The sequence below is a fragment of the Schistocerca americana genome, chromosome 3, assembly GCF_021461395.2.
Source record: "Schistocerca americana isolate TAMUIC-IGC-003095 chromosome 3, iqSchAmer2.1, whole genome shotgun sequence".
In the NCBI taxonomy this organism is placed as follows: domain Eukaryota; kingdom Metazoa; phylum Arthropoda; class Insecta; order Orthoptera; family Acrididae; genus Schistocerca; species Schistocerca americana.
In genome coordinates, this window is record NC_060121.1 from 957,973,418 (window position 1) to 958,117,596 (window position 144,179).

The following is a 144,179-nucleotide window of genomic DNA, read 5'->3' on the forward strand; positions in this document are numbered from 1 at the left end:
GCCAGAACCACAGAAGGGGGCAAAGGGTGGACGGAACATGAAATTAATTGCGCACTCCACGATGTTACAGAAAATGCAAAGCCACAGAGAGTAGCTCTAAGACTGTACGGAATACCTCTTTCTACTTTAAAAGATAGGCTAAAAACAGGAGATTGCTCTAAAGTAAATTTGGGAAGAAAATCTATATTTTCAAAAGAACAGGAAGATGACATAGCTAATCATGTTCTTTTGCTAGCAAAGACATTTTATGGAATATCGTCGGTGGAGTTGAGGAGATTAGTTTATGAATGTGCCGAGGAAAATAATATTCAGCATAATTTTAATAAAATATCAAAAAGAGCTGGACAGGATTGGCTCTCTGGGTTTCTTAGAAGAAATCCGTCAGTCAGCATTCGTAAACCTGAGGCTACCAGTCTCAACCGGATCTCAGCTTTTAATTCAAGTGAAGTTAAGCTTTTTTTCTCGAATCTCACCACTGTGATGGACATCCGTAAGTTCGATGCCTCCAGAATTTACAATTTTGATGAGACAGCAATATCTACGGTTCAGAAGCCAGGAAAAATTTTAGCACCCAAGGAGCCAAACAAGTTGGCTCAGCAACAAGCTGGGAGCGTGGGAAAAATATTACAGTGTGTTGTGCAATGAGTGCCAGTGGGGCATATGTGCCTCCAATGTTTATCTTTCCGAGCCTTAGGATGACGCCTGCCCTACAGAGAGGAGGACCACCAAATTCAATATACGAATGTAGCTAGCCATGTCTTTTTAGAAGCCTACAACTTTTGTAAAGACAATGGAATAGTGGTAGCACTGACGCCTCACTGCTCATACAGGCTACAACCTTTAGACGTGGCCTTTGTCAGTAGCCTGAAGGCTGCATTTAAGATTTAAATCATTATGATAACTGCCGCATTTGATAAAATATGGCAGTTATAAATCTAACGGGGAAATTTAGTTCGTATGTTACCAGTCTCTATCACGGAACTCTTTGAAGTTTTAAATCAAAGGGGGAAATTTAGCTCGTATGTTACCAGTATCTGTCATGGAACTCTTTGGCGCTCATTCACGGTGAAAGCCGGACATCATAACTTTAATTTATTTTTTAGACTAAGGTACAGAAGAAACAGGCAAACTGAAAGAGGGAAGGTAAGGTATTTTGATGTGCACAGATTCACACAATGAGGTGGAAACATCGAACAGGAGCGTATCAGACACGTTTCAAACACAGCAGAAACTACGATATATTGCAAATTCAATGTACGGGAAGAACCTATAGTGGAACAACAAATTGCGATATTATATATTGACAGTTAGAAAAACTGTGTTGAGGTATATATACGGGTGCTACAAAAATTGTGCACCGCTGACAATATACTGAATTGCCACACCAACTGCAACCACATGTTTGGCCCAGTTTCCGGCAACTGAAGGCCGGCGGCAGCGGCGGCAGTAATTGCTGGGCCGGAAGTGTTTACACGAACCGCTATTTTGTCACTAAATTGACGAACGAGAGCTACCGAGTGTGCATGCCGCGCTCCTGATTTTCCATTGCAATTTTTCAAACAAGTAAGCTAACTACATCGTGTAATTATTTCCATCAGAATGTTCAAACACGATTATTTTGATCAAAAGGTCTGTTTGCGTGCCCACTTTTCGCAGCGAGTACATAAATTTTTGTTTTTTACCTCTGAAACTCCTTTTCATAGTTGTAACATAAATATTCGTTCTTTACCTCAGCTGCAATATGTTTGCTTTCCAGAAGAACACCGCCTCTCATAATAAAGGCCTCTTCAGTGAATTTGCAACAGTTCCACCATAATTTTTCACTCAGAAAATGTGAAATCTGTGTTTCCTCTCATCTTCGTCATCGGTGACAGTTCGCACTTCCACCACGTAATGGCGTGAACTCTTCCGAACACATAATTATGCCAGAACCGTTTCTTCCAGAGAAAATCACTGAAGACTCTAAAAGAAATCACCGATGACGCCTTTAATATAAGAGACGAAATGCGTCTGGAAGAAATATTGTATTTCACAAAGGAAAAGGCGTTTCCAAAGCATACGAATGAATCTGAATCTGAAACTATAAGAAATAACTGCACAAAAGACCAATACTAGCATTTAACAATACAGGTGCTCACCCTAGGGTTTTTGGTACTGGTCATTCGTACAGCTCTTTCATGCAACTTTTTTAAGTAAACTTCTCATCGATATGTCCCTTAAGGAATTCCTTAAGACTGAAATAGCAAACGTTTCCATTAATAATTTCTTCTAATTCACCCGTACAACGAGTCAACCATGAATTCCTTAAATGCGATACAGAACGACCAGTGCTACGGCACATGAAAAGCAAAGTATGCAAAGACTATAATTACAAAAAGGACAGTTTATCGGCAAGTTACTTCCCACGAACACCTAAACAAGGGGTGAAGCTTAAAAAATTTAGAACTCTTGTGAAAGCTATGGTTCATTGCTGCAGGCCTCCTTCGACAACGGCAGCGAGAACGTCCTTTTTACATGTAGCAGCCAATCCATATTTTACTTTCTATTTTCCACAGTCCCCCCCCCCTCCCCCCATAGAGCTACGGGCGTTGCCGCTGGTGGGGAGGCTTGCGTGCCTCCGTGATACAGTTAGCCGCAACGTAGGTGCAACCACAACGGAGTGGTATCTGTTCAGGGGCCAGACAAACGTGTGATTCCTGAAGAGGGGCAGCAGCCTTTTCAGTAGTTGCAGGGGAAACATTCTGGATTACTGACTGGTCTGGCCTTGTAACATCAACCAAAACGGCCTTGCTGTGCTGGTACTGCAAATGGCTGGAAGCAAGGGGAAACTATAGCCATAATTTTTCCCAAGGGCATGCATTCCTTCTGTGCGGTTAAATGATGATTGGATCCGCTTGGGTAAAATATTCCGGAGGTAAAATAGTCCTCCTATTCGGGTCTCCGTGTGGTGACTACTCAGGAGGTTGTCGTCATCAGGAGAACCAAACTGGCGTACTGAGGATCGGGACGTGGTATGTGAGATCACTTAATTGGGGGAGGGGGGGGGGGTAGGTTAAAAATTTAAAAAGAGAAATGGATAAGTTAAAGCTAGATGTAGTGGGACTTAGTGAAGTTCGCTGGCAGGAGGAAAGGGACTCCTGGTCAGGTGAATACAGGGTTAGAAATACAAAATTAACTACGGATACGGTACGAGTAGCTTTAATAATGAATAAAATTAGGAACGCTTATGAGCTACTATGAACAGCATAGTGAACCCATTATTGTAGCCAAGATAGACACTACACCCACACCCACCACAGTTATACAAGTTTGTATGCCTGCTAGCGCCGCTAGAGGAAATGTATGATGAGATAAAAGAAATTATTCAGATAGTTGATGGGGGGACTGGAATTCGATAATAAGAAGAGAAGGAAAGGACTGGGGGAAAGGAATGAAAGAGGAAGCCGCCTGGTAGGATTTTGCACAGAGCATAATTTATCATAGCTAACGCTTGGTTTAAAAAATCATGAAAGAAGGCTGTATACGTGGAAGTAAACTGGAGACACCGGAAGGTTTCAGATTGAATACATAATGATAAGACAGAGATTCATGAAACAGGTTTTAAATTGTAAAACATTTCCAGGGGCAGATGTGGAGTCTGGTCACAATTTATTGCTTACGAACTGTAAATTAAAACAGAAGAAACCGCAAAAGGGCTGGAATTTATGGAGATGGGACCCGGATAACTTGAAAGAACCAGAGATTGTAGAGAGTGTTAGAGGGAGGATTAGGGAACGACTGACAAGAACAGGGGAAAGGAATAAAGTAGACAAAGAATGGGTAGCTTTGAGAGACGAAATGGTGAAGGCAGCAGATGAACAAGTAGGAAAAAAGACGAGGGCTAGTATAAATCCTTGGATAACGCAAGAGATACCGAAAAATGCAATAAAAGACGCAGGTGAAAGGAAATACAAACATCTAAAAAATGAGCTCGATAGGAAGTGCAAAACGGCTAAACAGGAATGGGTAGATAGAAAATGTGAGGATGTAGAGCATATATCACTGTTAAGAAAGATGCTGCATACAGGAAAATTAAAAAAACCTTTGTTGAAAAGAGAACCACATGTATGTATGTCAAGACCGCAGTTGTAAAACCAGTCATAAGCAAAGAAGGGAAAGTAGAAAGGTGGACATAGTATGTAAAGGTCTATGTAAGGGCGATGTTCTTGATAGCAATATTATTGAAAGGGAAGAGGACGTAGACAAAGATGAGAAGGGAGATACGATACTGCATGAAGAATCTGACGAAGCACTGAATGAATTAAATCGAAACAAGACCCCGAGAGCAATTCCGTTAGAACTACTGATAGCCTTGGCAGAGCCAGTCATTGCAAAACTCTTCTATCTGGTGACCAAGACCTATGAGACAGGTGAAATACTCACAGACTTCAAGATCAATATAATAATTATAATTCCAAAGAAAGCAGGTGCTGACAGGTGTGAAAATTACCGACCTATCACTTTAATAAATCACAGTTGCAAAATTCTAACAAGAATCCTTTACAGAAAAATGGAAAAACTTGAAACGTCCCCTTGGAAAAATTATGAATGACTGTGCTGGTAAACCTCTTACGTTACTTGATTTTCAAACAGTTGAGCAAAACTGAACGTACTCAGACATTTCTCTCTTTACTTATTCTGATCATCACTAAACTGACACACAATATTTTTAGCGCAACGCAATCTGACTTTCAATAATCCCTACAAAAGAATGGCCCTGAATAACAATAGCCTATACCTTTCATGAATCACTTGCCTCACAAAAATCTTCGTTACTCGAACTACTGCAATACAGCGAGCACCAGTACTGCCAGCTAAATAAAAGATTCTAACTACTGAAGGCAATAACTACTGATAGGCATAGTGGCATAGTTAGCAAAAGAAAGATTTTGATAGAGAATAAACAATGTACTTTTTCTTATGGCCGTTCACCTCCAACTGCTCAAGGGTACGCGCTGTTCACATCCACATGCTCAACACTACACAAGCGAATATTCCAACAATGAGTCCAACCAGCCACAGACTACACACAGCATAGTCAGTGATTTTCATACAGAGCGCTACAAGGCGTTACCAACATAAAAACCTAAACAGCCTACTTACAAACTGGTAGAAGCCGACCTCCAGGAAGTCAGTTTAGGTTCCGGATAACTCTAGGAACACGCGAGACAATACTGACCCTACGTCTCCTCATAGAAGAAAATCAAGAAAATCGTAGAAGACAGGTTAAGGAAAGATAAACCTACGTCTATAGCATCTGCTGACTTAGAAAAATCTTTTGACTGGAATACTCCCTTTCAAATTCGTAAGATGGCAGTGGTGAAACACCGAAAGGCTGTTTACGGCTTGTACAGAAACCGTATTGCAGTGATAGGGGTCGACGGGCACGAAAGGGAAGCAGTGGTTGAGGAGGGAGTGAGATGGGGTTGGCATAAGAAAAATTTGGGGTAGGAATTAAAGTACAGACAGAAGATATAAAAACTTTGAGGTTTGTCGATGACATTGTAAATCTGTCAGGACTTGAAAGAACAGTTGAACGGAATGGACTGTGTATTGAAAGGAGGATATAAAATGAACATCAATAAAAACAAAACGAGGATAATGGAATATAGTCGAATTAAATTAGGAGATGCTGAAGGACTTAGATCAGGAATTCAGGCACTTAAATTACAAAATTAGTTTTGCTATTTGGGAAGCAAAATAACTGGTGATAGTCGAAATAGGAAGGATAAATAAAGTGGACTGGCAAAGCCAAGAAAAGCGTATCTGAAGAAGAGAAATGTGTTAACATTGAGTGTAGATTTAAGTGTGAGGAAGTCATTTCTGAAAGTATTTGTACGAAGTTTAGTCATGTATGGAAGTCAAACATGGACGATCAACAGTTTATACAATAGAAGCTTTTGAGATATCGTGCTGCAGAACGATGCTGAAGATTAGGCCGATGGATCACGTAACTAATGAAGAGGTTCTGAATGGAATCGGGTAGAAGAGAAATTTGTGGTATAATCTGACTAGAAGAAGCGATCAGTTAGTGGAACACATTCTGAGGCATCAAGGGATCACCAATTTAGTACTGGAGGGAAGCGTGGGATGCAAAAATCGTAGAGAGAGACTAAGAAATGGATACAGTAAGCAGATTCAGAAGGATGTAAGTTCCAGTAAGTTACTTGGAGATGAAGAGGATTGCATAGAACAGAGTAGAATGGAGACCTGCACCAAACCAGTCTTTGGACTGAAGACTGCGACAACAACATGTTCAATAGCACTGGCGGCGGATGTACGTATCAGTTACGAAAGCCATTCCTATCTGTTTTGCTCACGTCCACATTACAGGCAACAAACAGATCGTGGGCCTCAACGTACTACGTAAACTACTGAAACGAAGAGAAATAATATTGCTTCATCACTCAGGTCACGTTATCTGGCACCACGGCACTATCGGTGTGAAATAGAGGAAGCAGGGCTAAGAATGAAAGGAAAAGCATTAGGCGCCGAGTACAGAGATAGACATGGTCCAGCCATTCGAAATATTCTCTTTCACTTGGTGGGCACCACTTATTGCAATAGCCTGTTCTATCAGCAATGTTGCCCAGCCATACCACAATATTGCCGTGTATTGCATCAAAACTGCAGCAATGTAGAAGGCGACACTGTTGCTGCCATATATTGCCATAAAATATGGCCCGTTTAAACGCTCGTGTACATGCTACAAACAATACTAATTTTCGCAAGAGAGCATGTTTCCGATTAAAGGTCGAGGATATAAAGATCCTGAAAGACATCTGGGGCATGAGAACACTGTCGTGGCTAGTGTACGGTAGCCGCCGTGTGTGTCCTAGGCGCCACTTCCGTGCTTGAGTAACAGCTAGAATGGGAGAAAAAATGAGACGACAAAAGGAAACCGGAAAAGTCAGAGCGAAGGGTGAGTAGGAGGAGCAAGATCGAGAAGAAAAAAAAATAAGGAAAGGAAAGGAAAGGGATGGCGAGTACTACAACGAGGGAAGAGGGTTGAGGAGCAACAGTGAATGATTCCTACTCAGTTTTCACCCAACACATCTTATTCAATGGGCACGATGAAAGCGAGCTTGGTGTTCGTTTACTCAAAGTCTCAATCAAGTAATTTAGAGGCTCATGAATAATTAAATTAAAATTGAAATCAGCTGCTTAAAAATTAGCATTTAATTAGAGAGATTCTTGTATTAATTACATTAAATAAAATATTGAAATCAAATAGTCATTATTAAGGGGCTAACAAGTGGATGACTTTGAAGAAGCACAGGCTGGAAAGTTGGAGGAATTGCATGAAATAACGTTAGGACAGCAATTAAGAAATAATTGAACATTAATTTCCTTGTTAAATTATTCACAACGCGAAAGACATCGAACGAAAATCACAATCGTAAGGGAATGCTGGTGCCTGATCCTCGTTACACAATACAGCACGCACATCATGAATTATACCTCATTACAAAGGAAGTACACGGAAGTAAAAGAAAGGATTTATCAAAGCATACGCACAAGTACGTTTACAGTAACGGTTCAAACAGGGGGAAGAATACAATCTGAGAGGGTATTTCCATAAACCAAATTTATACGCACTGGTCCAGGGAGTAATTATTTTTACCGGCCGGAAACTAACACAGAACCGCCCAACTTCGGAAATACGATAAACTGGAAGAAAATTAATTTGGCACATGATACAGACTTTAGACTGACTAAACAACGAACTTGAATGCATTAACAAGTTTACTATTCAGCAATGGGCAAATTCCTGGCTTCAGTAAACGCGCATAAAATCCACTGGTCTCTCGGTAAATGCTACCATTACGAAACACATATTCGTATTAAATGATCACACTCGCAGGAATAACTGCTACAAAGGCTACAACGAAGAAAGACGGATCACCAGAGTTGAAGCCTCAGTACACCACATGAGAAACACGTGGGTGCGATAACACAACCTTGCATGCTACAAGAATCGGGAGACTCTCGAAATGAAATGAAATCGAGCGAAATAAAAAGAATGCTAGTACGGTATACAAAAAGCACACGATGCAATCACACACTAACTGGATTTGGACACAGGTCGTTTAGAATACTTTTCCATCCCTAAATTACGGTAGGATTGAATGCTTCCTATCCGTTGTCAACTATACATTCTGCTCGATGATCAGACTGAAAGCGTGGTTAGTGCGTGTTTGTACAGAATAAGTCACAATCAGTTAAATTTGCGAGCTGTTGAGTAATTAAATCAATTAAGATTACACTGAATCACTGGAAATTTATCTCTTTATCTGATTAAGTTCAAATTAAAAACTTTCACATTAACATATGAAATATTGTAAGATCAAATCGTCATTGGCTTTCAGATGGCTTTCAGCAAGCACTAAATAACATTAGTGTCACAAATGAGAAACTACTGAACATTTATTCACAAATTTAAGTCACAAAAATAGCATCATAACAATCAAAAAGGCGTGCTTGATTATTATAGAACCTGTTTCATAAACGGTATCTCAACACGTGGGAACCCTATGGGATAAGTAAGAAGGGAAGGATTCTTCATACTACATGCACACGCATATTCGTTCCAATAATCCACACACACAGCAAGAAGAAACTGTAAGTACAATAGAGTACGCCAGACACATGCACGATGTGCCCGATTCCGCAGTACGTGGTCTAGTGGCATTCGTTGCAACCTCTGTATCACGGGGTCCCGGGTTCGATTCCCGGCCGGGTTGGGAAGTTTCGCCGCCAGGGATCTGGGTGTTTGTGTAATCCTCATCATTTCATCATCATCCTCATCATTCGTCACAGTGGCTAGATTGGACTGTGAAACGAAAACTTGGACTGTGAAAAAATTGGGACTTTGTACGGGCGCTGAATACCGCGCAGTTGAGCGCGCCACAAACCAAACATCATCATCATCAACAATGGGCCCGAGAGCAGTTACCTTTACGTCAACCACGTGATCAGTAAGTTGCATAGACATTCTTGTTTCAGACGTTCGAAAAATCAAAAACGTTTAGAAATAAAACAAATCGGCACACGACTTCAAATACGGGTTGAAAGACGAACCTGAACGAATAAAAAGGCTGAGCTGATGATTCATCACGTGGTGATAATGTACATGGTCTTATTCATATAACAAAACGCAATATAAAACACAGAATTTACGAAAAATATTCAGTTAAAATAAAATTACTCTCGCATGTAAATTAGTTAAACGAAGTTACAAAAACAGAAGAATGAATTACCAGAGCAGAACTCTCAGTAGAATGCATAAAAAGCACGTGGTTACAAACACCATTTCGCAGGCTACAAGGAACGCGAATCTCGCGAAATGATATGAAACTGAACACGAAGCTCACGAAATGAAATCAAACTCAGTTACAGAAAATGAATTCCAATACGATCTTACAGAGAATACGACTTATTCTCGCGCAAGAGATCCACAGTAAACGATATGAGATGCAAAGTAACCATGACGCTTTCCCATTGCAGTAGAACAACAAATCCAGTTAAAGAAATGAAATATTGCTAAACTTGATGGCACTCCCTAACTGAAAATGATTTTACGGTATGATTTACAGAGGCTAGACCAGAACGAAAGCACTATCTCAACTAAACCAAGATCTCACACATTCCAACTTCAGAACAGACGCCCACTGCCGTTTTATGCTAGCATGCTGAGGTTCACAGGTAGTAGCGGACATGGGCAAAGAAACTAAGTTCCAATTCCAGTACCAACCTATATAATAATCGCTGACCCGTCCCCTTAATGTCTAGCATCCCGCTTATATGGGAATCACAAAACCGGATTTCGTAAGCAGATTTCCCAATAAGATTCTGAGTGACCACGTAAACACTTCAGAATAGATTGTGTGTGGAAATCTACTTCTAGTTCCCGATTTTCCTATTCCACAATCGATTTTCACTTCCATGTTGAAGCAGTCGATTTTGATACGTGTTTGGGCTGTCGAATTTCCTCTTGTTTTTAAAAAATTTTAGTCAGTATTGACTGAGTGACTTTTTGTACAGTGAAGGTTAAGTATAACTATTAGACTGAAGCTGTTTACATCTCGCCTAACTGAAGAAACAGCGTTAGACAGTGAAAAATGGTGCAAGATGTTCGAAATTCTGAAAAAAAGTAGGGGTAAGCTATAGGGAGAGACGGGTCATATACAATATGTACTACAGCCAAGGGGGAGTAATAAGAGTGGACGACCAAGAACGAAGTGCTCGTATTAAAATGGGAGTAAGACAAGAATGTAGCCTTTTGCCCCAACTGTTCAATCTGTTCATCGAGGAAGCAACGATGGAAGTAAAAGAAAAGTTGAGGAGTGGAATTAAAATTCAAAGTGGAAGGATATCAATGATACGACTCCTGATGACATTGCTATCTTGAGTGAAAGTAATGAAGAATTACATGATCTGCTGAACGGAATGAACAGTCTAATGAGTACAGAGAATGGACTGAGAGTAAATCGAAGAAGGGCGAAGGTAATGAGAAGTAGTATATAACAACCCTACCACAACAAAGGTCAACATTTAATAATTATTGTGGTGTTGCTCACGCTGCTAAATACTGCATTTTCGGGCAACAACAAAGTTATTATGTGGCAGGTGTCATTAGAGCACAGTTAATAAAGTCATTTCATGTAATAATGAATAAACTAGGCACTCATCTTTTCGTATTTCCCACGCTGATCTCGTTGTAAAATCATGGCTCAATCGTCGAAAATCTAAGTGGTGATGATTCCAAGCTCGGATGCAAAGAGGCCTAGGTTTTATTCTGCTATATTCAAAAGTTTTATAGATGTGTTTCACAAACCATTCTTAAAGATTAAACCTTTAAAAGTTAGCAAAATGGTGATGTAAAAAAATAATCAGCACTCCGAATTTAAGTTACACTTCCTTTTTATTGCTTTTGTTGCAATATCACGTAACACACAAAACATCACTTCACAATACAAAACATACTTGAAAACATCTTCTTCTCTGTTAAAGTTCACATTTTATAAGCTGACTACAATATGCGTCTTTCCCACATGACGTCCAAGACTTGACTTTCTCAAGGTCCGACTCTCTAACTAACTAATAATCGCTTACGCGCCCAAAATTCAGAGTTACAAGTATGACAAAGATCATAGTGACAAAAGAAAGAATACACATAAGAATAATATCATTGCAACATAAACATATCAATGTATCAAAGTATCTCTACATTAATGAAATCAAATCTGAATGTTGTCTCAGAAACATGTTAACTACTTTACAGAAACACAGTAGAGTATTGCTGTTATCGAGAGGTTCAGGTGAGGTGCCGTAATGGTTACGTAATTCAAGTACCATTACAAGTAGAAATGAGAAAAGCGAGAAACTTAGCATCAGGATTGATGGTCACGAAGTAGATGAAGTTGAGGAATTCTTCTAACTAGGCGGTAAAACAACCAATGTCGGACGGAGCAAGGAGGACATCAAAAGCAGACTAGCTATGGCAAAAAAAGGCATTCCTGGCCGAGAGAAGTCTACTAATATCAAATATCGGCCTTAATTTGAGGAAGAAATTTCTGGCAATGTACGTCTAGAGTACAGCACTGAATGGTAGTGAAATATGGACTGTGGGAAAACCAGAGCAGAAGAGAATCGAAGCATTTGAGATGTGGTGCTACAGACGAATGTTAAAAATTAGGTGAACTGATAAGATAAGGAATGAGAATGTTCAACTCAAAATCGGAGAGGAAAGGAATATGTGGAAAACACTGAGAAGGAGAAGGGAATCCTGTGAAGACATGAAGGAATGACTTCCATGGTACTAGAGGGAGCTGCAGAGGGCAAAAACTGTATAGGAAGACAGAGATTGGGATAATTGAGGACGTAGGTTGTAAGAGCTACTCTAAGATGAAGAGATTAGCACAGGAGAGGAATTCAGGGCAGGCCGCATCAAACCAGTCAGAAGGTTGATGACCAAAAAATACTAAAGATAAATAGCGATTGTATTGACTAAATCGTAAATTGTGACAGCTGTTTTACAGCTGCCATATTTAACTGTGTTAGCAAATCCACTTCAGACCTTAACATGTAAATGCGACGGCGAAAAACTGTTTCCGAAATTCGGTTTTCATCTTTCGGAAGACGTGTCGCACGTTAACGTAGTGTGTTTGTCCCAGCAGAGTAATACTTAAATTCTACATGAAAGTTGGTTAAACTGCCGCTACAATTCAAAGAACCCGTGTCCGTCAACGAAAGAATATAAAGCACCAGACTCAGGCACTCACACACTCTCTCTAGCGGACGAGATAAGGAGTAGGAAAAGGAAGTAGAATTATAGCATAGGACACATAAATGTAGCATGGTTACATAATAAAGTTGGTTCTAGGAGTGTATCTACATTTAATATACCTACAGATGTGTTCAACGTGAAATATAAGTTGAGAACATTTCAGCTGAGAACACACAGTGTCTGAATGTTAAAGAGACACTATTGCTGTCTCCACAAACACTCTATTGTTCGTCCTTCTTGCCAGAATCAAAAGCATGGATGCACCGATAAATATGCTACGAAGTAAAGAAAGGCCGAAGTCAGCTCAATAGAGTCAATGCAACGGCTCACATAGAGAGGTTTCATTACAAAGGATCAAACTAACGGAACGGAATATTAATAAACATGATACCACTCCCCAACTGAAATTAATTATACAGCATGTTTTACAATGGTTACATATAAAACAAATGACTTAGACCCTCAAATTTCTTGCACGAAATGTATTCAGAGTTGCAAACACGGACAACCGTCAGCTGTATAATGGAATGACGACAGTGAAAATTTTTACCGGACCTGTATTCGAACCCGGGTTTTCCACGTATTGTGAGCGGTCACCATACCATTTCTCTTTTCTTTTTTTTTGGGATGATCACGTCATGGGCTGGCGAAGTCAGGGTGGGCACGGGCCGCAACCCAAGGCCTGGCCATAATGCTTCCACTCTCCCTTTTCTGGGAATGTGGTCCAAGGTTGTTTTATTTTTTTTATTTTTATTTTAGGTGTTTTTTGTGACTGATTTTTATTGCCTTTCATAGGTGCTAAACACAACATACGTAGACTAAAGGTGCCATTCAAAACATCCAAACCTAAAAAGGGCGCCTAACACTGTCTAGATTTAAAGAGTTCACAAGGAAAAGAAAGAAAAGAGCACAGGAACCTGCAAAGGCCCTGTTGGCGTGTATCCAAGTCATCTTCTTGCTAACTTAAAAACGATACATAGTCCACTGAGTACATCAGGCATGAATGTTAGTTCCTGAACGGTGAGGTACTCCTCATTTCACTTCTCATACCCGGAACACTGCAACTAGGTGGAGGGTCCGTAAATAACAAAGTAACAGGAAAAGCGTTTTCTCTATTACACTTGTCGTCGCAAGATATCATGTTGCTCTTACAGTATGTACCAGAAGTCTATGACGTTCTTGTTGTTGAAGCGATACAAATAATACGATGGCATCCCCTTGTAAGGTGGCATCATTTTGAGCGACATTACAACTACCACTCCGGAAAGAAGACCCTTTAATAGTTAGTATAAACATCGAGACAGGAAACCATTAACGATGCTGACATCGGCTAGGGATCTTAATTTGTAGCAGAATATCTGCACGTTAGGCGATAGTGAAGCGGATGGCGACGGGAGGCTGGCTGGGGAACGGGAAAGACACAAGCGAGGCAGGCAGGCCTGAGAGCTGAAGACAACAGCGCCCGTAAGCTACTGGAAACCCCAGGCGGGTGGACCGCGGCTTAGCGGGAGCCATGTGGCCGACGACAAGGAGAAGACACAGGCGCTCGCTCACAAAACGCGTGGCGGAGTGTAGGTGGTTTTCCCAACGGCCGGAGCGGAAGCTTCTGGAACAGTCTACAAGCGTCTAGAAGCTTCTGTCGGTTGCAAAACTGAGATTTGTCGGCGCTCCGAAACGAACGTCTTCCAGCAACATGATTGGCCACACACATTAAAGGGGGGAAGAAAAAAGAACAGGGGCTACGAAAAAGCGTAGCGACTGTGAAACACTTGTTCCTGGGGCGTCGAGGAGAGAGGTTGGTCCTGGCGAGGTGTGCGACCTCGTTACTGGGACAGAGTACTTGTAGCGAGAGCCTGAGGATCGTCTGATGTTCCACGGCAGCCGTGGTTGTGCCCACGGAAGCTTTTGGGGAGGTAGAATTTATGATATCTCGCTGAGGCGAGAACCTTCGCATCGATAAGCGTCATATCACTGTAGTGGTCGTACACTCTCAACGGCTGTTAGGGAAGTAAAGTAAATTGCTGTGCTGAGGCTTCACGTTGCTAGTCACGAGTGTAGTTCTAAATATAATTGCAATTGCCATAGCTGATGTCAGTATTCCGCGCTTGAATTAACGACCGCGAATATATCACAGGACAGTGCCAGACAGAGCGATCAACAAATGTGAATAGGCAGAACTAAAATGTTGCTCGTACTGTGTAATCTTGTATAGAGTAAATTGCAGAAGAGAAACAATTTAACACTACTGAGTGTATTATTTCATAGCTAGTACTTTCCTTTGTCATTTTGTTATCTACTTATTTGTGTATTTCATGTTTGCAACCACCTGGTGCAGGTAGTGTTTGTAGGTCAGCACATCTGAACATTCTAGCACATACTGCGGATATGGTTAGAAACCAACAAGATTTGCATACGACTAGTTAACGTCACATATAGAGCAAAGGATAAGCTTACCCTTCTGGAGAGAGCATAAGTGTCAGGGCGACAAATTGGCGTTATAAAATCCGTTGTGCAAAATTTTTCACTTACACGTTCGGCTCGCAGGCTTACCCATCAGCAGAAAAGAGCAAAACAGAAGCGGTAGCTTACACCCTTTATCCAGTTTATGGCATTTGTCCCGGCTGTGGGATAGTATACTTTGTCCGGGAACAACAGGTCGTCAGTTTTAATCGCCGAGTGCGCCATCACAGTAAAAGGGCCAGCATTTTCCTTGTAAGTCAACTGTTGATTGCCGTGCGACAAACCAAACGGTGCTCGTCCGAGTCGAGGAATGCGCGGTAGGGGCATATCGGCGTGTCGACCAGATGAATAGAGTGCAGTCGTTGACGGTTGGGGAATTTGCTCTTCACCACTACATACCACAACGCACGTACCTCTGTAGGGAGAGAGGGACGTTGGACCGCTCTCCATATTCTCTGTCACTGTATCGCCGGATACTTGTGTTCAGCCTCATTGCGAGATTGTTGCCGCAGGTAGCTTCGATATATGTCTTTCGTTGTGGGCAGCCTAATCTGTGGCAAACTGTCCTGAACGTAACTTTAATAGGCGAAGAAGTCCCGAAGGTGTGCGAGCAATGCCGTGATGTGGGCAACTTTGACTGGTTGACAGAGTGAATGGGGAGTCACTCTGTTGATCGCAGCGCCAATTAAGGTGACATGTTCGGTTCTCCAATAGTGGTGCATCGTACTAAGAAATAGCGCACGCTCCCTGTCTTCAAGTTTACGAGTCCGATGCCTCCTCCTCCTCCTGCTGGCCGGAGTGACCGTGCGGTTCTAGGCGCTACAGTCTGGAGCCGAGCGACCGCTACGGTCGCAGGTTCGAATCCAGCCTCGGGCATGGATGTGTGTGATGTCCTTAGGTTAGTTAGGTCTAATTAGTTATAAATTCTAGGCGACTGATGACCTCAGAAGTCAAGTCGCATAGTGCTCAGAGCCATTTGAACCTCCTCCTCCGGGTGGTAGCGTCAAGGTATCTTAGCGGATTTTGAGGAGGAGGTCAGCACTTACGAAATGTCCGAAGGCCGACTGTAGTCGACCGTGGTGGACAACGGCAGTATGTGTGCCAAGTAACTTATTTTCGGTGCCAAATAGACGTTGACATAATGTGCGCCCTGGCGCACAGTGCATGTTGTACTAATGCATGTATCTGTCGCAATAGCCGTCGATAATTCCGCCGCTGTAAGTCGTATGTTTCCCAGTCACTTAAGAGTGGGGAACTTGGTGATGGGCACTGCTGTCCCTGGTGGCAGCCCTCTGCCCATTTTCAAACATCGGCCACTGCTCCATACTGCTAAAGTCATTCCAGCGTCGCCTGGATTTCGTCTCCTAACTTGACCAGAAGAACGACGTCTTCGGCGTATGCGCAGCATTGGAAAGATGCGGTCAGTAGTTGGACGCCTTCAAGTCGTCGTCGGAGGCCAGGTAGTGCAGGTTCAAGAGCGACTGCAAATAAGATGGCCGAGAGGGGGCAACCTTGCCACACGAAGGTAACACTGTTCACGAAGACTCTCGAGCTCGCGCCATTAATCAACCTCAAGATCGTGTCCACAAACATCAGGGGGATTCCCATTGGTTCCATCACCTCTCGTAGGAACACTTGGTCCACTCGGTCCAAAGCGTGATCGAAATCCACTGCCACGAGAGCTCCTCGTAATCGACATGCCGACATCAATCCTGTGACATCCCTGTATGCGTCTAGTGCTGTGTGTATATTGCTCTTCCCACCTAGACACGTTTGATCTCAATATACTTTGTCCTTTATCGCTGCTTGAAGGCGAGCACGGAAGATACGTGTAAAGATTTTATAGTCTCCATTCAATAATGTAAAAGACCGGTAGTCTTGTGGTCTACAGGCACAACCTGGTTTTGAAATGGGTCCCATGGTACCATCTGTGAACTTGGTGGGGACACGTAAGGCAGGTGTCAAGAGTTCATTGTACATCAGTACTCACGTTGATCCCATCAGAGGATCATAGGTGCACTAAAACTCAAGAAGGAGCCCATCCGGTCCAGGGGATTTGTTTAATGCTGGCATTTCGCGAAGCACGTCTGTCAGTGCTGCTCTGTCCAGCTGGTCCTCCGCATAGATACTGCGACAGTGGTGAGCAAAAGCACGTGCAATATCCTTCTGTAACGTGGTCCGCGATCCATCGGCCATTTCGATATCCGGTATAAGTGTACGTAGCCACTGCCTTCTTTCTCTCAGTATATATGTAGTGTAATGATGGCCGTTCGTTGCATAATCCGTCGAGCATCCTCAAGCGTACTGTAACTCCTCCCATTTTCACTGCCATAAGACGCAGCAGTTGTGTTTTATACGTTGGGCAGCCTGCTGACGGTCGGGAGACGGTGGTTGTGTCGCTAACCCACGTAGGGCTGTGGAATAATATTCAGAAGTAGCCCGTTGCCAATGTCACGTATCTTGGCCATATAACGTGAACGTCCTGCGTGAAGCCGGTTTGACGCATCAGAGTCACCATTTAAGCGTTGAATAGTACGAATATTGACGCCGTTGACATCGCCACCAAGTGACTTCAACCCTCCCCCCCCCCCTTTCCCCCGTAAACAGTCCTCATCTCGCAGGTGGGTAACGTTGAGATACCCTGAGCCCCTATTGGGCCATGTCTTTTGCCGTGGCAGAGAGATGGTGCAGATGTAAGCCTGGTGGTCTGTAACGTTCGTAGGTTTACGTGACACGTACAACCTGTCTAGTCGACTAGCTGGGTGGCTTGTAAATTACGTATATCCGCGGCTGTCGCCGTGCGTCATTTCCCAGGTGTCATGCAGTGCAAGATCCCGGACCAGTGTCTGTAACGGCGGACAAGGAACGAAGTGTGGTCGTTGGTCCTCTGGCCGCAGAACGCAGTTGAAGTCGCCGCCGTCCGCGAAATAGAGGGGACTCTTCCTCTGTGTAAAAGGTTGTGCGTTCGCGTCTCTTGTTCGAGCCAGACGCTGCGTAAACATTCACCAAGCGGACATCTCCTACAGTCAGGGCAACACCACCGGTCGATGATAAGAATTTCACATCTTCCACCACTATTCCTTCTTGTAACAGTGTGACTGTGCGGCGGCTACCTTCGTAACCTGTTAAACGATAGACATCATAACCATAAAACTCAACTGGGGCGGCTGGCCACTGTGACAGAGCGGTTCTAGGCGCTTCAGTCAGAAACCGCGCTGCTGCTACGGTCGCAGGTTCTAATCCTGCCTCGGGCATGGATGTGTGTGATATCCTTAGGTTAGTTAGGTTTAAGTAGTTTTAGGTCTAGAGGACTGATGACCTCAGATGTTAAGTCCCATAGTTCTTAGAGCCATTTGAACCGTTTCAACTGGGGCATCGTTTCGTAACTCCTGCAGAAAAAACTATGTCAACGTTCGCTGCCGCAACATATCTTACAGCATCTGTATCTTTACTGAGGTGCGAATATCAAATAGGGTAGACGTGTGACTTCTTATTGGTTGTGCACTGCTGGGAAGTCACGCACCTAGGGATCGGCCGTCTACGGAGCGTTCTTCCTGGACCGGGACCACACGACAAGGTTCGTCCCCGACTCGTTGTCGGTAGGAGCCAATGATTGAACGTCGACCTCCTGTACCTCATCAGTTTGTCCTATTTCTTGTGCCCATGCTCCTATTGCATTGGCGAGGACTCTCGCTGTTGATAGGCGTTCATCTGCATGTGGGACGTCATCCTGTTGCGTAACTGTATCCACCGCGTCTCTTTGATGTGGCGGCTTCTCCAAGGTTGGTAACACTGACGTTGTGTGTGTGACGTCGTCCTGACCTGACAGTGGAAGCGAGTCGTGATCGTTCCCACTGCCTTGTTCGTCGCCTCGGTTACGGTGCTCGTCTTCTGTAGACAGACGCCTCTTCTTTCGCTTCTTCCATCGCCGTTTTCGTGGTGGAGCTTCCACGTCTGCTCAGAGATGCCGTTTAGTGCGATCCTCTTGCGGATCCGCTCCATATCTGAAGATAGTTTCGACTGGAACGTTCTAGGACCGTGGCTCCACAGCTGTTGTGAGCCGTCTGGCTGGTGGTGTGACATGGTTATTTGTATAGTCAGTGACATGGGGTCGGGGGCGATACTCGCCGACTCTACGGGCAACGGCCTGCCATGCGAGTCGCCTACGTCATTCCGTAGCGCTTCCACGTACGTAATAGGTAACGATGCCATCTGCTGTGCTCGGTGCTGGGTGCTGGATGTTCCGAAGTAGGAGTACTAGACGTCGCTGAAGACAGTCAGTTCGGACGTGGCCTTCCTGCCCGCAGCCAGAGCATGTTTTCGGTTGATCATCGGATATAACGATGGCTCAACAGCCACATATCGTCACATAAGATGGTATGTGCTTCTGGAGTTCCATTATAATTTGGAGCATTCCGTTGAGTACGGGATACATTTCAAAGCTGGTCCATTGCTCCGCAGCTTAATTAAGGACCGTGCCGTAGGGGCGAAGTGCCGCGATTACCACGTCCGCAGGAACTTCGAACAGCAATTCGAATAGGCGTACCGTTCTCGCTCCGAGAGCAGTACGATCAACAAAAACCACACCCACATTCCCGTCGGCGTGGAAAAAGCGGTAACCGTTGGTGGAATGACGAATTAGTCTGTCGCACACTGCCTCGTCTACGAGTTTTACATATACGACGCCGGCCACTATTGATAGATGACTTTTTGTCAGCTTTCGGGGATCGACACTACTGGCCATTAAAATTGCTGCACCACGATGTTGACGTCCTACAGACACGAAATTTAACCGACAGGAAGAAGATGCTGTGATATGCAAATCATTAGGTTTTCAGAGCATTCACACAAGGTTGGCACCGGGGGCGACACCTACGACGTGCTGACATGAGGAAAGCTTTCAACCAATTTCTCATACACAAACAGCAGTTGACCGGCGTTGCCTGGTGAAACGTTGTTGTGATGCTTCGTGTAAGGAGAAGAAATGCGTACCATCACGTTTCCGACTTTGATAAAGGTCGGATTGTAGCTTATCGCGATTGCGATTTATCGTATCGCGACATTGCTGTTCGCGTTGGTCGAGATCCAATGACTGTTAGCAGAACATGGAATCGGTGGGTTCAGGAGGGTAATACGGAACGCCGGGCTGGGACCCAACGGCCTTGTATCGCTAGCAGTCGAGATGACAGGCATCTTATCCGCATGGCTGTAACGAATCGTGCAGCCACATCTCGATCCCTGAGTCAACAGATGGGGCCGTTTGCAAGACAACAACCATCTGCACGAACGGTTCGACGACGCTTGCAGCAGCATGGACTATCAGCCCGGAGACCATGGCTGTGGTTACCCCTGACGCTGCGTCATAGACAGGAGCGCCTGCGACGGTGTACTCAACGACGAACCTGGATGCACGATTGGCAAAACGTCATTTTTTCGGATGAATCCAGGTTTTGTTTACAGCATCATCATGGTCGCATCCGTGTTTGGCGACATGGCGGTGAACGCACATTGGAAGCGTGTATTCGTCATCGCCATACTGGCGTATCACTCGGCGTGATGGTATCGGGTGCCATTTGTTACACGTCTCGGTCACCTCTTGTTCGCATTGACGGCACTTTGAACAGTGGACGTCACATTTCAGATGTGTTACGACCTTCATTCGATCCCTGAGAAACCCTACATTTCAGCAGGATAATGCACGACCGCATTTTGCAGGTCCTGTATGGGCCTTTCTGGATACAGAAAATGTTCGACTGCTGCCCTGGTCAGCACATTCTCCAGATCTCTCACCAACTGAAAGCTTCTGGTCAACGGTAGCCGAGCAACTGGCTCGTCACAATACGCCAGTCACTATTCTTGATGAACTGTGGTATCGTGTTGAAGTTACATGGGCAGCTGTACCTGTACACGCCATCCAAGCTATGTTTGACAGAATACCCAGGCGTATCAAGGCCGTTATTACGGCGAGAGGCTGTTGTTCTGGGTACTGATTTCTTCACATGTCACTTCTAGTATAATATGTTTGTGCAATGAATACCCATTTATCATCTGCATTTCTTCCTGGTGTAGCAATTTAAATGGCCAGTAGTGTAGTTTCACCACTTCGCGAATGGTACGTTCGATTTCCTGTGCTTTTAGTCTTGTGTATTGTGCGGCGAACGTGAAGTTGATAGTCGCGTTCCGGTAAGACAGGGCTATCGTGATCTGTGGTAATTAATTCACCGCTATGCGAAGCCTCACGGATGTAAACAAAGCTCGCGTTAAACGATGTGTGACCGGTGCGCTAGGCACGTCTGAGCCGCTACAACGCCGAAGGCGGAGTGCCATTAGACTAGCCTAGCATGCCCTCGTCTACACCCAAACTCCCATACGTCATCACCGTGTGTCTACAAGCTGCACTCGTACGTTCATTATGTGTATTCTCGTACAGGGGAGACGTTCTAATTGATTCTGACTTGTCCAGTATCGGTGAACAGAAAAGATAGTGTAGTGCCTGTGTTGTTCAGAAGTAGAATGCAATGCCCCTTCGGACATGCATGCACATTCGTACTTGCTGACACTAGACATGACCTGAAGAACATCCTCACTTATCGAAGTCATAAGAGTACCGTGAGCTTCCCACTATACCACACCAGGCTCCACAGATAGCAACGGAAACCGTCAGAGAAAGATACCCGTGCCAGCTGCCTTTACTAATGTACACAATAGATGCTGACTAGTGGCCACTAATGTCTCTTTCATCCAACAGAACTCTACTTACAGAAACTGTCTAAACTTCCAATACCATCCAAAGGACCCACGTCCATGAACCAAAGAATTTTGAAGCACTGTACACAGATACTTATCTTAGAAGCTAGATTAAGGAAAGGCAAACCTACGTTTCTGGCATTTGTAGACTTGGAGAAAGCTTTTGACAATGTTGACTGGAATACGTTCTTTCAAATTCTGAAGGTGGCAAGGGTAAAATACAGAGAGCGAAAGGCTATATACAATTTGTACAGAAACGAGATGGCAGTTATAAGAGTCGAGGGACATGAGAGGGAAGCAGTGGTTGGGGAGTGAGACAGGGTTGTAGCCTATCCCCGATGCTATTCAATCTGTACATTGAGCAAGCAGTGAAGCAAACAAAAGAAAAATTTGGAGTAGGTATTAAAATCCATGGAGAAGAAATAAAAACTTCGCCGATGACATCGTAATTCTGTGAGAGACACCAAAGGACTTGGAAGAGCAGTTGAATGGAATTGACAGTGTCTCGAAAGGAGGGTATAAGATGAACATCAACAAAAGCAAAACGAGGATAATGGAATGTAGTTGGATTAAGTCGGGTGATGCTGAGGGAATTAGATTAGGAAATGAGACACTTAAAGTAGTAAAGGAGTTTTGCTATTTGGGGAGCAAAATAACTGATGATGGTCGAAGTAGAGAGGATATAAAATGTAGACTGGCAATGGCAAGGAAAGCGTTTCTGAAGAAGAGAAATTTGTTAACATCGACTATAGATTGCAAGGTAAGCGTTTCTGAAGAAGAGAAATTTGTTAACATCGACTATAGATTTAAGTGTCAGGAAGTCATTTCTGAAAGTATTTGTATGGAATGCAACCATGTATGGAAGTGAAACATGGACTATAAATAGTTTGGACAGGAAGAGAATAGAAGCTTTTGAAATGTGGTGCTACAGAACAATGCTGAAAATTAGATGGGTAGAGCACATAACTAATGAGGAGGTATTGAATAGAATTGGAGAGAAGAGGAATTTGTGGCACAAATGGCTAGAAGAAGGGATCGGTTGGTAGGACATGTGTTGAGGCATCAAGGGGTCACCAGTTTAGTATTGGAGGGCAGCGTGGAGGGTAAAAATCGTAGAGGGAGACCAAGAGATGAATACACTAAGCAGATTCAGAAGGATGTAGGTTGCAGTAGGTACTGGGAGATGAAGAAGCTTGCACAGGATAGAGTAGCATGGAGAGCTGCATCAAACCAGTCTCAGGACTGAAGACCACAACATCAACAACACAGATACTAACGGCAGACAAGAAGTAGCAAATGAAACACAAAAATATGGCATGGATACATAATTAGTACAGCTATAGCAGAGCACAAACACCTAGTACACACATATCTACATGAAAAAGAAAATATAAATTGAATAATCGTAGGTTCTGAATACTGAAACGGCGCTGTGGCTCTCGAATGAAGCACCCTGCCGTTAATCTCTCTCTCCCCAGTTCAAAGCACAGATGCACCAACACTTAGAGGTGCCAAGATATGTCGGAAAACCTAAGCCAGTTCAACAGAACCAGTGGAATGGCATCACTCTACGCCTCCAGCAAACACAATGAGCAGGGAGAGTGACCGTGACATGCAAGGGCATTTCTAATCATTTCTAACCACACAAGAAAATATCAATGAAACAGAAAGATAAGAAAGACATGTAAACAGAAAGAAATCTACACCATGCACATCCACATCCAAATTTTAGCGTAAATTAACATCTTTCATCTATATTCTTTATCTAACTGTGGTCTCGAATGAAATAATGAACGTAAGCCAGAACAAGCAGTGATTACCTATGGCTCCTGTGTTATAAGTTTTAACACAATTTGATAGATGCTACCATGATGAGGTTCATCGTATGCAGATGCAAGACAGAGTTAGAGCAAAGCACAGACCAACAATTTTCATAAATTATTTTCCATAAGAAAATAGTGACTGAGCCGGTGGGTTTCTGGCGCCAGGCGATATGATTCTTACTTTCATCTTTAATCGTTGTCCCTGTGCCCTGTTCTCTTTGCGTCTTAGGCTATTTATGGTGCCGCGCGTGCGCAACTCGAGGAGAGTGGGTCCGTGTATGAGCCGAGTCAGTCTGTGACGTGATGTGCTTTCCAGGTTGTCGTTGTGGGGAGTTGGGGGCACCATGTCACGTGGCACGGCCGTATGTCGTGAGGACCAGTTGAGTTGGAGCAACGAAGAAGCATGGGCCGCTGCCGGAAAGTATTAAAGTTGTATTGACACGGCTGGCCAGTGGCGACCAGGATTTACTAATACCTCGAGAGCTCTGTGGATGGATAGCGTGTGAATTTCACATGAAGAAGAAAAAATTAATCGCCAAGCTTTCATGGTGTGTTCCTCCTTCTATATATAGCGAATATTATTGTGTACTTAAGGACTGTTGACTGTTGCAGTTGCTCGTGCTAATGGGCAACAAAACATTCACTGCAGTGGTCGCGAGGCGAGTTATGTTCTGGAACGGCCATGAAATTATGTTACTAAAGTAGCTAGAAATAGCGCCTCGTATTTGTAAGTTTGGATTTGGTGCTTAGTGGCACGCTGAAGAAACGTGTATAGTGGTCGACGCGAGCAAATCTCGCCCTGCGGGCTTGCAGTGTGACGGAAATCTCAGGGTTTGAACTCAGGGCCGTCCGGACCCCGTTAACGCGCGATTTCTCTATTCCATTCAACGAGAGGCTTTTTTTAGGTGAAAGATTTCCTACTGTCCAAAGTTGAGTATAAGTTCACCCTTTGGAATGTGTGTTTGTGAAATAGTAATAGATAAACGTTTGCTCGCGTCCATCACATGTTCATTAAATTGACACTTTGCCTTAAGCTTGCATAGGTGTAAAACTGAGTGTTAATAAAATATGTCAGTGAATTGATGAACATAAACACACACAAAGGGCAAATTTCATCCTGGTTGTGCCTATTTCTAAGTTGCTTGTTTAAAGTAATTTAAGATTTTGTCATATTGCAGTATGGCTGTGGCAAGACTGAAGTACCTCCTGTTTGCAAGTTAGGTTATTGCTTCCATTGCATCGAAAAGTTTCATTCCTATATAACATTTTAACTGACTATATATCTGAAGCTGTTTCTGTGCTCTACAATTCTTTATAGTCTTTTTTGTGCATTTTTAAATACTAATCGTGGATAGGGCCTTGATATGGAAATGTTGTTAATTGATTATTACTGCTGATGAATTCATGAGTATGTGTAATCAATAAAGAAGTGTTGCAACTAAAAACTGGTTGTGTTACTAGTATACAAGGTTAGAGTGTGCAATCGCCTCACCAGTGACTAGTAAAAATGCCACAGGATATACAATCAGTTTAGAATAAATCGATGCAAATAAGTCCACGATATCACAGATAGGACATCAATAAATAAAGTAAAACATAAACACTATCTAGAATACGGGTTCAACCAAAAGATAAGAGGAGGTTTCAATAAGTAATGCAACAATACAATGAAGATTTTTGAACTCCTCTCAGGTGCGCAGATTTGTATGAGGTCTTGTGCTGTCATAGAGAGGAAGAAGTTCATTTCCTTTTTTGTCACGACGATGAGGCTGAAGTCGTCTCTTCAATTTCCTGACGGTACCAGGAGTAACGTCTGTATGCGGCCGTGCGGCATATGGAAGGTCGAAGAGGTTTGGGTGACCTTGTTGCGATGATGACAGACGCCTCACCCAATGATTCACATTGCTTTTGTCTCCGTAGACATTCTGAAAGCGCCTAGGGATACTTGTGATGTGCTGATCTTCCGCCAAAAGAACTCAGTCGCGGTATTCTGCTTGAAACACACCTCCGTTAGAGACACCACTTTGAAGGCTACGTATAGCGTCACCACCCATAGAAACTTCATGAAACTATAGAGGCTGAAGCGGGAATATACCACGATGTTGCACAAGAAATTCCGCATATTTGGAAGAGAAAAAATGTGTTGCGTTACTTACAGAATGTCCCTCGTAGTTAATAAACCAAACATTGAAACGGCTAACCATATTGACCCAACTGTACAATCAAATTTGCAACACTAAACTCCATGGCATCAAATCATGTAGTAAAATTTATTTAATTAAGTCAGCGGTAACAAGGACTCAACAATGCTCTATACAATGTCACCAAACAGTTGAAAGTGAATGAAATAAAGCAACACACAGACGAAACATCAATTTCTGTTTGACTGCATTTCATCAGACATAGAGACAACAACTTCAAATGGTTCAAACGGCTCTGAGCACTATGGGGCCTAACATCTGAGGTCATCAGTCCTCTAGACTTAGAACTACTTAAACCTAACAAACCTAAGGACATCAAACACATCCATGCCCGAGGCAGGATTCGAACCTGCGACCGTAGCAGCAGCGCGGTTCCGGACCGAAGCGCATACAACCGCTCGGCCACAGTGGCCGACACAACATCAATAAAAATAGTTTTCCTTAATGTTCGTCGCATACTGAACTACACTTCTCACATGCTGAACACTGATGGCCTGGTGGACCTTTGTGGAGGATACTTGGTGGTTACTGGAATGGCTCGATATTGCAGTTGTCAGTGACCTGCTTTAAGAGAACGCACAATTGTCCTTAGTATTCGTCGTATTTTGAACTACACTTTCACACGAACGAATACTAATGGCACCAGCACATATTGATGAACCTTTGTAGAGGGTAATAGGAGGGTCCTGGGGAGGGTGTTCGATATTTCAGTTGTCAGTGACCAAAGATTGTGAGCCCAGTGACTTTCCTTTCTATGTGTCTCCGAGGAACCTCAATGGCTCGTGTTGACTCCATAATTTTCCATTCTCAGCTGCACCACGATACACGAAGACAAGCGCAGATAGAGAGGTTGGCAAGGGCCATTAGGTGCAGGATGCTCCCATCTCGGAACTAGCTTATGCGTAAGTGTGTCTCGCACTGACTCTGTACTGCACCCAACTGGAATGCAGCAGCTATCTTGATCACCTTTTGTGACAGAAAGTCAAGTCCCACATAGCAACAGACAGTTCGGTTCATGTGAGCACATTGTCTCACCTCCCTGACATCTTGTAGTGTGGTGTCATCAGTGAGTGGATCATTGGCAGGCACTGTGGATGACACACCCCCTGGGTGCACCAGCGTTCATCTTTTCCATCAACTTCATCCATAAACAGCATCGTGATGCTTGACTCATGGTAGAGAGCCATGCACACCTCTGATTGTGTTACGGTGGGAGGGTCATGCATACACAGCAAGCTGCTTTCACCACATTCAGTAGGTAAGTGGGCGTGGCACCATCTGGCCTTTCTGGACAATAAACGAAGTTCGTCTGTATCAAGGAATGTGCCAAGCTGCAGCAGGATCCAAACAGATCGGACCCATGTAACGTCAGAGGTGGACTGTGTATGGTACATGATAGTACCATTGATGTCTTTGCCTGTGCCATTACGCTCCCCCTGCAGCTCCATATGCTGGCTGCCAGCAGGACTCCAGGCTGCTTTGTGTGCCTGGGATAGCTCAGATTGCTCTGGACCTCGGCCTTGCCCATACTCCTTGTGTGAGCAGTGCTGAGTGGTACTTAAGATAGGTAAATAAATTAGTGAAATCAATGTGAAGTGAAGTAGAAATTAGAAAATAAATGAAAAACTTAGTTTAGTTTAGAAGAGTTAAACACTGGCAAACAGCAGGCAGAGCAGCAGTGGCAACGGCCGGCGCTTGCAAGTAAGCACGTTCAGGGGAAGCCATCGCCCTCCCCACATAACCAGAAGCTGTCGATTCAGCCGTCAGGGCATCGCCCGACCGGCTCACGTGTTTCTCAATTGTCACATGTGATCAAAGGCCTTCGCCTACATTCCAAGAGCCAACGACAGACGTTAAGAAGATTCTTCGAGAAGCTTTTCAATGTGACAGAAGAGGCAATGACCGTGAAGTCGTTCACCTCCAATGAACTGAAGTAAATAAATACGCGAGACACAGTGGGCCCGACAGTAGTAGTTTTCAGTTCAGTTTCGGTTCGAGTTAGCCCGCAGCTCGTGGTCGTGCGGTAGCGTTCTCGCTTCCCACGCCCGGGTTCCCGGGTTCGATTCCCGGCGGGGTCAGGGATTTTCTCTGCCTCGTGATGGCTGGGTGTTGTGTGATGTCCTTAGGTTAGTTAGGTTTAAGTAGTTCTAAGTTCTAGGGGACTGATGACCATAGATGTTAAGTCCCATAGTGCTCAGAGCCATTTGAACCATTCGGTTCGAGTTCAGTTCCAGTACAGATCAGTCGGTGGTGAATACCGTCATGCAGGAAGAGACTACATCATACACAGAAGATATAATGGAATAGCAAGTAGCAGCCTCGCCGCCAGAAGACAGAAGTTAGAAGGAATTTGAAGACTGATTTTTACGTACCCGGGTGACTCGTGAGGACAGGAGGGAGACGGCCTCGCATCAGCAGTCACCTGTGAGCTGGTGATGAAGATCTGACAGCCGAAGACTGGCAAGCTGGAGTCCGTTGTTTGAGTCCAGGACACTGGCCTTCCACTGCCGCGCTGCTCGGCGGGCCGACGCACAACACTGACACATGCAGCCGCTTAGAAAAAAGAAACACTGCGACGCCACATACAAGGTATCACCATCCGATTCACGACTTTGTTCTCCGTAACTAAACGGGCCACCTCACGATGCACGTCTCCAGTCAACTGGGCGAAACAGCGCCATGAGATATACACTGCCAGGCGTAATCAGACGCCGCCACGCACGCAGTGGAAGGCTTCGCAAACGACACAGCTGCCGCCCTCCCAGCCAGAACAATCCAGTAAGGAAACCATTGTACAAATCTTTCAATAAAGGTTATCTTATGTAAAAATGCTTTTTCATTCTACCTCATACCCAAGCCAAGGAAGAACCCACACTGCCCACATGTTGTTAAGAGAGAAAAACTAATTTATTTAGTGTTTTTCACCCTGACATAATGCTTTAGAATCAAATGCCCTTTGCAATAATACTCATCCTGACAATTGACTAACATCAAAAGAGGTTACCCAGTTACAGCAGTGCTGAATCATGGCAGTGTGCAGTTCTCACCACTGACTGGACTGGATTCACAGACAAATAGACAAGTAATATGACATTTAAGCAAGAAATTACAAAATCCATTATTTTTCACCAGCAATAGCTGTAAAGGTTGGGAGTGTCCGCCTTCTTAGCTGAGTGGTCAGCGCGTCTGACTGCCATGCACCAGGCCCATGTTCGAAACCCAGCCACGTCATTTCATCGACATTAGTACGTAGGTCGTCCAGTGTGGCGCCAACTGAAAAGACTTGCAACTGAGTGGCCGACCTTCCCCAGGTGGGCACCCCCAGGCCATCAAATCCATATTATCATTTCGTTTCCAGGGTGGAGTTTTTTACATAACCTCACATACATACTACTAATTCAAAGAATACAGAAATGCCTTGCCCCAGACATTCAACTTACAAAATGGATTTCATAATATGCTTAAAATTGCTCACTAGTAAGTCAAGAATACTGGAAATATACAAGTTCCATATGTGGTCTTACTTTCAATTACAAACACACTATCTATGGTTTTAATTACATCACAAATACCAATATCTCACTATTCTACACATCCGACTAGCTTCCTACTACTACACACTACATAAGCACACACCTCTACTCATGCCACAACACAAACAATTTTACTCCTACTGTCTGTACTTCACACACCTATGCATCGTTACTAAGTATGTGATAGAATGCTGATCGGTCGATCTGTGACGAGCGCCCTTCACCATCAGTGCTCTCTGGTCGCAATTTTCACAAAACTTCATTCCTTCCACGATCGAAGGAAGGCAAACTTATCGACTTACGTAATTTAGAAGCGCCTCCAGTTCCGATCACAATTCAGGTCGAGCAAGAAATCTAGGGCAAAGTCACTTCTTAGTCACCTCAGGAAACAAGCTTATCAAAAATTAATTTAATGGGGTTATCCTCGAAATTTAACGTCAAGACACTTCCACCTAAATCTATAATCGTGATGTGGATACTCATGAAGTCAGTGGCCAATATAGCTTCAACATTCATCAGCGATATAATTTAAAGGTGCTGCCTTTCACATTTCCGGTATGCATCTCAATAATGACAAAGAAATGACCACTGGTACTGAGAATGAGCGACAGTAATAGAAATCGTAACCACACGGAAAACGGTAAACTAAGCCTGCTTCGTGATCACTAGTTCTGATGTTAAGTTTCTCGCTATTCTCACTTCTGATACTTATCATTATCTTCATCTTTCTTCGATTTACTCTCAATCTATATTCTAAACTCAGTTGACGGTTCATTCCATTCAACAGATCCTGTAATTCTTCTCTACTTTCACTGAGTATTGCAATATTATCATATAGAATTTTAATTCAGCTCTTGAAACTTCCTTTTAAATCGTCGTTGCTTCTCGGATCTATAGGTCGAACAGGAGGGGCGAAAGACTACATCCCTTTTTACACGCTATTTAATCCGAGCGTTTCGTTCTCGGCCTTCCAGTCTTATTGTTCTCACTTGGTTATTATACATATCGTATATAACTCTTCTTTGCTTATTGGTTACCCCCGTTTATTTCAGAATTCCGAACATCTTGTCCCATTTTGCACTGTCGACCGCTTTTTCCAGGTTGACAAATCCCATGAACATGTCTGGGTTTTTCTTCGCTCTGGCTTCCATTATCAACCGCAACGTCAGAACTGCCTCTACGGCGACTTTACCTTTCCTAAAGCCAAACATGTCAAAGGTATGGAAAATAAACTGCAAGTTTTAAAAACACATTGTGAATTTATTTTGGCGTGAACCTCGTATATTTTGCATAAAATCTTTTTTGCGTTATGCTCAACAGTGTTTATAAATGACATTACTGTATGTAACCAACAAATCTGCTAAAATCTTAAATGTTTTTTCTGGTTTCGACATTATATCTTCATTTCGGAGACCAGAATTTTGAATTGGTGTGCACCATATTCCCATAGTTTTAAAATATGTTTTTTGTATTTGGCCCAGGAGTACGGCACGACATCATCCGACTCATAATGACTGAGAACTATGCATAACAGAGGCGCATTTTTTATGATACGCAATACAAACAAACAATTCCAGTGATGTTCGTTGTTCTGCTCCAAATCCTTCCGTGTGCCTTAGCTGTCACTATATTCGTGTGAAGTTATGGATCAGGGCTGCAGCAATTGGAGCTCATTAACTGTGTCATACAATGAGTCAATGGACTATGGAAGAGGTGTTCCTCATAAGTACTACTTTTCGTATCCTCATAGGACACACTGATAGAGAAGCCTCGAGAAACGTCGAGCTTATCGACGGAGAAAACTGCGGCGTGAGAAAAAAAATTTCATTTTGAGGATTCACTTTCAGAGAGGCTTAAATAAAAAAAAAATATGTCTAGAGTATAAAAGAAGTATCTACTGATGAAAAAACAAAGATGAATAGTAACAGAAAAAGCAAAGACCTAAAAATGATGACGCATTTGATTCTACATTTCATTTACGACGTAAATGTAAAACTTTGTGTTCTAACGACTGATATTTATCTATAAAATTTACTTTAGTATCGCAAAATTGGTTGTAGAGTATAATATGGTTAGTCATTTCAATGTGTGGCTGGAAACCACGTTTAGCGTGATCCAGAGTCAGCGACGTCAATGTAATAGCTTTCGGTTCCCATCGGGATGTTTGATTTCCATGAGTCCCCATGCCTCTCACCATTGCTGAGCTTTATTTCTGTGAGTCCTCTTGCCTCTAACGATTGGGGTGGTTGATTTCGATGGATATCTATGACAGGTGCACCTGTGACAGACACTTATTTTACCGTATTACATTGCTTGTGTTTTGCGTTCCGCTGGAAGCGGGTAAGCGGACAGCGCGAGAACTAGGCAGGAAAACACACACCAAAATCAGTCAACCTAATGGAAGCGTTCGAGGGCTGCCACCGAAATCAAGCACTCCAATGCTTTGGAGACTCAAGACAATCAATACTGCAGGGAACAGAAAACTAAGTTACCGTACAAGCAGCTTATTTGCCAGAAATGTCAATGTCTAGCCATATTTGTACTGTAATATTACACTTGCAACGCTCAAGTAACGCTTGAACATCAATATCAACTGTTATAAGAGAAAGGACTTTCTGCAGATGATTACATCTGCTGATACTAAAACTCAGAGTTGATCCATTGGTTTGGAGACAATATATACAGATGATAGTATGTAGTATTCATGCATGGATATTGTTATTTCATTAACTTCATCAAGGTTCAGTTTTGTACCCTACTTAAGGAAATTTATTTACCCCAAGACGCACCTATCGTGTTATTAGGGAATTTTACTATTTTTTAAAAAACTATTAATTTTTTGCAGCTATGTATATTTCAGAATATCAGCAGAATTACTAAGGTTAATAAGACAAGAGTTTTACTTGTCAGGTTCGTTCTGTAAGTAGTTGGACAACACCGATTCTAATCCAACATGTACGACATTAAGATTTTAATGCTCTGTATAGATAAAGGCTTCACAGCCATCAACTGCAGACATGTTGCTCCTTTGCCATTACTGCCTAACGAAGTTTAATTTAACATGGTAAATTCACAGTATTGTTTCCTATGACGAAGATTTTGCGTTTAGATGCTACTTATATATCAGGTTCTGATAACTAATAGCAGACTTATTCCATACTTCTTACATCTGGTAAGGCTGACAGTTTCATCAAAACTATTCATGAGAACTTCCTCTAATTTACTGTGGCTGTGGCTTGACTACTGTACTAAAGTCAACTAATTTTGAAAAAGTGTTCATTTATATCGTAAATTAAATGTAAAATCAAATGCATCGCTTCTTAATTACAAAAAGAGAGACACTCTCTTTCATTTTTGCTGATTAAAATGCCACATACCATAAATTGAAATAAAAGGTTTGACTTAGAATCTGGATGTGCAATAAAGATTGGGGGCTGTCATTTGAAAATATGAAGCTGACCCCCACCTACGCAGAAGGGGCGGTTAGGAGATGGCCAGCTGTAGCGCAGACAGATGTACGCTTTACTAATATTACCTTTTCACCTAAAACATTTTTTTCTACGGTATGTCCTTTTCGAGATATTTAGTTGTCTCAAGTTGAAACTAATACCCTGTGTATGACCTTTACCCATAAATTCGTTACATTGAGACACAAATAAATAATGTTAAATAAAACATCATTAGCATCTGATCGGTAACAGTCCTTAACACTGGCCTACAATCCTGTGATTTGTTCTGGAAAAATGACTCAGCAAAACTTCAAATGTCCCATTATTGTCTCAACTGAACGCTAAAACCACAGCATTTTTCCAACAAAAAAAGAAAAGACTGAAAACACTGCCACAAACAAAAAATGAGCCCATGGACAGCAAGCAACAGCTACCCATCCATCAATTGACAGAGATATTTGTATCTGTTTAATGATGTCAAATGTTGTCAATTTGGGAGAGAAATGCTAGATAAATTCGATGGTGCAGAACCATCCTAGTAGCCAACAGAGTGAATGTATAATATTTCGAGCAAATTTCGCACGCACGTAACATTGTGTATGACAGTCTGAGTCATTACTTTCGTATTATTCATTCATTAGAAAAACCTGTACTTCATTACATTTGTCATAAAGTTCCGGCATGGTGAACGATTCTTTGTTTTTTTTCCTGACATTTATAACATCAGTGTTCTGGAAACACGTGACTCAGGATGTTCCAACATGGGAAAACAAATAATAAGAAAAATCCATACAAGTCGTGAAACATTGGCCAGGGTTACTTGACTGGGAGTGTGACGAAATTAATAGTTCTTCATTCAGAATTAGAAACAAACAGATTCCGTAGCATGTGTCGAAACATACTCTCCTCACAAAAACACGAAGGACAAATCTCAACGAGGGACACACGACTCCAAACCACGAATGTTCAGTGATGTTCTCTACCTTCATTTTCGCGTTACGAACCAAGAACACAAATCTGCTCACACTGCGGGTCGTCAGAATACATCTTACCGCAGTGCAAATGTGCAAATGGCAAACCTTTCCATCAGACCACAAAACATGATCCTCTACTACGCAAAGTGCTTGCGTCAACCAGGCGGCCCGCTGTATCTTTGCAGGAGACCTGTCTTCACTAATACAGGAAATAGGTGAAGAGTTAAAGTTGCAACTAGGGCCGTTCAATATGAAATGCAACACATTATTTTTTTTAAAAGCAGACTGATTTTGTTCAGAAATTCAATATGCCATATTAATCCCCAGTCTTTTACCTACAAAACCCTATTTCACAACATAATCTCCGTTCAATGCCTTACGCCATTTCACTGGGAGGGCCTGTATGTCTGCATGGCACAACACTACTGTTCAAAATCGCAGCCAACGTCTTACTGCATCAGTAACGTCACCATCATCCATGTACTGCTTCTTGCGGAGTGTATCGTTCATTGAGCCATACGGATGGAAGTCGGGGCTGCAGGAGGGATGAGGAAGAACAGTCCATGAAGTTTTGTGAGCCCCTCTCGAGTGCACAGACTTGTGTGAGACCTGGCATTGTCATGGAGAAGGAGAAGTTCGTTTGCATTTTCCTGGCGATGAACCCGCTGAAGACGTTTCTTTAAATTCCTAAGGCTGCATGCGGCCGTACGGCAAGCCGGAGATCTGACTGGTTGGCGCGACCTTTTTGCGATGATGACAGACGCCTAGCCCAACGACTCACCGTGCTTTTGTTCACTGCCAGGTCTTCGTAGACATTCTGCAAGTACTTGTATTTTCGATGTTCTGGTTTTCCACCAAAAGAAACTCAATGACAGCTCCCTGCTTGGAACGCAATCTCTATTATAGACGCCATTTTGAAGGCTATGTGTAGTCGCAAAACCAATCGAAATTTATGAAACTATAGGAGCTGAAGTGGGAATATTCCACGATGTCGCACGAAATATTCTGCCTTTTTTCAACTGAAATTGGATGAAAAACTGTATTGCGTTACTTATTGAACGCTCCTCGTAGTTTCATCATTTATTGTACATTCCTTAAATAATTCATGACTTAATACAACGTAGTTCCCAAGTTAATTCTTCTGCAAGTCCACTGTCAGTCTACTGCTGTCATGAAATTTCCTCTGCCTACCTATACTCTTCTTTTGAGATACACTACTGGCCATTAAAATTGCTACACCACGAAGATGACATGCTGCAGACGCGAAATTTAACCCACAGGAAGAAGATTCTGTGATATGCAAATGATTAGCTTTTCAGAGCATTCACTCAAGGTTGGCGACACCTACAATGTGCTGACATGAGGAAAGCTTCCAAACGATTTCTCATACACAAACAGCAGTTGACCGGCGTTGCCTGGTGAAACGTTGTTGTGATGTCTCGTGTAAGGAGGAGAAATGCGTACCATCACGTTTCCGACTTTGATAAAGGTCGGATTGTAGCCCATCGCGATTGCGGTTTATCGTATCGCGACACTGCTGCCCGCGATGGTCGAGATCCAATGACTATTATCAGAATAAGGAATCGGTGGGTTCAGGAGGGTAACACGGAACGCTGTGCTGGATCCCAACGGCCTCGTATCACTAGCAGTCGAGATGACAGGCATCTTATCAGCATGGCTGTAACGGATCGTGCAGCCACGTCTCGATCGGTGAGTCAACAGATGGGGACGTTTACAAGACAACAACCATCTGCACGAACAGTTCGACGACGTTTGCAGTAGCATGGACTATCAGCTCGGAGACCGTGGCTGCGGTTACCCTTGACGCTATATCACATACATGAGCGCCTTCGATGGTGTACTCAACGACGAACCTGGGTGCACTTATGGCAAAACATTTTCTCGGATGAATCCAAGTTCTGTTTACAGCATCATGATGGTCGCACCCGTGTTTGGCGACATGGCTGTGAACGCACATTGGAAGCGTGTATTCTTCATCGCCATACTGGCGTATCGCCCAGCGTGATGTATGGGGTGCCATTGGTTACACGTCTCGGTCGTTCTTGTTCGCATTGACGGCACTTTGAACAGTGGACGTTACATTTCAGATTTGTTACGACCCGTGGCTCTACCCTTCATTCAATCCCTGCAAAATCCTACATTTCAGCAGGATAATGCACGACCGCATGTTGCAGGTCCTGTATGGGCTTTTCTGGATACAGAAAATGTTCGACTGCTGCCCTGGCCAGCACATTCTCCACATCTCTCACCAATTAAAAACGTCTGGTCAATAGTAGCCGAACAACTGGCTCGTCACAAAACGCCAGTCACTACTCTTAATGAACTGTGGTATGGTGTTGAAGCTGCATGGGCAGCTGTGCCTGTACACGCCATCCAAGCTCTGTTTGACTCAATGCCCAGGCGTATCAAGGCCGTTATTACGGCCAGAGGTGGTTGTTCTGGGTACTGATTTCTCAGAATCTATGCACCCAAATTGCGTGAAAATGTAATCACATGTGAGTTCTAGTATAATATATTTGTCCAATTAATACCCGTTTATCATCTGCATTTCTTCTTGGTGTAGCAGTTTTAGTGGCCAGTAGTGTAATTCTCAGACACATAAGTATATAGTAGCAATCCCTTCCACCTTGTAAACTACGTTGCTGTCAAATACCAATGATGTAAATTCTATGGTTATTTTTACTGCAAGCCGTCTTTGTAGTTCAATAAATGATGTGGCTGGAAGAGGACAAACTTCACCGACCGTTTCTCCTCACGAATAGGGGCGTAATTTATCGGCAGCGCGGTCTGCGGTGCCTCTTTGACTTCATGGGCTCTGTACGTGCCTCGTGGTGGAATGCAGCCGCTTTGCGATCCCCACCGCTATTCATTCCGTTTCAGTGCCCTAGCATTCCAGTTTTGTGGTGTGGAGTGGAGTGCAGGAGGGAGGGTACGGTGGACAGAATTCTCGATGTGGTGCCGTTCCCTGACAAAAGCATACACGGACCACAGAGACCTTACCATTGATATACACAACGTATTGTTTAGGATTGATTGCTTGCTTTGATATTGATTGCGTTACAATAAAGAGGTCAGATTGCATTTAGTTTCTACTGAGTACGCTTTTATAATGGTGAGATATGTTCTCTTTCATTCAGAAAATAGTTTGCAGCATGACTGCTCAACAACTTCTTCCATGGACTGAAGTTAGTCAGTCTATAAATACATAAATTTTAAGTCCACTACGAAATACTTTCTCACAGAAGATTCATTTTACTCTTTGGAGGAATACTTCAGCTCAGCGAATTATGACGTTACTGTAACTAACTAAAATTAACTGTATCTGAGAAGTAGTGTTTATGTAATTTAGACTGAGAATTGATAGATGTTGCAGATTCAGTGACTAAAGTTTCATTTGTTGTCTCAAGCAATTTCAGAACAATGCAGGAATGGTTTTTAAAGGTAGACCATAGACACAAGACTCCCTTTCCTCGTCCTTTACAAATAATTTTATATCAATTTGTTATTTGTGTACATTATTATTGTTGTTTCAGTTTTTGTATGGAGCCTCTAAAAGACCCAGAGAAATCACTGCTTCATTCTCTTGCACTATTCCTTCATATTCTCGCTGTATACCCTTTTTGCTTTCTCACATCACTTTATGTCATTTCTAATCCAGTACCCTTTCACCTTTAATACTCTCTGCTTAAACTTTTCTGTGTCTGCCATTTCGTGTCATCTAATGTTGTTTCTTCACAATCTGTCGTTACCTCTTGTTCCTTGCGGAAAATTTGTAGTGTCAAACTGGTAGCGTATCATTCATTATTCAAATACATTTAAAATAAACTGGAAATCGTATACAAAGCAAAAGAAAAGGTACCAACAGGTGTTTTAACTATACAATGATAAAATTAAGTACTGTTTTCGAAAACTTCAAATCTATAACCACAATGAACAAAACCACTCTATGCTTTATTATACCTCACAACATTAATTTCATTTCCTGATAGAACTGTGTAATAGCATGGAAACTAGTTATCATATCCTGAGTTACTATGAATACAAGGTTTACATAATTAAGTATGAACGTAGAAGGTATTGTATTTAAACTTTCAATGTCAATCCAACAACTCAGAAATCTACATTTATAGACTATCTTAACTGATGAAAGACATGCAATCAAACAGCATAAGCCTCAAGAAATTACAAATAAAACCACATATCTCATTTGAGCTGTTCAAAATAATGAAAAGTGTTCTTCTCCTTTCTGTGCCATTGGAGAATGTACGAAATACTTTTGATTGCGGTACATGTAATTTTGAAGTGAAAAGTGACTAAGGAAGACGGAGAAATCAAGCATTTTAGATCAGGATGAAGGTCCACTTCTTTGCCTGCAATTCGTTGTTAGAGTCGGTAGTAACAGGTAATACATTGTGGAGCATTAGTAAACCATCTCTGAGTATATTAATCCATTATTCATGTTAGGTATAGAGACGGATTGCAGCTGGTGGGAAGACTGTTGCCCCTCCAGTGATACAGCTGGCAACAAACGTGCGGACTGCCACCAACCGCCTGCTAGGGAGGCAACACGTGCAAACAATGATGGCTGATGACATCAGCGAGGCTGCAGAAAGCTGACGATATTATCACACACTACCAGCAATGTGTGACAGACGCAACAATCGAGACTGCGGAAAATGCGTGTTTAGACCACAGAATCCAGCAAGTCGAAAGTGTATGCCTACAATGGTTGGTGATCAGCACCAATGAGAGCCCATATGGGTCATTGAGCAGCAACAGTGTAGTTGGCCCGCCCCTAGCATGTACTCGAGCACACGACCGTGCCTCCCCCCCCCCCCCCCAAACGGGGAGTTGTTGTCAGCAGAAGAAGTCCCCTATCAGGCGACCCAGCAGCGCGAAGATTTGTCCGCATATGGACTCCAGCTCAGGTGAATGCTTGCAGTTACTGGAGTCAAAGTACGTCGAATGTGGATGGTTACTTAATTTGATATTGCGATGGACTTTGTCCAAAAGTTAGTAGCTAGCATAGACTGTGACGCTCAGCATCGTGTAAGTATTTAGATACTGTCAATTAAAAAGAATGTCGACGAACATCTGACAATACTGAGAACATCCAAGAGTGAATGTCTGATTTAGAAATTATATTTATGATCCGTTTAATTAGTGTTTCGCCAATAGCAGCACTCCCATCTTGTCCGCAGCTTGTGGTCGGGCGGTAGCTTTCTCGCTTCCCGCGCCCGGGTTTCCGGGTTCGATTCCCGGTGGAGTCAGGGACTTTCTCTGCCTCGTGATGACTGGGTGTTGTGTGATGTCCTTAGGTTAGTTAGGTTTAAATAGTTCTAAGTTCTGGGGGACTCATGACCATAGCTGTTAAGTCCCATAGTGCTCAGAGCCATTTGAACCATTTGAACTCCCATCTTGGAACTCAAAGCAATCTGGAGTGGCACGTTGGCGCCACTGGGCCGCAATCATTACATTTCCTGTGGGTTTCTTGTTTGGTTAACTTCTGCAGAGCTCTGTCAGCACGGTAAGAGAGGCACTAGTTGGCGCTTTCCGTATTATCAGCGTCCTGAATAAGTACTCATGCACTCTGAACATGTCTTCTTTTGCAATGGTGTCTGGACTTCAGGTTGACAAATGCTTCCACCTTTATGGCGTCGTTCTGCTGACTGCCACAGGATAGTTCATGTCCCATGTGGAATCGTGGCGCAACAGAAAGTAAAAGCTTCTCCTTCCACTGCGTTTATTCATATAAAAATTGTATGTGAGTATTAGAAGACTTCACAGACTGACTTTATGGACAAAAATATTCCAGTTAAGCCACGCCTGGACATCGCGAGACTTCCTTGAAAGTCACAGAAGTTGGACAGGTATAGTTTAATTGAAGTGTTGCGCTTCTCTCTGAATGGAATGTCCCGTTTAAAGATTGACTGATGGTTACGGAACGTTGCCAAATTTTGTGAACGTAAAACAGTTGAGCAGGGGCATAATAGGCTTGTTGTTAAGCTGCAATCTTCTCGACTGCTCAGGAATATCGAAAAACAGTGTCAGGTGCTCCAAAAGAAGACGGTGTGAAAATGCCGTCTCAGTCACGGTGTCTATCCAGGTATATTTCGAAGTGGGATAGGAAAGTTAACTCTACTGTAACGAAGACTGGCAAGAAGGGTTACCCACAATCTATTATTCACTGAATAACGATGAAAATTGAGCTCACCAATGTCAAAGACAATACGACGAGATATTCAATGTCCTGCGTACATAGTGGAGGAAGATGGACAAAACTGTTGTGCTTGGCAGCCTGGAGCTCGGAGAGCTGATAAGCTTTGCGAGATCACATCCGGTGAGATCTCATGGAGTCCAGGCAGTGGAATCCTTATTCGTAGATGATTCTAAGAGCGTTCTGAGACCTTTGGGGGCTCATTCTAGGTCGAGAATTGCACTGCAGAACCCTTCAGGAGATTTTGATGTGTCATGCTTACTGAGAAGCATGTCGTTTAGCGTTGAGCAGTTTGACTACCATTTGGAGGCGTGTCAGATTATTTTCTGAGCATCATCGCTGCATTCATTCTGACGCTTACTGTCATTATGAAGATCCTCATAGTCCACTTCGTGACATATCGTCAGTCTTCCCTTCAGTCCTTTAGGATTTAGCTGTGTTCAACTCATCTGACTACAGCTTCCGTATGTATCATGAATACGCTGACAATTGCCACCTTGAGCACGTTGCAACTACCGTGTTAGCGGCTGGCTTGTTGTCAGTTAATCTTACAGTACTTTTGTTCTTGGGTCCACAGGCAATAAAAGTTTTCCGAAAGTTATTGCAATTTGTCTTTTGTGACGCTTCAGTTTTTATGTAGTACTATGTAAGGTGTCAGGCAAATCCAACACCTTCCATGAAAACCCTGACATGATAAGCAAATCCAGTAGTATGTCACATAGCTCCGAATAAATCATGACATTAAATTAACCAAAGTAATACGAGTAACAAGTGAGCAAATGGAATACCACAGACTAACACAAGAATGCCTAAATGCATGTCATACCTTCCCACCGCGAGACCGACGCAGTTCCGAGGGGAGAAACGAGAACAGAAGCCGAGAGCAGAACCGTGTTAAGCTGGAAGGCCCTACGGTAAGGGATGGACGGACACCCACGTCGCCAGCTAACTGCTAGGACCACACCACCCACAAGTTTTAGCGTTAGACTTTTTCGCGTCTCTGTTACGTTAGGACCACACCCCAGTCCATGTTAAAAGCTAGACCCCTCCAGAAGAACAGTATAGATCTTACGATAACACAAAAAGGGCTACACCACCCGCAAGTCTTAGCTTGAGACTTTTTCGTGTCTCTGTTACGTTAGGACCACCCACCAGCCCATGTTAAAAGATAAAGCCCTCCAGAAGAACAGTATAGATCTTACGATAACGCTAAAAGGACCACACCAGCTGCAAGTTTTAGCGTGAGACTTTTTCGCGTCTCTGTTACGTTGCAAACTTTAAAAACATTGCCCCACCACGGAAAGTATAACGTTTCTCATTGGATGGACAAAATTTTTGTAGGCAGAGCTTAAGGTTAACATTGAGATTATGACTGATCAGATGAAAACACAGCCAGATATATTTTTTTTAAACCAACTTCGGTAAATTGTAGTAAGGAGAAGTTAGGAGAGAGTTGCTTCCGAGACGGCGAGGTGAGCGGAGCTGTGCTGTCCGCCACCCCCTGATGAACACCGACAAAGTAATGAATGCACGCGATGCCACATTTTTGAGCACATAAAGCTTCACTCAGAAATGCAGAAGTTTCATCTGTTACATCCCCTTTTTGCGTAATACTAGTGTCGATCGTCAATTAAAGCTCATGGTGTTCACATTTGCCACTTGAAGTAAAAATCTGAAAGGTGATAATTTTTCTGTTCTATAGATATTGAGAGGCCACATCAGCCACTGTAATTTACGACAAGTTAGATAAGTAATTAAAGATAATTGAGGGTCACTGTAGACCATTTTGATAATTTGCTTTTTTGTGAAACTTAATTTAAACCTAGATTATAGATGTGATATGGCATAGGTCATCCTTCGATCCGTTGTAGAACTTGGAAACCCATTCAGGGAATATTTGTTCACATTTTTGTTGAACGCAGTCGGTTTTTACCATCCTGTATTAAAACATTTCCTTTTATCAATAGTGCAATTTATAAACAATGTTTTGTGAGTAGAATAAAATTTCCAATGGTAAACTTAACTGCTTCTTCGACGTTATTTTACCAGCTAACTAAAAATAGGAAAGCCTTGAACCCCTTCCACTAAATTTAGTTAGTATTAAAATTCTTTTACAGGGAGTGCAGTGGAGCTGATGCTGAAATCATTAAGTATTTGGTTATATCATCGCTAGTCTCACTGAACTCTTCTGAATTCTACATATCATGTGTGGTCTGGCGTCTCCTTACCAGCAACAGGCCCCAGGTTCAAACTAGACAATTCCCTAAAAACACGCTCAGAGCGTCGTTGCGCAAAAGTGGTAGGGAGACAGGACTTAGAACAAACAGACACCACGCAGAATGTTTAGAAAATGGCGACCCTGCCGGAATGGTAAAATACCATGATTGAAGGTCGACCAAATGCCTAACTAACTCAGAAAAATATCCTGTTGAAAAATTTTCGTAATAAATAAAATTTTTTTTGAACGTTATAAATAGTCGAAAACAGTAGCTGCAGCGATAGATAGTAAGAAAGTGTCCAATAGATAGACATTCTAGCAGAGAAAATAGCATAATTAAGTTATGAATTTTAAAAATTGTTAGAATTAAGTTTTCTCTCCAATGCAAGCGCACAGGTGGCGGATACATCGTTGACAAGTTGGTTCTGACCCAACAAGTAAGTGAATGGATTCTCAGTCTTGGTAGTGTCAAGTCGTGTGAACAAAAAGTTAATGAAACGCGTGAGATCGTATGAGCGCATGTTGACTCGAAGTAGGGCGCGTGAATTGCCATTAAAACAGAAAATACGGCATTCGGAAGGATTAGCAATGGCAGATCGAGACCTTGACCGAATTGAGGTAGAGACCCAACATGAAAACGGAAAGAGAATAGAGGACAGTACAACAGACGATGCAGTATCGCGAGAAATGGGACATGTAACGCACCATAACGAGGATAATGTACGTCAAGGCATATGACAGAGGAGCGGGAAAGTAGAGAGACAGTCGATGATGATTCTAACTTGCGTCTTGAATACGTAGAACCCATAGTACAAGTAATCAAAGCTCCCTCACCACAGAGTACAAGGAATGCGAGCAGAAACGTGTCAACGCACAGTTCAATGCAATCGGTTGCAAACCAACAATTGAGCGAAAACACAGAGCGTAGGACGTCGGAAGAAAACGCAATAGGACCCACCAATCTGGCAGAATTATTACAATTAATGACGGAAACCATGACAAGACAAAATAAAGAAATTGCGAACCAAATTAAAATTCCGAATGCAGAAACGACGAAACAAATTGCAGAAACCACGAGACAAATGCGTGAGATTAAAGAACAAAACAAAAAAATTCAGTTACACCTAAGTCATATTGAAGACGAGGCAAAATAATCTCAAGAAGTGATAGGAAACTTAATAACAGGTCACAATCAATTGAGAACAGACATTGACAAGGTACAAGCGGACGTACAAACATTGCGTAATGACACTCAGGACGAGATCAAAATATTACGTAACAACACCCAGGGAGAAGTCAAGAAACTAGAGAAACAGATAAACGAAATTACTAGACAAGCAGCAGGTACAGCGCGTGGAATTGTCGAAAACAGTGTGTTACACAAACGTATCACGAAAGCAGCGCTGAAAAGATATATAACCGCATAGTCAAAATAGAAGCGCAAACGAAGCTACAATTTCAGAAATTGCCATCAGAGTTGTTGCAAACCATTGAAGAGCGTAGTGAACAGGATCGAACAAGCACAGAATGTGCAACCACATCCGTGTCTGTAACAGCACCGGAAAAACAAGCAATTAACGAAGATATTACACATTTGCGATTCCAATCATAGGCGGAAAGTAACATACGTGAAATCAGACAGCCTGCACAGCAACAAACACGTTTCGAAATTCTTGATGAACAAACGTTATCACAAACACATGCGGAACCACAAATGTATGTTTCAAGACAGTTTGGATCGTGCAATGAAGCAGCAAGGTTAGCCAGACAAGATACCGAACCAATACCTGATAATGGAAAGCCAGGTCGCGAAGAGTACAGTGAAATGCATTCAGCTACACGTTCACAACCGATGGAGGAAAATTATTGCGTACCACTCCAACGATACTACGCAAGGGTAGGCGAAAGTTACAGTGGACAATATCCAATGGATCTAACACAACCGGAAAGAACGACGGGAGAAATGATCAGAAACAAAAGTGGCGAAGAATCGCGAATTTCATATGGAACTATGACGAAGCACGACATCGATCATTTCCTCACAGTCAGAAAATTTTAACACTTTCGAGAAGGAAACTCATTACATCCACGAACTTTTATTGATCAATTCCAAGTAGGATTACCAGAACACTGGACGCTAGCACACAAATTAGACTTTATATGTGCACACATGTCAGGAACAGTCGCAGAAACCATGCAGAATGTTGCAGCGACATGCCGATCGTACGAAGATTTCAGAGAGAAGTTTCTCTCACGATATTGGTCCAGCGAAGCACAGAACAGAGTGAAGTACGAATTATTACAGAACCCATATTTTGAAAATTCAGGAGAGAAGAGTCCCGTGAAATTTTTCGAATTAATGGCAAAGAAGGGTGTAAGGTACAGTGAAGCGACTCTAACAGCCTCTCCTGTACAAATGTCAACCTCACCTACCCGAGTTGCAGCTAAGGATTGCTGCACGGTACACCCTGTTATTGCTAACGAGGCTCTGACGACCGAGTGTTTCCCGGGATAAGGAAACGCCCCCTATCAAGTGCCAACGGTCTCAAAGAGAGCGGATGAGCGGATAGAGGCAGGGCACTCTCTTGTCCTTGGAGTGAGAAATTGCTCCTAAAGGCGGAAGAACTTCACAGTCAACGGCATAGGATGGAGAAGGCAACGGGAAACCACTCCATTAAAGATCACTCAAGATATCCCAAGAATCAGTAGCGCACCATGCCAGAATCTTCTGTTAAACATAAATCCGGAGTAATAGTCCCCCAATCGGATCTCCGGGTGGGGACAATGGAAGGTCAGGCAAAGTTGAAGAATACACTAAAAATAGCAACATGGAATGTAAGAACACTCCTCCAATGCGGGAAATTAGAGAACCTCAAACTAGAGATGGACAGAATGGGAACAGACATAATAGGAATATCTGAGATGCGATGGCCTGAACCAGGAGACTTCAGATCAGGAAATTATCGTATCATTCATACAGGTACTAACCAAGGAACAACTGGAATCGGTGGAGTTGGAATAATTCTAAAAGGAAAACTCGGGAATCTAGTCACAGGATATGTGCAATTTAACTCTAGGATAATACTAGTCAAAATTGGAACCAAACCAAAGAACACGGTAATAGTACAAGTCTATATGCCGACATCGGCAGAAGAAGACGATGTAATAGAAACAGTGTATGAAGACATCAACAAAGTTATAAATTATGTTAAAGGTGAAGAGAACTTAATTATAATGGGAGATTGGAATGCTAGTGTTGGAGAAGAGAAAGTTGACGGAATTGTAGGGAAATATGGTCTAGGAGATAGAAACGAAAGAGGAAGCCGGCTAATTGAATTTTGTGCCAAAAACAAGTTGGTCATAGCGAACTCCCTTTTCAACCACCATAAAAGAAGAAGGTACACGTGGAAAGCCCCAGGAGATACTAGAAGACACCAAATCGACTATATATTAGTAAAATCGCGTTTTAAAAACCAAATCAAGGATTGCAGAAGCTACCCGTCTGCGGATATTAATAGTGATCACAACCTTGTAATGATGAAATGCTTACTCAAACTCAAGCGATTAGAGAGAAAAACGAACAAAGTATGGAACAGAGATAACCTAAAGTCTGAAGAACTAGTGATCCCTTATGCACGGAAAACTGATGAGATGGCATCAAACATTATTCCCGGGAGTACTAACGAGGAGTGGAAACAAATCAAAGAAGGCATACATAAAGCAGCAGAAGAATTTATTGGGAAAGCCAAACCTGTAAACAGGAAAGAGTGGATAACACCTGAAATAATTTGTCTAATGGAAGAAAGAAGACTATACAAAAATGCCTCTGACGAGCAAAGCGAAAACAAATATAGAAAGCTTAGAAACCAAATAAACAGAGAATCTAAGAAAAAAAAAGAAAATTACCTCAACAGCATTAGTAAAGAGGTGGAGGAAAACATGGTTAAAGGAAAAACTGACTTGGCCTACAGAACAATAAAACAAAACATTGATAAACGGAAAGTAAAATCTTCAGGAACTATAAAGAACAAAGAGGGCAAGGTACTATTTGGATATGACACGCTGAAGAGATGGCAAGAATACATTGAAGAGCTATATCAAGGAGACCCTCTAACAGATAATATGATAGAATTAAGCGAAGAAGTAGAGAAAGAAGAACTAGGGGACACAATTCTGAAAGATGAATTTGAAAAAGCACTAAAAGAACTACCAGATAAGAAAGCGGCAGGTGTTGATGATATACCTTCTGAACTAATTAAGAAATCAGGAGACAAAATGAAAGCTACATTACTGCAACTCATACAGAAAATATACAAAACAGGTGAAGTTCCTGAAGACTATCAGAAATGCATCATATTCCCCATACCTAAGAAAGCATCTACTATGGACTGTGAAAACCATCGAACACTCAGTCTTCTTTCACACGCATCAAAAATTCTAATAAGAATAATTTTGAAAAGAGTTGAAAACCAATTGAATAGCACTCTAAGTGAAGACCAATTCGGTTTTAGAAGCGGTGTAGGGACGAGGGAAGCAATCTTATCTTTAAGACTAATAATTGAGAAACAAATTTCCAAAAACAAACAAGTATTTATAGCCTTCGTAGACCTCGAAAAGGCATTTGACAATGTTGTATGGCCAGAAATGTTTAGAATTCTGAAGAAGGCTGGTCTGAAATATAATGATAGAAGGATAATCTTTAAAATATACCAAAATGAAACAGCCTTAGTTAAGAAGGAAAACAAAGAAGAAACAGCAAAAATAAGGAAAGGAGTGAGACAGGGATGCCCACTATCTCCAGTAATTTTCAACGCATATATCCAAGAAGCAATAGACAAAATAAGAGAGAATATTGAAGTAGGAATAAAACTTAACGGAATGAAAATAGATATGTTGCGATATGCAGATGATATCGCCATAATTACAGAAAGGAAAGAAGATTTAGAAGCCGCACTCAATGAAATGGAAAACACCTTAAAAGAACAGTATGGAATGAAAATAAATAAGAAAAAGACTAAAGTGATGGTGAGTGGCGCCCTGAACTACAATGAACCCATACGAATAACAATAAAGGGAGAGAAACTAGGGCAGGTTACAGAATTTAACTACTTAGGTAGCAAAATAACAGCAGATGGAAGGAGCAAAAGTGACATTAAAAACAGAATACAACTTGCCAAAATAGCATTCAATGGAAAAAGAAACTTACTGACGAGTAGAAATGTTAGTTTAGACGTAAGAAAGAGAGTCATGAAAACCTATGTGTGGAGTACAGCCCTTTACGGATGTGAAACTTGGACTAGTGGAAAAGAAGAAAAGAGAAGATTAGAGGCATTCGAAATGTGGTGCTACCGGAGAATGGAAAAAATCAGCTGGCGAGACAAGGCTACAAACGAAGATGTCCTCAGAAGAGTGAAAGAAAACAGATCTCTTTGGCGAAATATACAGAAAAGAAGAATAACCTTCATAGGTCACATTTTACGGCATAACAATTTCATTAAGAGAATATTAGAAGGAATCATTGAAGGAAGAACTCGCCGAGGACGACCTAGATTAAGCTACATTCAACAAGTAATAAATGACATCGGGTGCCAGACCTATGCAGATATGAAGAAGAAAGTTGACAAAAGAACGGAATGGCGTGCTGCTGCCAACCAACCTGTGGGTTGATAACCGAAGAAGAGAAGAAGAATGGCAAAGAAAAATCAACGCTTAGATGTACCATACAGTGACGGAGAGTTGATTAAATTATGCGCGATGAAGCTACCATTGAAATACCAGCAATCATTAGTAGGTCGCGGAGGCAATGACGTCGAAGCATTTAAAGGTATTCAAAGGGAACTAGAGTTCATATTTTCGGAAGATGACGCAAGAAAAAGACGAAGCGCACGTGAAAACGAAAGCAAAAAGCAGTGGAATCCACAAGACACAGTACGAAGAAACAATAATTACGAACCATGTGATAACTTCGCACCAAGAAACGACAATAGATTTCAACAAAGAACCTGTTATGGATTTAGAAGAGAATATGGCAATAACTATATTTCTCCAAGGAACGGCAACAACTATTCCAGAGGGAATAACGACAACCGGAGCGGGTACTGGAGAACCAATAGACCGACAAATTATCAACAAAGAAACCACTATCAACAAGCTGAACAAGAAAAGAGAATACAGATAGAAGAGGTGGAGGTGAGACCACCAAACCCCGATAAACGTTCGAATTGACAGCTAAGCGCCCATGCCAAAAGGAATGACGCACCGACCCAGGACAATTGCAGCACCTTGAACAGAGAAGTAAAAATCTTATCACGAGAAGAGAAGAAGGAAGAAACAAATTCGCAGGGACCAGATGAAAACGAAGACAAGAAAATAACAATATCGTGTTGGGACGAAATTAATTGGGAGAATACTGACGAGGAAGATGAATTACCAGAGGCACACACAATGAATGTAGGAGGAAAGGAAGTTATGAAGCGATAATTAGAGCATTTAGATGCGATTATGCGGAAGTAGCGATGAAGAAGGAGAAGATAGACGAGGATGAGGAAAAAGTAGAGGATGTTGAAGAAAGCGTAAATGAATGAAGAAATAGAGAAGAAGAAATAAAAGAGAGAGAAGTAGCAGTCGAAGCTTATCCTACAGAAAGTTCGAATTCACAAGCGAAATTCCTAAAAAGACTCATGTATGATTCAGTGGAGGACTCGTTGATGCAAGAAGAAGAAGAGCAGAACCAACCCTTTCAAATTCAACCAATTGTGAAGTCCATGGTAAAGCATATCCCAGTCAATACTGTAATTGATCGTGGAAGTGAACTAACTGCGCTCTCAGAAAATTTATTCATGCAGTGTAATGCCAATGAGGAATTGCCAGTTCTGAAAACACGTAAGATTAAAGTAAGAGGTCCTATTAGAAACAATGCTGCGGAAGTTACGAGACAAACAAGGTTAACTCTTTCGCACCAAGGTCAAAATATCGAAGCCAACTTCGTGATTATACCTAAACTAAGTGTAGATTTGATTACAGGTGCAGATTTTTTAAATGAGACGAGCAATGATAGATATGGGGAAAGGTAGCGTAACATTCGGGAATGTCATACTTCTCTTTGAGCAAAAGCTAAAATTAGAAGAAATACCAGTTATAAACAAACAATTAAGAATAACGTGAGATAAAGAGGATGAAGAATTAGAATCGTACGCACAAAAGGGGGAATCGCCTCAACTCATGTTAGAAGTCCATAAAGAAATCAAGGAAAAATTGCAAGAAGCTCAAGGTATTTCGGAACACAGTAAAAGAGAATTAGAGGGTATTTTACGAGATAAAGCACAGGAACTTTTACCTAAGACTGGCAGTATTAAACACTTTCAGTACAAGTTTGAAGATTAATTTTATTACTGGTAAATAATCAGCAAAATATTTCAAGATTATGTTGCAGATAAGATCGTCAGGAGAAAGAAGAATGAAGAGAGAGGAAGGTGAGAAAAAAAAAGTAGTTTCAATAAAAACAAAAACAAAAATAACACCAATAGCACCATAGATTAAGGTGAAGGGATAAAGAGTAGATAGTCTAACAGCATGAAATACTAAAATGCTATACACCACAACACTACACAAAAAAATAAAAAAAACGAATTTGAGGATATTTGTAGATGTTAAGACTCAAACTATCTTAGAATTGTAACATGGAAAGGGTGCCGAAATTTGTAAAGCTTTTAAGAAGGCGTTAAACAATGTAGGTACTAGACATATGTTAGATTATTATAAGTAAAACTTTTTGTAAGAACCATTGTAAAAACTCCAGCAAGAACGAGATGCAACGACCCACAGGTTGCAACGTGAGAAGTATCAAGAAAGAAAAGGACATAATTATCAAGACACGATTCCTACAAGGCAGAAGTGTCGAGAGAAGGGAAAGGACAGCGAGACCAACAGAAGGCCCTTGTAACTGAAGAGGGCAATAAATTTAACCACTAGGTGGAACCCTGCTGGTACGGAACACCCTGCAGTGACGCAACGCAACGCCGAACACCAGAGGGGTCTCTGAGAGCCCCCACTCAGCGGAGCGAGCAAAAAACGGCCCGACGAGAAGACCGCTTCGGCAAGCCACCACTGGTAAAAAATATGTGTAAAAGTCACACTACCGCTATTAAACAGCACGCTGATGCACAAAACTGAAGAAAACGTCCACAAAGTAGAAATGACACGCCCAAACAATTTATCAAACTGTTACTAAGAGCAAAACTTCAAAGCGACTAGTTATCAATAAATATTTTCATATCACGCCCAGAAAAGAATCAAGAATCAAGTAAGAAGCAGAGGAAAAGGAGGAAGAACAGAAGATGAAGATTCGCAAGATTGAGACCAAGAAAGAAGATGGGTGAAGAATAGACGACATACCTTCCCAAATCCCTATCCTATTGTAAACTAGTCGTCTGCGAAGTATTACAACGAAAAACGACCGCTTTCAGCGACACATAACGATGACTTTTACGCATAGAAAGCCAGTAAACCACGAGATTCTGCACTAACAGCTCCATTCCATTATGGGACCTCCACAACAGCAATACACACTTGAAAAGCCAACAAGTGTAGTGGGACACGAAATTGAAGCGTCATCCATCCACCAGTGTCAGCCCAATTTGCAGGTGAATATAAGTTTAATTTAGTTTTTGTTTATGTATTTTTGTAATATTTGCAATGGTTGTGAATTGTCTAAAGTTTTGTATTTATTTTTTACGTTTCATGTATGGAGAGGGTGGCGCAACTAACGTAGACAGCATCATTGTTGCCGGGACCAGAGATAAATTGCCGGCCACTATATGTTGCGGGTTGACAGCCAAAGAGCAACAGAAGATCCTGAAAAAGAGTTGTTGCATCGTGCTTCTAAAAATTTAAAATTAAGAATTTGTAATGTTTCTACAACAATGACGCCATAGAAAGTTTAATCATGTTGTAAATGTTCAGTTCTATTTTGTCAAGGCTCAGGTTCACGTCTATATGTAGGAAGATAATAAACTAGTGCATGCTACTAAAGTTTAAATACGTGTTCCGAGAATTTATTTATGAGGAATTGTGTTACGTAATTTATTTGACAAGATTATTAATTTTTGACAAGAGTTTGAATCTTGAAAGTTTATTCAATGTGGTTCTAATATCTATTAAAGCAGATAACTTGCATTAATATAATTTCTGAGGAGAAACAAATGACATCTAAATTGAAAAAGTTTGCCCAAACCAATTGGACTGAGTGACATAATTCTGTGCATACAATTCAAATGATGATGTTTTAATTACAGTTTCGTTCAAGAATCATTCAGAGACAATTTAAAAAGAATTTAAATAATTTTGAAATGTGTTGGAACTGATGTAGGTGACGAAGTCTGCACATGGTCATATGTTAAAAGAAAATCATTTATACAAAACTTACGTTGTTACACTACACCGTGGCGACCTTAAAAACAGGACTTGTGTGCAACTAAGACACACAGGTACGAAACAAAACATCAAGAGTCCTTCGGAAGTCAACGCGAGTTTCGTGGAGCCTTCATCAGCCAGCGGCGACTTCTCGGGTGTGGGCATCTGAAGGAGCGCGGCCAAGCAGTACGGTCACGCAGTTATTTCATGAGAAGGCGCATCTGTTGGGCAGCAGCTGAACGCTGCAAACCCCGACAACCTTTTTCTCCCTAAACTAACAGGCCCAGTACGTCAGCTGGGGGGCATTCCTCCGGCTGGTATTAGAGGTGTTGCTGAGGTCTTCGTCTGTCTGCAGTGGGGCCAGGCATGGTTGCAGCCAGTGATGTCTCCGGTGTTCGACTCAGTGTCCTGCCGGTTGCGGAAGCGGGGTCGCAGCATCTCAGTGGCTGCATCGACGGCTGTTACTTCTGAAGCCCATTGCAGCACACTGATCACCGAAAACTACAAACTACAATATTAGTGTCTGGTGAGTCTGTTTTAAGTTAGAAGTGGAGTGTTGTACTCGTACATAGGGAGTGTGCTTTTAATAGGATTGTTGATTACAAGTCTGTGTGTGTAAGTAGTTAATATCTCACAGTAATGTCGGGAAGTGAAATGTCAGACAAAGAGCAATCTATGTCCGATAGGAGCATGAGATCCCCTTTTAAAGCGATCGCTAAATTAAAACAGTCTAAGGAAGAATCCACTGCTAGATTAAAAGAGGAACTAAAACAGGAAATAAAACAGTTTAACGAAGAATCTACTGCTAGATTAAAACTGTCTAACGAAGAATCTACTGCTAGATTAAAACAGGAATTAAAACAGTCTAATGAAGAATCTACTACTAAATTAAAACAGTAATTAAAACAGTCTAACGAGGAATCTACTGCTAGATTAAAAGACAAGCTAACAAAATCTACAGGCAGGTTACAGGAACATCTTAATGAAACCAGTCGAGAATTAAGTGATAAAATAGCGGCTTCTAAAGTTGAAATGCAGGAAAAACTAGTAGGACTTAGTAATAAGATTGCTGATAATTGTAAAAGGTTAGAAGAACATATCCAGGAATCGCGTGAGAAAGAAGCTCGCATGCGAAATGATATTACTGACTTAACCGAGAGACTAGATAATGTCAATGTCTTAGTTGTAAATGAAATAGAGAAAAATACGATAAGTTACGAGATGAATTTTCTATGCAAACAGAAACTGTTTGTAGAGAATTATTAGTATCTATTAAAGAGGTTTCTACCAAACCTGTAGAGATTCCTTCAATAGGTAATGTAGAATTAGAGACATTAACTCATCGAGTAGAGAAAGATCATATCGAAATAGAAAACATGAAATTTTTAATTACTGAAATATGCAGTAACCTTGAGACTGTCGAAGATAATAACATTGACGAAGGCACAGAGCGTTCAGATCGTGAACACAGTGAAGAATCGATATTAGCTAATCACATATCCAATACAGAAATGCGAATACAGGAAATTACTAAACGGTTTTCGGAATTAGACAATAATGAAAATATTTCAAGTAGTAGAAGTAATAACGTAATCAGAGACAACAGTCGCATTGTGTTTGCTAGCTCGGACGACAACAATACGAATAAAGAAATCATGGCAAGCCAATCCGATGCAACTCCGTCTCTGCAATCTAAACAAAATCCAACTATGTCTCTCGCAGAATGTTGGGACGATATAACGGCAAATTCAAATGTAGCAAGTCGATTTCCTGTATTCAAACCAGGAGGGGAACTACACCCTATAATCTTTATAAAAGCTTTTGAAACTTCATTGTCTCCTAAATGGAGTAATGAAAAACGGATTCAATTTGTAATAGGACATTTAGAAATAGAAGCTGCGGAATGGGCAGTACTGCATAGAACTGAATTTAGGGAGTGGGATGATTTCGTTAAGCAGTTTAAACAAAATTATTCGTCAAGAGGAAAACAACAACACTTAATTTTAGAGTTATTAGACGCTCCTCCTTATTCTAAACGGTGGAGAGGTTATAGGAAATATTTCAAATGGCATTTAAACCATGCTAAATTAATTGAAGAACCAATTATTGAAAGTCAGCTAATACAAGTCCTAATTAGTAGGTTACCATATTATGTAAAGGAAAGAAAAATGTTATTCTACGAATTGTCCATCCGAATATGAAAAGGAAGACCTTGTATTAGTATGATCTCAGCCTAAAAGTTCGAAGATCAATAAGGAATATAGAAAATTCTTCTTTATCTTTGAAGGTTCATATGTTGTTCATAAGATTGTACATCCCAAAGCGTTACTTCTTATGGAACCTTCATCAGGTGTAATTAAAGGATTATATAGTGTTGATCAAATGAAACCCTTCATTCCTAAATAAGTTAATATTTAGTATATGTTACATATGGAAGAGCGTTCATAGTTTATTCATGTAAAGTTTTTTGTGATAGTTACGTGTTATTTTTAAAGAAATGACAGGAAGTTTAAACAAGTGTTCTACAAGAATCTACCGGTACTTCAAAAGAGAAAGATAACTAAAAGGGGATTTATATGGAAGAAAATTTTGTTATTAGGTCAGAAGGAATTTTGTATATTTTATATTTACTCGGATAGTAGGAACCAAAGGCGATGGTTAATAATTTTAGGGACCATGGGCGTCCAGAGCTATATAGCTCACGAGAACATAGCAGAGTGCCTTTAATAGAGATTTGTAATAGTGTTAATATAGAACACACCAAATGGGGCTCTCTTGCTTGTTTCTCCTAAATAAATTGCCATTACCCAACAAAGCGTCCGTGGGGAAAGAAAGCCGTGCCGAGATTCTAAAGAAAGTTTTGCTTGATTTCTTCTTGACCTCAGACATAAATAAAGCATTAGGGAAAAGAACGACTTAAAGTAAATAGTACTATTAGTTATTGTGAGAAAACTTATTAGTAATATACATTTTTGGAAAGAATAACTCTAGTAAATGAATAAAACTGAAACTAATCTATCACAATTTGAACGCTCTGTCCTAATGTAACAATGTTAAAGAACGTACTAAATTATTATTTACTAGCAACTATTAAATGAAAAGCAGTAATCTCCATATATTCGATTGTGAATTACCATAATAGCACAATTAAAAGTGAATGACAAATAGTCACAACAATATTGTCATAAAAGGACTAAATCTATCTAAGAGCAAGGACTCTAGATCAGGGAAAATGTGAGAAAAATGTATAATATTAACAGTTAAATATTGTATATAGAAGAAGTTTTATTTTCGGTTAAAACCTGACAAACTGAGCTTGTGGGTGGGGTATGTAGTGGGACGCGAAATCGAAGCGTCACCCATCCACCAGTGTCAGCACAGTTTGCAGGTGAATATAAGTTTAAATTAGTTTTTGTATATATATTTTTGTAATATTTGTAATGGTTGTGAATTGTCTAAAGTTTTGTAATTATTTTTTATGTTTCATGTACGGACAGGGCGGCGCAACAAACGGAGACAGCAACTTCGCTGCCGGGACCAGAGAGAAAATTGCTGGCCACTATACATCACGGGTCGACAGCCAAAGAGCAACAGAAGATCCTGAAACCGAGTTGTTGCGTCGTGCTTCTAAATGCTTGTAAATGTTCAGTTCTATCTTGTCAAGGCTCAGGTTCACGTCTATATGTAGGAAGATAATAAACTAGTGCATGCTACTAAAGTTTAAATACGTGTTCCGAGAATTTATTTATGAAGAATTATGTTATGTAATTTATTTAACAAGATTATTAATTTTTGACAAGAGTTTGAATCTTGAAAGTTTATTCAATGTGGTTCTAATATCTATTAAAGCAGATAACTTGCATTAATATAATTTCTGAGGAGAAACAAACGACATCTAAATTGAAAAAGTTTGCGCAAACCAATTGGACTGAGTGACGTAATTCTGCGCATCCGACTCAAATGATGATGTTTTCATTACAGTTTCGTTCAAGAACCATTCAGAGACAATTTAAAAAGAATTTAAATAATTTTGAAGTGTGTTGTAACTGACGTAGGTGACGAAGTCTGCACATGGTCATATGTTAAATGAAAATCATTTATACAAAACTTACGTCATTACACGACACAAGGAACGACGAACAAAGCTGTACATCAAATACTTGCCCACATCCATGTCGCTCAAGTCCACCACCTTCGTGCAAAAACATTCGCCAACCACATGCTTAAACATTTATAGGATTGTGTGAATGAGTGAAATCAAATTATGTGATGTAGGAATTGTGCAAAAGAAACGTGTGAAAAACTAAATAAGTTAAGCACACCAGACAGCTAATAAACTACAAAATAACAGTCATTGACTATGGACTTAAGTAAAAAATAGGCTATCGATAAAAATAAGTCATTAGTTCTGAAATGGACAGTATATAAAGAACAAAAGTAAGGCATAATAAACACTAAAACTTTATGCCACTTATTGTCTCCTCATAAAAATAAAAGAATAACTATATTTTACTTATTTTCTCCTTATAAAAACAAAGAATAAAAAATTATCTTGTTGGATGTTTTCCCTTTTTTTTAACATTTATACCATTTGTTAGGATAATATCTCAATACTTGTGTGTGTATATTTCTTTGTCAAAGCAATTCTTGGAAATAATTCTAATTTGTTAGTGTAACAATGTTGAAATGAGTGTCTAGAAGAAAAAACATTTTACTTGTACATGATATTTAGAAAATGTGTTAGGAATGGATTTTACTTAATTACTACATTTATAAAAAAAAATGTATTTCTAAGAAAATCGATGTGAAGACCCCTCACTTTCGATAACAAACTTCTTAAAAAACAAACTTCACACTTAAATAAAGAAAGAAAATAATTAAAAATTAATAATAGCATAAAAATATTCTTCTCTTGTCATTTTTAAGAATAATGTGGAAGAATATAAAAAAATAAATTAGTAATACAAACTAGCATAGAACCAGAATAACGTGGCTGAACAGTAGGCAACAAAATTTAGATAAAGCAATAATTTTTGACTGACTTAGACAACGATTCAATCATTGCCTAACTTGAATGCAAAAATTAAGTTCGAAGTGTGGTGATATGTAAGGTGTCAGGCGAATCCAACACCTTCCATGAAAACCCTGACATGATAAGCAAATCCAGTAGTATGTCACATAGCTCTGAATAAATCATGACATTAAATTAACCAAAGTAATACGAGTAACGAGTGAGCAAATGGAATACCACAGACTAACACAAGAATGCCTAAATGCATGTCATACCTTCCCACCGCGAGACAGACGCAGTTCCGAGGGGAGAAACGAGAACAGAAGCCGAGAGCAGAACCGTGTTAAGCTGGAAGGCCCTACGGTAAGGGATGGACGGACACCCACGTCGCCAGCTAACTGCTAGGACCACACCACCCACAAGTTTTAGCGTTAGACTTTTTCGCGTCTCTGTTACGTTAGGACCACACCCCAGTCCATGTTAAAAGCTAGACCCCTCCAGAAGAACAGTATAGATCTTACGATAACACAAAAGGGGCTACACCACCCGCAAGTTTTAGCTTGAGACTTTTTCGCGTCTCTGTTACGTTGCAAACTTTAAAAACATTGCCCCACCACGAAAAGTATAACGTTTCACATTGGATAGACAGAATTTTTGTAGGCGGAGCTAAACGTTAACATTGAGACCCTGACTGGTCAGATGAAAACACAGCCAGATATTTTTTTTAAACCATCTTCGGTAAATTGTAGTAAGGAGAAGTTAGGAGAGAGTTGCTTCCGAGACGGCGAGGTGAGTGGAGCTGCGCCGGCCGCCGCCCCCTGACGAACACCGACAAGGTAATGAACGCACGTGATGCTGCATTTTTGAGCGCATAAGGCTTCACTCAGAACTGCAGAAGTCTCATCTGTTACATCCCCTTTACGTAATACTGGTGTCGATCGTCAATTAAAGCTCATGGTGTTGCCACTTGAAGTAAAAATCTGACACGCGATGATTTTTCTGTTATATAGTTATTGAGAAGCCACATCAGCCACTGTAATTTACGACAAGTTAGATAAGTAATTAAAGATAATTGAGGCTCACTGTAGACCATTTTGATAGTTTTCTCTTTTGTGAAACTTAATTTAAACCTAGATTATAGATGTGATATGGCATAGGTCATCCTTCGATCCATTGTAGAACTTGGAAATCCATTCAGGGAATATTCGTTCACATTTTTGTTGAACGCAGTCGGTTTTTACCATCCTGTATAAAACATTTCCTTTTATCAATAGTGCAATTTATAAACAATGTTTTGTGAGTGGAATAAAATTTCCAATGGTAAACGTAACTGCTTTTTCGACGTTATTTTACCAGCTAACTAAAAATAGGAAAGCCTTGAACCCCTTCCACTAAATTTAGTTAGTATTAAGATTCTTTTACAGGGAGTGCAGTGGAGCTGACGCTGAAATCATTAAGTATTTGGTTATATCATCGCTAGTCTCACTGAACTCTTCTGAATTCCACAAGTCATGTGTGGTCTGGCGTCTTCTTACCAGCAACAGGTCCCAGGTTCAAACTATTCAATTCCCTAAAAACACGCTCAGAGCTTCGTTGCGCAAAAGTGGTAGGGAGACATGACTTAGAACAAACAGACACCACGCAGAATGTTTGGAACTAGCTGTACCCGGTATGCATTAAAACGCCACAGACAGAAGAAAAATGTGTTTGGTTTTATAATCTGTTTATTGAAGTGCTTTTGGATGCGCAATATTTTTTGGTTTTTCCGTCTGGTATTTACACGAATAGGTCAGACGGTTTCTCGAGCAAGCCACATACAGTTATCATGTTAGAAGTATGGATTTTCCTAGTTTAGTTCACACATTTGTAGTGATTGCCCCTGCGCTTTCTTAACGGCCATTGCAAACACAAGTCGCACCGCAAACTGATAGCGTTTGAACACGAATGTCATCTCCGCTGGAATCACTGTGATGTGTGGTGACAGTATGTCTTCACCTTTAACATTCTTTTTAATACTGCACTTCGATGATATTGTTCATATTTTTCAATGAAAGTCTGGTACCGTTGCGAAGCCATGGTGCCGGCCGCGGTGGTCGAGCGGTTCTATGCGTTTCAGTCCGGAACCGCACGACTGCTACGGTCGCAGGTTCGAATCCTGCCTCGGGCACGGATGTGTGTGATGCCTTTAGGTTAGTTAGGTTTAAGTAGTTCTAAGTTCTAGGGGACTGATGACCTTAGATGTTAAGTCCCATAGTGCTCAGACCCATTTTTGGAAAGCCATGGTGCATTGAGATTTCTGAGAAGAATTAGAGGCAAGCCAGTTCTTAAATACACCTACATCTACATAGAAACTGCACAAGTCGCCGTATGGCGCGTGGCTGAGGGTACTGCGTACCACTATTAGTCGTTCCACTCGCAAACAGAAAGAGAGCGAAAAACGACTATCTGTATGCTTTCGTACGATCCTTAATCTCTCTAATCTTACCTTCATGTTCCTTACGCGAAATGTCTAAATGTGCGTTGTCGGCACTAGAATTGTTCTACAGTCAACCTCAAATCCAGATTCTCTAAATTTTCCCAGTAGGGCTCCTCGAAAGAAACATCGCCTTCCCTTCAATGATTTCCATTTGACTTCGCGAAGCATCTCCTTAATAGTTGCTTGTTGTTCGAACCTACTGGTAACAAATATAGCTGCCCGCGTCTGAATTTCTTCGATGTCCTCCTTTAATCCGATCTTGTGCGGCCCCGAAAACTTGAATAGTACTCAAAACAGGTCGCATTAGTGTAATATATGCGATCTCTTTTACAGATGAACCACACTTTCCGAAAATTCTTCCGGAAATCGACCATTCTTCTTCCGTACTGCAGTCCTTACATGATCGTTCCATCTCATATTGCTTTGCAACGTTACGCCTAGATATTTACTCGACGTACCTTGTGTTAAGCTGCACGCTTCTGATATTGTGTTCTAACATTATGAGTTTAATTTTCCTACTCATCCGCATTCACTTACATTTTTCTACATTTAGAGCTAGCTTCCATTCAACACACCAACGAGAAATTTAGTCCAAGTCATCCTGTATCCCCTTTAAGTCACTCAACGACGATACCTTCCTATAAACCACAGAATCATCAGAAGACGGCCGAAGACTGATGCTTACCCTGTCCACCAGGTCATTTATGTACGAGGGCAGTTCAATAAGTAATGCAACACATTTTTTTTCTGAAACAGGGGTTGTTTTATTCAGCATTGAAATACACCAGGTTATTCCCCAATCTTTTAGCTACACAACATTATTTTTCAACGTAATCTCCATTCAATGCTACGGCCTTACGCCACCTTGAAATGAGGGCCTGTATGCCTGCACGGTACCATTTCACTGGTCGATGTCGGAGCCAACGTCGTACTGCATCAATAACTTCTTCATCATCCGCGTAGTGCCTCCCACGGATTGCGTCCTTCATTGGGCCAAACATATGGAAATCCGACGGTGCGAGATCTGGGCTGTAGGGTGCATGAGGAAGAACAGTCGACTGAAGTTTTGTGAGCTCCTCTCGGGTGCGAAGACTTGTGTGAGGTCTTGCGTTGTCATGAAGAAGGAGAAGTTCGTTCAGATTTTTGTGCCTTCGAACACGCTGAAGTCGTTTCTTCAATTTCTGAAGAGTAGCACAATACACTTCAGAGTTGATCGTTTGACCATGGGGAAGGACATCGAACAGAATAACCCCTTCAGCGTCCCAGAAGACTGTAACCATGACTTTACCGGCTGATGGTATGGCTTTAAACTTTTTCTTGGTAGGGGAGTGGGTGTGGCGCCACTCCATTGATTGCCGTTTTGTTTCAGGTTCGTAGTGATGAACCCATGTTTCATCGCCTGTAACAATCTTTGACAAGAAATTGTCACCCTCAGCCACATGACGAGCAAGCAATTCCGCACAGATGGTTCTCCTTTGCTCTTTATGGTGTTCGGTTAGACAACGAGGGACCCAGCGGGAACAAACCTTTGAATATCCCAACTGGTGAACAATTGTGACAGCACTACCAACAGAGATGTCAAGTTGAGCACTGAGTTGTTTGATGGTGATCCGTCGATCATCTCGAACGAGTGTGTTCATACGCTCCGCCATTGCAGGAGTCACAGCTATGCACGGGCGGCCCGCACGCGGGAGATCAGACAGTCTTGCTTGACCTTGCGGCGATGATGACACACGCTTTGCCCAACGACTCACCGTGCTTTTGTCCACTGCCAGATCACCGTAGACATTCTGCAAGCGCCTATGAATATCTGAGATGCCCTGGTTTTCCGCCAAAAGAAACTCAATCACTGCCCGTTGTTTGCAACGCACATCCGTTACAGACGCCATTTTAACAGCTCCGTACAGCGCTGCCACCTGTCGGAAGTCAATGAAACTATACGAGACGAAGCGGGAATGTTTGAAAATATTCCACAAGAAATTTCCGGTTTTTTCAACCAAAATTGGCCGAGAAAAAAAATGTGTTGCATTACTTATTGAACTGCCCTCGTATACAGAAAACAGAAACGATCCTATTACACTTCCCTGGGCTCTCCTGACGATACCCTTCTCTCCCACGAACACTCTTGATCGAGGACAACATGCTGAATTTTGTTACATTAGAAGTCTTCCAGCCACTCACATATCTGGGAACCTATTTCGTAAACTTGTACCTGCGTTAATAGTCGGCGGTGTGGCACCGTGTCAAATGCTTTAAGGAAATTCGAGAATATGGACTCCACCTGTTGCCCATCATCCACAGTTCGCAGGATCTCATGTGAGAAGAGGGCAAGCTGAATTTCGTGAGAGTGATGCCATCTAATAACGTGCTGGTTTGTGGACAGAAGCATTTCCCTCTCAAGGAAATTTTTTATACTTGAACTGCGAATACGTTCAAGGGTTCTGCAGAAAACTGACGTTGATGACATATATGCCGCAGCCCGGTCCAGAATGGCAACGCGCCCTGGTATCACGCGCTGTTTATAGTCTCGTGCATCTACAAATCATCCTTATCATAACAGCAACTTCTGGGTTTAGTGAACAATCGACCCCCAGCGGCAAGCAAAGCTAGTGCCGCCGCGGGGGCAACCGCACCTACGCAAACCCGTTATCGAAAGTATCGGTGGTCTGGAGAGTTTCAGTTCACGTGATATTATTACTTGCTGTACTTATCAGATCAGTGAAATGTATAATAGGTATATTGGTACATCTACTACGCGTCTTTAGTTTTGCGGGTCCGTCTTTTACGCTTCTTATATACGAGGGTCAACTGCGCTGTCTTTCAGTCGCTTGGGGCATTGCGCTTGGTCAGAGATACGCCATAAATCAAGCAAGGGGTCAGTGGTGTAGAGTACTCTTTGTAAAACCGAGCTGGGATTCCGTCAGGATGGCAAGTTGTTTGCTTTCAACACTTTCTGTTGTTTTACATATCAGCGATCTTACTACTGTGTCCTCCGTACTATGTCCTCCAAACGGTCAGACGATGCCATGTTTCTACGATTCTCCTGCTTGAATGATTTCTCAAATGTGAAATTTACTACTTCGGCTTCACTTTTGCTATCTTCTACTGCCAGAGCATAAGCGTCAACGAGTCACTGGACACAAGCCTTACACCCAGTTAGCAACTTTACTTTGGAGCAGAATTTTCTCGGGTTCTGGGCAGGATCTATTTGTAAGGTATGACGGTGATAGTTGTAAGTTTCGCGCATATCTCTTTTTACAGACGCATGAATTTCTATTAACGTTTGCCTGTCGTCATTTGTGCGTTTTCTTTCGAATCGAGAATGAAACAGCCTTTACTCCTTCAATTTTCGAATTTTGTTGTTTAATAACGGTGGGTCTTTTCTGTCCATAATCGACTTCGTCAGCACCCACTTCTCCAGAATGCGATTTACAATCCTTTCAAACTTTGCCCATAATTTATCTATGTCCATCGTACTGGAATTAAATGTTGTCAATTCATGTTGATAACTGTGTGCTCGTTCTAGTTGATATACTTCGGGAGCCTTCTTGGGCGCTGTCGCTATGATGACGTCATGATCACTAATCCCAGGCTCTATACTGACGCCGTCGATTACGTCATGTTTGTTTGTAGGTAAAAGGTCTAAAATATTTCCAATCGTGTGGGAAACCGAAGTAGCTGCTAACGACAGTTTTCTGAAAATTTGTTCAAAAGAACTTCGCACTATTGTCTGTTTGTACCTCCCTACAATTAATCCATAGACATGCCAGTCTACACTCTGTACGTTATAATTACCTCCAACTAATACTGCATGATCTGGGTATTTAGTGCTACTCACTGTAAACTTTTTTTTAATGACTCTAGAACTGTCACAGCTGAAAGTATGGCTGGTAAAAACATCCAATAATCAACTTGGTTTCACATAGACCTGTTTTACGCAACCAGATAACTTCATTCTCTGGTGTTCCATTGTGGCCATGGGATATCGGCTAGTACGTACTTTTCAATTCAATAAGCTTGACCAACAGCCGAATACTTCAGGTTATTTTATTTTATTTCGAACGCAACCAGTTTCGGCAATTCATTTTGCCATCTCATCATGGGGCCTGAAAATGACAAAACGAATTGCCGAAACTGGTTGGGTTCGAAATAAAATAACCTGAAGTATTCGACTGTTGGTGAAGTTTATTGAATTGAGGAGATAACGTCAACGTTACACTCAAGAAGGACCTTAGTACAGACTGCCCTCCTATGGCGTCTATTCCACCTTTTTGATATCTCTGAGCTTCCTACATCGGTTTTCAGCCAGCTCTCGGTCCCGAGAATAATTTGAGCATGAGAAGTATTCGACTGTTGGTGAAGTTTATTGAATTGAGAAGATAACTTCAACGTTACACTCAAGAAGGACCTTAGTACAGACTGCCCTCCTATGGCGTCTATTCCACCTTTTTGATACCTCGGAGCTTCCTACATTGGTTTTCAGCCAGCTCTCGGTCCCGAGAATAATCTGAGCATGAGAAGTTTCCTGGAAGGCAGTAAGTTCGGGAACCTTGTTACAAGTATTTCGACAATTCACTGATAACAATTTGACAATCGGAGTGTCTTTACTCTGAACGAGGTCTGATTTCGCTATCTGCGAGTTGTCTGGCGAATGTACATCAGAACCACAACCTACCGCCTAGCCTCAAAAACCCCCATGTGCCCTTCACAAGTACTCTGCTGCCCGAGTAGCTGCACACCTAACCTGTTAAGAAAAGTACTACAATTCCCCAACTGATAACGCAGATCCATAAATCTGCAGCCAAGATTATCAAGAGTCGACGAAGACTTTGTTTGACACCCTCCTCACGGCTCCAAAACCAAAAGATGCCGATCGATTCTGGGAACAATGCTGCAAATTGTGAGCACCCCTGCACTCCGGAGGCCAGCAGCCTACACCACCTCTGCCAGCCTCCTGTATGAACTGAGGGTAGCCTCATAACTCAGGCGACAGGCGTCGTTGGTGCCGACGTGAGCCACAACTTGCAGAGAACTGCAACCTGCACGGTCTATAGCCGCAGACTAGGCCTCCTCCACATTTGGGATGAGGCCCCCCAGCAGCCATACCAAGCTCACATTAGCTTACTTTCCTGCACTGAATGCTACCTGCGTAAGAGGCTCCATAAGACGCCTAACGCCGGAGCTTCCTATAACTAGCCGGCCGCTGTGGTCGAGCGGTTTTACGCGCTACAGTCTGGAATTGCGCGACCGCTACGATCGCAGGTTCGAATCCTGCCTCGGGCATGGCTGTGTGTGATGTCCTTAGGTTAGTTAGGTATACGTAGTGCTAAGTTCTAGGGGACTGGTGACCTCAGAAGTTAAGTCCCATAGTGCTCAGAGCCATTTGAACCTATAACAAGGATACGCATCCCCCAAGACACGTTTGGCGGCATGCCCAGAAAATCAAATGAATTCAAGGATTCAGTCGGATAATTTACAACCTCATATTCATTACAGTATTGATGGACTTATACGTTGTCGCCTTGGCTGGTACTTTGTTTTGATTGCTGTAACTGCTGGTATTCACATCCCTGTTTCTAATTGATAATATAGCAGATTCACTGAGCCACTCGTGACTTTTGTAGCTCTGTTTGATATTTGGGAAAATTTTGTGAATCAATTCGTCTCTGGTTACTGTAATTTTACATAAGTTTGGTGGCAATTTGATACAGTGTGTGGGTTTATCAGCTGCCATTTTCCTCATTTCCAGTTTCCAAAAATAGTCTTGCAAAACATTCAGCAGATGTACCGGGTGATCAAAAAAAGTCAGTATAAATTTGAAAACTTAATAAACCACGGAATAATGTAGATAGAGAGGTACAAATTGACACACATGCTTGGAATGACATGGGGTTTTATTAGAACCCAAAAAAACAAAGTTCACAAAATGTAAGACAGATGCGCGTCGTTTGGTGATGATCGTGTGCTCAGCTGCCACTTTCGTTATGCTTGGCCTCCCAGGTCCCCAGATCTCAGTCCGTGCGATTGTTGGTTTTGGGGTTACCTGAAGTCGCAAGTGTATCGTGATCGACTGACATCTCTAGGGATGCTGAAAGACAACATCCGACACCAATGCCTCACCATAACTCCGGACATGCTTTACAGTGCTGTTCACAACATTATTCCTCGACTACAGCTATTGTTGAGGAATGATGATGGACACATTGAGCATTTCCTGTAAAGAACACCATCCTTGCTTTGTCTTACTTTGTTATGCTAATTATTGCTATTCTGATCAGATGAAGCGCCATCTGTCGGACATATTTTGAACTTTTGTATTTTTTTGGTTCTAATAAAACCCCATGTCATTCCAAGCACGTGTGTCAATTTGTACCTCTCTATCTACATTATTCCGTGATTTATTCAGTTTTCAAATTTATACTGACTTTTTGATCACCCGGTATATTTTTGTACTTGTGCATGAACATCGGTTCTTAAAGTCAATTTCTGTACGTGTGTGAATGGCGGTTTTAGACATGCTTTAAGTTCATCAGCGGGTATGAATCGTTGTATAAGGGGTAAAGTTTGTCAAAAATCACCAGAGAGAAAAATAGTGTTGCTCATACCCTCTTAAATCTTTTAGTGTACGTTGAAGCGCTTCTAGTGGTTTTTTTTTTTTTATGTGGATCGCCGGCCGCTGTGCGCTTCAGTCCGGAACCATGCGGCTGCTACGGTCGCACGCAGGTTCGAATCCTGCCTCGGGATATGTGTGATGTCCTTAGGTTAGTTAGGTGTAAGTAGTTCTAAGCCTAGGGGACTGATGATCTCAGATGTTTAAGTCCCATATGCTCAGAGCCATTTGAACCATTTTTTATGGATCGTAGCACATTTTTCAAGGCATCTCAGTGTTTATGACGTCCTATTTCCTGCACTATGGGTCGCACAGTGATATAAACTTACCGGCATGTTTAGTGAGGTATATAGATTCTGTACGCAAAATATGTTACGAACAGATTTACTAGTAACGAAGTACATTAAAACTTCGTACCTGAAGCAGCAGTTTTACAGCACGTACAGCGGAAATGTAGTACGTGATAACATTTTTCCCTTTCATCGTTGGGGGGTGGGGGGGGGGTGGGGGGGGGGTGAGCCAGCGAGAAAAATTTATTAAAGGTTTGAAATTACAAATTATTTTAAGTTTGTTGCCAGTAGCTAAGTGCTCTCGTTGTCAAATACTAGATTAATAAATCCGTCTACCTTCATGCGGTGGTATCTCATGATTTATGACGTCATATCTCATGACCTATGTGTCGCAATCTTTTTTTCGAAGGGAGGGGGGGGGGGAGGCGAGGGGCTAGGAACATTCGCTGGAGTACAGGGAACAGCTCACCAAAGTTTCACCGCAATTGGATGAATGGTTTAGGAAAGCAGAGATTACAAACATAGAAAAATGTATTCATTTTTATTTATGACCCGTTTCGAATCATCTAGCAATTCATCATCAGCTGGTACACGCTTTTAATGAATGTTTGGAGCACAATGGGGCTCACATGCAGCTGTGGTAAGATAGAAAAACGAAACAAGTAAGAACTGAATATGGAGAGAGCTATTTACACCATACTTACTGGTTTCAGTTTTCGATCTTACCACAGCTACACAAATCCCACAATCTTCCAAACATTCAGCAAAAGTGTACACCATTTGATACTTCGCTAGGCCATTCAAAACCGCTCATGGAAGGTAAAAATAAAAATAAAAAACTATCACAAAACGCAACTGTTTGACGTCGTTTCTGGAAATTCACCATAGTGGCAGTGTTCCACATCCATAATGGATAAAATTTCAATATAAGTTTGTTGAAGAAACTCGTTTTCTTATCTGGAGCTACTCGTATTTTCTACGTTTGAAATGAGCATATAATTTCCTTTATTTTATATTTTACCAGTTTCGCTCCCTTTCACATTATCGAGCACCATCACACGAGAAACGACATTTAAAAAAATTCCAAATGAAACGACATTAAATAAAAATTACTAAATGAAAATAATAGGCATTAAAACGGGATTCTTTCTAGTGAAAAGTTGTACTTGGTTAAGCGAGGGGTTGAGACGAGGGGTAGAGAATTGTGGGATAAGAAGAGAGGGGGGAGAGGGGGAGAGAGGAAGAGAGAGGTTCTTGTAGAGAATACTCTGGGATTCCGGAACGGTAATAGGATACGTCGGAGATGGCGGGGGGAGGGAGGGGGGAGGAGCCGATCGGAAAAAGCGGCCGACTGCGGCGCCATCCACCACAGTGCGGTCGCCTGTTTCGGGAAGTCCGGGTTTCCAGAGACACTGGCAAATTGTGCCGGCAAGCCGGCCGATCAGGAAAACCTGGAAACGGGGAGACCCAACACAGCACGCGCTAAGCAACGCCAGCTCAGCAAACACTTCTCCCTGGAGAAATAAGTCGCGCCGAGGAAAGAGAGATCTTCTACATATCGGAAACATGGAACGAAAACCGCATCAGGAGCGGACATCATGGCAATATTTCAGGCAAGAAGACACAAGCTTTTTAGAAGAAACGGCGAGAGAGATTCGAGGATGTTTACTTACTTACAGTCAGTTCCACAAGAAAGTGTACGTCGTAATTTTAAGCGCAACGTGCGCAGCGACATTTCTGTTAGTGCCTGGAATCTGTACTCAATGCGCTTCTGCACAGTGTATAGATAAATAGTGTGAGGATTGAGTGTTTTGTTTTGTCGGTTGCAGCTAAAAATGAGTGCAACATATCTGAAGCGTCACGAGGCAGTGTTCCTTATAAATCATTCAAAGAGACCAAAGCTTTCATATGGAACTGCTGCTAAAATTCGTAGAAAGTCAAAGACATCCGTTGCGAAATACGATACATAGAGGTTGGAAACGTGGATGATTTACCGGAGAGAGGGCTAGCGTGCGCGACAACAAGAATGCAGGGGAATGAGATCGTGCGTCACTTTAAGCAGAAATCAAATCTTCCTTGGTTCGAACGAGGCAAATTGGCTAGTTCAACAGCATAATGATCCGGAACAGCGTGAAAACAAGACAGTGGGGTCTCCACGATGGATTGGTCTCCAATGTCTGCGGATGCAAATCCGATTGCAAATTTTTGGTCGTATATTAAGATGAAGCTTAAAGAAAAACCAACATACAATTTGAAGCAGTTGTCATATAAAATCAGAACGATATGGAGATCGTTACCGAGAAAATATGCGGAAAATCTCCTGCAAAGCACTCCAAAAAGGTGTCAAGCTACAATCGATAATGGCAGCCATTGAATTAACTATTAGGTAATTGTGCAATTAGTAATAACATGTATTTTCATGTAAACATATATTTATTATTGGGTCTTTTATCTCATACAGATAACGGTGTACACTATCTTGTGAAACTGACTGTACATAGGTATTGTGAGTTTTTGATTTTCACTACAGCAAAAAATCCAGCCTCCAGATTCTTCCATGTATTACAATCTTTAGCAATAGGCATTCAGGCTGTCCCCGCCTTCCATTCTCCGTCTTTTCTAATTTCTCGAAATCTATAAAATAATTTGATTGATCCCTTGACCGTCCGTTCGCCGGCTTATATGTGTCACCTAGATCAGTTTCATGTTCATTACAGTTACATATTCCACCCCAGTCTTCCCCCTTTGTCCGTTTTCCTGTCTCTCGAAGTAGTTCCTAGTTTGTATATATGCCCATTGTTCGCTTAGCAAACGCAGAGAGATTTTGGCCCTTCCAATGAGCCTCAGGCAGAGTCAACAGATTATGCTTGTCCTTAGTCAGCAGCATAAGCGTAGAAAGATACTACCCCACCAAGGTATTACTGCACCTGGCCTCTCACAGGCGCTATCAGAAACACACGAGGTGACGTTACAGTAAAATGTACAGTGCTGACCGAGGAAGGCGTACCACACTGTGAATGATTCCAAGACAGTTTCGCGTGTCCTCGAGAGATATCGCGATAAAAACTCACGATAAATAGACTGAAGCGCCCTCACGCCCAGATGAAACACTGTTGCGGTCGAGTAATATTTCTCAACCACACTCTCTCTTCTCTTTGTTAGAATGATCAGTGGAAAATAATAGTAATTCGAAGCCCTTGTTTCAAGCTCATTGAGACAGCTGTTTACGTGATAATTACTAATTATTTCTTTAATGGGTGTAATGGATTAACAGACGCAACAATATTGTACAGTGAGAACTCTCAACTCTCTCAAACGATATTTATAATCAGTCCGATTTTGTTTCCTGTAGTTTGAAAATTTTATTCACTATCCTATATTTTATCCACAGGAAAGTATTCGAGAACTAGGAGCAAAGTGTTCATCGAAATATATTTAACTATGAGATACTTCTTGTCATACCCCAATAACAGATCTTAAAGGACATAATACGCTGACGACCATCTCCTTACTTATAGATTCGTGTAGTCACTTCACTTCAACTGAGATTCAATATTCATTCCTAGGTTTTCTTTATTTATTGTGCAATCAATGCCATTTTCTTCTATACATAATTTGACGCTATTATTTCCCCAGTGTGAGTAGGAATTGGAGTTGTTTGTTTTCTGTATGTTTAAGGTTGGTTTATTGGATACTGAAACAATTGTAAACATTCCGTACAGTATAATCCGCTTTCGTTACCAGGAGATCTGATGCTTTATTTGTGCATACAACGCTGGTGTGTTATGTTGGGATTGCCTTTTGTGTATATCTAGAACAATAATATTCGCGTGGTATAATGCTGACGAACTTCTATATCAATGTTTCACAGAACGTGTGATTCCTTTGAGACCCTTGCAAAATCTACATCTTCTTTTCCAAATAAAACTGGCTCGTTTTGCTTCTTATTCCCTTTATTGTTAATGATTTTAGCTGGTGTATAAAGGTCTATGATAACCATCGTAAAAGGTCTAAGGCAGATCTAAAAATATTCCTGAGTCGCATTCATCATTTTTCTAGCCCTTTCATAAACGTTAGAATGGCTGATTTATTCCTTCTGCTACTGTAAAAACCAAACCGTGCTTCGCTGAGAAGCATATGTGTTCAGCGAAGTAATTATTCTCTCTGTCATAACTAACTACATTACTTTTTGGAATGATGACAGTAGAGAAAAAGGTCTGCAATTTCGGATGTCTTATGCTTTAAATTCCCTTCGCTCATTTCCTGAGTATGCACAGGTTCATCTGGAAAGTCACCTGAGCAGAAAAATTCATTTATAACTTTAGATAACGGCAGTTGGATGCTGTCTGTGCATACTCCCTGCGTACACACCGGCATTTCATCAATTTCTTTTTGTTTTCTTATAGTTTTCCTGATTTCATGCTCTATGATAAGTCAAAATATTGTACTTATTACACATTTTCTTACAGATGATCTCATCTGTTATTGGTAATTTTTGTTTTAACTTATCTGCATTGGCGGAAAAATGCATAAATCTTCTGATCGAAAGCAGCATGATTTGTTTGAAAATAATGTGGTTGATTTCCTGCTTCATAGTTATCCACTCTGAATTCCTGGTCTGGCATTACCTCCAAAATCGCGAGGCGATAATCTGCGGTATCCCTCACTTCCTTCTTTGTAGTACCCAAAAGTATCGACCATACTCGAACCACACACGTGCCATGTGCAGGACTCTGTGAAATACGCGGAAGCATAGCTACTATGTTTGAGCTAGGTAATGATCCTTTAAATAAAACGTAAAACAGACTTGACGATCACAGCTGTAAATTGCATTATACTACATGAACAATAAGTGTGATGCTGGCACACACAGATTATTATTGAAGATTACGTATGTTTGAAGTTAACGTCGTTTACAGTAACAACCCATGCTTGAGGCCTGTAGTGATCTTCAAAGTTCACCAGCACATTCCCCACAATATGTTGTTTTTGTGCTCTTTAGTCCCAAGATTGGTTCGATGCAGCTGTCTACGCTAGTTCATCCTTCGTAAATCTCCTCATTTTTCCAAGACTAGTGCAACCTACTTCCATTAAAACCTGTGTATTATATTGAAGTCCTGGTTTCCCCCTACAATTTATATCGCCTCCAATTCCCTCCATTATCCAGTTGTTGATACACTGATACCTCTCGATGCGTCCTATCAACCGATCGTATATATTTAGATTGGAACACATTCACATTGGAAAAAGTGAAATAAATTGTTCAAACGTACCTCCGATCTGTATTTTAACTTAAAAAATCTACCTGTTACCAATTGTTCGTCTAAAATTGTGAGCCATATGTTTGTGACTATTACAGCGCCATCTATCACAAAGCGAAAAACATGGTCCAACTAAAACATTCATATCTCTTTACCTACTACACGAATATGTAATAAAAATGGGGGTTCCTATTTAAAAAAACGCAGTTGATATCCGTTTGACCTATGTCAGCGCCATCTAGCGGGCCAACCATACCGCCATCTGGTATCCCCCTTCAAGCTAGACGAGTTTCGTTCTTTGTAGTTTTTTCGTTTGATGCTTATTTCGTGAGATATTTGGCCCAGTCACTATCAATGGACCACCCTGTATATATAATTCCATGAGATGAAGTTCCTTTCTGCTTAATTACATTCAGTATCTCTTCATTAGTTACTTAATGTAGCTATGTAATCTTCAGCATTTTGTATGAGACCTACTTTTCAAAAGGTTCTATTACCTTTTTGCCTGTACATTTTAGCCTTCACGTCTCCCTTCCTTATTACATTAGACCCTGGACATATATTTTCAGAAAATATCTTCCAATATTTAAATTTATGTTCTATATTAACATATATTTATATTAATATAAATAATATAATAATAATATATTATTAGAAATATTAATATATATTTACATATTTATATTCTATATTAATACGCATTCCTATATCAAAAAGTTGATCTCGGTATCAAGATTCTGCTCTTTATTATTGTTCTTACTTCAGCAATCGTCAGTTTATTTTTTTGCTCCGTCTCCATAACTCATCTGCTACTTTTATGGTCTTATTTTTCTCAATATCGTCAAATTTAATTCGTCAACATTACGGATGTTTTACTTTTGTTAATGTATTACATTAGAGCGCCTTTTAAAGATACTAACAGTTCCTTTCAACTTACCTTTCAAGTCACTGCCGTCTATGACAAAAATGCAATACCGACGGCGAACCGTAAAGTTCACTTCTAAAAGTCACTTTCTTGAGATCTCAATATTTTCCTCTACTTGCTCTGTGTACTGATTGAAATACAAGAAGATTAGGGTGCAGCCCAGACTCGCTTACTGCTCAGTTATTGCATCTGTCTCATGTTTTGGACCGTAGTTTAGTTTCCGTAGAAGTTGTAGACAACCTTCCACTCCACGTGTTTTATCACTGACAGCTTCTAATTTCAAACAGAGAATACCAGTCAACACTCTCATAAGATTTTTGTGCACCTTCTAGAAATGTTATTTGTATGGGTTTGCCTTTCTTCAACGCATCTTCCAAGATAATTCAGATGTTCCCAAGTTTCTGCAGAACCCAAACTCATCTCCTCATAGGACTACTTCTGTCAATCATTTCAACCTTTTGTGGACAGCTCGTGTCATTGCTGTGCAACCAAGTTTTATTTAACTAATGGATCCGTAGTATTCATGCTTCAGCGTATGTCTTGTTCTGCAATGAGATTATTATATTATTACTGAATTCTGAAAATATTTCGTATGCCACATCTATCCTCTCTACTAGATGGAAGTTTGTCTTAGTTGTTTCTCCCATGGATCTTAATAATTCCGTTGAAATGTTATCTACCGCAAGTACCTTGTTTCGATTGGCTCTTTCAGTGTAATTTCACATTCTTCGTGCAGTATTTCTTCACCCATCTTGTTTTAATCTACCATTTCCTTCCTTTCCAGAACATAGTCTCCAAATTTCTTTCCTTTAATAGCCCCCCTATACTTTTCTGCCTTCGTATCTTTCCTTAGTACTGACTTTGACATTTCGTACTTCCTGTCAATATCATTGTTTAGACGCTTGTATTCCCTTTGGCCCTCTTTATTTTATTTTACCTCCTTTCACCACTTAAACTCAACATCTAGTCTATTATTGAAGGATTTCCTTTCGGTCTTGTTTCTTTCATTGCTACCCCTGTATTTATTTTATTTTAGTATTTTTTTCCTAACACAGTCAGTCGTTGTCCAATCCTTCCTTTAGAGCTTTCAGCAACCTCTGGTTCTTTCAAGTTATCCCCATCCCATCTTCTTAAAATCCTATCTTTCTGCAACGTCTTAAGTTTGAATCTAAATATCGTAACCAATAAATTATGCTCAGAAACTACATCTGCACCTAGAAATGTTATGCAGTTATGGTTTATAAATCTCTGTCTTCATTACATTCTCTGTATGAAGTCTTCCGGCGTCTGCATGTCATTTCCACATACAGGGTGTTTCAAAAATGACCGGTATATTTGAAACGGCAATAAAAACTAAACGAGCAGCGATAGAAATACACCGTTTGTTGCAATATTCTTGGGAAAACAGTACATTTTCAGGCAGACAAACTTTAGAAATTACAGTAGTTACAATTTTCAACAACAGATGGCGCTGCGGTCTGGGAAACTCTATAGTACGATATTTTCCACATATCCACCATGCGTAGCAATAATATGGCGTAGTCTCTGAATGAAATTACCCGAAACCTTTGACAACGTGTCTGGCGGAATGGCTTCACATGCAGATGAGATGTACTGCTTCAGCTGTTCAATTGTTTCTGGATTCTGGCGGTACACCTGGTCTTTCAAGTGTCCCCACAGAAAGAAGTCACAGGGGTTCATGTCTGGCGAATAGGGAGGCCAATCCACGCCGCCTCCTGTATGTTTCGGATAGCCCAAAGCAATCACACGATCATCGAAATATTCATTCAGGAAATTAAAGACGTCGGCCATGCGATGTGGCCGGGCACCATCTTGCATAAACCACGAGGTGTTCGCAGTGTCGTCTAAGGCAGTTTGTACCGCCACAAATTCACGAAGAATGTCCAGATAGCGTGATGCAGTAATCGTTTCGGATCTGAAAAATGGGCCAATGATTCCTCTGGAAGAAATGGCGGCCCAGACCAGTACTTTTTGAGGATGCAGGGACGATGGGACTGCAACATGGGGCTTTTCGGTTCCCCATATGCGCCAGTTCTGTTTATTGACGAAGCCGTCCAGGTAAAAATAAGCTTCGTCAGTAAACCAAATGCTGCCCACATGCATATCGCCGTCATCAATCCTGTGCACTATATCGTTAGCGAATGTCTCTCGTGCAGCAATGGTAGCGGCGCTGAGGGGTTGCCACGTTTGAATTTTGTATGGATAGAGGTGTAAACTCTGGCGCATGAGACGATACGTGGACGTTGGCGTCATTTGGACCGCAGCTGCAACATGGCGAACGGAAACCCGAGGCCGCTGTTGGATCACCTGCTGCACTAGCTGCGCGTTGCCCTCTGTGGTTGCCGTACGCGGTCGCCCTACCTTTCCAGCACGTTCATCCATCACGTTCCCAGTCCGTTGAAATTTTTCAAACAGATCCTTTATTGTATCGCTTTTCGGTCCTTTGGTTACATTAAACCTCCGTTGAAAACTTCGTCTTGTTGCAACAACACTGTGGAATTCCAACACCAGAAAAATCCTCTGTTCTAAGGAATAAACCATGTTGTCTACAGCACACTTGCACGTTGTGAACAGCACACGCTTACAGCAGAAAGACGACGTACAGAATGGCGCACCCACAGACTGCGTTGTCTTCTATATCTTTCACATCACTTGCAGCGCCATCTGTTGCTGAAAATTGTAACTACTGTAATTTCGAAAGTTTGTCCGCCTGAAAATGTACTGTTGTCCCAAGCATATTGCAAAAAACGGTGTTTTTCTATCGCTGCTCGTTTAGTTTTTATTGCCGTTTCAAATATACCGGTCATTTTTGAAACACCTTGTATATAATTTGATTCCATTATTTCCCCCCGAGTGTTAGGAATCATTAAATTGTGCTGTGGGAGAAATTGAAAATTCTATCTAGCTGGTTCCCTTCCATTTCTTTTCCCCAATCTATGTTCCATCATTTTGTATTCTCTTCCTTTTCCTGTTGTCGAATTCCAATCCGCCGCCACAACTAAATTTATGTCCCCCGTAACATATTGAATAACTTCTTTTAACTCCTCGTATACGTTTTACACCAATCTCGTTATCGTTTGCCGAGCTACTAGGCATGTAAACCTTACTGCTGTAGTGGTTGTTGGCTTCGTGTCTAACTTGGGTGCAATAATGTGATAACTACTGTGTCCGTTATTTGCTTATCAGCATTCCTGTTTTCGTATTCACTATTAGACTTATTTCTCCATTACGCCCATTTCAATTTGTAATGATAACCCTGTACTGATATGACGAGAAGTCCTGTTCTTCCTGCCACCGTTTTTTATTAATTTCCGGTATATCTCATTTTTCTGTAAAAGTTCTCCAACCTACCTAATGATCCGAGAGCTGGAACACCACATTTGATTTTCTAATGATAACATCCTCCAGCATCACACTGCAGCAACATAATGCTGAACCACATGTTTCCCGTAACGTCCGCGTATTCTATACTTGGTTCACTTGTCCACCGCCTTGTCCACTACGTCGGCGACAGGACACGTCGTTACTTATAATCATTCTATATATGAACCAGTTAGTTGTTCCAGGCCGTAGATTCGGGTAGACAGAGAGAGGGAGAGACTCAGAATATAATGTTATAGGACGATCTTACGTAATATTATGTACTTGTAAAAGCATAAATGACGCAACAGAAGTGACGAATAGTCAGACGCGGATGGGACGCTGTATAAGCGAAGACAGAGCAACAATAGCCAGCATAACGGTTTCTGCGTAGTGCGCTAGACCGTTCTTCGCGAATACATGTATGCAAACGAGTTGATAAATTTGCCGCTTCCTGATATGAGTAAGAATCTGGGAGTGAAACCTGGATTAGTTCCCATAGCAAACAATTATATGGCTGTAATGGCTACCACATACTGTTGACAATGAACTGATATTGAACTAAGTGTTTCATAATTTCACGACACGCACCGAAACTTCAATGCTAATTATTGCGTAGGACTGGGTATTCACTACAGGTCATTGAAAACTTGCTCCTAATTCCGATGAAGAATTTGAGACTTGTAGCACGACTTCATTTAGCCCTTTTCCTGTATATTCGCCAGCGGTGTGCGGGAAGAACAACCGGCGGTAAGCGCCTTATGAATAATTTCTATAATTTCCCATTATAGTCACTTAGCGAGAAACACTGAGGTGATAAAATATATATACAGATGGCGATAGTATTGCTTACACAAAATATATAAAAGAGCAGTGCATTGGCGTAGCTGTCATTTATTCTCAGATAGTTCATGTGAAAAGGTTTCCGGCGTGATTAAGGCCGCACGACGGGAATTAATAGACGACTTTGAACGCGGGGTGGTAGTTGGAGCTAGACGCATGGGACATTCCATTTCGTAAATCGTTAGGGAATCCATTATTTTGAGATCCACAGTGCGAAGAGTGTGCCGAGAATATCAAATTTCAGGAATTACACAGACAACGCACTTGCCGATCGCCTTCGCTTAACGACCGAGAGCAGTGGCCTTTGCATCGAGTTGTCAGTGCTAACAGACAAGCAACACTGCGTTAAATAACTGCAGAAATCAATGAAGGATGTACGACGAACGTATCCGTTAGGACAGTGCGGCGAAATTTGGCGTTAATGGTCTGTGCCAGCAGATGAGCAACGAGACTTTCTGTGCATGACATCGCTTGCAACATCTTCTGGGCTCGTGACAATATCGGTTGGACCCTAGACGACTGGAAAACCCTCGCCTCATCAGATGAGTCCCGATTTCAGTTGCTAAGCTGATGGTAGGGTTCGAGTGGGGCACAGACCACACGAAACATTGGACCCAAGCTGTCATCAAGGCACTGTGCAGGCTGGTTGTGGTTGAGATCTGTGTTTAAGTGGAATTAACTGGGTCCTGTGATCCAACTGAACCTATCATTGACTAAATGGTTATGTTCGGCTATTTCAAGACCATTTGCAACCATTTCATGAGTTTCATGTTCGCAGACAGCAATGGAATTTTTATGGATGACAATGCCTCTTGTCAGTGGGTCACAATTGTTCGCGATTGGTTTGAAGAACATTCTGCACAATTCGAGCGAATGATTTGACCCTCAGATCACCAGCCATGAATCCCACTGGATGTCTGAGACATAATCGAGAGGTCAGTTCTTGCACAAAATCCTGCGTTGGCAACACTTCCGCAGTTATGGACAGCTATAGAGGCATTATGGCGCAGTGTTCCTGCAGGGGACTTCCAATGATTTGTTGAGTCCATAACACGTCGAGCTGCAGCACTAGGACGGGCAAAAGAATGTTCAACACTATCTTAGGAGGTATCACAGGTCTTTTGTCATTTCATTGTATATGTGGTACGAAGAAATATGCAACCTGACTCCCCTCGGTACATACGGTCTCTGATTTTTAATAGCAATGTTCCACATGGTGTATAATGTATCTCTTTTAGCGCTTGTCAGTGACGTTTCATGACCATCTCTTGTGCTTACTAAGCGAACCGTAACCAAACTGAGCCATGCGCGGCTCCATGTTCGTGCCGTTATTGCTTGATATCTTGTCTTCGCGGTACACCCGTCTCGTTTCTTATTCGATTTACTGGCGTCACTAAGTTGCTGCGTTGCCTGCCCATGAGTGGCAGCAGCAGCGCTTATCGATAAGAGCACTGTCATATTATCTTTGGAGCGACCGCTAGTATTTCTGGGTCGTCGTGTGTCGGGAGTTCAGTGGCGACGGAGCAGCAGTGAGGTCCGGACATCCATGACTCGCCCGACCATTGCCGGCACACACGACTTCAGTGGGGACGACCTCGGTTGGTCGTTCGGTCGGTCGTCTTATCGGTTGACGTGTATTTGGTCGCCGACCGCTTCCGGTTTTTCTGTGTGTGTCGACTTGTGATTCCTCCTAGTTGTTCCACAGTGACTAAAACCAGTCACTTTGAGTGGTTTGTGGAAGTGTTTTCGCAGAATCCTGTGTAGCTTGTGTGGTTTTGACTGAGCTGTTATTTTAATGCTGTGTGCATGCTAGATTGAGGTGGTCAGTCGGTTGGGACAGAACAACGAGGAACTCTCCATGGTGCGAGGCCAGGCCAGGACTGCTGACGGCGTGTATGCACTGTCGGATTGTGAGGTGCTAGCTGCAAGAGTGAAAAAGTTTGTTGCCCACCAAACCTGGACGCTGAAGTTGAGTGATCAGTTAACCTGTTATTAAGCCTCAACTATTGTGACATCTCTTCGTTCATTTGTGGGTTGTTTCTCCCTGGGCCGTTCAGGCTAGCAGCAACGTATGATGGATTGGGGTCGGCGATATCTTGCAGCTGTCTTCCTATACTGTGATTAATTATTAAGTTGACTCTTACTTATCGATGAAGTGCACCAGCGGTATTTTCTGCCCTGTGGCCGTTAACGCTCCAGTTACTTCATATTTGCTTAGAGTGGTTCTTGTTCCCCTGGCTGGTTTTAGAAACCAACTTCTGGAGGCGTAGTGTTGTTCGTATTCTCGTCCTCGGCCGATATTCTCCATCATTGTCCCATATATGGACCAGTTAGTCGGACGGAAGGGAATTGGTTAAATTGTTGGTCGGTCCTTGGGCTGTCCCTAGTTAGGGTTGCCATCCAATTATTTCACTTCAACTCTTGGCTGCCTGTCTCACCTCACCTTACGTTTGAGCTACCTTCTCGGGCCGACCCTTGGAACACTTCTCAGCACCACTTGTTCTGTTTGTTGTATATTGTGATTTACATTTTAGTTTGAAGTATTGTGTGAGGCCTTCGGCTGTGTATTAATTCAGTTCTTTTTAAAGTTTACATAAATGCCTTAAGCCGTGTTAAATTAATATTTTGATTTTATTTTAAAAAGAAAAAAAATTCCTTAACGTTGGTTCTATCTGAAATTGTTTGTCATCCAGGCCCTAAGCTGTTAGTTGTTTGATGTGTTATGTGTGCCCTTCAGCTAAGGATTTACGTGAACCCCCCTTTAATAAGGCCTTCAGCCTTGTGTATTCTTTAAAGGAATTTTTTTATAAGAAGGAAGGGGTTTATTTTAAATTGTTTGTTTGACTTGATTTTCAGGCTTTCAGCCATTGTTTCAAATCTGTTTGTGGCCTTCAGCCATGAAATAAGGTAATATTTCTGTAATTAGGCTTTCGGCCATTCTGTTGTAAGTATAAAGAGAAATTTCTTGGTTGGAAAAGTTGTTTATTGACTGCTTTAATTATAGTTGTCCTTCAGACGTGTAGTGTAGGCCTTCAGCCGCAAATTGTTTTCAATTGCTTGTCTTTTTAAAAAGGAAATAAATTACCTTCTATTTTTAATTGCTTTTGATTTCTAATCCAGGCCTTTAGCCATTCTTGTGTTTGGTGTGGTATTGGGTCTTCAGCCCAGAAAGCATCTCAAGTTCTTTAAGTAGGCCTTCAGCTGTATTGTTTAACTGTGATCTTTTAAAGCAATGTGTAAATGACTGGTTCTTAGAAAAATGATGTTTTGTGTTTGATTGTGCAACGCACAGTAACTGTTAACAGGCCCATGCACAATCATAACGTTCTCCTCTGCGCTCTCTGAGTACCTACCAACCTGGTATCGAACACATCGCTCGTTATTGGATATTCCTGACCTCCTTTATTAACAGTACCTGTTAGGGAACCCGGACTGACAAGCAGTATTCTATATTAAGTCGTATGAATGTTTATTGGTTACTTATTTCGTGGTTGAATTACTTTTGCTTTTGCTTTTTCCTTTGCAGCTCTGTCTGATTTAGCACACTGAACAAGCATTCGGGAGGACGACGGTTCAAACCAGCGTCTGGCCATCCTGATTTAGGATTTCCGTAATTTCCCGAAATCGCTTCGCTAAAATGCCGGGATGGTTTCTTTGAAAGGGCACGGCCAAATTCCTTCCCTATCATTTCCTAATCCGATGGGATCGATGACCTCACTATTTGGTCCCCTCCCCCGAATCAACCAACCACTGTCTGATATTGTTGCAGTTAATTTTATACAATCATTCTATTTTTGTTGGCTCTAGATATTTTAGGGCTGTTTCTGTTTCCAGGGACTTATCACCATTACTGTATTGGGCACTAAAGTGCCATGTTCATTTTCCCGCGCGGGGTAGCCGCGCTGTCTAGGGCACCGTGTCACGCTCCGCGCGGCTCCCCTCGTCGGAGGTTCGAGTCCTCCCTTGGGCATGGGTGTGTATGTTGTCTTTAGCGTAAGTTAGTTCAAGTCAGATTAAGTAGTGCGTGGGATTACGGACCGATGTCCTCAGCAGTTTGGTCCCATAAGACCTTACCACAAATTTCCAAATTCATTGTTCATTTCAATGCGAAATACATTACACTTACTTATGTTTGAAGACATGTGCCAGTCCCTGAGCCAAGCGTCGATTCTCTTCTTCGATTTCGATAAAAGTTTCTGCCATTTCCACTTCCTCATATACCACCTCATCATACGTGAATGGCCTAAAGAGCTTCCGGCGTTATTCACTAGATAATTATAACCTCGTGAACAGCAACGCCTCTAAAAAGCCTTCAGTGTACTCCTGGAGCTACTTTTATAAATGACGATTATGGACGCTGTTTTGAAGTCTATGTGCTAGGAAATTCTTAATCCAGCAAATCTTGGAACAAAGCTCAATATTTCTTCACTAATCGACGGCGCAGAGTTGTATCGAATGCAGTCTGTTAGCCAAAGAAAAGGACATCAACTTGGTTTCCGCTAAATTCTCGCTTCTAGATTTCATGGAGTAACGGAGAAAGCTAAGTTTTTCAATATCTTCTAAACATTCTGCGTGGTGCCTGCTCGTTCTATATCGTGTCTCCCTACCACTTTCGCGCAGCGACGCTCTGAGCGTGTTTTTTAGGGAATTGACTAGTTTGAACCTGGGACCTGTTGCTGGTAAGGAGACGCCAGACCACACATGACATGTAGAATTCAGAAGAGTTCAGTGAGGCAAGCGATGATATAAGCAAATACTTAATTATTTCAGCGTCAGCTCCACTGCACTCCCTGTAAAAGAATTTTAATACTAACTACATTTAGTGGAAGGGGTTCAAGGCTTTCCTATTTTTAGTTAGCTGGTAAAATAACGTCGAAAAAGCAGTTAAGTTTACCATTGGAAATTTTATTCTACTCACAAAACATTGTTTATAAATTGCACTATTGATAAAAGGAAATGTTTTAATACAGGATGGTAAAAACCAACTGCGTTCAACAAAAATGTGAACAAATATTCCCTGAGTGGGTTTCCAAGTTCTACAACGGATCGAAGGATGACCTATGCCATATCACATCTATAATCTAGGTTTAAATTAAGTTTCACAAAAAAGCAAATTATCAAAATGGTCTACAGTGACCCTCAATTATCTTTAATTACTTATCTAACTTGTCGTAAAATACAGTGGCTGATGTGGCTTCTCAATAGCTATATAACAGAAAAATCATCGCATTTCAGATTTTTACTTCAAGTGGCAAATGTGAACACCACGAGATTTAATTGACGATCGACACTAGTATTACGCAAAAAGGGATGTAACAGATGAGACTTCTGCAGTTCTGAGTGAAGCTTTATGCGCTGTTATGCGGCATCGCGTGCGTTCATTACCTTGTCGGTGTTCGTCAGGGGGCGGCAGGCAGCACAGCTCCGCTCACCTCTCCGTCTCGGAAGCAACTCTCTCCTAACTTCTCCTTACTACAATTTACCGAAGTTGGTTTAAAAAAACTATCTGGCTGTGTTTTCATCTGACCAATCAGGATCTCAATGTTAAACTTAAGCTCCGCCTACAAAAATTCTGTCTATCCAATGAGAAACGATATACTTTTCGTGGTGGGGCAATGTTTTTAAAGTTTGCAACGTAACAGAGAAGCGAAAAAGTCTCACGCTAAAACTTGCAGCTGGTGTGGTCCTTTTAGCGTTATCGTAAGATCTATACTTTTCTTCTGAAGGGCTCTATCTTTTAACATGGGCTGGGGGGTGGTCCTAACGTCACAGAGACGCAAAAAAGTCTCACGCTAAAAATTTGGAAGTGGTGTGGTCGTGGCGGTTAGCTGGTGGCAACGTGGGTGTCCGTCTCTTATCGTAGGGCCTTCTCGCTTACCACGGTTCTGCTCTCGGCTTCTGTTCTCGTTTCTCCCCTCGGAACTGCATCTGTCTCACGGTGGGATGGTAAGACATGCATTTAGGCATTCTTGTGTTAGTCTGTGGTATTCCATTTGCTCACTCGTTACTCGTATTACTTTGGTTAATTTAATGTCACGATTTATTCGGAGCTATGTGACATTTGCTTATCATGTCAGGGTTTTCATGGAAGGTGTTGGATTTGCCTGACACCTTACATATCACCACCCTTCGAACTTAATTTTTGCACTGAAGTTAGGCAATGATTGAATTGTTGTCTAAGTCAGTCAAAAATTATTTCTTTATCTAAATTTTGTTGCCTACTGTCCAGCCACGTTATTCTTGTTCTATGCTAGTTTGTATTACTAATTTATATTTTTACACTCCTGTCAATTGAAATAAGAACACCGTGAATTCATTGTCCCAGGAAGGGGAAACTTTAATGACACATTCCTGGGGTCAGATACATCACATGATCACACTGACAGAACCACAGGCACATAGACACAGGCAACAGAGCATGCACAATGTCGGCACTAGTACAGTGTATATCCACCTTTCGCAGCAATGTAGGCTGCTATTCTCCCATGGAGACGATCGTAGAGATGCTGGATGTAGTCCTGTGGAACGGCTTGCCATGCCATTTCCACCTGGCGCCTCAGTTGGACCAGCGTTCGTGCTGGACATGCAGACCGCGTGAGACGACGCTTCATCCAGTCCCAAACATGCTCAATGGGGGACAGATCCGGAGATCTTGCTGGCCAGGGTAGTTGACTTACACCTTCTAGAGCACGTTGGGTGGCACGGGATACATGCGGACGTGCATTGTCCTGTTGGAACAGCAAGTTCCCTTGCCGGTCTAGGAATGGTAGAACGATGGGTTCGATGACGGTTTCGATGTACCGTGCACTATTCAGTGTCCCCTCGACGATCACCAGTGGTGTACGGCCAGTGTAGGAGATCGCTCCCCACACCATGATGCCGGGTGTTGGCCCTGTGTGCCTCGGTCGTATGCAGTCCTGATTGTGGCGCTCACCTGCACGGCGCTAAACACGCATACGACCATCATTGGCACCAAGGCAGAAGCGACTCTCATCGCTGAAGACGACACGTCTCCATTCGTCCCTCCATTCACGCCTGTCGCGACACCACTGGAGGCGGGCTGCACGATGTTGGGGCGTGAGCGGAAGACGGCCTAACGGTGTGCGGGACCGTAGCCCAGCTTCATGGAGACAGTTGCGAATGGGCCCCGCCGATACCCCAGGAGCAACAGTGTCCCTAATTTGCTGGGAAGTGGCGGTGCGGTCCCCTACGGCACTGCGTAGGATCCTACGGTCTTGGCGTGCATCCGTGCGTCGCTGCGGTCCGGTCCCAGGTCGACGGGCACGTGCACCTTCCGCCGACCACTGGCGACAACATCGATGTACTGTGGAGACCTCACGCCCCACGTGTTGAGCAATTCGGCGGTACGTCCACCCGGCCTCCCGCATGCCCACTATACACCCTCGCTCAAAGTCCGTCAACTGCACATACGGTTCACGTCCACGCTGTCGCGGCATGCTACCAGCGTTAAAGACTGCGATGGAGCTCCGTATGCCACGGCAAACTGGCTGACACTGACGGCGGCGGTGCACAAATGCTGCGCAGCTAGCGCCATTCGACGGCCAACACCGTGGTTCCTGGTGTGTTCGCTATGCCGTGCGTGTGATCATTGCTTGTACAGCCCTCTCGCAGTGTCCGGAGCAAGTATGGTGGGTCTGACACACCGGTGTCAATGTGTTCTTTTTTCCATTTCCAGGAGTGTATATTCTTCCACATTATCATTAAAATGACAAGAAAAGAATATTTTTATGCTATTATTAATTTTTAATTAATTTCTTTCTTTATTTAAGTGTGAAGTTTGTTTTTTAAGAAGTTTGTTATCGAATGTGAGGAGTCTTGAACATCGATTTTCTTAGAAATATTGTTTTTATAAATGTAGTAATTAAGTAAAATCTATTCCTAACAAATTTTCTAAATATCATGTACAAGTAAAATGTTTTTGTTTCTAGACACTCATTTCAACATTATTACACTAACAAATTAGAATTATTTCCAAGAATTGCTTTGACAAAGAAATATACTTACACAAGTATTGAGATATTATCCTAACAAATGGTACAAATGTTAAAAAAAAGGGAAAACATTCAACAAGATAATTTTTTATTCTTTGTTTTTTTAAGGAGAAAATAAGTAAAATATAGTTATTCTTTTATTTTTATGAGGAGAAAATAAGTGGCATATAGTTTTAGTGTTTATTATGCTTTACTTTTGCTCTTTATATACGGTCCATTTCAGACCTAATGACTTATTTTTATCGATAGCCTATTTTTTACTTAAGTCCATAGTCAATGACTGTTATTTTGTAGTTTATTAGCTGTCTGGCGTGCCTAACTTATTTAGTTTTTCACACGTATCTTTTGCACAATTCCTACATCACATAATTTGGTTTCACATGTTCACACAATCCTATGAATGTTTAAGCATGAGGTTGGCGAATGTTTTTGCACGAAGGTGATGAACTTGAGCGAGATGGGTGTGGGCAAGTATTTGATGTACAGCTTCGTTCATCGTTCCTTGTTGGCTTTGCAAGTGTGTGTTGCTGTTGTGGAAGTCCCATAATGGAATGGAGCTGTGAGTGCAGAATCTCGGGGTTTACTGGCTTTGTATGCGTGAAAGCCATCGTTATGTGTCGCTGAAAGCAGTCGTTTTCCGTTGTAATACTTCGCAGATGACTAGTGTACAATTGGATAGGGATTTGGGAAGGTATGTCATCTATTCTTCACCCATCTTCTTTCTTGGTCTCAATCTTGCGAATCTTCAACTTCGGTCCTTCCTGCTTTTCCTTTGCTTCTTACTTGATTCTTGGTTCTTCTCAGGCAGGATATGGAAATATTTACTGATAACTAGTCGCTTTGAAGTTTTCTTCTTAGTAACAGTTTGATAAATTGTTTGGGCATGCCATTTTTACTTTGTGGATGTTTTCTTGAGTTTCGCGCATCCGCGTGCTGTCTAATAGCGGTAGTGTGACTTTTACACATATTTTTTGCCAGTGGTGGCTTGCCCAAGCGGTCTTCTCGTCGGGCCGTTTTTTGCTCGCTCCGCTGAGTGGGGGCGCTCGGAGACCCTTCCAGCGTTCGGCGTTGCATCATGTCACTGCAGGGTGTTCCGTCCCAGCAGGGTTCCGCCTAGCAGTTAAATTTATTGCCCACTTCAGTTACAAAGGCCTTCTGTTGGTCTTGCTGTTCATTCCCTTCTCTTGACACTTCTGCCTTGTAGGAATCGTGTCTTGCTAATTACGTCCTTTTCTTTCTTGATACGTCTCGCGTTGCAACTCGTGGGTCGTTGCATCTCGTCCTTGCTAGAGTTTTTACAATGGTTCTTACAAAAAGTTTTACTTATAATCATCTAACATATGTTTAGTACCTACATTATTTTGCGCCTTTTTAAAAGCTTAACAAATTTCGGCGTCCTTTCCATGTTACAATTCTAAGATATTTTGAATCTTAAGTTCTACAAAAATCCTCAAATTCGTTTTATTTTTGTTTTTTGTGTAGTGTCGTGGTGTGTAGCATTTTAGTATTTCATGCTGTTAGACTATCTACACTTTATCCCTTCACCTTAATCTATGGTACTATTGGTGTTACTATTGAAACTACTTTCTTTTTCCCACCTTCCTCTCTCTTCATTCTTCTTTCTCCTGACGATCTTTTCTGCAACATAATCTTGAAATATTGTGCTGATTATTTACCAGTAATAAAATTAATCTTCAAACTTGTACTGAAAGTGTTTAATACTGCCAGTCTTAGGTAAAAGTACCTCTGCTTTATCTCGTAAAATACCCTCTAATTCTCTTTTACTGTGTTCCGAAATACCTTGAGCTTCTTGCAATTTTTCGTTGATTTCTTTATGGACTTCTAACATGAGTTGAGGCGATTCCCCCTTTTGTGCATACGATTCTAATTCTTCATTCTCTTTATCTCACGTTATTCTTAATTGTTTGTTTATAACTGGTATTTCTTCTAATTTTAGCTTTTGCTCAAAGAGAAGTGAGACATTCCCGAATGTTACGCTACCTTTCCCCATATCTATCATCGCTCGTCTCTCATTTAAAAAATCTGCACCTATAATCAAATCTACAGTTAGTTTAGGTATAATCACGAAGTTGGCTTCGATCTTTTGACCTTGGCACGAAAGAGTTAACCTTGTTTGTCTCGTACCTTCCGCAGCATTGTTTCTAATAGGACCTCTCACTTTAATCTTACGTGTTTTCAGAACTGGCAATTCCTCATTGTCATTACACTGTACGAATAAATTTTCTGAGATCGCAGTCAGTTCACTTCCGCTATCAATTACAATATTGACTGGGATATGCTTTACCATGGCCTTCACAATTTGTTGAATTTGAAAGGGTTGGTTCTGTTCTTCTTCTTCTTGCATCAACGAATCCTCCACTGAATCATACATGAGTCTTTTTAGGAATTTCCCTTGTGAATTCGAACTTTCTGTAGGATAAGCTTCGACTACTACTTCTCTCTCTTTTATTTCCTCTTCTCAATTTCTTCCTTCATTTACGCTTTCTTCAACATCCTCTCCTTTTTCCTCATCCTCGTCTATCTTCTCCTTCTTCGTCGCTACTTCCACATAATCGCATCTAAATGCTCTAATTATCGCTTCATAACTTCCTTCATTGTACACGTTGGATTGTGTGCCAACTCGTAACTTATTTTCAACTTCTGTCGACTGCGCATTATCCTCATTGAATTCGCTTTCTCTGGTTTCCATCTCAAATAGCTCTGCAATACTCATTACTTCGTCCTTTCCTCCTACATTCGTTGTGCATGCCTCTGGTAATTCATCTTCCTCCTCAGTATTCTCCCAATTAATTTCGTCCCAACACGATATTGTTATTTTCTTATCTTCGTTTTCATCTGGTCCCTGTGGATTTGTTTCTTCCTTCTTCTCTTCTCGTGATAAGATTTTTACTTCTCTGTTCAAGGTGCTGCAATTGTCCTGGGTCGGTGCGTCATTCTCTTTGGCATGGGCGCTTAGCTGTCAATTCGAACGTTTATCGGGGTTTGGTGGTCTTACCTCCATCTCTTTTATCTTTATTCTCTTTTCTTGTTCAGCTTGTTGATAGTGGTTTCTTTGTTGATAATTTGTCGGTCTATTGGTTCTCCAGTACCCGCTCCGGTTGTCGTTATTCCCTCTGGAATAGTTGTTGCCGTTCCTTGGAGAAATATAGTTATTGCCATATTCTCTTCTAAATCCATAACAGGTTCTTTGTTGAAATCTATTGTCGTTTCTTGGTGCGAAGTTATCACATGGTTCGTAATTATTGTTTCTTCGTACTGTGTCTTGTGGATTCCACTGCTTTTTGCTTTCGTTTTCACGTGCGCTTCGTCTTTTTCTTGCGTCATCTTCCGAAAATATGAACTCTAGTTCCCTTAGAATACCTTTAAATGCTTCGACGTCATTGCCTCCGCGACCTACTAATGATTGCTGGTATTTCAATGGTAGCTTCATCTCGCATAATTTAGCAACTCTCCGTCACTGTATGGTACATCTAAGCGTTGATTTTTCTTTGCCATTAATTCGAAAAACTTCACGGGACTCTTCTCTCCTGAATTTTCAAAATATGGGTTCTGTAATAATTCGTACTTCACTCTGTTCTGTGCTTCGCTGGACCAATATCGTGAGAGAAACTTCTCTCTGAAATATTCGTACGATCGGCATGTCGCTGCAACATTTTGCATGGTTTCTGCGACTTTTCCTGACATGTGTGCACATATAAAGTCTAATTTGTGTGCTAGCGTCCAGTGTTCTGGTAATCCTAATCGGAATTGATCAATAAAAGTTCGTGGATGTAATGAGTTTCCTTCTCTAAAGTGTTGAAATTTTCTGACTGTGAGGAAATGATCGTTGTCGTACTTCGTCATAGTTCCATATGAAATTCGCGATTCTTCGCCACTTTTGTTTCTGAACATTTCTCCCGTCGTTCTTTCCGGTTGTGGTAGATCCATTGGATATTGTCCACTGTAACTTTCGCTTACCCTTGCGTAGTATCGTTGAAGTGGTACGCAATAATTTTCTTCCATTGGTTGTAAACGTCTAGCTGAACGCATTGTACTGTACTCTTCGCGACCTGGCTTTCCACTGTCACGTATGTTACTTTTCGCCTGTGATTGGAATCGCAAATGCGTAATATCTTCGTCAATTGCTTGTTTTTCCGGTGGTGTTACAGATACGGAGGTGATTGCTGACTCTGTGCTTGTTCGATTCTGTTCACTACGCTCTTCAATGGTTTGCAACAACTCTGTTCGCAATTTCTGAAATTGTCGCTTTGTTTGCGCTTCTATTTTGACTATGCAGTTATCATATCTTTTCAGCGCTGCTTTTGTGATACGTTTGTGTAACACACTGTTTTCAACAACTTTACGCGCAGTACCGGCTGCTTGTCTACTAGTTACGTTTATCCATTTCTCTAGTTTCTTGACTTCTCCCTGGGTGTTGTTAAGTAATGTGTTGATCTCGTTCTGTGTGTCATTACGCAATGTTTGTACGTCCACTTGTACCTTGTCAGTGTCTGTTCTCAATTGATTGTAACCTGTTATTAAGTTTCCTATCACTTCTCGAGATTCTTTTGCCTCGTCTTCAATATGACTTAGGTGTAACTGCATATTTTTGTTGTGTTCTTTAATCGCACGCATTTGTCTCGTGGTTTCTGCATTTTGTTTCGTCATTTCTGCATTCTGAATTTTAATTTGGTTCGCAATTTCTTTATTTTGTCTTGTCATGGTTTCCGTCAGTAATTGTAATAATTCTGCCAGATTGGTGGGTCCTATTGCGTTTTCTTCCGACGTCCTACGCTCTGTGTTTTCGCCCAAGTGTTGGCTCGCAACCGATTGCATTGAACTGTGCGGTGACACGTTTCTGCTCGCATTCCTTGTACTCTGTGGTGAGGGAGCTCTGATTACTTGTACTATGGGTTCTAAGTATTCAGGACGCAAGTTAGAATCCTCATCGACTGTCTCTCTACTTTCCTGCTCCTCTGTCGTATGCTGACTTATGTTTTCTATGCCTTGACGTACATTATCCGCGTTATGGTGCGTTATATGTCCTATTTCTCGCGATACTGCATCGTCTGTTGTACTGTCCTCTATTCTCTGTCCATTTTCATGCTAGGTCTCTACCTCAATTCGCTCAAGGTCTCGATCTGCCATTGCTCGTCTTTCCGAATCCCTTATTTTCTGTTTTAAAAGCAATTCACGCGCCCTACTACGCGTCAACATGCGCTCATACGATCTCACGCGTTTCAGAAACTTTTTGCACACACGACTTGACAAACCATTCACTTACTTGTTGGGTCAGAACCAACTTGTCAACGATGTATCCGCCACCAGTGCGCTTGCATTAAGGAGAAATCTCAATTCTAACAATATTAAAATTCATAACTTAATTATGCTATTGCCTCTGCCAGACTCACTTTTATTGAATACTTTCTTACTACTGTTTTCGAGTATTTAAAACTTTAGGAAAAAAATTTTTTACTACGAAAATTTTTCAACAGAATATTTTTCTGACCAAGTTGGGCATGTGGTCCACCTTGAATCATGGTATTTTACCATCCTGGCAGGGTCGCAATTTTCTAAACATTCTGCGTGGTGTCTGTTCGTTCTATATCGTGTCTTCCTACCACTTTCGCACAACGACGCTCTGAGCGTGTTTTTGCCGGCCGCGGTGGTCTAGCGGTTCTAGGCGCTCAGTCCGGAACCGCGCGACTGCTACGGTCGCAGGTTCGAATCCTGCCTCGGGCATGGATGTGTGTGATGTCCTTAGGTTAGTTAGGTTTAAGTAGTTCTAAGTTCTAGGGGACTGATGACCACAGATGTTAAGTCCCATAGTGCTCAGAGCCATTTTTTTGAGCGTATTTTTTAGGGAATTGACTAGTTTAACCTGGGACCTGTTGCTGGTAAGGAGACGCCAGACCACACATGACATGTAGAATTCAGAAGAGTTCAGTGAGGCGAGCGATGATATAACCAAATACTTAATTATTTCAGCATCAGCTCCACTGCATTCCCTGTAAAAGAATCTTAATACTAACTACATTTAGTGGAAGGGGTTCAAGGCTTTCCTATTTTTAGTTAGCTGGTAAAATAACGTCGAAAAAGCAGTTAAGTTTACCACTGGAAATTTTATTCTACTCACAAAACATTGTTTATAAATTGCACTATTGATAAAAGGAACTGTTTTAATACAGGATGGTAAAAACCAACTGTGTACAACAAAAATGTGAACGAATATTCCCTGAATGGGTTTCCAAGTTCTACAATGGATCGAAGGATGACCTATGCCATATCACATCTATAATCTAGGTTGAAAATTAAGTTTCACAAAAAAGCAAATTATCAAAATGGTCTACAGCGACCCTCAATTATCTTTAATTACTTATCTAACTTGCCGTAAATTACAGTGGCTGATGTGGCTTTTCAATAGCTATATAACAGAAAAATCATCGCATTTCAGATTTTTACTTCAAGTGGCAAATGTGAACACCATGAGCTTTAATTGACGATCGACACTAGTATTACGCAAAAAGGGGGTGTAACAGATGAGACTTCTGCAGTTCTGAGTGAAGCCTTATGCGCTGTTATGCGGCATCGCGTGCGTTCATTACCTTGTCGGTGTTCGTCACGGGGCGGCGGGCAGCACTGCTCTGCTCACCTCTCCGTCTCGGAAGCAACTCTCTCCTAACTTCTCCTTACTACAATTTACCGAAGTTGGTTTAAAAAAAACTATCTGGCTGTGTTTTCATCTGACCAATCAGGATCTCAATGTTAACCTTAAGCTCTGCCTACAAAAATTCTGTCTATTCAATGAGAAACGTTATACTTTTCGTGGTGGGGCAATGTTTTTAAAGTTTGCAACGTAACAGAGAAGCGAAAAAGTCTCACGCTAAAACTTGCAGCTGATGTGGTCCTTTTAGCGTTATCGTAAGATCTATACATCTTTTAAAATGGGCTGGGGGGTGGTCCTAACGTAACAGAGACGCGAAAAAGTCTCACGCTAAAACTTGCGGGTGGTGTAGTCCTTTTTGTGTTAGATCTATGCTGTTCTTCTGGAGGGCTCTATCTTTTAACATGGGCTGGGGGTGGTCCTAACGTAACAGAGACGCGAAAAAGTCTCACGCTAAAAACTTGCGGGTGGTGTGGTCGTAGCGGTTGGCTGGTGGCGACGTGGGTGTCCGTCCCTTATCGTAGGGCCTTCTCGCTTAACACGGTTCTGCTCTCGGCTTCTGTTCTCGTTTCTCCCCTCGGAACTGCGTCTGTCTCACGGTGGGAAGGTAAGACATGCATTTAGGCATGCTTGTGTTAGTCTGTGGTATTCCATTTGCTCACTCGATACTCATATTACTTTGGTTGATTTAATGTCACGATTTATTCGGAGCTATGTGACATACTACTGGATTTGCTTATCATGTCAGGGTTTTCATGGAAGGTGTTGGATTTGCCTGACACCTTACAATCTCCGTTTATAAAATTCACGTAGCTTCCTATAGAGAGTAGGTTGCTTCTCCAAAAACATTATACTATACTACTGCTCTACAATTCCAGACTGCAGAGTGAAAATTTCATACTAGAAAAATCCTTCAGGCTGTGGCTAAGCCATGTTCTCCACAGTATCCTTCCTTCCAGGAGTGCTATTCCCACAAGGTATGCAGGAGATCTTAAGTTTAGAAGGTAGGAGATGAGATACTGGCGGAAGTAAAGCTGGGACGAGCTGTGAACTGTTCACGGGTAGCCCAGTTAGTAGAGCACTTTACTGCGAAAGCAAAGGCTTTGGGTTCGGGTTACGGTCTGCCATACATTTTCAATCTACCAGGAAGTTTCATATCAGCGCAAACTCTGCTTCAGAGAGAAATTTCATTCTAGAATTATTTCAGTTGTGTGGACCTATACTTAGGTGCATCTCCTCGAAAAAGGGAATGAGCCGGGCCTTGTTCCAGTTTCTTGGTCCCTTTTGTTGTCTCAGCGACTTATGGTATTCATCTAAGGAACCATCCCACAATTCATCTAAAGTGGGTTTTGAGAGTTTCCTACCGCTAAATCACGGTAGTTTGGCAGTTTTGATCCCTGTTTCGCTAGTGCCTGACCTATGCGCTGACTGCAAGTGACCGGCGTCGGGCTTTCGATCGTGGGCAGCAGCAGCGGGTGTCGTTAATTGCTGGTGTCGGGGCAATTAGTCTGACAGGGGTCAATCTCTCCGCTCTCTGCCGGCAATTACCGGGCCTAATGAATAGCCGGGAGCGCCTGTCCACAGCGCGTCGCGTCGCCGGCAGCGCAGATCGGAAAGTGGTCGAGGTGGCAGCTTCCACGGCTGCGGGCCAGGTCTCCGCGTTCCACCGACAGAATCCACACACACACACACACACACAGGAGGGGCAGCGCTGCTTTCCGCGGCACGGACTTTCTAATAGAGCAGCACACAGTCAACTGACGAACAGGCCAGGTACCTGCCCGATCCTGATGCTTCGCACCTCTACCACAACAAAACACGGAACGCAATTTCATGTCACTCTGGCGACATCACAGTGTTGCCGCAGCTCTGTAGGCGTTTACAGCACCACCAGCAGCGTTTTAAACGTAGTCACTGCCCCGTTGACAAACAAAAATGCGAAATGAAAACAGCTGTCAATAGGTTAATGAGAGATTCTTTTAACGAATCTGAAAGCAATATTTTAACTGCAGATTCTAAAATAGCCCCAAAAATTTTTGGTGGTACGTAAAATCTATGAACGTAACAAATAATTCAATACCTTCTCTTGGTGAAAGTACGGGTAATGTAACGGATGATGATAAACAAAAGGCAGAAATTCTAAACGTAGCTCTCAAAAACTTGTTTACGGTAAGAGGACTGCAGCATCATTGCCCCTTTCATTTAACGAGCAAACGCAAGGATGGCTGACATAGTGTTTAGTGTATCTGGGATTGTAAAACAGTTCAGACCCTTAGACACCACGAAAGCATCTGACCCAGAAGGTAACCCCGTAAGATTAAATGTTCATGTACATCTACATCTACATCCATACTCCGCAAGCCACCTGACGGAGTTACGGGGTTACCGTCTGGGAGAGATGCCTTCATGGTGTCTAAGGATCTGAACTGTTTTACAATCCCAGATACACTAAACACTATGTCAGCCATCCTTGCGTTTGCTCGATAAATGAAAGGGGAAACGGTTGACTATGCTACAAATATAGTACCATTCTTATCCATCATCTATCAGAGATCACTGGAACAGCGGAAAGTTTCACGGGACTGGAAGAAGGCCCAGGTCAGAGCAATCTATAAAAAGGGTAGAAAATCGAATGCACATAATTACCGGCCAATTTCACTGACGTCGATTTGTTGTATAATCATGGAACATATTTTGTGTTCAGATATAATGACCTTTCTAGACTCTGAGGAACTCGTCTGCAGAAACCAGCACGGTTTTAGGAAACAGCGGTCATGTGAGACACAGCTGGCCCTCTTTGTGCATGATATACAATAGGCTCTAGATACCGGCTCCCAGGTTGATGCCATACTTCTCGACTTTCGAAAGGCGTTCCACTCAGTTCCGCACTGTCGCTTGCTCCAAAAAGTGCGCGCTTACGGTCTATCCGATGATATGTGCGGTTCGATAGAAAGTTTCCTAACAGAATGGGGAGACTTCAACGAAAACAAGCGTAACTTCAGGTGTGCCCCAGGGCAGCGTAATAGGTCCACTGCTTTTTACGATTTACATAAACGATCTGGTTGATGGTATTTACAGCGGCATTAGACTGTTTGCTGATGATGTATTGTATAGGAAAGTAGTATCACACGAAACTTGTGAAAAATCAATGAGGACTTGCAGAAAATAAATGCGTGGTGTAATGACTGGAAGTTATCTCTCAATATTAGTAAGTATAACCTACTGCGCATAACAAGGCGGAAATCTCCATTAATGTACGAGTACAAAATAAATGCCCAGTCCTTGGAAGCGGTAACATCCGTCAAGTATCTGGGTGTGACTATTTGAAATGATCTGAAATGGAATGATCAGATTACACAAGTAACGGGAAGGTGAACTCTAGATTGCGGTTTATTGTCAAAATCCTGAAGCCATGCAGTCTTTCAAAAAAGGAAATTGCTTACAATACGTTAGTTCGTCCAGTCTTAGAGTATTGTTCGTCTGTATGGGTCCCTTACCAGTTGGGTCTGATTCAAGAGATTGAGAAGGTCCAAAGAAGAGCGGCAAGATTCGTGACTGGTACATTTAGCCATCTGGAGAGCGATACAAATCTCATAGAAAATTTGACATGGGAAACACTTGCAGACAGACGACGCGCTAAACGGAAGGGCCTGCTCATTAAATTCCGAAATCCGATCTTCGCCGAGGATGTAAAGCATATATTGTTACCACCAACTTTCAAATCGTGCAATGACCACCACTCAAAGATAAGTGAAATTAGAGCTCGTACTGAGGCGTTCAGACAGTCATTTTTCCCTCGCGCGATCCGCGAGTGGAACAGAGAGGGGGAAATTGATTTTGTCGCGAATTGTGCCCTCCGCTACACACCGCTTGGTGGCTAGCGGAGTATATATGTAGATGTAGATGAAGATGTTTTACACTCTGCAACTGAAATCTGACAACAGTGCTGCCACCTGTCAGGACTCCTCGTTCGACACATGGCGTATACCCAGCGGCTTACTCAGTTTATAGAGAAAGAGAGTCCAGTACTGTGATATCCCAGGGTTTTCGTTTTGTTAAATTTAGAAGTCTTAAAACGTTATTTTAACGCCGTTTTTCATCAGAGATACTGGTATGGCGTTACGTCACAAATCAAGCGTGAACATGTGTTCGGAAATGCATCGTTCTCACCATGGAGTTAAGAATAGAGGGAGACGCCGTGACGTCACAGCTGTGAAGCTATGTGAAGCCGAGGGTAGCCATCTCAATCCGACCAAAACATTGCTGCTGTAAGCTTGTGTGCATAGGCTTGTCACTCGCTTTTGGAAGGATTTTGCGCTATTATGGTGACTTGTGTGGTGTTCGGATGTACGAATCGTTCTGATTGTGATGCGAAATCGAAGGGAATAACATTTCATGTGTAAGTTGTCTCGTTAAGTATGATTTTACAACTTCATTGTGAATGAACGTGTGCTACATCGGTACTTGTACTATAGCGTGTTTTTCTCCTGTATGATTTTAGATTTCCTAAAAATGAAAGTCGAAAAGCTCTGTGGGAGAATGCCGTGAGGAGGAAGAATTGGCGTGCGTCTAAATGGAGCACTATATGTTCTCAGCATTTCCGAGAAGAGGACATAGACCGAACTTCCCTTTCAACAGTAAGGCTCCGAGAAAATGCTGTACCATCAGTTTTCCCTACACACCCAAAACATTTGCAAAAGGTACGTTAATTCAAAGAATTAAATTCTTAGTTTTCAAGTTCACGTTTCAGTATAATACGTACGTATCGTCGATAAGCGAAGTGTTGAGTAACTCACTTTGTCTTCATCATGTACCAAATTAAAAGCTAAGACTACATTAACTGGCGTAAAGTATAGGCCTAAACAGGACACTGTGTAGATTTGCCATTCTATGTACCGTATTTCAGTAAATATTGGTGGTAATGAACAGTGTTTCCCAGTAGTGTAACGTAACTGAAATGTCCCAGTACGTATTACAAACAAGATGTATTTATGGGGCTTTGGAGGGAGGGTATAGCTAACTTAGTTTTCAGTTTCTATTTTTTAGTTTGTGATACACGTTTATTACTGAATTAACAAAATTGTATCGTTTACATTGAAGGCTAACCATTCGTAATATTACATTAAAAACTATTTTTAATCAAAAGAAACGCAGAATTTCGCCTTTACGTGAGTTTATTTTAAACAAAAACTTTGAAACAACCAATCTGATGACGTTACATGCGTATATGGTGCAATTAGCGACTGTAATACAAACAGCGCTATAGCACACTGGCAATGTTTTGGTCAGAGTGTCATGGCAGCGAGCCACGCCCCAATGGCTTCAAAACGTAGTACGGCTGGGATACGTAGCGCCATCTCCCCTTATTCTTACCTCCATGGTTCTCACGGTAGACGATGCTGACGAATGAAAGTTCCCCTGACCACGAACCGTGTGTCGCAGGTTGTGTGTTTCAAGCGGCCTGCTGTAAGCAGTAGAATGTCGGGAGCAAGCCGAGATGGTGTTTGTGTACCGCCAAGAAATGGTCGAGAGGCAGTAGGGCTATACCAAAACAAGTACCCTCACATACACCAACCAGACACCACCCACATCACACAATATTTCAAGCTCATTTTGGGCTCTTGTGTGATCATAGATCCTCTAAGACAGGCGAACATGTAGGGAGGCGGTGGAATGTGCGTACACCAGGTTTGGAGAAGCAAGTTCTACAGAATATCGAGTCGAATCGTAGTAGGAGCTACAGGCAAGTGGTCCGCCAACATGGTGTGAGCCGAAGTACGATTATCTGCATCCTGCATGACAACCGCAACTATCCTTATCACCTGCAACGACGAAGAGGAAAGATGAGTGTTGAACGTATCGTCGGCATTTAGGTCATTAGGGACGGAGCACAAGCTCTGATAAGCGAAGGATGGAAAACGTAAGTGGCCGTGCCCTTTCGAAAGAGCCATCCAGGCATTTGCCTTAAATTCAAATGGCTCCAAGCTCTATGGGACTTAACATCTGAGGTCATCAGTCCCCTAGACTTAGAACTACGTAAAGCTAACTAACCTAAGGACATCACACACATCCATGCCCGAGGCAGGATTCGAAACTGCGACCATAGCAGTCACGTGGTTCCGGACTGTAGAGCCTAGAACCACTAGGAAGCAGTGGCAGGTGCATTTGCCTTGAGCGATTTAGAGAAAGCACGGAAAACGTAACTCAGATGCCCAGACGCGGGTATGAGCCGCCGTCCTCACGAATGCAAATCCATTGTGCTAGCAACTGTGCTATCCTGCTCGATACCTGCAACGAGTGCAAGGATTATAGAAAGTGGATTTTCCTGTACGGGAATAATTTTGTCGATGGTTTGTGCACCAGACCATCACAATTATGGGATTCCTCTCATCAGTCTTTACCGAAGAAGCAACCTCTACCAGAACCGGCTCTAGATTTCGCACAGATGCCAAAATGGTAGATATCGAAATAGATGGCAGAGGGATAGAAAAACAATTAAAATCGCTCAAAAGAGGAAAGGCCGCGGGACCTGATGGGATGCCAGTTCCATTTTACACAGAGTACGCGAAGGAACTTGCCCCCCTTCTTTCAGTGGTTTACCGTAGGTCTCTAGAAGAGCGTAGCGTTCCAAAGGATTGGAAAAGGGCACAGGTCAACCCCGTTTTCAAGAAGGGACGTCGAACAGATGTGCAGAACTACAGACCTATATCTCTAACGTCAATCTGTTGTGGAATTTTGGAACACGTATTATGTTCGAGTATAATGACTTTTCTGGAGACTAGAAATCTACTCTGTAGCAATCAGCATGGGTTTCCAAAAAGACGATCGTGTGAAACCCAGCTCGCGCTGTTCGTCCACGAGACTCGGAGGGCCATACACACGGCACGGGTTCCCAGGTGGATGCCGTGCTTCTTGACTTCCGCAAGGCCTTCGATACAGTTCCCCACAGTCGTTTAATGAACAAAGTAAGAGTATATGGACTATCAGACCAATTGTGTGATTAGATTGAAGAGTTCCTAGATAACAGAACGCAGCATGTCATTCTCAATGGAGAGAAGTCTTCCGAAGTAAGAGTGATTTCAGGTGTGCCGCAGGGGAGTGTCGTAGGACCGTTGCTATTCAAAATATACGTAAATGACTTTGCGGATAACATCGGAAGTTCACTGAGGCTTTTTGCGGATGATGCTGTAGTAATAGAGAGATTACAACAATGGAAAATTGTACTGAAATGCAGGAGGATCTGCAACGAATTGACGCATAGTGCAGGGAATGGCAATTGAATCTCAATGTAGACAAGTGTAATGTGCTGCGAATACACAGAAAGGAAGATCCTTTATCATTTAGCTACAATGTAGCAGATCAGCAACTGGAAGCAGTTAATTCCATAAACTATCTGGGAGTAGCCATTAGGAGTGATTTAAAATGGAATGATCATATAAAGTTGGTCTTCGGTAAAGCAGATGCCAGACTGAGATTCATTGGAAGGATTGGAAATGCAATCCGAAACAAAGGAGGTAGGTTACAGTACACTTGTTCGCCCACTGCTTGAATACTGCTCAGCAGTGTGGGATCCGTACCAGATAGGGTTGATAGAAGAGATAGAGAAGATCCAACGGAGAGCAGCGCGCTTCGTTACAGGATCATTTAGTAATCGCGAAAGCGTTACGGAGATGATAGATAAATTGCAGTGGAAGACTCTAGAAGAGAGACGCTCAGCAGCTCGGTACGGGCTTTTGTTGAAGTTTCGAGAACATCCCTTCACCGAAGAGTCAAGGAGTATATTGCTCCCACCTACGTATATATCGCGGAGAGACCATGAGGATAAAATCAGAGAGATTAGAGCCCACACAGAGGCATACCGACAATCCTTCCTTCCACGAACAATACGAGACTAGAATAGAAGGGAGTACCGATGTAGGTACTCAAAGTACCGTCCGCCACACACCGTCAGGTGGCTTGCTGAGTATGGATGTAGATGTAGATATCATCAATCTGCATACTCGTCATCTGTGGGCTACAAACACGCGGTCAAAGGATCTTTTATTCGTCAGAACCATCCACTGTAGCAACAATGCATTTGTGGATACATGTTCTGGAACCTTTCTTTCCTCCGTTTGCAGTCAAGAATCCGTCCCCTCAGTTTGTCGGTTTTATTAATGTTTACCCTTTATAGGTGTTGCACCACGAAATCAGTCTGCTTGAAGCGTTCTTTACAGATATAAAAGTTTCCGATATTCGAAACGCTTCATATACATTTGCATACTACAGTGAGCTCCATTGGTGGAGCAGTGGTTCAGTATCAGGATGGCACGCAGCAGAAGCCTGAGATGGAGTAGCAGCCCAGAGAAGGCAGAATCGGTTGTCAAAATTAATACGCTATTTTCCATTCGCTGATCTTCGCTGGCTCGGTGCAGGGTAACGAACATACCCTCATTTCAAGAGAAGTGGACCGGTGGCTAGCAAGCAAAATGTCAGCCAACGTCCTGCCTAGTTCGCTCCAACACAGACACGGCCAGCTTTGTTGATGCTTGCGCTCGGTGCTTTGCCCACGACTTTGGTGGGTGGATCGCGCTACGAACACCAGGCATTGATGGCACGTGAAAATGGAAGGGAAACTTGCTGCTGTGGCTGACTCTGCAGTTAATAACCACGTCCAGGTGGCCACTGGTACGAAGCGCGAAGGTGTGTCTGCTGTGGTGGTAGAAGTCGCCTCCGTGCACGGGATGTGATCCACTGTCTCCGGAACAGCACCCTGGTTGTGGATGGAGTGAGACCATAAGGCCTGCAGTGATGTGGCACAAACAAGGTAAGTGTTTCAACTGTGCGTGTCGTATTTGATTGACAGTTATTTATTAGACCCATTTCGAGTCAGTGAACGCGGTGGTGAAGATCCCTTGTTAGGGAAATGCTTCTTTTCGAGCAGTAAGGCCATATGTCTGTTTTGCGGGCAAAGGGCAGTGTTATTCCATAACGAAAATAAACTCAGCAATATATTGTACAGTGCCTAACGAAAAATACTGTTCACGCACTAATGGTCACATTTATATGTACATAAATTCGTGTTAACGATTGTTGCGTTGCTCTTGGGGGACGAAAAGAAAAAGAATTGTTATTTTATATATATACTTTTTTTTTTGAAAAGTGTCGAAAAAGTGAATATTTTGGTGGGCCACTTGGTAACAGAATCAGGGATTGATTACATTATTATAATAACATACGTTGAGCATTAAATACCTGAATAAGAGCAGCATATTGATATACATATATATATTTGAGATCGTTCGGTAGAAACATTATCATTTCTGTGCATTCATCAGCGTGATCGTAATTTCTGGTGATGAAATAACACAAAACAAATATAATTCAAGTAAATGAGGAGATGGAAATCATCAATGTTAATTTGCTAAAATAAGCACACTTATCTGTAACACACCTTTTCTTTTTAATGCTACGTACCTTTTCATATTAAATTACAATAGATGACCATTGTGGTTAAATACTTTATACATAACAGTCAAAATGTCCTCTTGATGCTGTCTGTTCGTAATCAGTTACAAGAAACTACATGTTTTCTGATTGAAAAAAAATAACATTTAGCATATTCACTTAATATTTTCACATAGAATATAAAATACAGTTGCGGAACGCAGCAAGTCCGTGTCCGCCTTTCATAGACTACAAACAGTAAAAGGTGAGGCGCCAAAAGCCTCATTTGTCTTGAAACAACAGAATTCTTTTTTATACCATTAATCGATACATGTACATACAGAATACTCTGTCGCTGCTATGCGATGGTTCATTTCTTTTACTTTACAATTGTTCGATAACTTTAGGCCATCAGGCATTTACTATTGAGCGTATATTAATGTTTGTGAGGCGAAAATTACTAATATTACACCATACATACAAAGTTTATAGGGATTCATAATCAGAATAAGATATAAAGTTTCTACACATACGAGCTTGAAATTTTCTACAGTAAAATGGCGTTTCTGTACAGGTATATTTTTATGCCTCATACAGTAATGTTCGTAAGTGATAACCACAATCACTGTTTCCTATCCGTAACATTGATTCTAGAACGCTGCTGAAATTCGTTACAAATTTCTCTGCCGCATATCCACAGGCCTGTCGGGCATAAATTATGATTTCCTTGAAAACTAGCGAAGGCATCTGGTAATAAACAATTGAATGAATTTTCATTATTAATACTGGATCTTGTAATATACCTTGTGACTCCCCCGAAATAAATTTTTTTTTTAATGCAATCTTCAGGCCTCCGAACAAGTTAATTTTGGGGTTACAATTTTCTGAGTTGTTAGGCCACTTAATATTTCTTCAAACAATCGTGGTTTGGACCCCTTTACTTGCACGTTATGATGTCCCCTGTAGACTGGACACGGTCAGACATCAGGGTCACCTTCCCTTGTAAAGAGGAGTTTTCCCACGCTTATACTGGAGTAGAGGGATTATTGGGTGAAAATCCTGAGCTATTATTGGTGGTCCATCGTCTTTGGACAGTAAGAGCAAATTTTTGGGCGCTAATGCCGAAGAAATGTGTTATTGGCTAAAAAAAAAACCTGTGGTTACCATTGGTGGGCCAACGTCTTCGGTTAGAAAGGAATTTTTCCCGCTCTTATGCTGGAGAAGAATTATTGATTAAAATTCCTCTTGCTGCTATTTGTCGGCCCATATCATTAGCTAAAACCGAAACGAACAGAGCATGAGTAGAGGAATGTTTATCTAAAATATTATTGACCGCAGAGACGGCTTCCATGGCGTTGTTTGTATTGCACGTGCCGCGCAGAGTGGCTGCGTATTTAGAGGCGTCATGTCATTTTGACTGAAGATGTTCAGTATCACGCCTGGAAGGCGGCGCGTGGGTCTGCTCGTGAAAACTGAACTTAGCATAAGTTAGCTTTAAGTTAGTTTAAGTAGTGTGTAAGTGAAGGAACCGAGGACCTCAGCATTTTGGTCCCTTAGGAATTCACATACACACACACACACACACACACACACACACACACACAATGTATTGCTCGCACTCCGCGGACGCGTATTCAATTCCTTGATGGCGCGGAGCCACGATGCCGGAAGCCTATCGCCATGCTTTCTATTAAAGTTACATGCAGTCTTATAAAATTCAGTCGCTTTTCAGATTTTTCTTCGATATATGTTGGTTTCCTCAGCCAGCAAACGTTCGTTATTGAAATCGATGTCAAGGCCACAGTTCTCGCGATGTTCCGCTAACGCCGATTTCATACCTTGTTTCAGTCGCGTGTGCGTTCGTGTTCCTTAAGAGGTTCTGTAACAATCATTTCCGTTACGCCGACAAACGCTTTGCCGCAGGCACACGTCATTCCATAGACACCCGCAGTGTGCAGGCAATCAGGTGCATCCGTTTTCCGTCGTAACTTTGAAACGTCCCCTTAGAACAATTTATACGTGACTGTGCTTAACCTGACACACAATATTTTTAGCGCAACGCAATCTGACTTTCAGAAATCCCTACAAAAGAATGGCCCTGACTAACATTAACCTATGCATTTCACAAATCGCTTACCTCACAAAAATCTTGGTTACTCGAACTACTGCAATACAGCGAGCGCCACTACTGCCAGCTAAATAAAAGATTCAAACTACAGAAGGCACTAACTACTGATAGGCATAGTTAGCAAATGAAAGATTTTAATAGAGAAAATGTATTTACCTTAATAGTCATAACATATATAGCAGTTCATGACAAATTACAAAACTCCGCCATCTCTCTCCCCACATCCACCACTGCTGCCGGCTCACCTCCAACTGCGCAACGCTACGCGCTGTTAACATCCAGCTGCCGCTGCCCAACACTACAATGGCAGACAACAATGCAAACTAGCCACAGACTGCACACAGCACAGCCAGTGATTCTCACACAGAGCGCTACGTGGCGTTATCAATAAGAAAACATAAACAGCCTATTTACATAGCCCCCATGCTCCCCACAAAAAATTTTACAAATTGTTTTGGGCAGTGGCCAAACATTTGTAGTAACACGGACTATACAAAAGAATAGAAATAAACATATACATCAGTGTTACAAGAATTATGACATAAGTAAATAAATAAAATAATGAGAATAGTTTTCGAAACATTAATTTCACACATGAGAATTGAAACAGAACAGAATTAATAATGTGTAAACATCTTTACAAAGAAAATGATATATTATTAGAAAAATTCTACAACATAACTCTTATTAGCTAAACACATAAAGACAGGAAAAACACCAATTCACATAGCAGAATAACACAAGAGGAAAGGGCAGGGTTTGTTTTCAGTGTAACATCTGGTACTGCAGTCCAACCTAAAACGTCATTCCATAGATCTTTCGTCTTATTTCAACATTTGATTCCACCAAAAAAAATCCTATCCAAGCATGCTCACAATATTTTTAGCGCAACGCAATCTGACTTTCAGAAATCCCTACAAAAGAATGGCCCTGACTAACATTAACCTATGCATTTCACAAATCGCTTACCTCACAAAAATCTTGGTTACTCGAACTACTGCAATACAGCGAGCGCCGCTACTGCCAGCTACATAAAAGATTCAAACTACAGAAGGACTAACTACTAATAGGCATAGTTAGCAAATGAAAGATTTTAATAGAGAACAAACAATGTATTTACCTTAATAGTCATAATATATATAGCAGTTCATGACAAATTACAAAACTCCGCCATCTCTATCCCCACATCCACCACTGCTGGCAGCTCACCTCCAACCGCGCAACGCTACGCGCTGTTAACATCCAGCTGCCGCTGCCCAACACTACAATGGCAGACAACAATGCAAACTAGCCACAGACTGCACACAGCACAGCCAGTGATTCTCACACAGAGCGCTAAGTCGCGTTACCAATAAGAAAACATAAATAGCCTACTTACAACTTTATTTTGACTAAAGAAAGTTGCCTGAACACCATTTATCCTTAGAATCTGGCCCTATAAAAGAAAGTTAACTTAAAAACGTGAGAACGCGGTTCCTCGTCCTACCTATCAGCGGAATTAGTATTTCGCTTAAAAGCCCGGTCTATGGAAAAACTGTCATCGTGCAGGACTTTCAGCCAATAACCCCCTTCTTCTGCATTAGCGCGGGAAAGTTTCTCTTACTGTCCAGTGACGATGGACCACCAATGGTAGCCCGAAAGTTTTAGCCAATAATCCCATTTCTCGAACACAAGCCTGGGAAAACTCCCCTATAAAAGGGAGGCCAACACTGGTGTCTGACAGTGCCAAGTCTATAATGGACACCACAAGACCCTGAAGATCATAGCAGAGCGGTCGAAGCGTCGGTCGTTGGGAAGAAATATGACGCCACCTAACAACACAAAAGATTTTAACTTCATTGGCAACGGCCACTAAAGCCTACAGTCTTACATAAAACGCTTGTATGGACAAGATGTCTATACAACCCTCAGAAGTTAATATTGCCTGAAGAAGTAGACATCTAAAGCTTGGATATATACAGTGACTCGTGTGGGGGGGGGGGGGGGGGGGGGGCTACATCTGTGCGAATACGTATTCCATTTTAACGGTTTCTGAGTTTGAAAATGTACATGTTTGTACCAGGAAATCCAGTAGGTGACATCTAACATTAGACAGTTTAAGAATGTGTTGCAACTAATATAGAAGTCAACACAGCATACGTATAGTTTTCTCTCGCAATCGATAAAGTTCATCCACTTGCAATTTCACTTTCGAACTGTGATTCGGTTGCATTGAAAATACTGTTTCCATTATACCCTTCGAGTACGATTAAGGCGACGGCCTTGCGTACGAATGCTGCATCAGACTACGGTAAGTCTTTTTCGTCCTTAATATCTTTTGTAGAAACGAAACCTTTTCTTTTTCTGGAACAAATGCGATTTTCTCTTTTAAGTCTGTCTACAGAAGTTCTCAACACAAGATATTTCCTGTTGTGTTTTTCGAAAGAAATAATAGTGCAACTTCTTAAATTGTAATAATGGAGAATGAAACTACGATCTGTGTTCTTTAAATTTTTCAGACGTTTCCTTTTTTATTGAGGAATGCTAATATAATTTTGGAGGGTGTCTGCAAAATCTTATCGCATTATTAACTACATTTGTTCTACAACCAAACTTCTTTTCGGTAGCCGATAAATTTTTTTCTATTAAGGTTTTGTTTTAATTTTTCTGCATACACATACATTTTCTTGTACCTCTATGTAGCGGATTCTCTCAGTTCGTTTTGTTTATTTCTGTCTTGTAAAATAACTCCTCTAAAATTACCTTCTTCATTCCCACTTTCAATTGAATAGTGTCTGTGGAAATGAAACGACTTCAGGTCCATCATCCATCGCATTACGATGAAATAGTGACTGTGCACGCATAGCTTCGTAAAATGTCTACAACAACAATTGGATTGATGTCATGGACACTGGCTGAAAATCAAAAATTTATAACAGTTATGTGAAACTTTTAAGTGGGAGAATAAATTCATTTTCAGTACGATCGTATATGCATCCCTAACATACTTCAAAAACACCCGAATATTTAAGCACGTAGTGCCAGTCTGATCAGTGTTGTGCAAATACGCGCCAGTAAACTACGGGTGGTTCCTTCTGCTCTATAACAGCTGCAGCAACTGCCTGAATGAACGTAGCATTAAGGCCCGGTCTCACAAAACGATACAGAACACAGTGCAGTGATTTAGTTGCGCGCAGTCAGGACGTATAGTTCACAGCCCATATGTATTTATAGCTCGAAAACTAGGCATTTTCTTAACAAGGGACTACCAACACTGTAATCAGCCACACGCAACGAGTGCAGTACTTATGTTTCACCCAAATACGACTCATACACTTGAAAACCTACCCTGTAAGTCCGGAAGGAAGCCTTAGTGCAAGAAGCTGATTCATCAGGTATACTCAATACGTTGAAACCATCCGCAGACAACCACGGAAATAAAGTTTTAGATATTGCAACATGGCCCAAGTGTACACACAGTTGACATCGAGGCATACAAAATACGACTCACCAAAGTTTCAAAATGTGAGCGAAGAAACTATGGTTTGCCACTATAAATTTTTCTCAACAGTGGCCAATAGTATATATGATGCCACACTCAACAAGTTGTAATTGTTGTATGTCCAGAATGAGATGAAATTTTATATTAGTAGTTTGCAACAATGTGTCCCATGCCAAGCCAGAGAGGTCACATAATAGGCTGTATGAAGATTTACATTTGAAGAAAGAGCTTGTGGAAGTTTTAAAACACACTGGCCAAAAGCAAGACGTCGGTTTTCAAATATAAGTCAGAGTAATCTTCTTTTGCCTTGCATTCAGATGAACTCGTTACTGTAATCAAATTCTTTGCTTGTTATTTCATCACTTTGCAAGCTGTTCATCCAACAAAACGAATTCATCAGATACATTGTTTTCCTCAAATTCTCCCACACCATTCAGTCCAGTAGGAAACGAAATGACTGCAAAGTTTAATGTGTATGAATGTGTAAGACAACTAGACATATGGTCCACATTGTTAGTTGCTTGGTACAAATCAGCTGTAATTTGAAGCAATAATCATCATTCTTTGAATCAATACTGATCACAGCTTGTTTGTTTTCAATCATATTTGGTAGTTTTCAGTGTGTTCCACATTTTTTCTTTTTTTAATCCGTCTATGACATCAATAAGTTTTGTTCACTGATATCAGCAGAGAGCGATACATATTAGCTTTAGGAATTTAAAGACTAGTGAGACATTTATATTTACAGGCCTGTTCAGTTCCCACACTCTGTTGGTGAAAACCGGGAGACATAGTGTAACGTACGCGTGGGGCACACAATACTCATCAAAGCCTGTACTATGGTAAGTGTGTGGGGTTCACCTTACGAGTCAGGATTTTCGTATAGATATTGACCGCGTGTACCTGAATGTTGGCAAATCAGACTTACACCCACTCTGTAATAACAATGATACATCAAGTAAGTTCAAAATGCAACTACACGTCAGGATGGACCAAAAGCAACACTGAAGATGCTACCAATTTAATAATAATACGGTCGCCAACATAATTAGGCATTAACTGAGTTTCTTCCTTGTACAGGTTGATGTATATTCATGCAAAACAACACGTAGTAACACTGCATAATATAGTAAAATTTTAGAACCAGAAAATCTATTGAACTGATAGTTTCACGTTCTATCCTGATATGGAAAAACCATGAATACATAACACTACACTATAATGTATACTACAAAGCTTCGTACTGTCTATTGATCTGATTAAAATCGGGCGTACGTTACCCTAGAAATAGCACTTTCGAGCCACACACAAAATTTCAATTTTGATAAAGATAAGACACTGATAAATTTTGACTTATATATTGACTTTAACTTTTGCTGGTCAAACCAATGTGGGACACTTCAGAATTCAAATGAATAAAAACGGGGGGGGGGGGGGGGGGGGGGAACCCTGAAACTGTTATGATCACTATATAAAAAAAATTGATTACTGGAATTATCATGCCTTCAAGATTTCCAGTATATGAGTTACTACTCTTTTTATCTCATTTACTTCTCATTTAAATACCTTTATATCTGTCTCGAAATAATTAAACTTCGTTACTATATCAATATTAAAGTTATCTTTCAACTTCGTTAGATCTTCGTTATTCATTCACTGGTTCATTAACAAAACAGTTCTTTAAACACCATTCTAACATAACTAGGTCTGCAAGTAATTATTATTAACACAAAATTTAATTTTTCATTTCCGGACACTCGGATTGCACAACATTTGGAAAGGACCCTGCCTAGGTTAGTTGTGAGGATAATTAAATAAGGGGAAAGTTCTGGTAAAATTTAGGTTATTATTGAACTGCTCACTCTATGGTCCATACGCATACAGTACTAAAAGTTTCAACCTGCTCGTACGATGCGGCGGTTGGCGGGCGGCGAGATGGCGAGGCACAGAGCACACATACAACCACAGCTATGGCTCTTGACGTATCGGCACTTTAATTCTTCTTAGCGTGGCAATACTTTTCCATTTAGTGCCTATGGAATATTGCCATGCTGTGAGGGCGTTGGAACAGCATACCCGAGGCTCAGTGAAACTACGTCTTCCAGGAGAGCCTCCTCGTTCCACAAGGTGTTGCTCAGACCAATGCCAAACTCCAACTACTACTGCTGAGCCCGTGTGCCGTGCAGTGACCGCGTGTATTTCCCCGCGCTCGCCTGCCATCCACCTTTAACCGCTTCCTTACAGGCCGGGTATTCACCCGAGGTTTTGCATTCTACATATCCTAACACATTGCCTACGTATGGACCAAACGCACAATTACAATTTTATACATCTTACAACAGTTCCAAAATTAGTTACATTTCAATTCTATTACAATATTGCTTGAAATTTGACATAAACATTAATATTCACATTGAAACTTGTTTACAGTTTTCTTAACACAATAGCATGAAAAAATAAAAAACAAATGAAATCAGAACATCAGTTACACTAGTTTATCGAAAAATCAGAAGAAAGAAATATTATATGTACAATAGGACAGAGTCGTTCTTGTTACAATAGGGCAATAAATTGTTTGGGATCTTTAAACACACCATGACTGGCTATTACACCAATATATAGTCCATTTTTAAAAGCTTAACACACACAAACCCATTCTACATTATCGTCATGGATTTTAACATGCATAATATGTATGCCTTCCATTATTTATAATTATACGTTAAGCACTACTTAGTTAGTCTCAAAGTCGATGATGCCCACTATATTCACCTTAGCGAGAGACTTCTGCATCAGAATTATCTGCCTGTCTTCTTCTTCGATTAGGTAGTAGCCATTAAAGTCCTTCAACTGTTGCTCGACTGCAGTAGTAGAAGACAGGTGCTTGCAGTTTCTGCAATAATGTATCAGACGCATCTGTTATAGCAAGTAGGTGAATTTGGGAGAAAAGCATCATTGTTGGATTCACAGGTGTAACAAAGTCTGAACAGGCCAGTAACTGTCAAAAGGAATGCAATGCAGAAACGTATATAATAAATACTTGAACAATACACTGTCAATGACCAGCATAAGCAAAGATCTTCAATGAAGAAGAACCAGCAGGTAGAATATATATATTCTACCTGCTGGTTCTTCTTTTATATATGTGTGTGTATCTGTGTGTGTGTGTGTGTGTGTGTGTGTGTGTTCGTCATACATGTTTTTTGGTTGCTCACGTATTCTTCAAAGAAAAATCACTGAATGACAGTTGTGGCTATGATAATAAACTCTGTATCCATGCCTCGATGGGCTAAAAAGATGATGTAATGTTTTGAAGAAAAGACGTTTTAAATCAAAGCTGCAGACATAGCCAACAATCTCTACAAGAAAACGTAAATACATATCACGCTGACAAAGACTGAAATACAAAAGAAACACAAACTTGTGATATTGCCCTACTGGGGACATGTATCAGATAGAATTAATTACGCACTTAAGTAATCAAATTTCAAAACCTAGTTCTACACAAGCAACACATTAGGAGCTAACATCATCTATAAAATGAAGCACAACGATGCAACCATTCTGGCATTTGAAAAATTTAATGCAGACGATGTAATAAAACTTACGTTAGAGACAGGCAAAACATTTAAGACTAAATATAGAGAACATGCAATCACAAGTGAAAATAGCCTTTGAGTTCACGCCTCAGAGAGAATAAACGTTCCACTGGAAATATCTAGAGAAATCTCATCATTTTGCATAATGTCTCCAAAAGCAAATTAATGGACATTGTAGAAGAAATATAAATCGACATTCACACGACAAAGAACTCAAAACGAATGGTAAGAGAACAAACAGAACTGCGCAGAAAAAAGTTCATATAATACACTCCTGGAAATGGAAAAAAGAACACATTGACACCGGTGTGTCAGACCCACCATACTTGCTCCGGACACTGCGAGAGGGCTGTACAAGCAATGATCACACGCACGGCACAGCGGACACACCAGGAACCGCGGTGTTGGCCGTCGAATGGCGCTAGCTGCGCAGCATTTGTGCACCGCCGCCGTCAGTGTCAGCCAGTTTGCCATGGCATACGGAGCTCCATCGCAGTCTTTAACACTGGTAGCATGCCGCGACAGCGTGGACGTGAACCATATGTGCAGTTGACGGACTTTGAGCGAGGGCGTATAGTGGGCATGCGGGAGGCCGGGTGGACGTACCGCCGAATTGCTCAACACGTGGGGCGTGAGGTCTCCACAGTACATCGATGTTGTCGCCAGTGGTCGGCGGAAGGTGCACGTGCCCGTCGACCTGGGACCGGACCGCAGCGACGCACGGATGCACGCCAAGACCGTAGGATCCTACGCAGTGCCGTAGGGGACCGCACCGCCATTTCCCAGCAAATTAGGGACACTGTTGCTCCTGGGGTATCGGCGAGGACCATTCGCAACCGTCTCCATGAAGCTGGGCTACGGTCCCGCACACCGTTAGGCCGTCTTCCGCTCACGCCCCAACATCGTGCAGCCCGCCTCCAGTGGTGTCGCCACAGGCGTGAATGGAGGGACGAATGGAGACGTGTCGTCTTCAGCGATGAGAGTCGCTTCTGCCTTGGTGCCAATGATGGTCGTATGCGTGTTTGGCGCCGTGCAGGTGAGCGCCACAATCAGGACTGCATACGACCGAGGCACACAGGGCCAACACCCGGCATCATGGTGTGGGGAGCGCTCTCCTACACTGGCCGTACACCACTGGTGATCGTCGAGGGGACACTGAATAGTGCACGGTACATCCAAACCGTCATCGAACCCATCGTTCTACCATTCCTAGACCGGCAAGGGAACTTGCTGTTCCAACAGGACAATGCACGTCCGCATGTATCCCGTGCCACCCAACGTGTTCTAGAAGGTGTAAGTCAACTACCCTGGCCAGCAAGATCTCCGGATCTGTCCCCCATTGAGCTTGTTTGGGACTGGATGAAGCGTCGTCTCACGCGGTCTGCACGTCCAGCACGAACGCTGGTCCAACTGAGGCGCCAGGTGGAAATGGCATGGCAAGCCGTTCCACAGGACTACATCCAGCATCTCTACGATCGTCTCCATGGGAGAATAGCAGCCTGCATTGCTGCGAAAGGTGGATATACACTGTACTAGTGCCGACATTGTGCATGCTCTGTTGCCTGTGTCTATGTGCCTGTGGTTCTGTCAGTGTGATCATGTGATGTATCTGACCCCAGGAATGTGTCAATAAAGTTTCCCCTTCCTGGGACAATGAATTCACGGTGTTCTTATTTCAATTTCCAGGAGTGTACTTCCATAGCACCTTCATCAGCATTTTCACGGCATTTCATCCCGCATTAATCACCAAATCCACGACCACGAAAGATTCGTTGAAACTTTCAAGAGCATCTTAATCAGCATATGAATTGCACTCCATCCAACCTTCTGCACTCAAAAAATATAAGCCTACAAACTATACACTGAAGCTTATAACAGAATACCATTATTATCGTATGTGGATTTCACTTAACATGAATGAAACAGTATGCTTCCACTTAAACAGTGCAGAAAAAGAAATGAAAATTTATTGTACAACCATGATGTGATGGAATTCTATTCTCACACCGATCAAAGTCTGGGATATTTATATAATAGCTATGTATCGAATATTTCAGAGATTATATAAGATCTTCCAATAAAATTATCTGCATCAGCATCTGTTAAAATTATGATTTCTCCCCCTGGTAGCTGAGTGGTCAGCGCGACGGAATGTCATACCTAACGGCCCGGGTTCGATTCCCGGCTGGGTCGGAGATTTTCTCCGCTCAGGGACTGGGTGTTGTGTTGTACTTATCATCATCATTTCATCCCCGTCGACACGCAAGTCGCCGAAGTGGCGTCAACTCGAAAGACTTGCACCAGGCGAACGGTCTACCTGACGGGAGGCCCTAGCCACATGGCATTTCCAAAATTATGATAACATCTATGACAAATTAGCAAGCGTGACACTCACTGTACCCGAATAAGAACAAATTCTCCATTTTGTATACAATACTATTGTCAAGTGGATTTCATTAGCCGGCCGAAGTGGCCGTGCGGTTAAAGGCGCTGCAGTCTGGAACCGCAAGACCGCTACGGTCGCAGGTTCGAATCCTGCCTCGGGCATGGGTGTGTGTGATGTCTTTAGGTTAGTTAGGTTTAACTAGTTCTAAGTTCTAGGGGACTAATGACCTCAGCAGTTGAGTCTCATAGTGCTCAGAGCCATTTGCACCATTTTTTTTTTATTTTATTATACTGTCTAATAAAGATACTGCAATTAGGATCGCAGCAAATAAATTCGGGAGCCCACAGCATATATTGCCGAAATAAAGAGACCGATTGCGGCTGCATGTAAGATCGCCTCAGTACTAGCACCTGAAATATTCTCTGTGTGGTTTGCCACGCTACACGCTGGATCCTCTTTCACATACCCCACTCACCAGACCTCAGACCATGTGACTTCGAACTCATTCCACAAGTGAGGAAACCATTACGTGGTAGGTGCCTTGACAACAGGGCGAATGTTTTCCCAACATTTTGGCGACAGGTATTCAATGCCTCCCACGTCGTTGGTAGTCCTGTGCGTATATACTGTGGAACTATTTTGAGGCAAAGTAGTTGATTTTGATTAATTTTTGTTCCTTTTGTACTCGTGCACAATAAATTTACACAGAGTTCTAATGCAAGTGTTTCATTTCAACGTTTACCACCTGGCAGTCAGAGACACGCTGCCATACCAGTTCATCGCCCATTACGGAATTCTCATGTTGTCGCATTATCGCTAGGTATAGCACAGTTGTCTTGACATACGGACTGACCCTCGTGTTATGCGCTGTAAGTTGTGACATCTTTTAAAAAAGGTATGGGATTCTTTTACGTGTGATGACATAAATAGATCCACACCAACTATATTTTAAATACAAATACGCAAGTAGTTACCATATGAATCATTTTATCGCTGATACCATTATCATCCACAGTTTACACATCCCATCATGAAAAACATTGTTCTTTGTAATAACTGGCTTGCGAAAATAGGCAAATTCCGAAACTAGTCAGCCAGCAAATATATAGCAACTTTGATGTTAAAACTCTTTTTTTAATTTTTTCTTTTAAATACTGAAGAGCTGCTAGACACGCTGTACTGAAAATGTTGATAAAATAGTTGTCTCGCATTGTAGGAATCGTTATTTGTGCAAGCGTAAGGACTGTGACTACGTGACATATGGAAGTTTGGATCAGTCCCGGAGAAATTCTCGGATAAGCAACGGTTAAGGCGACCGCTTGCGACAGGTGGGAAATATAGGTTCAGTTCCCAGTCCAGCACAAATGTTGATGTATCGCAAACAGCGGACGTTAATCCATAATTGCAGAATGTGAATCCATTTCGCAATGTTTACCATGGCTATAATATTCACTGTCAGTGTGTATTCCTTCATAAATGCGTGCATGTCTGAAGTACATTCTATTGTGAAGATGGTAATCATCAATGGTAATCATTAATAATGTAATAATGTTGTTCCCTCATTACAGTAAGCATTGCAAAGAGATGAACTTTACTGACTACGATAATGAGGCAGAGGTGGAAATATTTTATATAATTTTTGATGCTTGTATGATGTGAGATGAAATTTATTGATAAGACCGCATAGTATTTACAAAGATGAAAAAAGTAAGAGAGAAAGTTTTCTGTGGTGTATAAATCAAAGAGATGATGACGAAACAGACTAGGAAATATTTGTAGATAATTATATCCAAAATGACAGGGCAGTACTGTATTTACAGAGGTCCATTATACAGTGTGTGTGTGTGTGTGTGTGTGTGTGTGTGTGTCTGTGGTTGTATGTGCACATATTTGAAGAAAAGGAAATAAAACTTTCATAAAGACATGATTCCTGGATTACTTTGTGAGAGAGAGGTGACATGTGAAAGAAGTACGATATTTGACATGTGAAAAGTGAGATGAAATACATAGGTGTGTATGTGTGTGTGTGTGTGTGTGTGTGTGTGTGTATGTGTGTGGGCGGGTGAATGGGTGGCTGGGTGTGTGTATGTGTTGGTGTGTATGTATCTATGTTTATGCAATTCAGAGGCGAATATCTCTGAACATGACGCCATTTTCATGTAATTAAATTGAAGCAAAGGTTTTGAAGTACGACATATCTTCGAACTCGGTGCCATTTCTGTGCAAGTCAAATGATTTTCTGCCACGTTTTAATGCCCTCTAACATACCAGGCTATTATTGGCTGCTTCATCTGAATATGAAGCAAAATAACTCGTGACTTTTTAGAACCATTTAAAGATGTAACTGCTCGAAGCTGAGAAGTGTCCTACAATTCAATTTGTTTTGTTATAGGTGAGCAAATTGAAAAGTCACTCTAATACAGGGCCTGAAGACGCGATGATATGTTTAACTGGAGATGGGGAATGAAGGGACGAGGAGGGAAGACATGTGGCTTCTCATGGGATGGTTACGATGTCATTGATAAAATGGCAGGACTTGTGACGTCATGGCCCACTTACACTTGTCAAGTTCGTTTTTTATCCTGTTAACGCATTATCATCCTACTGACTTTCAATTTATTTTAAATAAAACTGCGTTTTTAATTTGTGGAATGAACATCCCAGCTCATAATTCGAAATGTGTTGTAACAACAAATATTCCAAACTTGTATTTACATAGTGCTGTTCAAGTGTGTGAGGATGCATCATTATAAGAATGACTGCTAAACGTGAAAAGAAGACGTGCCTATGAGAGTGCATCTTGTTGTGACGGACGAACTGGGACAGCCGGTCTGTGACGCAAGTTTTGACAGCTAATGGAGGTGTGGAGGGCACACTGGGACAGAGCTCAGTGAGCGGCGCGAGCCTCATGGTGTCATCGACAGAGGGCAGCACCTTTCAGTCGCAATGACTAATGGTCACTCTAAATATCAGAATAACTAAGTATGTAGAACGGCTAACAGCTATCAGGTAAATGCATGTTCTGGACTCGTGATCGGAAAAATCCTGGCGTTCTGGCTGTTGGCGAGACATATGGGGAGGGTGACCTTCATGGATGTACTGAATGACCTCCATAAATATAAAATAAATCTAAATTGAATAAAAATTGAAACCGACTAGTTACTGAGAAGCCAGTAACATGGCTGTAAAGACAAAATCAAGATGGTGTGTCAGCAGAAACACTCCCTCAGTCAGAGAAATAGTTCTTAAGTTATTTCATGTTTAAGGTTTTATGTCTAAAATGAATATTAAAAATTAATACCCCAACAGCGCTTTAAGCGATTTTCATAAACAAAGTATCTACGGATAGGTCTCATTGCACATCAGAATCTTATGGTAGATATCTTGCAAAAATTACCTGTTTTAAATTACAGGCCAGAATGTGCATTCCATGCATAAACACAAGAATTTTTACCTAAATATAAAACAGTGAAAGTAGTGGTAGCTTAGGAAGTAACTGCAGATAGGTATCTACAAATGTACTTTGTTTAAATTATTTATATTTAATAACAACAAAACAGCGTAATGTTTACATTAACAAAATCTTAATTATTGAACTTAGGAAAAACAAAGAACAGTAATGGAAAAAATGAGGAACTTTACATGCAGAGTGACATAAAATACATACATGTAACCTGTAGAATTATGGTTTTTAAGTTTGTTCTGGAAGTAGGAAATGAATGACATTGAATCACAACTGACAGAGAACTTAAACAGCCAGTAGTCATCTTCCTCGGTAGCACAGGTTATTCAGTCATTGGAGACCAGTCGGTGATTCGATGCTGTTTGGGGAAGTCGATCGTCAGTCATCTTACAGTAGACTGCAGTACATGTGTCATCAGGTCGTATCTCAAATGCGTCAAAATTTTTCTGTGTGTTGAATCACGCACTTGCGCCATCGTACTTGAAGTTGGCCAATAACTCGAAATATATTCAGCTCGTGAACGATGAATTTTTTACGTTAGGCGAACACTGAAACTTCGAGACTTCTCCGCTCGCGCTAAGCAAACTTTGATTTATTTTCCGAGATTTTGTCGGACGTTCACGCGTTAGGTTACTTGAGATACTGCTCTGGTTTGATTTAATTTCCCCATCAGACAGTCGTTAATTCAGTAATAAACAATTATTAAGCCGTAATAAATGTTGAAGGAGACTGAATACATGCACTTTTGTTAAATAGTAAAAATACTGCGTGCTGAGAACATTATTTTACATCGCAGATCACTACTTGCATATATTTTGAACTTCGTGATTTTTGGAGTAAATACGAGAAATGCGTTGATTGGTCCGTAGCCTACTTTTAGAAATTCAACCACGCATTCAGAGGCCATATGAACAGTGAGTCTCTACTGAAATTCAACGTATGGTGGGGGGACCGAGAGCTAAATTTTACAGAACTTCCTGTTTTAGAACAACAATTTGTCTCCAAGCAACTAGTTGGTAAACAAGTGTAGTAAAGAAGCATTCTGTAGAGTCACAAGTGCTTTGTACGGACATTCGGTCCTTTCAAATCGCTTAAAGCCTTCGGAAGTTATTAATTTCTTAAATCCACAGCTACACTGACAGAAAAAATTGCAACACAAAAAATATACAATAGTTAATGCAGGGTAACGAAATTTCAGGAATACATTAGTCTTGTTAACATATTTAAGTGATAATTATTGCTAGATCGCAATTTAATACAAGCGCGAGAGAAGCCATTGCAACTCTGAAATGCTGGTAAGTTAATAACCGGTGTAGCGGCCAGAATGTTGAATGAAAGAATGCAAACGAGCGTGCATCGTGCTGTACAGGTGCCGAATCTCAGTTTGTTGGCGGGACTTTCATACCTGTTGCACTTGGTCGGTCAATACAGAGGCCGATGGCAGGCCCTCACCTGACCCCTTTCTAGTCAACACACGGCCGTCACTGACATCGAGACCGAACCAGCTTGCATCAGAAAACACAACCGACCTCCACCCTACACTCCAACGAACTCTCGTTTGACACCACTGACGTCGTAAATTGCAGTGGTCTGGGTTCAGTGGAATGGACGTTACACAGCGTCTGGCACGCAGCTGTTCGTGAAGTAACAGATTTGTAACGGTTCGTTGAGTCACTGTAGCGCCAACTGCTGCTCACAGCCGACCGGAGTGGCCGAGCGGTTCTAGGCGCTACATTCTGGAACCGCGCGACCGCTACGGTCACAGATTCGAATCCTGCCTTGGGCATGGATGTTTGTGATGTCCTTAGGTTAGTTAGGTTTAAGTAGTTCTAAGTTCTAGCGGACTGATGACCTCAGAAGTGAAGTCCCATAGTGCTCAGAGCCATTTGAACCATTTTTGAACCCTCCCCCCCCCCCCCCCCTCCTCCTCGCACTTAACACTTGATTGTGAAGAAGTTCAGCTGCCAACCTAAATTCAGCTTCAGATCACGCCACGAGGCGGAGGTACGGAAAACGTAAGTGGAAGAAAGACGCGAGAGGTTGGCTGATGAAGCTCACGTATGTTAAACACAAGCTTGGCTTGGAAGTATAACCGAGTAAAATACAAGCAACAAGATTTGCCCCCATAAGACGCTTGAACTTGCGGACTCCAAATAACCAGAGAAAAAAAAAAACTTCGCAGTTTAGTGGAAAACGTACACGGGAAAATTTTTTTGAGCTTCACGAATAATGACACATTCATCATAACAAAATTACAAAATCTCAATAATTTAAAACACACAATCAAATCACAACTTTATAACAGTTACCAAGTCGAAGCTACACTACTGGACATCAAAATTGATACGCCACGAAGATGATGTGCTACAGACGCGAAATTTAACAGACAGGAAGAAGATCCTGTGGTATGCAAATGTTTAGCTTTTCAGAGCATTCACACGAGGTTGGCGCCGGTGGCGACACATACAACGTGCTGACATGAGGAAAGTTTCCAACTGATTTCTCATACACGAACAGCAGTTGACCGGCGTTGCCTGGTGAAACGTTGTTGTGATGCCTCGTGTAAGGAGGAAAAATGCGTACCATCACGTTTCCGACTTTGATAAAGGTCGGATTGTAGCCTATCGCGATTGCGGTTTATCGTAGCGCGACATTGCTGCCCGCGTTGGTCGAGATCCAATGACTGTATACAGACTATGGAATCAGTGGTTTCACGAGGGTAATACGGAACGCCGTGCTGGATCCCAACGGCTTAATATCACTAGCAGTCGAGATGACAGGCATCTTATACGCATGGTGCAGCCACGTCTCGATCCCTCAGTCAACAGATAGGGACGTTTGTAAGACAGCAACCATCTGCACGAACAGTTCGACGACGTTTGCAGCAGCACGGACTATCAGCTCGGAGACCATGGCTGCGGTTACCCTTGACGCTGAATCAAAGACAAAAGCGCATGCGATGGTGTACTCAACGAGGAACCTAGGTGCACGAATGGCAAAGCGTCATTTTTTTCGAATGAATCCAGGTTCTGTTTACAGCATCATGATGGTCGCATCCGTGTTTGGCGACGTCGCGGTGAACCCACATTGGAAGCGTGTATTCGTCATCGCCATAGTGGCGTATGACCCGGAGTGATGGTATGGGGTGCCATTGGTTACACTTCTCGGTCACCTCTTGTTCGCAGTGACAGCACCTTCAACAGTGGACGTTACATTTCAGATGTGTTACGACCCGTGGCTCTACCCTTCATTCGATCCCTGCGAAAGCCTACATTTCAGCAGGATAATGCACGGCAGCATGTTGCAGGTCCTGTACGGGCCTTTCTGGATACTGAAAATGTTCGACAGCTGCCCTGGTCAGCACATTCTCCAAATCTCTCACCAGTTGAAAACTTCTGCCTCGTCACAATACGCCAGTCACTACTCTTGATGAACTGTGGTATCGTGTTGAAGCTACATGGGCAGCTGCACCTGTACACGCCGTCCAAGCTCTGTTTGACTCAATGCCCAGGCGTAGCAAGCCGTTATTACTGCCAGAGGTAGTTGTTCTGGGTACTGATTTCTCAGGATCTATGCACCCTAATTGCGTGAAAATGTAATCACATGTCAGTTCTAGTATAATATATTTGTCCAATGAATACCCGTTTATCATATGCATTTCTTCTTGGTCTAGCAATTTTAATGCCCAGTAGTGTATTATGTTTTGGTATGAGCGACACGCTCCTCAAATCGGATGGCCAGACAGAGGAACAGGAAACAACAACAACAGGAAGCTGAACCAAGTCCTATGTAGAAGCAGCAAGACACGAACATGAGCAAGAAGCGAGCCAGTCACTATAACCATGCTCACAGCGGGTCTGTGCGAATGGCGCGTGTTCTCGGCACCGAAGCAACGAACTAAAATTAGCTCACTGCTCGCCTCCAAATATGGTCGGCTAAAGGAAAGATGCGTACACTCACGTTTCTGGTGCACTTGCCTCGTGTCCAGAAGATGTCAGCCAGCGAGACAGAGTCTGAAGTCACACGGGCGGTAATTTACAAACAGCAAGCCCGCAAATCTGCATTGACCGCGCCGCTTCACTCCCTGCCTCTCCCGAAAAAAGCTTCACTGCCACATGCGTAAACGAGCCACGCCGCCTTCACGCCAAAGGTCGTGTTTCAAGAGACTTGGCACGAGCTATCGATAACGCAGCGGTTCATTCATCTTTCAGATGTAAAAACACGCCTACCAGCTTTCACTTATGTCTCAAACTGCTTTTGGTGTAGCGATTTTTCTTCCGTCATTTTATTTGACTACGGAGAGGATGTTTGCCGTTTTTATAACACTATTTGCTTTAATAGTCAGAATTTACGTACATGAATATTACCGCCTAATAATCTAGAAATCTAACAGGAACAAAATTATCTCTGTTAGCATTATAACTACAGTGGTTTCTCAGGATATCGTCTACCCTTTCGATTGAAGTCTAGTCTATTCTGCCGAACTAAATTTCTTTCGTTAGCCATATTTGTGGCTAGTACACAAAACATTCTTCTCGCTAAGTTAGATAGCTTGGGAAACAGACTACCGATACCCTTCCACCTGTCAAGCGGATCGTCGTCGTCACCACTTTTAACATTTTTATGTTCGGTAGTAAGTTGCCGTCTCTTTAATCTAAGAATAGATGATCAATGCGGCTAGCCACTATCTCTGTGTAATGTCTTGTCTGTATAGACGTGTATCTGTTGTCTTTAAGATCCCTTCACCTTCACACATAAGTCTATACAGTAAAGTAAGGCCCTCCCAGTTCTTGGCTGATCCGTGATAAGACAGGCGAAAAATTAGACTAATGGAGGATTCTTAGTATTATGTCTATTTTCATTCGCTCTCTCTCTTTCTCTCCTTTATCTATGTATAGGTTTTAATATAAGATTTCATTACGTGATATGGTGATAAAAAGAATCAGCCAAATAGAATCTTTGGTGGAGTCATTCGTCTTGGTAATCAGCGGCTGGCTTGCTGTAAGAGATCTTTACATTTATTATTACTGTTAAACACTGCAGTCAGTCAGGAGAATCAATCGTTTGGACAGTTTGTTCCTTTTATGAAAAATTGCGAATTCCAGATGTGTACGAAGCCTTTTTGGACGATTAAACACAGACTCAGTGATTGCAGGCTCTCTTCGACACAGCTGAAACTTCTCCACTAATTACAGGGCCAACGTGATCAACAAATGATTCAGAAAAAACTCATTCGTTCATTCACTCCAGAACAAAAAAGTCACAAACCTTATGTATGGAGGAAATCCTGTATTAAATCCATCTCCATTACATGTCCAGATCTCCGGTGATTCCACGCCTTAATTATTTTCCTTCTACAATCTCTTTCTCTTCAAAACAAACCGCTAACGGCACAAATGTTAATTGGCCCGCTTTAGCGAGAAGAAAAGCAGAATATGTATCTCTCAGAAACACGTCAATCCCTCAACAGATACTCCAGAAGCTGTCCTAGTTACCACTCTAACAACCATGGAGAATGAATATATGCATCTCTGTTATTTCAAAGAATAAATGCACTAGAAAATACGTTGCCGTCGACGAGCTGTCGCCGCATATATAACGAGAAAATCAGATCAGATAACTTTTCCAAAGTGAATGAATGTGGATGGTTTGATTGAAAATAATTAATTGGTGTGTGGTAGAGGGTATTTGCTGCGGGGACATTACACACTGTCCATTCGGGTTAAATACAAATCAACGTCATCGGTAGATGTTCAAATGAGTGTGAAATCTTATGGGACTTAACTGCTAAGGTCATCAGTCCCTAAGCTTACGCACTACTTAACCTAAATTATCCTAAGGACAAACACACACACCCATGCCCGAGCATGGACTCGAACCTCCTCCGGGACTAGCCGCACAGTCCATGACTGTAGCGCCTTAGACCGCTCGGCTAATCCTGCGCGGCGTCATCGGCAGAGTGAATATGAAATGGCCCACAGTCTAGTCACTCCAGGAGCACCAACTGTATAACAGGTGGTTATAATTAAAGTGCAGCTACTCAGAGAGGTCCGGTCTCGGCAGTAGCTATATATCGCAGTGAAATTTGGTAGACATTCAAATGCATTAACGCGGGACTGATTTATGCTGGAAAAAGTTTAGTTCCAATTTTGGCTACCAGGCGCTGTCAAAGCAAGAAAGACGTTTAGAAAAGCTTCCATATGTAATGGATTAGGAACAGGATGGGGACAGAAAGGGTCAAATAAGTGGGAAAGGCATAATGTTGATTTTATTATTAACTGCCACGTACACAATTTGTTCATTATGAGCCCTGGAGACGTCTACGAGATGCTGCATCCGTAAAACGACGTGATCAACAGCTGCTCGCAGCTGTTCAAGTGGAATCTGAGTAACGTGTTCCTGTATACCGGCCTTCAAGTCAGATAGACAGAACGTGTGACTAATAAACGCGTTCTCTTAGATATCTCCAGAGCCGAAAGTCACATGGATTCATATCTTGCAGGTCATGCATCGGAAAACGTCTGGACACTTTCGTAGAAGGTTGTATTTAGAAGATCCGTCACTGGGCGAGCGACATGAAATGTTACCCCATCTTGCACCAAAATATTGCTTTCCACACAACTGCACTCTTCCTAAGCAGGAATCACATGCTATACAAGGAGGCCTCGATAACGTGCACACGTTACGATACGCCAAACAGGACACCTGTGTGAATTCTCTTCAAAGAAGATCGGACAGAGAGGAAAGGTGACTGTGAGTCCACACCACACAGCCACATACGGCGAGTACAATGGCTCTTCGTGCACAACACGCGATTTAACAATATCCAAAATCCGGCATGCTCCTAAAAATCACCCAGTCACTCCATAGAATATTGCTCGTCCACATGTCATCAACTTCGACCCCTGCCAAAAACCGAAGAGCACATTCAGAACGTTACTACAGATCATGAGTTTTTAGTTGCTGCGCCGTGTAAAATACGTAGACTGCAAAACTTTCCTTCTGTACGCCATGAGATGAACAAGTTTTGTAACACTATCCCAGGCACGTGCTGCACGGTGAGTTACAGCACCAGCAACCTCATCAATAACTTCCGTCTGGACAGAACGTCTTCCTCTTCCAGGTGCCACACCAAGTTCATCCATGTTTCCGAATTTTATTTTCATGTACTGTACTTCAAACCATTTAATGATATCGAGCTTCTCCTAGACCATTCACTCCTCCATTCTCAACGAACGCTGTAATTGCTGCACGGTCTCTGTTCTCGACACCCATTCTGTTCTCTCACGCTGTGGCTTGTCAAATGACAGCGCTATGCCACACCGTCATACGACCAGTGTATAGCGACAGGTTCCCACCTGGTGGCCACAACGTGAACCAATATGTTTTTGTGTTTTCCAGTCTGAATCGGTTCCACATTAACGCATTACCATATCTAACAAGTTTCGCTGCCATACGAAGATTACAGCCAACATGGACCTCCGTGAGGTACTGCACTTTAATTATAACCACACGGTATTTTTGGCTGACATTCTCTTGGGGATCCTAAATAAATAAGTAGTTACAAGCATTACAAAACCAGTGTAAGAGATCGCTGTGAAGTAACAATTTTTTTCTAGCTTACCTGGAACTGGTAGTTAATCACAGATTTGACACACATTATTTAACGTGTCATCCCTATGAGAAAGGCACATTATTTTTAATAATTAAGTCGGCCACAGAAATGTTACTATTCTCTACACAACATCTGAGTTTCGACTTTCTCCTCTACTAGACGGAGATAACGCTCTTTCAACCGCTCGTAGTATCTACAATTAATAGACGATAATATGACAGCTGCTCTTACTGCCAAAATGCTAGTGACACAGAAAGTCTCATTTTGCAGGTACGTATAATTTTCATTTCCTGCACACGCAGTGTGTATTAATCAAGAAAACTGGGCCTACAGTAATGTAGATGTACTTCTGTATCTTCAGACCCTGAGTTACATTGAGTTTTCAATTTATGCACCCATAACAAAACAAACTGAATTTTAGGATAGTTCCCCGCTTCGAGCACTTCCGGTGCATCTTTGAACGACGCCAAAAACTCACAAATTTTTTTGGGGTGTCGTTGGCTCAACCGGTACATTTTTCAGAGATGCACTTCTCGGCAAGTATTTTCATGATTTTATCGTACTGCCTAACTGCAGACTGTACCATTCTAATCAAGCTGTTCCACTTAGTCTCTGTTGCTTGTTTCAAGCTTTTCTGCACGGAATTCAAGTCATCAGTTTTCTTCATGAAACAGAGAGTATCTTTGTCAGCGTAAGTTGTGGAATAAACTACTGCAACTTCACGTTTCAAATACCAGTAAATGAAAATGGGTTTCAGGACTGCTTTCAAAGCGTGTCTGATGCATGCATAATGCTTAAACGATTGGAATGTCCTGCATATATTAGCGTCTCGGTCAGTGACAAGTGAAATCTTATTAAGGTGCTCGGGATTTACTCCTAAGTTTATTAATGTTTTCTCAATGTAGTTCTTAATAAAATTCTCCATACTTTTTCTTCTTACAAAAGTAAGTTGTTACCAATACCGTATGAATCAGCTCCTAATCGCGATAAATTGCGCAGTCTCACAGTGGAGCCACCTTTCCCCGTATCCGCTGTACATGCTCATTCATTCACAGTCAGAGCCTGGACAATGCTGGGGATCATAACTGCCTTTATTTCGTGAGCTTGTCGTTGTTTGTTACATTCCACTGTCTTATGATGGCCAAAATGTTGGAAAGTCCACATGTTCTAGTTTTGAACAGACGTGTACAACCTCCTGACGCAAAGCACGAAATCCTCCATCTGATTTTAATGTACATGGACAAAGGTCTCGACACACATCTCTACCTCTCAGGGCAGGGGGGGGGGGGTGACATAAGTTAAACACGTGTATCTTCCTACCTGTTTGTGGCAGCGTACATCACAAATGAAAGGTCCGATTTTAATTCAGTTTTTTTTTCTTTTATATATGCTACGTAATACATAAGTGCTGCATCAAGCTACATAGTACCAGACAGCATAGCTCAAATGGATCTAAATAAAAACCACAGAGAAGATATGTTTATCTTTTACAGTTGACCAACCGCCGGCCGCGGTGGTCGTGCGGTTCTAGGCGTTCCAGTTCGGAGCCGCGCTGCTGCTACGGTCGCAGGTTCGAGTCCTGCCTCGGGAATGGATGTGTGTGATGTCCTTAGGTTAGATAGGTTTAATTAGTTCTAAGTTCTAGGGGACTGATGACCACAGCAGTTGGGTCCCATAGTGCTCAGAGCCATTTGAACAGTTGACCAACCATTACTATTTTTTGCTTTCAAGTCGCCCGTTTCAGCACCTACAAAGCATAAAAATGGCGATTGTGACTTAACTGTAAAGGTAAACATGTGCTCTCACCGGCTTTTTTGTAGTTTTTTTTGAGGTCTAAAATTCAGTATAAAGTCAAATGATTTTGCCCTAGTAGTTCATGTAGTCTGTTGCAAGAGAGCACAAAGGCAGCACACTTTCTCCCGACTTGATTTGGAATTACCGCCACTGCTTATTGTTTGTGTTACTTAAATTAGCCACTTAAATACTGAAACATAGGCAATGAATATGTGTGCAAATTTAAAAAAAAGGAACACGTTAATCGCATAAATTAAAAACTTCGTGCTTCGTCCCGTAAAGTATTTCTGTGAATGTGTGGATAGTGTGCTGATCGTACCGTGTCTGCTAGTAAATTATGAAGTTTAAAGAGTTTGAAATAAAACAAAAAAACCAAAAATTTTTAAAAAAGACGCAAAAAACATTTAAAAAGAAAAAAACGTAGTATGTATTGCCCCTTTAAGTTGAATACAGGTAGTAATATTTTGACCCAGGCGACGTCGTGTCTGGGGTGACCGATAAGTAAATAAAATAGAAACATACTACATCTAAAAATGATAAAATATCAAATTTATATACAAGTCGGCTACACAGACAATGCAGAGAAATATCAAAATCATAATATCAAATAGTAGAGTCTAAGCCTCAATTAATTTACTCCGAAAAATTCGCAATATCGACACATCGGTCATCGACCCCTGCCTTCATACCACTGCCCGTTCTGGTCGCCGCACTTGGTCACACCTCGCACCGCAAACCACGCGACTCGCGCTAGAGGTTTCATGAAGCGTGAATTAGTACGCTGCTATGAAACTGCTGCAGGTCAAAGGCCTCGTAAAATAGATTAATGGATGAAACTATGTCCGTACGTGATTACAAAAATAAAAATAAAAATGATAAAAAATAAATAGCTAATTCTATTTCTTAACAATGTTAGGCTAATTAAAGACGGACTGGTTTTCATATTTTGTATAATAAGTAATTACAGCTTCACTAGCTATTTTGAAGCGCGGATGTGGGATGCGTAGACCTGGAAAGCATGAGCCAAGCAGAAGAGGCTTATACCGAGCAATAATGAAAGTATGCTGATCTAGAAGGGATAGCTGCTATTACTTGTTCATTTCATTTATTTAATGACTCCGAGACGCGACGACACTTGGATCAAGCTATTACTATTTATATTAAACGTAAAGGGGCAGTATGTATTACTTTTCATAATTTTTTGAGGTTTTTGTGTATTCTCTTAACTTTTTAATTTAAATTTTATTAGTTGCCGTAACTTTTACTGAAACTGATAACGTTTCAGAAATCTTAACTTTATCGTGTCCAGTAGAAATGTGCATTCTGATGTTTGGTGGTGTAGCTGTATGACAGGGAAGCAGAGCCCACACGATTTCCATTGTTATCAGTCACCAACGAAAATTTCTTCCAAACACTGCCACAACCACCGCATTTCGCACTCATGACATTTTCTTTCGAATCAAGGTTCGCTTTCACACTCTCGTTCCCCTCACATTCACATACTATGCTGTTGCCGCGGTCTACTGATTGTGACCATCTATCGGTGAACTGGAGTAGAAGGTCGGGCCATTCAAACAAGCGTGAAGAAAGTCGAGTGCAGTTGCTCTTTATCGGAACCACCTGCAACGAGAAACTCAAGCGAGCATTAAGTGCGTAATGCAAAACCCCTACTAGCCACGTCTGTCGGTAGTGTCTCAACATATAGCCGCACCCATCTTATACATCTACCTCTAAGTTTGCCGGCGAAAAGAAAACTTCGCTTATAACACTCAGTTCCACCACTGACCAAGGATTAGGAAGGCTGCTGGCGCACGCAGTGCGGGGGATAACAACGTAGTAATTGATAGGATTACCGTTACTATTGGTATCGTTGGCAGGGAAAGAAGCATAAATGAATATGTAAGAGAGATACTGAGAATCGACGACTTCTCCTTGTTCATTTGGTTGTTCGTTTTGCACTTAATTACAGCCATAAATCAATCAGTTTTCGTCCATTGGGTATTTTATGTCCTTGCGTAATATAAATTTCATTTTATAATTTATGAATATCAGTTGATCGCGTAAATTCTGCTCTTTCATGCAAACAAAGCAGTTACTTCTGAACAACTACAGTTTACATGCAGAAATATAAAAATATATACAATTACTGTTGTTTTCGTACTCAATTAAATGTTCTTCCGATAAACTGTGGCAAACCTGCAGAAACTCATTGATTCTTCAGTGACAGAACTCGCAACCTACACCACCTGTATTAATAGCGGCTTGTTTTACTTTTTAAGGAAAGGAGGAAGGGATACAGACTAGTAACATGGATGCTGCAGTTGAATTCAAAATCCATACACTGACCTCAAACACACGGGGAAAGTCGAGGCCGCCTTCACAATGTGGAAAAAGTCATAAACCAACAATTCTGGGCTACTATTGATAAAGCAAGCTACCCGCAGGAAAAGATTACATAAAAACTTACAAAGCAAATAATGGTAGGAGTACGTACCAGATTTCGAAAAACTAGTAGATATACAGAGACAGAACCAACTGGAAGAAAATCACTAAATGCTTAATGATCCATGAGAGTAATATGGAAGAGAACGAGGGTGCGTATACAAGTCTGTGCTATTATACTTACCATAGAAGATTTGGCGGACTGACGGTAGGCTGTTCGCAAAACCGGATGCGAGCACATGTTGTTTTCGTTATCAAGGAAGTCACGTACATCTTCTTCACATGCGACAGGACTCCTGAGTTTCTCGTACACGTCTAACTTCAAGGTAATGAGTACAGAACATCTGCAACATCTGCACGTCCATATTTACGATTAAGAGAAATAAACTGACACCGTCTAAATACATCTCCACAGTGGGGATGCAGAGAGTGTCTTCATCGGTTTTATTTCGTTATTCGCCGTACGTCCCCTGCAAAACATAGTACGCACAGGACAGACAACGCTGACCTCCCCTGCAGTTTTCGTCTACATCTACATACATACTCCGCTCCACCATACGGTACGTGGCGGAGGGTACCTCGTACCACAACTAGCATCTTCTCTCCCTGCTCCACTCCCAAACAGAACGAGGAAAAAATGACTCCCTATATACCTCTGTACGAGCCCTAATCTCTCTTATCTTATCTTTGTGGTCTTTCCGCGAAATGTAAGTTGGCGCCAGTAAAATTGTACTGCAGTCAGCCTCAAATGCTGGTTCTCTAAATTTCCTCAGTAGCGATTCACGAAAAGAACCCCTCCTTTCCTCTAGAGACTCCCACCCGAGTTCCTGAAGCATTTCCGTAACACTCGCGTGATGATCAAACCTACCAGTAACAAATCTAGCAGCTCGTCTCTGAATTGCTTCTATGTCCTCCCTCAATTCGACCTGATAGGAATCCCAAACGCTCGAGCAGTACTCAAGAATAGGTCGTATTAGTGTTTTATAAGCGGTCTCCTTTACAGATGAACACATTCTACCGATGAACCGAAGCCGACTATCCGCCTTCCCCACAACTACCATTACATGCTTGTCCCACTTCATATCGCTGTGCAATGTTACGCCCAAATATTTAATCAACGTGACTGTGTCAAGCGCTACACTACTAATGGAGTATTCAAACATTACAGGATTCTTTTTCCTATTCATCTGCATTAATTTTCATTTATCTATATTAGATACCGCCTACAAGAAAATTAAAGAGGCCTTTGGCGAAAAGAGAGCAGCTGTATGAATATTAAGTGCTCTGAACCCAGTCCTAAATAAATAATGGAAAGCCGAAAGGTGCTGCTAAACCGTATGGTTGACTCTTGTTTCTTATGTTGGCTAGGCCAGAGTGACGCCAATCAAAAGAAGCGGGGAAAAAAGGTGTTCTTCCATGACGGCGGTGCCGGTATATTCGTCTCTGTGTTATTCAGTAACTCTCAGACAAATGAGAGAGGAGGGTTGGCGATTACATCCAGATTTATTGTTGTCATTGTTGTGTCTTCAGTCCGAGGACTGGTTTGATGCAGCTCTCCATACTACGTAGGTCTGTCTTTCCTTAACCTATCTTCGAAGATAAGTCGGAGATTCAGTACTGCCTCGCATGTTCCTACATTTCTCCTAAATCCAAACTGATCTTCCCCCAGTCGGCATCTGCCAGTTCTTCTGCTCTTCTGTAAAGAACTTGTGTTAGTGTTTTGCAACCATGAATTATTAAACTGTTGGTTCGGTAATTTTGACACCTGTCAGCAACTGCTTTCTTTGGAACTGCAATTATTACATTCTTCTTGAAGTCTGAGGGTATTTCGCCTGTCTCATACATTTTGCATACCAGTTGGAAAAGTGTTGTCATGGTTGGCTCTCCCAGGGCTATCAGTGGTTCTGAAGGAATATCATCTACTTCCGAAGTCTTGTTTCAACTTCTTTCAGACCTGTGTCAAATTATTTTCGTAGTATCGCATCTATCATATCATCTTCATCTACATCCACATCCCTTTCTATAACATTGTCTTCAAGTTTATCTCCACTGTATACACCCTGTACACATACCTTTCACCTTTCGGCTTTCCATTATTTATTTAGGACTGGTTTCTGAGCACCCAATATTCATACAGCTGCTCCTCTTTTCCCCAAAGGCCTCTTTAATTTTCTTGTAGGCGGTATCCATCTTTTCCCTAATGAAATATGCTTCCAAAACCTTACATTTGTCCTGTATTCATTCCTGCTTAGCCAGATATAGATTGTTAAATTCTACCACATGCCTGTGACAAACCTACGCACTATTTCCAATGCTCACAGGGACCAATATTTAACAGTATTTTGAAACGATAAATGTCACTCTATGGCAACACAGTTTATTAATTCTTGAGACAAGTAAATGCTCCCTAATCTAACTCGAATGCAAATTCACAGCACAACCGTTTAGCCACAAACTAAAGTTTTACTTGAAAATTACGTTCTGAAAGGTTAAACTGGCTTCCTGACACAAATTGATTCAGCATCCGGTAATATCAATGGTCATGTTGTTAATGTTAAAATACTCACATAGTGTTAATGGCGGCAACATTTCACTTATAACTTCCGATTCCTTGAAAATGTATTGACAAAACTTCTACCACAAACATTACGGAATTACTTTCTCCGTTCTCCGAAATCCTCAAAATCTGAATCAGGCAGATATTTCTTCAATAATCGTTCCGACAGTGTGGCAGCACCCCGACCGTCATTACTGACGACTCGTCCCAAACTGAACCGCTTTTCCCGCTTCTTCCCATGCGTGGGTGATCTAATGGGGGAACTCCCCGCCTCTTGGAGCGAACCTTTACGAACCTTCCAGAACATCAGTGACATGAAATCCACGGGAAGTAGGTGTTTGTAATCGGTTACTTAGTAAGAATGTCGACAATGGTAACCTTATATTGGGAAGCTATTTCGAACACAATGACTCCTTTCTTCCTTTGTAACAAACACGCTATCTTGGGACTACTTTAATAAATTGATTTCTAGTGCCAATAATCCAAAATGTGCCCGGACTTTCTCATCCTGTGTTCTTTTTCCATGGCAAAAAGTCAGTTAATTCTGAACTGCGTCGAAATTACTTTTGTGGGAGAAACTTTCCTATGGATTTGACCATTACATTGATGCACGCAATCCACCTGTGATTGCTATTGTTTGGTTCGTAATTTCTTTTACAGTTTCAGTCTTTTCTTGGATTCGATATTAAATTGATATTTCGTAGGGCTGATCCAAACGGTCGTTGGGACGTCTCCACGGTAGGTAGGTCTAGATAGGTCTGATGTTTAAAATGTGAAGAAAAATGTGCTGAACAATGAGGATGATGTTGCAGTAGAAACGGTTAAATTTTGAGGAAAGCTTACGAAAAGAACTTACTTACGTATTTATGATATATGTGGGAAGGAAGGAAATTTCCCAAAACTGTAACATTGTTGTAATTGTTCTCCTTAATAAGAAAAAATACAAAGAAGGCTTAAAAAACTATTGGCTTACAATCTCCTCTCCGTAATGTGCAAGATATTCCGTACTTTTACCAGCATCTGAATAGCACAAAAAAAATCTCTCTTACTCAGGGAAAGGAACAAGCTCGAGTTAGAAGCAGACTGTTTTCAATTAGTGACGTAATTACAAAACGGAGGATTGAATATGAGTTACCACTTTCTTTGCAGATATATGGAGCTTTGAAAAGAGTTTTAACTCGGTTTCAACAAAATCTGTATTAACAGTTCTCGACAAACAAGATATTTATTCAACCTGTGTGAGTGCAGTGAATAACACAGATCTTTACGCTAGAGCTTCCATCAGAATTCATCAGGATAGTGAGAAACACAGAACTGAAAAAGGAGTCACATCAGAAGTTTCCCTATCACAAAACATTCCTCATTAGATCAAGCCCTAGGATACACATCGTTAAACCGGGAGTACGAAGGAATGCATGTTAATGGTACACATCTGACCCACCTTCGTTGGTTATAGGATTCTTCTCGCCTAGAACACGTTCATACGGATGAGGAATACGTTTTCATATTTTTGGTAGTTCAATACAACGACTGGATGCACAGAAAAACAAACTTTAAAAAATAAATAAATGTGGCTTTCAGGGCTATTGATAAACTAAATAGAATTTCCAAAAATTAGTTTCTGGTGTGTTTGTAAAGAAATTTACAATGAGCCTGATCGCGATGAGTTAAAACTGAGAAAACAGACATGTACTTTTAATTCAAATAACTACTCAAAAATTAAATATTCCTCAGAGAGCAATGGGGGAATAGAAACTGGAAATTCCTGGGAGAAACAAGAGAACAAACAAATGTATTGTAACCGAGTGGCGTTATATTTACTTTTTCCGGCTATGTTGTCAATAAAATTGATAATTAAGCAGTAATGTCAGTGTTTTAGATACAGTGAAAGAGGTCCCATCACACTGCTGTATAAGTATTTTGTGATTATCAGTTTATCACATGATTATATTGTCATAGAAACAGTTACTTCCAACAATCATGTCTGCTCTCTTCCTGAGGAAAGAATAACTTATTTTAAAGGAAAAGGAGTTGTTCAAACACCGACATAGAAAAGTCACTACACCTTTTACAGTAGACACAGTTCGCCATTGCCCTTGTCTTTGCCTCCTCTCGGGGGAGAGGAGAGGGGGGAGGGGGGGGGGGAAGGATTGCAACTGGAAGCAATGGACACAGTAGCCCAAAAGGCGGGGGCGAGTAAGTTCACATAATAGTGCCCTGCACAAATAATTCATATTTGTGGCTAAAAGTAGTGCAGTTTGTGGAAGAAGTACCTTTTTCATTGGCAAATCGTCTAAAATTTTAATCCTTCATACAAAATACACTCCTGGAAATTGAAATAAGAACACAGTGAATTCATTGTCCCAGGAAGGGGAAACTTTATTGACACATTCCTGGGGTCAGATACATCACATGATCACACTGACAGAACCACAGGCACATAGACACAGGCAACAGAGCACGCACAATGTCGGCACTAGTACGGTGTATATCCACCTTTCGCAGCAATGCAGGCTGCTATTCTCCCATGGAGACGATCGTAGAGATGCTGGATGTAGTCCTGTGGAACGGCTTGCCATGCCATTTCCACTTGGCGCCTCAGTTGGACCAGCGTTCGTGCTGGACGTGCAGACCGCGTGAGACGACGCTTCATCCAGTCCCAAACATGCTCAATTGGGGACAGATCCGGAGATCTTGCTGGCCAGGGTAGTTGACTTACACCTTCTAGAGCACGTTGGGTGGCACGGGATACATGCGGACGTGCATTGTCCTGTTGGAACAGCAAGTTCCCTTGCCGGTCTAGGAATGGTAGAACGATGGGTTCGATGACGGTTTGGATGTACCGTGCACTATTCAGTGTCCCCTCGACGATCACCAGTGGTGTACGGCCAGTGTAGGAGATCGCTCCCCACACCATGATGCCGGGTGTTGGCCCTGTGTGCCTCGGTCGTATGCAGTCCTGATTGTGGCGCTCACCTGCACGGCGCCAAACACGCATACGACCATCATTGGCACCAAGGCAGAAGCGACTCTCATCGCTGAAGACGACACGTCTCCATTCGTCCCTCCATTCACGCCTGTCGCGACACCACTGGAGGCGGGCTGTACGATGTTGGGGCGTGAGCGGAAGACGGCCTAACGGTGTGCGGGACCGTAGCCCAGCTTCATGGAGACGGTTGCGAATGGTCCTCGCCGATACCCCAGGAGCAACAGTGTCCCTAATTTGCTGGGAAGTGGCGGTGCGGTCCCCTACGGCACTGCGTAGGATCCTACGGTCTTGGCGTGCATCCGTGCGTCGCTGCGGTCCGGTCCCAGGTCGACGGGCACGTGCACCTTCCGCCGACCACTGGCGACAACATCGATGTACTGTGGAGACCTCACGCCCCACGTGTTGAGCAATTCGGCGGTACGTCCACCCGGCCTCCCGCATGCCCACTATACGCCCTCGCTCAAAGTCCGTCAACTGCACATACGGTTCACGTTCACGCTGTCGCGGCATGCTACCAGTGTTAAAGACTGCGATGGAGCTCCGTATGCCACGGCAAACTGGCTGACACTGACGGCGGCGGTGCACAAATGCTGCGCAGCTAGCGCCATTCGACGGCCAACACCGCGGTTCCTGGTGTGTCCGCTGTGCTGTGCGTGTGATCATTGCTTATACAGCCCTCTCGCAGTGTCCGGAGCAAGTATGGTGGGTCTGACACACCGGTGTCAATGTGTTCTTTTTTCCATTTCCAGGAGTGTATTTCCAGAGAAAATATGGTACTGCAAGAGTTGCACCTCAATTACTTGGTTACAAGAAGTAGACATTACCCCATGCTTTCTCTGCCTGCACAATACGAGAGTCAAAGATATCATAAAAGCACGATACACAATACTTCAACTGCATTGCGTCTAAAAGGTAAGATATTAACTCCTTATTTACTAATTAGTATTGTTACATGAGAGATAGGCATTTTAAAAAGAAAGGATGGTGACTATTTTTTGGGAACAACACTTTACTGCGAATGCTGTTACAGTCATTGCTAGTGCCTTACAATCGTTTTAGCATAGATCCTATCGATATGCTATTTGTTTACTTAAATAGATATTTCTTCTGACGTAAAGTTTCGTGTGGTAATATTTCGTAACAGAGTGGGTCGTATTTCAATACTAGTGGCTGATGAAACTTGCTTAGTTATCAAGACAAAAGTGAATTCAATCAAAAAATAATAGGTAACTTCATTTTTATTTGAAACGTTTCGTTAATTTGACTGCTAAAGAGATTTACACTAAACTTCTTGCGAGTTTGCATTTATAGAGTGGGTCGTATTTCAATATTAGTGGCTGATTAACTTGCTTAGTTATCAAGACAAAAGTGAATTCAATCAAAAAGTAATAGGTAACTTTATTTTTATTTGAAACGTTTCGTTAATTTGACTGCTAAAAAGATTTACACTAAACTTCTTGTGAGTTTGCATTTGTTCAAACATCGTCTGGTTAAGTATTTGAAGTTAATTTGAAAGAACTAATTTCGAAATTGGTCCCTTGTGGACTGACGACAGATTTTCTGCGCAGTAGCGGGGAATTTCATCTCTAGCCAGCACTGTAAGAGAAGTTAAACATATTTTCTCATTTCATTTTGAAATGATAGCATTGACTTTGTGTGTTCTGCAATCTTTTTCTGCACTAACAAAAATTACACTGGAAAAGCAAGGCTTTCCCAAAATATGAAAAACTGTTCCAGGCTACATATGCCTAGGAACAATTATTCTGTTCAAATTTAAAAGTGCTGCAGTCAAGAAAATCTTGTCAACACTGTAGGTAATAATCTGTTTTTAGCTTGTTACTCTTCTACCTACCAGTAACCAGTAGCTGAAATCAAAAAGTGTTATTGCTGTGTACACAGTTCCGCGTAGTCAGCGCGTACACAACTTTCCCACTAGAGCGCGCCCCGCTAAGCACAACAGCGCAGGCGCAGCGCTCGTCCGTCTCCGCTCTACGAGATGGCGCTGCCATAAAGACGGACCAAATTCTGCTTCCGCCGATCCGCGTATTAATATGTAACGCAGCCAATGAGATTGCTGCTAACGTAGAACCTTTTCTCCTCGCGGCTCACACTCGCGCAGTGATACCTGAATGCGCGAGGTATTATAACGAGTGTACAGACCTCCATCTGCATTAGTCTGTAGTCAAGTTTCAGTCTGCGCCTAATAAAATTATCATATTCCTCTACATAGCCATGAAGAGAAATGTATAGACACTTTGTCAAGTATCAGAGATATGTGAGAATAAGATTAACGTACCAAGACCAAAGGAACTTCAGATTTTCAGTGGTAACCAGCATCCAGAATCAAGTTACGTAATATCTATGCATTTTATTATTTTAATAAATGCGTGCGAAAATTAATCAAGTTCTGTTTAAAGTTGGTCACCGTCAATCTGCTACTCTAAGCGTGCAAGTGGCATTTCTATCGTCTGACCTAACGGCAGAAGATAAACACGCCACGATAAGACCACGAGACACTCGCCTACTTCGTTAGAGCGACAAGTCAAATAATCTGATGGTGTGTGTACCGAAGGTCTTACAGTACGCACACCACAGTTATCAAAAAGTTTTCGAACAGACGTTTTTGGCAGCTATCACAAATATCCATTTTCGAGGCAGAGATAATCGTAGAAGAGATTAAAGAAACGTAGTTCCGCCGAAAATGATACAGGCTGCATGATAAAGAAATTTCGTTTCAAGGTACAAGATGGTCCACTATTGACGAAGCACAGCTTAACGGTCCATACCTTGTGCAACTAGTTTTAAAACTGTATAGAATTTTACTCATCGTAAAACTCTGTAAATCAAGAATTAACAAAATCCTCAAAATAGCTTAAATATAATACACAGCACTTTAATATGTAAAACGCGTAATGTTTACAAACAAGACAACCTCATGTCTCACAACAACAAGAACTATATAAAACGCCGGAAACTGCTCACGGCGGTTGCAGACTGTGTTCCTTCATGCGCCCCTAAAATCCGTCCCTTAGATTGAAACACAGACCACGAAACATCATGTGTTTCTAGGTACACCATCCTTCAGTTACAACACTCTCTTCTACGTATTACTCTTCTCTTTACGTATTATTTATTGTCAGAATGAACACACTTCAGATGAACTGGCTCCTGGTCCGTTGAAAATAGCGGCACTGTTTTCACAGTGGGAACATCTGAGCTTTCAAAACGACCAGCAAGGAAACATTGAAGTGCAGAGTTAAATGTAGTTTCTAGTGATAACGACCCACTCAAATCCCCTAAACGCTCCTAAACAATAAATGATTAACAATAGTCAAACAGGTTTACATGCAGTTGACTTTTCTTAAAAATTTCAGCTGAAGTGGAAAACAGTTCTCGAATTGTAATTTTTATTAATCTCTGTGAGTACGTCTACTGACACTACGACAATCACTAAAGGCTGCAGTAATTTCACAAACTCTAGCAGGCGCGACCAGCCACTCGTAAAACAGAAAATCCAAGTTCACAGTACTTAAAGAAAGTAGAGCGAAGGCCCATTATAACTAGAGTGCACAATGTAATCGTGATCATAAGGGAAATGATACATCTAGTATACATCTAGTTGAGGACTGCAGTGAATTGATAAATATGGAGGAGATATTTCTCCACAGTTAATGGTAAATGGATAATTACTGTGATGAATGTGATGATGACGATGACATGACTGTGGACTTTCTTATAAATACAACCGCTAATGTGGCTATGAACAACTCGAATGATGTGATTGTTGGGACGTTCTCTTTGTTCAGCGCCGACATTTATTTGGTATGGCGTAAACGACTTGCCCTCTGTTACTCCTATGTTGCGTCGCGTAAGTCGTAGCTTCCGATTAATGACTCGTAGTCTTGCCTCTGGTTGCAGTTAACAACCAATACCGTGCATGTGTGATACACGTCGTCTGCTGCAGATATTAGTCTAGACCTCGACAGCCCGCAGATTCGTTGTCGCATAGCGTAGTCTGCGTAACGTATAGTTCCCCAACGTTTCGATCAAGACCACATCATCGGAGGAGTCTCATGATAGCCTACAAACCTACCTCTATGAGCGCGCACAGGAAACCAAATGTTGCTCCTGACTCCACTGCTTCTGTGTAATGGCTGTAGTCAGCAAGATGCAGACGCAAAACACAGAGGCGGTCAACATACGAAATCAGTGAAATTCTGAGGAACTGTCGCAATTAAAAAAAGGAAAAGAAAAAATGCGTGTGTGTGTGTGTGTGTGTGTGTGTGTGAGAGAGAGAGAGAGAGAGAGAGAGAGAGAGAGAGAGAGATGCACACCCGCCACGCGTGAAAGACCCGCTCTTGCTTTTCTGTGGTAACTGAAAAATACAGAGGCAGAGATTCTTTTCACGACGGAAAACATGGTGACCCCCAGATCCACTAACGGCCGTTGGGCGACATGAGATTGCGCAGTGTCTAGTAGAATTGTTGTTATAATCAATATTAAATTCTTTTAAATTATGTGGAAGCTGGTGCATCATAACTAAAAACAGCAAAACAAGTGTAACAGTTACTTTTTCCACTAAAAACAGTTGGTTTGTAATTATAAAAAAGGTGTTTCGCAACTAGTATTAGACTTTGCAGGTGCTTCACATGATACAAGGCTCATGTCGAGCAAATTTGGCAGGGGAACAAAGCGTTTCAAGGAATAGAGCTCAGAAATTACAGTACGTAACAGTAATTTGCTATCATCCAATATTTCTACCTTACTTTCAGTTCTGCATCCACTGTTATCAACTTCACCCGTAGAGCTGAACGACAAAGGTCTCTTCTATTATATGTTCTTATTTTTATCTAGTAGGTGCGGTATGATTTAAGATGTATTTTATAAATTAGTTGTAACCGTAATTATTTTCTGTAAAATTTTTCTTGATATATGCATTACAGAAGTGAGTGCATATTGTTTTTGAAAACAGAAGATAGAATGCTTTGAATGCCACGTCGCCTTACGTTGCTATAGCTATAGCCCTGCTATGTTTTTCCGAATGTTCAGATGACTTACCAAGTTATGAAGGTATGCACAGTTTATCGTGGACTCCGGAAAACGTTGCAGTTCACTTTTCACATTAACAGAGAGCACTGGGAGTGAAAGAAGTGGTTACTGACAGTTGAAAGTCCTAGAACTAATCGGGGATCGAAGCCGTGATCTTTAAGTTCATAGTCTGGCACTTATGTAATTTGACTGACAAAGTTGATTCATCTCGCATTCTTCCCAATATCCAAGTAAACAAAAACTTTATACCTTTCAATGCTTAGTTCTGGTAAAGCTCTTTGCCGAATTATTTCTATCGGTTATCTTTGTACCATGCGTATTTGCCACAAATTCATGTTTCATTTCAAAATAAATTCATTTCAGATATATCTCTCGATGAAAAGAAATTTGACTTTGGATCCTATTATTATACGAGTGTACGTACTTTTTGCACGTTTTCCACTATTTATTGACTTAGTTCTGCGTGAAATGTAACTCATTTCAATCCCTTCCCATTAGACGTAGCGACAACGTGTTTTTTCAAATGATGGTTTAAATTTTATACACTTTTAACATCTTTCGCCCACACTATCCTATAATACCACGGTTTTGAAGTTTCAAAACTGTTTTGATACACATTTTTGTGTGGTACTTTCGTAAATATCTTCCACAAGTTTTCGTTATTATGAGGGAGGATGATGCATTTCTACAATTCCAATGTTTTCCGTATTCAAATAGTCACCATGATGATTAAGGTAGAAACCGGTCGAAATAAAATACACAGTCGTAAAGCTGCATTTCATGATTTTTTTAACTCTTCAAAATATACTGCTTTTCACTAATTGCGGCCTACTTTGATTGATAACATATCAGATGACGTGATGGCTTATGATTATATCTCGTCGTCAAACTTTATAGTGTTCTTTTTTCGATTGTTAGTTTTCTCTCAAGCTAGTAACGCGCGTTTCTGCATCGCCTTTTGCTGCCGATTCCCTATTTGTATCACCACTAGCTCGTCGAGATAGACAGCTATTTTGCCACACTTTTATTCCAGACTTCTCGCAAAATGGAAGACCGAATCCAAGTATTCTGCTGTATGGCTTCGTGATTGGCAAATGTACCGTACCTTGAATTAAAAGTTTTCCCTGCCTCGTTGGCGCTGTTTATTTTCACCGTAAATGAGCAGCACGTTTACAGAAAGGGGTGCGGGAGACTTCGTCTGCCTCCTTTAAACAAGCTGCAAGCCTTCCCTTCCCGATACATTTCGTCTGATTACAGTCGCCAATTGACGACGCTACTCTCAAGTTTTACAAAGCATTTCTTATTAGAGAGCCAGAAGACACAAAAAATAACGAGTAATAGCTCATTACTGCATTTGCTGGTTCGCGTAACACCTAAGTTATTTTATATTGTTGTTGTTGTGGTCTTCAGCCCTGAGACTGGTTTGATGCAGCTCTCCATGCTAATCTATCCTGTGCAAGCTCCTTCATCTCCCAGTAACTACTGCAACCTACATCCTTCTGAATCTGCTTAGTGTATTCATCTCTTGGTCTCCCTCTACGATTTTTACCTTCCACGCTGCCCTCCAATGCTAAATTTGTGATCCCTTGATGCCTCATACAAATACTTGCAGGAACGACTTCCTGACATTTAAATCTATACTCGATGTTAACAAATTTCTCTTCTTCAGAAATGTTTTCCTTGCCATTGCCAGTCTACATTTTATATCCTCTCTACTTCGACCATCATCAGTTATTTTGCTCCCCAAATAGCAAAACTCCTTTACTACTTTAAGTGTCTCATTTCCTAATCTAATTCCCTCAGCATCACCCGACTTAATTCGACTACATTCCATTATCCTCGTTTTGCTTTTGTTGATGTTCATCTTATACCCTCCTTTCAGGACACTGTCCATTCCGTTCAACTGCTCTTCCAAGTCCTTTGCTGTCTCTGACAGAATTACAATGTCATCGGCGAACCTCAAAGTTTTTATTTCTTCTCCATGGATTTTAATACCTACTCCAAATTTTTCTTTTGTTTCCTTTACTGCTTGCTCAATATACAGATTGAATAACATCGGGGAGAGGCTACAACCCTGTCTCACTCCCTTCCCAACCACTGCTTCCCTTTCATGTCCCTCGACTCTTATAACTGCCATCTGGTTTCTGTACAAATTGTAAATAGCCTTTCGCCCCCTGTATTTTACCCCTGCCACCTTTAGAATTTGAAAGAGAGTATTCCAGTCAACATTGTCAAAAGCTTTCTCTAAGTCTACAAATGCTAGAAACGTAGGTTTGCCTTTTCTTAATCGTTCTTCTAAGATAAGTCGTAAGGTCAGTATAGCCCCACATATTCCAACATTTCTACGGAATCCAAACTGATCTTCCCCGAAGTCGACTTCTACCAGTTTTTCCATTCGTCTGTAAATAATTCGCGTTAGTATTTTGCAGCTGTGACTTATTAAACTGATAGTTCGGTAATTTTCACATCTGTCAACACCTGCTTTCTTTGGGATTGGAATTATTATATTCTTCTTGAAGTCTGAGGATATTTCGCCTGTCTCGTCCATCTTGCTCACCAGATGGTAAAGTTTTGTCAGGACTGGCTCTCCCAAGGCCATCAGTAGTTCTAATGGAATGTTGTCTACTCCTGGGGCCTTGTTTCGACTCAGGTCTTTCAGTGCTCTGTCAAACTCTTCACACAGTATCATATCTCCCATTTCATCTTCATCTACATCCTCTTCCATTTCCATAACATTGTCCTCAAGAACATCTCCCTTGCATAGACCCTCTATATACTCCTTCCACCTTTCTGCTTTCCCCTCTTTGCTTAGAACTGGGTTTCCAACTGATCTCTTGATATTCATACAAGTGGCTCTCTTTTCTCCAAAGGTCTCTTTAATTTTCCTGTAGGCAGTATCTATCTTACCCCTAGTGAGACAAGCCTCTACATCCTTACATTTGTCCTCTAGCCATGCGTGCTTAGCTATTTTGCGCTTCCCGTCGATCTCATTTTTGAGACGTTTGTATTCCTTTTTGCCTGCTTCACTTACTGCATTTTTATATTTTCTCCTTTCATCAATTAAATTCAATATTTCTTCTGTTACCCAAGGATTTCTACTAGCCCTCGTCTTTTTACCTACTTGATCCTCTGCTGCCTTCACTACTTCATCCCTCAGAGCTACCCACTCTACTTCTACTGTATTTCTTTCCCCCATTCCTGTCAATTGTTCCCTTATGCTCTCCCTGAAGCTCTGTACAACCTCTGGTTTAGTCAGTTTATCCAGGTCCCACCTCCTTAAACACCCACCTTTTGCAATTTCTTCAGTTTTAATCTACAGTTCATAACCAATAGATTGTGGTCAGAGTCCACATCTGCCCCTGGAAATGTCCTACAATTTAAAACCTGGTTCCTAAATCTCTGTCTTACCATTATATAATCTATCCGATACCTTTTAGTATCTCCAGGATTCTTCCATGTATACAACCTTCTTTTATGATTCTTGGGCCAAGTGTTAGCTATGATTAAGTTATGTTCTATGTAAAATTCTAACAGACGGCTTCCTCTTTCATTTCTTAGCCCCAATCCACATTCACCTACTATGTTTCCTTCTCTCCCTTTTCCTACTGTCGAATTCCAGTCACCCATGACTATTAAATTTTCGTCTCCCTTCACTACCTGAATAATTTCTTTTATCTCATCATACATTTCTTCAATTTCTTCGTCATCTGCAGAGTAGGTTGGCATATAAACTTGTACTACTGTAGTAGGCATGGGCTTCGCGTCTACCTTGGCCACTATAATACGTTCACTATGCTGTTTGTAGTAGCTTACCCGCACTCCTATTTTTTTATTCATTATTAAACCCACTCTTGCATTACCCCTATTTGATTTTGTATTTGTAATCCTGTATTCACCTGGCCAGAAGTCTTGTTCCTCCTGCCACCGAACTTCACTAATTCCCACTATATCTAACTTTAACCTATCCATTTCCCTTTTTAAATTTTCTAACCTACCTGCCCGATTAAGGGATCTGACATTCCACGCTCCGATCCGTAGAATGCCAGTTTTCTTTCTCCTGATAACGACGTCCTCTTGAGTAGTCCCCGCCCGGAGATCCGAATGGGGGACTGTTTTACCTCCGGAATATTTTACCCAAGAGGACGCCATCATCATTTAATCGTACAGTAAAGCTGCATGCCCTCGGGAAAAATTACGGCTGTAGTTTCCCCTTGCTTTCAGCCGTTCGCAGTACCACAACAGCAAGGCCGTTTTGGTTAGTGTTACAAGGCCAGATCAGTCAGTCATCCAGACTGTTGCCCCTGCAACTACTGAGAAGGCTGCTGCCCCTCTTCAGGAACCACACGTTTGTCTGGCCTCTCAACAGATACCCCTCCATTGTGGTTGCACCTGCGGTACGGCTACCTGTATCGTTGAGGCACGCAAGCCTCCCCACCATCGGCAAGGTCCATGGTTCATGGGGGGAGGTTATTTTATATACGTACACATATTCTGAACAGCGCCCACAAAAGAATTGTTCGATCTATCACGCCTTCTACCGTTAACGTCCTCAGGAGCCAGACTCGCTGTTCGTCACAGAGGTAAGACATTGGAGTGCTACTCATGAGGACTAAGGTTCGGATCAACGTCTAACCATCCTGTTTTAGGTTTCCCATGGTTTCTCAAAGTCACTTATGGCAGATGTTGGGATGGTTCCTTTGCAAACGACACTACATTGCATCACCAGACTTAATTTTGCTCCACTCCACAATTTATCTTTCACATTTGCTGATGATTATCTTATAACCTCTTTCTAATACGTTTCTCATTCTGTTCATCCGATTTTACAAAACCTTTCGGTTTTTGACAGAATGACAATGTCATCGGCGGATTTTAAAATTTTTATTTGATCTTTATGAACTTTGATACCTTTTCCAAATCTGTCTTTGGTTTTCCTGTTCAGTGCACAAAGTGAATAACACAGAGAGTAGGCTACAATCCTTTCTCATTCCCTTCCAAACTACTGGACCCATGCAAGTTCTTCCGATATTACAACTGCTGTCTGGTGTCTGTACAACTTTGATATAACCCTTCGCTTTGTTTATTTCATACCCGCTACCTTCATAATTTCAAAAATTGTACAGCACTTAGTACCATCAAAATCTTTCTCTTAATAAGCAAGTGTTTGAAACGAAGGTTTGTCTTCCTACAATCTCTTTTCTAAGGTAAATCATACGTTCCTACATTTCTCCAGAACACAAATTCATCTTTCCCAACATCTACTTCTACCATTCTCTCGTTTTATCGATAAATAGTTTTGCTGATTATTTTCAACTGTGACACTAAAGTGATGGTTCGATAATATTTGCAACTATCAGCACCTGATTTCCTCGGAACTGGAATTACTACATTCTTCTTGAATTCTGTGGGTATTTCGCCTGTTTCATTTACTTTACAAGGCGGAGTAATATTTTCAAGGACCGCTTTCGCAAAGATTTCAATAATTCTGAAGGAGTGTAGTCTAGCCAGGGTCCTGCATTAAGGTAATGGCAAAGTATCACAAAACATGTAACCAGAATGTTTCTCAGCTGCCTTCTCAAAGATATAACTAATGCAATGAATGCCTTGCGTCCAGATATTTGTCATGGGCAGAAATGGTGCAGTGAAACATTGACTTAGACACGAGAATATTTATTAGTTATTTCCCCATCAGATATTGTGTTTGGTCACATCTACTAGCTCACAAAATTGGTGCTTCGTTTAACTGTATTTATTTAAAACGTGGGTTTGAAATAAAGATTCAGATTTTGCATTTACTTCATAATTACTATTGTGCCTCTAGAGTACAACCGTTTTACATAAACCAAACAAATTAAAGTTACATGAAATACATGCTAGCCTCAGAACAGTCATACAAAGATCAATTAATCAATGTATTTTTGAAAACCATCGAAGATGGAAAACCTCTTTGTCAAGTCAAATACCGGCTTGCTAGTTCGAATGCCGACTTTAATACAGTTCATAAACAGGATGGACTATACCTCAGTGAAGTGCAGTCGCGAAAGCCACTCTGCTGCAACATTCAGTATGTAAGCCACATCTATCTCCACAGGCCGACATGGAGAGCTTCGCATTTTGTAATGTAAAAATGTTACCTTTCGATCCAGTACCATCGTATGAGAATAGCTTTATATTTACTGAAACATTTCACACATAAAAACCATGCTATTTTTATGTACCTAGCTCTGACTCTTTTTCCCAGTTTTTATAAATGCAACCACTTCTAATAGCACACTTTTCCAGCTCTTTAATAAACGCAACCTCTTTCAATAGCATACTTTTTCTCACTGTAAGAAAATGTACTTTATCTCTAGCACAGCCACGAGCGGAACATGAACAAGACATAGCTTTTGTTC